At 43.6% G+C, this 137,357-nt stretch overlaps 5 protein-coding genes and 1 pseudogene across 24 annotated transcripts; 4 read left to right on the top strand and 2 right to left on the bottom strand.

The window, feature by feature from the left end:
• Window positions 1-4,326: 4,326 nt before the first annotated feature.
• On the bottom strand, window positions 4,327-13,506 carry LOC119521738 (exosome complex component RRP46-like). 2 transcript variants are annotated; one of them, XM_037820349.1, is made up of 6 exons: window positions 13,227-13,506; window positions 8,931-9,044; window positions 8,252-8,373; window positions 6,695-6,835; window positions 5,645-5,734; window positions 4,327-4,823 (listed from the first exon to the last, which is right to left on the bottom strand). In XM_037820349.1, the coding sequence occupies exons 1-6, from the start codon at window positions 13,372-13,374 to the stop codon at window positions 4,731-4,733; spliced, it is 708 nt and encodes a 235-aa protein (XP_037676277.1). In that variant the 5' UTR covers window positions 13,375-13,506; the 3' UTR covers window positions 4,327-4,730. The 2 variants fall into 2 exon arrangements, with proteins under 2 accessions (XP_037676277.1, XP_037676278.1); XM_037820350.1 differs by having other exon boundaries at window positions 8,273-8,373.
• Window positions 13,507-13,847: 341 nt separating this feature from the next.
• On the top strand, window positions 13,848-58,009 carry LOC119521042 (basic proline-rich protein-like). 19 transcript variants are annotated; one of them, XM_037819020.1, is made up of 31 exons: window positions 13,869-13,990; window positions 15,709-15,855; window positions 16,678-17,154; window positions 18,107-18,337; window positions 19,531-19,624; window positions 22,452-22,624; window positions 23,099-23,256; window positions 25,557-26,162; window positions 26,276-26,380; window positions 27,423-27,527; window positions 31,308-31,398; window positions 31,572-31,707; window positions 33,063-33,161; window positions 41,169-41,229; window positions 41,341-41,376; window positions 41,453-41,520; window positions 41,891-41,985; window positions 43,103-43,182; window positions 43,319-43,390; window positions 45,746-45,901; window positions 46,788-46,943; window positions 47,831-47,986; window positions 48,874-49,029; window positions 49,917-50,072; window positions 50,959-51,114; window positions 52,002-52,157; window positions 53,045-53,200; window positions 54,088-54,243; window positions 55,131-55,286; window positions 56,174-56,329; window positions 57,836-58,009. In XM_037819020.1, exons 8-31 carry the CDS (start codon window positions 25,962-25,964, stop codon window positions 57,869-57,871), a joined length of 2,901 nt encoding a protein of 966 aa, XP_037674948.1. In that variant the 5' UTR covers window positions 13,869-13,990; window positions 15,709-15,855; window positions 16,678-17,154; window positions 18,107-18,337; window positions 19,531-19,624; window positions 22,452-22,624; window positions 23,099-23,256; window positions 25,557-25,961; the 3' UTR covers window positions 57,872-58,009. The 19 variants fall into 19 exon arrangements, 18 of the variants coding, with proteins under 18 accessions (XP_037674952.1, XP_037674944.1, XP_037674945.1 ...); XM_037819016.1 differs by having other exon boundaries at window positions 13,861-13,990; window positions 15,714-15,855; window positions 23,099-26,162; XR_005214290.1 differs by having other exon boundaries at window positions 23,099-26,162; window positions 56,174-57,450.
• On the bottom strand, window positions 22,543-23,283 carry LOC119521044 (CDGSH iron-sulfur domain-containing protein 1-like). Its single transcript, XM_037819033.1, has one exon. It carries the CDS (start codon window positions 23,180-23,182, stop codon window positions 22,898-22,900), a length of 285 nt encoding a protein of 94 aa, XP_037674961.1. The 5' UTR covers window positions 23,183-23,283; the 3' UTR covers window positions 22,543-22,897.
• Window positions 58,010-66,574: 8,565 nt separating the features above from the next.
• LOC119521155 lies at window positions 66,575-81,117 on the top strand (annotated as a pseudogene).
• A 1,571-nt stretch (window positions 81,118-82,688) lies between these two features.
• On the top strand, window positions 82,689-103,572 carry LOC119521126 (zinc finger protein 233-like). The gene is given in 6 exon segments (XM_037819190.1): window positions 82,689-82,722; window positions 89,162-89,228; window positions 89,593-89,653; window positions 93,339-93,465; window positions 97,693-100,338; window positions 100,341-103,572. Coding segments are annotated over 5 exon segments (3,132 nt in total). The 5' UTR covers window positions 82,689-82,722; window positions 89,162-89,178; the 3' UTR covers window positions 100,589-103,572.
• A 9,715-nt stretch (window positions 103,573-113,287) lies between these two features.
• LOC119521127 (zinc finger protein 233-like) lies at window positions 113,288-136,074 on the top strand. Its single transcript, XM_037819191.1, is given in 6 exon segments — window positions 113,288-113,526; window positions 123,782-123,842; window positions 129,193-129,319; window positions 130,307-130,396; window positions 132,632-134,437; window positions 134,440-136,074. Coding segments are annotated over 5 exon segments (2,067 nt in total). The 5' UTR covers window positions 113,288-113,526; window positions 123,782-123,827; the 3' UTR covers window positions 134,469-136,074.
• Window positions 136,075-137,357: the final 1,283 nt, after the last annotated feature.

Here is a 137,357-nt window from a genome sequence, read left to right as displayed (position 1 = left end):
AGGTTGAGAGAGTCGTCCAAGGACCTAACACAACAGAGTAGAAACCAGCATAGTCCCTGCCCTTGTGGGATTTTTAGTCCTGGCAGGTTGGACAGATGTTCCCCCAGATAATCCTGTGCACAAAAGTAAAAAAAGTAAAATCGCAGCTTTGTCAGACACACAAAGCAGAGGTGTGTGGTGCCAGGATGGGGGGTGGGCATTTAATAGCGCGATTTTATCCAGTTGTGAAGTTTAGGGAAGATGGTACTAAATGAAATGGTCCTAAAGCTGAGACCTGAAGGCTGAGGAGGCGTTCCCAAAGTGAAGGTGAAGCACATCACTTCTCGTCTTTCAGGGATCTGCTCAAATGTCGCTGCCTCCCCAACCATCATAACCAAAGCAACACAGCCCCTCATTCCCTGACCCCTGTATTTTCCTACGAAACACTGATCACTACCTAGGATTATCTATGCATTTATTTCCTCATTTTGGGTCTCTCCTGCTTCCCTCCGCTGCTAGCATTTGGTGGCTCATCACCGTCTATAACAGGCACCCAAGTATTTGTGAAATGCATGCTTGCAAGTAGGAACAAATGAATGAACGGATAGATGGATGAAGGAATGGATGCAGGGGCTTCTAGGCCAGCACTGTCCAACAGAAATACAAAGTGAGCCCCATATATAATTTCAATTTCTAAAGTAGGCATATTTTTAAAAAGTAAATAGAAATAGATGAAATTAATTGTAATAATCTTAACTCAGTAGATCCAAAATATAATCATTTCAATGTGTTATCAGTATAAAAAAATTACAAATGATGTATCTTACACTTGTTTATTTTCTACTCAATCTTTGGAATCCGGTACTTATTTCACACTCATGGCACATGTCAGTTTGGGCCAGCTGCATTTTAGGTACACATACAGCACTGTCATCGCAGCAGAAAGTCCTGTGGGTGCTGCATTCTAGACACCCGCCCCCCCCCCAGGAGCAGCAGGGAGCTACGGAAGGGTTTAGAGCAAGGTGTGAGGGGTAAATGATATTTTCAGATTTGTCTTTTCATGAGATCACTCCAGTTGCCAAGACATGAGTGGTAGATGCAGGGCGTCCAGTGGGGAGGCTCCTGTGGGTGGCTGCGAGGGGGCAGATGAGCTGGTGTGTTGGTACAGACTAACAGAGGGTTAGGGTTTGGCTTTGGCCTCCGTCCCTAGGGTGTGGGGGGTGGGGGGCATGTGGTGGGGAGCACTAAGCCTCAGGAAAAGCAGCAGCCTCAAGTTTCCCCTGGCTGTCAGGATGGATCTTCAGACAGTGCAGGGAAGACAGAGTAAGGAACAGAATGAGATTTATAAGCCAATTGAAAAAATACCTGTGCATGTTCACAGTGACCTGGGGGTGTAGTGTGTGTGCGAAGTGGGTGGGGGTTTGGGTGCGGCGAGGTTGGGCATGACCTGATCATTGCTGAAGCTGGGTGAGGGGTACTTGGGGGCCTCTGTCCCGTTTGGTGGAGATTTAAAATTATCTGTAATAGAAAGTACTGAAAAATCTGTCCACAAAATAGTACACAGTTTGCAAGAAAGCATATAAAAAAATCTGCACGTGAGGCACATGGGTGGGGCAAGGGAAGGGAACTGGGTATAAAAGAGAAAAAGGCATTAAAAAGAAAAGGAGAGAGCCAGGAAGGGGGGTGGGGAGTACTGATGGAACAAAGGATCCCAATAACGAGACATTCAGGCATAAGACTAGGCTGCTTCATCTATAGCATTGTGGTTAAGAAACGGACTCGAATCCTGAATCTGCCACTCTGAGAGACCTGGCAAGCCACTTACCCTCTCTGTGCCTCATTTTCATCTGTGCAATGGGAATAATTCCTACCTTAGAGGATCCCTGTGGAGACCAAAGATATTAGAACAATGACATGTAGTAATGTATGCATGTAAATATGCAAACCTTTTAAATGAGTCATCCGGTATCCCCAGTTTCCTGTGCCTGGCTCATAGTAGGTATTCCATCTCCGTTTGTGGAATATTTGAATGAATGAATGAATGAATGGGTGGGTGGAGGGGGGGCCTGGGAGGGAAGGGGCTGAGGGGACTCCCGGGTCACCGCCGCCCACTGCCTCCGCAGACCAACAAGGCTTGGGCTCAGGGCGACGTCCAGGGGGCAGGGGCCGCCTCCCGCCGCGCCCTGCTGCTGGGGGTCCTGGCCGTGGGGCTGGGCGTGTGCACGTACGCAGCCGCCCTGGTGAGCCTGGCCGCCTTCCTCGCCTCCCGAGACCCGCCCTAGCGGCCCCCGCGGCGAACCCGGAGGCCGGCACCCAGCGCGTGCGTGGGCTGCGCGGAGAGACCGCGTGGATGGCGGCGGCCGCACAGGCGAGCACGGACGCCACCTCCCCTCCCTCCCCGGCCACCGCGTGAGATTAAACACCGGGCGCCCTTGCAGCCAAATCCGTGTCTGTCGTGTGTGGGGGGTGCGGGAAGGTGGGAGGGGCTGAGGGCGAATGAGATCAGCAAGGGATGGGCCGGGGCGACCCCTGGACCCCGGAACCAGGGACGCTGGGACCACAGGGGCCGAGGGCTTCCAAATTTCTGCATGGCTTCCTTCACAACCCGGGCAGGCCGGTGCCACCATAAGAGCGGAGAACCCGGCCTGAACAACTGGCCCATGGGACTGCCCTCTGAGCCTCCCTTTCCCCTCTGCAGAACGGGCCTCATTTTCTCCACTCCTGGGGACTGGGGTGAGGATTCAATGATGTCACGCCCAGGAGGGACTGGCTGCTTTTGAGCCTTTCCGTCGCAGGGGGCAGAAATTCAACTTGGGGGTCAAAAGGGAAGTGAGAAAATTGAGACAGAGCTGGCTTCTTGGTGCACTGTCCCCCATCTCTTGGTCCTTCTTGGTTCTGTCAGCTTCATTCCCTGCCAGACTCCCCCCTTGGTGGAGAAAAGGGACCCCGGCCGCTCTGGCAGCTCAAGTACCTTGCCTGATGTCATTGGTAACAGAATGAAGGGCAGTTTAGTTCTCTCACTCCATTTCATGCCATTCCAGTGGGTCTTGCTAGAAGGAAACACTGGACCCCACCTGGCCTTCTCCTGAGTGTCACATTGGGTCATCGTTTCAAGCTGATGATATTTACAAGTTTCGTTCTTGGTCAAGTAAATAATGTTCAGCCAGTGGGGTTCTCGCGGGAAGCATGCAGCTGAGTCCCCACGGATGTGTCATTCTCATCATAGATCACCCAAACGCTGGTGCCCAGATGCAGATTATGCCTTGCAGTTTGCTCAGGTGCTTGGTTCCTGCCCATAAAATTACCTGGGCTAGAGGGCAGTCATTTCCACACAGCCCCCTAGGGGGTGCTACCACCCCTGGTTGAGAACCAGAAGGGGCACTGCAGCCCAGCGGGTGCCAGTGTGGCCTGTCCCGGGTTTTGTGTGTTTGAGCAGCGAGGGCTTAGGGACAGGCCACCCCTGCTGACCAGGCAACTAAGTGGCTTCTGGGCGTGTTGTGAGCTGTAACAGCCTGTCTTACTGCGCCTGGGCTGCTGCAACAAACACCACCAGCTGGTGGGCTTCAACAACGGGAATGTATCAGTCCTGAGACCAAAACCAAGGCTTCCTCTGAGGCCGGTGATGTTCTGGTGCTGGCTTGGGCCAACCCGCAGCTCACTCTCCACCAGCTCGGCGGCTGCCTGCTCCTCGCTCCCACTGATGGTGCCCAGATCCCCCGGGCTTGCAAGGCCTGCGGTCACACCAGATCCAGGCCCAGCCTGCTTCAATCTGGCCTCACCCGAAGAGGAGCTTCAGAAGTTGTATTTACATTTGCTTCGGATTGTTTATTGTGCTGGTGTATTCATGCTTTGATGGTAACTTCTCGTTATGGAATTCATTTGCACTGAACACAAACTGTAAATAAAAAGAAATGGCCGAAACAACAAATCTTACAAAATACAAATGAACTCACATCCACAGGACTGGGAGTTAGGACTGAAACATGTCTTTGTGGGGTACACAACCCTACTTCCCTGGGTCCTTGGATTAAAGAGGTGCCCGGAGCCAGCTCCCTCCCTGACCCCATCTCCTCCCTCTCCTGCTCTCCTCTGCTCCAGCCACCTCGTCCTTCCTGGTGGTCCCTGGTGGTCCCTGACGTCCCTGGCCCTCTGGTCTTGAGACAGTTTTGGCCGCAGGTCTTTGCCCAGAAGCCCTCCCTCCCCGAGCCACGCGCTCATGCCCTTCTTGCTTCAGAGTGGCATTCAGCTTGTCCCCCTCCCCCCCCAAAAGCTTCCCTCTCCAATGCTTCCAATTTGTACCCCTAAACCTCCTCTTCCCTTTTGATTTTTTCATGGTATTTACAATCGTCTGATAAGCACCAATTTTATTTGTCTGTCTCCTCCAGGTTCCTTGAACACTGGATGTAGGATCCTAGTTCACTGCTGCTTCCCAAGCACCTAACAAGGCCTGCACGTAGGAGGTGCTCAACAGACATCTGTTGGAATGAATGCATATTGATTCAGTCATTCAATAGCTACGAGCTCTTATTAGTGGTATCCTTGGAGGGTGGGGATGTCTGTGCCCCCTGGGCCTGGGAGCAGCACGCCAGCTCTCTTGGCATGTCAGGGACTGAGGCTCTGTCCTCCTCCTGCAGCTTCAAGACCATACGCTCACACAGTGACACAGGGACAGAGGCCAGGCTGGGCCGCTGGTTTATTATTCACGGGAGGCAGCGGAGATGGCAGCAGGAGGGCACCGCACCCAGCTGGCCTCAGCTCTTGGAGTAGCGTCTCTGTACAGACTCCCGGTAGAAGCGGAAGACATGCTGGGAGGCAGCCTGGGCGGCCGCCAGGCACTGCTGGAGCTGGGAGGGGAGAGGCAGGTCAGCGCTGGGGGCCCAGCCTGGACCCACATGCAGCCCGGCTGACCTCAGAGGTTCCCTGACCCCATGTGATTCCACAGCCCCCAAACCTTCCACCTCCCTGTTCACCTCAGCAAGACCTGTGGGGCGGGTGGGGGGGTGGGGATTTCAAGTGTATTTCCTTCTTTAACCCTAAATAGCCCTCATGGGCTCTTAGAGGGGAAGAGAAGAAACGAGGTGGCGAGGACTATGGGAGTAAGACTCCAGGAAGCACAGGACTTTAGGCCAATGGAATTTGAGATGCTGAGGAGGAGACCCCAACCGCTTGGAGCCAGGGAACTTAGAGCTCACAGAATTTGAGGGATCCTGGGATGGTAGAGCCACGGGCCCTTTGAGCCCAAATAACCTCAAGAGCCCTGCTATCAGAGACCCGGACATGCGTTCCCTGATTTGTGGGATGTTCGCGTTGGAAATGTTCTTGGTGACCATTTGGCTCAACAGTTTCCAAACTCTCTTCCTTAGAGGGCCATAGTCCCAAGTGGCATGCCCCTCTGGGCTGGAAGCTGGGGTGACTTAGGTGCCCCTGTCTCCTGGTTTCACACTGAGCTGCTCCTCTTTTATCCTATCTCAAATTGGGCTGCACATTAAGATTTCATTTTTCACCAAGGTTTCTGTGGTTGCAGAGTTTGAGAACTCCCTCTTTTTACAGACAGGGATGGAAAGAAGGGCCTCTCCTTCAGCCTGTCTGAGTCTGGGGCAGAGTCGGGACGAGACCTCACGTCAGGTGCAGGCTCTGGCTCTCGCCCCCAGCCCCACGCTGGTACCTCGGCATCGGAGTAGAGCCCCTTTGTGGTCGCCATCAGCAGCTTCTGTTCCACGCTGTCGAGAGCGAAGGTCAGGACTGCCCGGGCCTCCTGGGGACGAGGCAGAGGGAGCAGGTGACCTGGCGCTGTCCCCTTAGACTACATCTCAGCCAGTCCCAGAGAGGGGACCCCAGATCCTCAGCCTCCAGAGCTCCCCTTTCCCACAGCAGGCGCTCAAGGATCAAGTGCTGTTGTCTGCACTCCGCCCCTTCGCTGCTTCCACGGTCAGCAGCTCTCCAGCTCTCCTTTGCAGAACTGCCTCCCAGGCCCCTTATCCAGCCACAGGGTTCTGATGGGGACTGACAATCGCAAGTGTTCCTGCCCCACAGAAGAGGCCTCGGCGCTGGTCACTCCCAGCCGCCTCCCCGCCCTGCTACATTCTGTCCTGCAGGGGCTGGAGGTCGGCAAACTGTATTTCCCAGATTCCCTTGCTCGTTAGGTTCTCCCTGGATTCTGCCGGGAGAGTGGAAGAAGGGAGGGAGAGAGAAGCACCCTGGTGCTCACTCTTGACTTCACCAGCCAGGGTGGAGACAGGGCATCCCCTGGGCATGGAGAGCTGCCCGTGATGTGTCTCCGACAGCACAGAGCAGAAACTGGCTCGCAGGTGTCAGCCTGAGGCTGCTAGAGGCTTCTGATCTCTGGGCATCACCCTTCTTCCTTTTTGCGCCCCTAGCCCCCCATGGTTGTATCCAGTACCCCGCATTAAATTCCCTCTGTCTGAAATGCCCCAAGTGGTTTCTGTTTTCCTGCCTGGGGATGTGGGCATCACAATACTGGGTCAATAACTCAGAATAATCAGATTCCCAGGAGAATGTGAACTCAAACCAATCAATTCCCTTTCTGCTTGAGCTAGCATGAGTTGGGTTTCTAGCACTTGCAGCTGAAAGGGCCCTGACGAAGTGGGCAGAGCTTGCCAGCTGGGACTGAGGTGGCACGAGCCAACCTCTAGAGAGGAGCGAGGCCTAGCCGAAGAACCTGCAGCCCTTCAGCCACCCGGACCTTGACGCCTACCTTTTCTTGCTTGGCTGTGGGGTCCAGCACGAGGCTCCCATCAGAGTCCAGGGCACAGGTGACCCCGCAGAAGAGGGCCCGCATGGGCACACCTGCGTCCACCAGCGCCATGCAGGCGGCGTTCAGGCAACAGGCCAGGAGCTGAGCACCACGGAGGACAGTTAAGAAGAGTTCCTACCAGCCAGCAGCACACACTCATGCCTCTTCCACCCTGCTGGTGCTGCTGGCAGACATCACCAACCGATCACAGAAAGGTGGCACCACAGAGTGGTTGAAAGGATGGGTTCTGGGGTCTAACGACTCTGGGTTCCACACCCAGCTCTGCCACCTCACAGCTGGGTAACCTTGGGCGAGTGACTTACCCTCCCCGAGCCTCAATTTCCTCCTCTGTTAAGTAGGGATCATCACGATATTCAAATAAATATGTACTCAAGCATGTGCCACCCATCTGCAGGGAAACTGAGACCAGAGAGGGGAAGAATCCTTCCAAGGTCACATGGGGAGGCACTAACAAAGCCAGGCCTAGGACTCGGGAATCTAGGAGGCAGCCAATGAGGTGCTCGCACAGGCAGGGGGTCGGGGGGAGGAGCCAGGGAACCCTGTCAAGGGTAGGGGTACGGCCGTGGCACAGTGGAAGGCCTGAAGCCACACAGCTGACCCTGCCTCAGTTTCCTAATGACTTTGCCCCCCCCCCCCCCGCCACGTCTTTCGAAGTAGATAAAGGCCCTGTTTCAGAACCAGTCAGTCCCAGCTCAGCCACTGACCCCTCCATCCCTTCCCAGGTTTCAGTTTCCACCTCTCTAAGGTGGGGTCACAGCAGCCCGACCCTCCCTCTCACCTGTTAAGTTCCTGCCCAGCATGGGGCCATGCAGCAAAGGAGCCCTCCAGAAACGCCCATCTCCTGTCCTTCTCTCAACCTCTTTCACCCAAATTGTAAAGATCTTTCAAATTCAAATTCCTGCCCCACCTGCTTTGCCTGCCCAGGCCTCCCAGTGCTCAGGGCCTCAAAACCAAGTTAAATGCAGGACAAAGGTCAATGTCACAGGCTCTGGACTCGGGCAGGCCGGGGCCTCAGTTCTGCCGGGGCTCCCTTCCAGCTCTGTGACCTTGGGTGAACGACTTCCCCTCCCTGGGCCTCAGTTTCCTCACCTGAAACACAGGCAACACAGGAACCCACATCTGCCAGGGCCTTGGGCTCCAGAATCAGAGACCTTAGGCTTGAATCTTGGCTCTGCCATTTACTAGCTTTGTGACCTTGGAGTGAGCCTGCCTTGCTGGGCCTCAGTTTCCTCATCTGGAAACCAGGGATAATCACAGCACCTGTTTCCCAGAGTTGCTGTGAGGATTAAATGGATTAATGTGTGTAGGGCACTTAGAACAGTGCCTGGCACATAGTAAGCACTCAATCTGTATTTTCTATTCTTCTTCAACAAACTGGTGTGTGCCAGGCGTTCGGAGGATCTCCTGGCTAGCAGAGGGTGTGTACATGCTCTTCAGCAAGGAAGACAATTGGCATGATCTGGAGGGCTTCTTGGAGGAGGCCTGGGGAAAGGATACGGAGCCGGCATTGCCGACGACCTGCAGGACCACGGTGATGGAGGTGCGGGGGTGCAGGGCTCCCAGCACCACAGCCTCGCACGTGTTCCGAATCAGCCGCTCCCGGCTCTTCTCTGCCACGCCTGGGGGAGGGCGAAGAGTGGGGGTGCCAGGGACTTCCCTTCCACCATACCCCCCAAACCCTCCGGAAAAGGTCTGCAGTCCCACCCTGGGAAGCTGCAGCCCCCTGCGTGGCTGATGGAGGATTCCCAGGGGGAAGGAGGCAGGGCCTGAAGCCAGCTGCCCACCGAGGGAGCTGCCCCGGGGAGGAAAACCCGGGAGCAAGTGTGCGTCCTCCTGCTGCCTGCTGCCATCCAGTGAGCCCAGCCCCTGGGAGTGAGGGCAACAGAGGCAGAGGGTAAAAGGGCAGGGAGAGGGAGGAAAAACAGGGCAATGGAAAGAAGGGGAGATGGAGTCAGGAAAGAGAGGACAGAGAAATTTGGAAGCAAAGACAAAAGTGACAGAAGCTGAGACATGGAGACAGTGTCTCGGAGGCAGATGGAGCAGAGAGGTGGGGAAAGAGACAGAAGTAGCTAGAGGGGGAAGAGAGGGAGCAGCAGGGGCTGGGGACAGCCATGAGGAAGGCTCTGGGCAAGAGGTCACGACAGACCAACGTTCAGAGACCCAGCCAGGCACTCACCAGGCAGCCCGATTTTTGGCCTCAGGACCACATCAAGTGTGGCCTTGTTGAAAATTTCTCTGCTGACCTTCACCTCAGCCGGCCCATAGACGCCTGCCAGGACGGAGGTGTCACCTGGGGAGACAGCAGGGGAGCCCTCACCCACACCTTCCCGGTTCCTGGCGCCCAAGGCACAGAGTTTTGGAAGTGTGGGCACTGAGCCCAGGGCCGAGCTTGCCGCGCCAGCCCCAAGCCCACCTGCCACTTGTTGGCAGTGATCCTCAGAGGGCTCCCTTCACTTCTCTGCCTCTGCTTCCTCATCTGGAAGATGGGGGACGATGACAGTCCCTCCCGCTTGGTGTTCTTGGGAATTAAATGAGATAAGCCATGAAACACACTTAGAAAGGTGCCTGATAGCTGGTGAGAGCACAACAGACTTTAGCTAATATTAACTTCACCAGGACGTTCTTCCTGAGAACTAACCCACCTCCCTCTTACTGCATGCAGCTAGTCTCAACTCCTTCCAAAGCACACCCCAGCCCAGCTCTCTTTCCTCAGGCTCTCATTCCCAGACTCTGCAGCAGTCGGGACACCTGAGCAACAGTTAAATATCTGGAGGGGACACAGGCTCCTGCTTAATTCCCCAGAGTGGGTATGAAGGGAAGAGAGGTGAGAGTTACTAAATGAAAAGGCTGTATCAGCCTGGCTGTGCAACCTCGGGTGAATATGGTTACCTCCCTAAGCCTCAGTTTTACCCATCTGCAAAATGGGAGGACTGGACTAGAAGCGAGGCTTCCAGACTCTCCTGAGCATAGCTCCCAGGATTAAATACATCTTACTGCATGATCCAAAACTCCCACACGAATACATGCGTGTGTAAATGCAACACAGGCCTCACAAAACAACACTTAGCATCACTTCTTGCGCTATACTCTGTCTACTATTATCTACTCTAATTCCATTACAAAAGAATGCTGGTTGAGGCCCACTAGGGCAGTGGTTCAACGCTGGCTGCACACTGCACTCACTGGGGAGTTTTAAAAAACCCTGATGCCCAGGTCCCAGTGATTCTAATTTGCAGACAGAGTTGTGAGCGGCAGCAGGGGAAGCTAGAGCCCCAGCACAGCTTCTTGGAGACAGGCCTGGGTTGTGAGACTCTGCATTTTTATCAAACTCACTAATGGTTCTGAGGCCAGAAATACTTGCAACACTTGGAACATGCTTTTTGCGGGTAGGGGTGGTGGTGGTGGGGGGTGGTATTTTTTTTTACTTTTAATTTTGAAGTCATTTCAAACCTACAAGACAGGTGCAAAAATAATACAAACCCCAGGCAGAGAACTCCAACATACCCCCACCTCCCCAGACACCCAGATCCACTAATTTTTAGCATTTTGCCACCTTTGTCATATAATTTTATCTATCATCAATCTATTTTCTGAAACTATGAGATCAGGTTGCATACATCATACTTCGTGAACACATAATGCCTCCTACAAACAGGATAGTCACTTAGGCATTCACCTTAAATGCAGATAACAAGTTGAAGACATTTAACCTTGATTGATATAAAGCTTACAGACTAATTCCAATTTTTTCTTAAGTCCCAATAATGTCCTTTTAAGCCTTTTCTCCTCCATTCTTAGATCCCATCCAGTATCATGTATTGCAGTTAACTGTCATCATCTCTTTAGTTTTTTCTTTTTTTTTTTAATTGTGGAAACACATGTACAATATAGATCTTCCCATCCCAACCCCTCCCAAGGGTACCATGCGGTGGGATGAATCACATTCACAGTGTGGCAGTGCCCTCACCACCATCCATCACCAGAATTTTCCCTCCATCCCAGACAGAAATCCTACTTTGCATTAACTGGAACATGCTTTTGAGGTCTGCAAGGGACTCCCCCTGCTCCAGGGTCCTGTGGCTTTGGGGTTTAGAAGGAGGGAAGGGCTGACTTCCTCCTTATTTCTTAAATTCTAAGGGACTTCCAGGCATCTGAACAGGACCTCAGGTTGGAGCCATTTTTCCCGGGGTTGGGGAGCTGGGGCTGCCACACAGCCCAGGGCTTCTCTTCCGGGGTAACCCAATTCGCCTTTCACAGGGAAGGTGTCACTGGATCCACGAGAACCTGCCCCGAAGGGAGCACGGAAGCAGGAAGTGACCCAAGGAGGGCTAGCTCCTCACCCAGTCCTGTCACTACGGATGAACTATCTGCAGCGCCTCTGCACACAGTCCCCTCCCCTCTCACCTTCACAGGGATTTCACTCCAGCAATTCTCTCCTCTCTCTCGACCACACATCCATCAATTAATGCCTCATTTACCTAACCCTGTTACAGCAAAATTCCTGACGAGTTGCCTTCACTCGCTGTCTTTTCTTCCTCTCCTCTTTGATTCCACCACTCCACTTTCACAGCTCCTGCCAGGGTAGACCCGTGACCTCCAAATGGTCTAGCCCTCGGGGGGACTCGAGCTTCACATGACCCGGCCTCTCAGTAGGACTGTCATGGTCGGTCAACCCTTGCTTCTCAAATGTGGTCTTCTCCAGACTCCAGGTCCCCGCCTTCTCCTGCTTTTCCTTGTATCTCACTGACCATTCCTCCTCTGTCCTTTTTGCTGGTTCATCATACCTCCATGAGCTCTCGAAGTTGGAAGATCCAGGGCTTAGTCCTGGGATCTCTTCTCTTTCTACACTCACTTCCTTGGTGATTTCATCCAACTGACAGATTTAAATAGCATCCGTAGAGAGAGGATTGCAAAATGTCTATGTCCAGCTTGGGTCTCTCCATGGAATTCCAAGCCCAGCCCAGGTCCCAGACTTGGATGTCCACAATTCCAGTTTGATGTCTAACAGTTACCGAAAACTTAATGTTCCAAACTGACCTCATCTTTCCCCACCACAGGTTATCCAGGCAAAAACCTTAGTCGTCCTTGCTTCTTTTTCTCATACTTCCAAACTAAAAGCATCTGCAAATATTGTCATTTCTATTTTCCAAATACATCCAGAATCTCACTACCTCCACTGCTTCAGCCCTGGTCTGAGCTACCCTCTCTGTGGTTCCCCCATGTTCCCTATGGTCAACATGGCAGTTGGAGCAATTCTTTTATAATGTATTCAGGTCATGTTAGTCCTCTACTCAAAACTTCCAGAGGCTCCCATCTCATGCACCAAGCCAGGCCAGGCAAGCTCGTGCCTCAGCACTTTTGTTCTTGTTGTCTCATTGTCCCCTGTACCCCCCCCACCTCCACCCCATGCATGGCAGCCTCTTTCTCCTGACATCTTTCTCTTCAGAGTTCGCTGCCTCCCCTCCTTCAGGTCTTTATTCTCAGTAAGGCCTTTCCTAACTATTCTATTTAAGAGTGCACCCCTTCTCCAGCATGTCCTAGTCCCCTTTTCTATTTTATTTTTCTCCAAGGCATTTTACTGCATAATTTTACTTATTCTTTTTTTTTTTTTTTAACTGTCTGTCTCCTCACCAGAATATAAACTCCATTAGGGCAGGGATTTTAATCTGTTTTGTTTGTTGATATATTCCCTGAGCCTCATGAATAAACGAAAAGACTGTTTTGTACCTGGGCAGAAGGTAATGCCCAACTGAGGGACTGAAGCATTTATGGGGGTGTTCCCCAGGCCTACCCCCAGAGAAATATTTACCTGGGTCAGAAAGTTAAGTCTAGTTTTGAGAGGCATTTGGCTCTGAAGGGGATATTTGCCCAAAAGATAAGACCTGCTCCAATCTTAGAGCTATGTATCATGGAGAGCTATACATCCCAGTGATAAAGGGACATTTATCTAAATGGTGGGGTGGGGCAGATCTTTCCCAATCCAGGGTGGGAACATCCCCCTGAATCTGAGGAGTGGTTTTTGAGTAAAAGACCTGACATGGTCTAAGGAGCAATTAAGCCAGTGGTGGCGATCTGGGATGTTTACGCAAATGTGAGAGTTGGTCTCAGCCTGGGATGTATGGATCCGGAGAATGTGTGTGGAAGGGGAATATTTACCCTAGGCAAGAGATTTTCCTCACTCCTTCTTATGGAGAAGTCTGCCTCTTACCCATTCTGAGGAGTACTTACGAGGCTGGAGATACTCTCCTCCTTCTAGTGAGGAGGGAGTGATGTAGCCCAGCCTGACTAGTATCCGTCCGGGTATTCTGTTCTGCCCAACTCCGGGTTGGGGAGGGATGCGTTTCCCAGCTAGTATCGCGGGGAGGGGAGGCACTCCGCTGCATGGCGCCTGGTACACTGAAGTCGCGCTCCAAACACACAGGACATGTCCGCAAGGGTGCACCAGCTGTATTGACCTGGGTGAAGGCCTTACCTTGCAGGAAAGAGGCAGAGCCATCCGGCCGGGACAGCAGGTTCTGTTCGCAGGCAAAGTGCCGGAGGCTGCAGCCGGGGCCCCGTAGGCCGCTCTCGGCCCCAGTCTCAGTGCGGATCTGGGCCTCGATCGGAACAGGCCCCTCCATCGCCCAGATTCCACGTGCAGCCAGGAGTGTAGCTTCCGCCCAGCAGCGCGCGCTTGCGTCCAGGCGACCTTTCCACCGCGCACGCCCAGATCCCAGGGCGCCTACTGCGGCGCCCGCACGTGGCTCCGCGTTTACCAACAATCTGGCCCCGCCCACCCCCGCCTCCCAACTCCGGGAAAGCCATTGGACGGTGGAGAATGGGGGCGGTGCTTGGCATGGGCTGGTCCTTCCCGAGGTCCCCGGGCCCTAAACACCAGACGCTTTGATCGGGTTGTCCCTTCTTTGCCTGTTATGGAAGCAAATATGACGAGGCGGTTGGAGACGTTCTGGGGAAGCCAAATTGTTTTCTGCACCTATTTTGCGTTCTAGCGATCACGGGACTGGAAGCGGGTAGTTTCTTGGCAGGGTGGGGCTGGCAGGTGAGTCAGGCTCTCGGAGGGGCAGCTTGCAGTCCCGCTGAAGAGCTGGGCGGATTGTCCCGCGACCATTGGCCAAGATGGCGGTGGCGGTGGCCGTGGTGGATGTTTGGGGGCTGAGCCGGGGGCTGGGCCGTGTCGGTCCCCTTGTCGGTCCCCTGCTGCTGCGGCGGCCTGGGACTCGGGAACTGGCCAGCTCTGTGAGTACCTAGGGTCCTGGGGAATTTTTCCCAGGGGTAATAGGGACGTAAACCTCTTCAGAGAAGGGGTCCTTGCAAGGAGTGAAGAAAGGGCAGGCGCAGAAAGGCAAGGGCTGGGAGAACCACTTGGAGAGGACACTCAAAGGAAGAACTCCTACTTGCTTAGGGAAGTTGACCCTGAGGGAGGGAAGTACCTCATTAGTTGCCCAGGTCCCCAGAGGAGGCCGCTTAGAGGGTGGGGGGAGTAAGGCGAGATCTTCCCCCTCAGAGGCTGGACAGTGAAACTGCTTTAGCAAGGAAGAGACTTTCTTCTGGCTAAAGAGCCCCCTTCAAAGAGGAGAAAGGAGAATAAAGGTTCCCCCGTCACTGATTTTTTTTTTTTTGTTTTTTTTTAGTGCTCTGTATTTCTTTGCTGCATTTGCTACCATTTTAACTTATAAGTGAATCGTGTAAGCAGGTCTTAATTCTTGTCTTCCCTAATCGAATGCCTGGATAGGGACCTGGTCTGGTCTGGTCACTGCACAGAGGAAATGCTCAGTAAACACTGGTTGAATTACTGAGGGGAGAAGAGGAGGAGAGGGTCCAGATAGGGCACTTAGTCCACATTTGTTAGAAACACTTGGCAAATGCTTAGTTTTTAATCAAAAGGGTTAAAAACCCTTTAGGTAGATGCTGTTGAGGGCAAGCTCAGGCTGCAGAAATCTCCTAGTTTAGAGGTGGAGAGGTGGTGGGCTGCAGAAGAGCTTTAAATCAAAATTCTGCAGATAAGAGAGTAGTGGTTAAGAGGGCAGGTTTTGGAGCCATACCATTTGACTTCCTGACTGCTCTGCCAATGTCCGGCTGCTGTTGGGTAAGGGACTCCACCTCTCTGGACCTCAGTTCCCCCATTTTGAGGATGCTAACAGTAGCTGATACCTCATAGGGTTGTTGTAAGGATTAAACATGTCAAGTGCTAAGAACTGGGCCTGGCCTATGAATGGGGCTAGGAATGTCTGCTGCTGTTGAAAGTGTTGGTCACTGGGCTTGGAGATGGGGAGAAGAAAGGACATGATCTTGAGAGGGACTGGATTGGATTTTCTCCCTGGGGAGAAATCTACCAAGATCTTATGGATTTGGTTCTGATCCCCTGAACCTCAGTCTATAAGGACGGGAAGAGAGAATCTGTAGGAAGAAGCTCTAGATAGGGGAAGAAAAGAAGGATGAAGAGGATGGGCCAGGGGTGAGTCGTGGGTACCTGGAGTCACCTGAGGCAGGTAAATGCAGAAGGGTTACAGAAGCAGGATAGGGTGGGGGCAGCCTCCTGCCTTTAGGCTGTTCCATTCTGCTTGTTTTCTGCATTCAGATCCTCCACCAGAGCTCATTGGCTGGACCATGGGAGCGGGAGGTGGACAGGACTGGGGCAAGAGTAGGGAAAGGTCATTTGTGGCTAATTCAGTGTTTCCCTCCAGGCTCCCTGCTATCTTTCTCTCTTGCCTCTCCTTCATTGGGTGGGGGGTGAGATGATGTCTTTCAGTGTTCCTGCTGTTTATTTATCTATTCCCTATTCAACCCTTGGCTTTCAGTTCTCTTAACTGTCTTTTCTAAGATTAAAAGAGACTTTTTTTTTATTTAAAGTTGGGGGCAGAGGTAGTAACATTTAGTTAAAGAGGATTTTAGACCAAGGCTGTTCAATAGAACTTTTTGTCTTAATGGAAACGTTCTGTGTCTGTTCTGTTCAGTACAGCAGCCACAGTTACTGAGCACTGGAAATGTGGCCCATGGGACCGAAGAACTGAAGTTTTCATCTTATTTTCTTAATGAGTTTAAATTTCAGTAGCCAAGAGTGGCTGATGGCTACGATATTGGACAGTGCGATTTTAGCCAAAGTAGGTGGAGTCTAAGGGAGTGTGCCTTGGGGGGCAGGTCTGGAGGTTGTGTTGGAAAGGACAGATTGGGTTATCAGGGCAGGTCTGGTTGGGAGGAGGGCTGGGAGTGCCTTACCTTGCTCTTACTTGCTTGCTCCACCTGTCCCCACCCTTCACTGAATACCTTTTGCCCTGGAGGTGTTTGCCTGATTTCCACCTCCCTTCCTCCCCTTCCGGTTGACCGCTGCTCTTTTAGTGCTCGGGGAGAAGTGGAGGGAGGAAACTGGATTGTCAAGGCAACCGGGTCAGTTTCTCAGCCACTACCCCAGACCCTGGCTCTGGCCCAGGACACAAGTACTCACTAGCTGTGGGGCCTCAGCCCAAACTCCTCACCTCTCTGAACCTGGCAAGTGGGGCGTGACTGGAGTCCCTTCCCTGTTGGAAGTCCGCGAGCACCTAGAGCTCGTTGTGTGCTAACTATCAGGCTATTTCTTTGACCCAGCAGTTCAGGGGCAGCCTGTCCTGGGGCTCCAGCACCCTGCACAGCATCTCCAGGTGGAGGTGCCCAATGTGTATTATGGGACGAATGAATCATTACTGAGCTTCTAATCGTGTAGGTCCATTTCCCTCTTGGGAGACCTCTCTTTTCACATCATAATTCACATCACAGAGCACTTTGTGACTTACAGTGCTAATTCCCACCCATCGTTGTCTTTAATACAACCACTCCGCAAGGTACCTACTGGTAGTGCCCTCCTCTTGCTGGTGAGGAACCTGAGGCTGAGGTGAGGCCTGAATTTGGAGCTCTGGACTCCAAAGCCCAACTTCTTTTCATGGTCTCAGGCTGTCGGCAGGGGAAGGAATAGAGCTGAGGTTCAATCCGGAAACATCCTGCTTATCCAGTCCCGGCATAGATCACCAGCGTCTGAGCCTCCATCTGAAAGCGAGGGTGCCGCCTCCGCTTTCGGAGCTGATGGTAGTGCCAGCCTCACCAGGATGCTGAATGGACGTGTGCCACATAGGCAGAGGGTGCTGTCTGTGGTGCCCAGGCACGTAGTTAGCCGTCGTTCATTCTCCAGCCACACTGCAGTTTCCCGGGTGCCCAGCTCTCTTCTCTTGCCTCGGACCCAGGACTGAAGCGCCCTTCCCCCGGGCCTTTGCGTGACTCACCCCAGCTTGTCCAGAGGCCTCGGGTTGACTCCCCTTCTCCAGGAAGCTTTCCCTGTTGCTCCTGCCAATGCCGCTAGTGACAGCCGCCCTGCTGCGCGGTTTCCCTGGAGCTTCCATTGTTGCTTTACTGCTTCCCCACAAGCCTGTGAGGTAGGTACTCTTATCTCCACGAGGGGTTGGGGTTTAGGGAGTCTGTTTTCCTGCCCAATGTCACAGCTCTGAGAGGGACGGAGCCAGGACTTGAGCGCAGGCAGTTCGGCTCTAGGGTCTGTCATCCTGCCCTACCAGGTGGTACTGAAGGGCCCCCCAGTGCCTTAGGGGCAGGCCAGACTGTCCCGAGGAGCCTCTCTACTTTCCTATGGTGGGGGAGAGGATGCGTGGCTCAGAGCTTTGTTTACAGCTGTGCAGCCTCTGCCATTGTAAGTCACTGGCCACAAGGGCCAGCCCCCTCCTCCGTAACAGAAGGATCAGTGGCTGGAGTCACATCCTTCCTCTGCAGGCATTTTGCCACCGAATGGAGTGTTTCCTCAGGACCCCTGAGCCCTTTACCTCTGCAGTATTCCACTGAATCAACTGAATCAACACAGTAACCCTGGGGGTTGGTATTATCACCCTGCAGGTCCAGGAAAGAATGGAGAGGAGGAGCCCCGGCCCAGCTCCAGTGGAGGGGTGGGCCAGGGTGCCCTGACCTTAGCTCTCTAGCGTCTGGAAGCAAATGGTCTCACCCTTCTGCCCCGGTTTGCTCTGAGCCCTCAGAGCCCATCCTCCTGACCTCTGCTCTCCTGGTCCTAGCATACCCTCTTCAGGGTTCCCTGCCTTCAGTCCTGCTCTGTCCGTTAAGCGTAGCACCCCTGTGCCTCAGTTTCTCTGGAGTGTGGCAGGGACCACAGTCTGGTGTGAAAATCCAGTTTCAGGAGCAGGCAGTTCTCCCCAACTCCTCTTTACCCCTGTCTTCTTCCTAAGTCACCAGTCCTTTCTCTTCCCCCATATCCTAACTTCTGAGGTTTTCTTTGTCTCCTTGCTACCAGTCTTGAGCACCTAAAACATTTCAGCCCTGGGCTAAGCCCTTTATGTATGTTATCTTAGTAACTTTTCACAACAGGTTTCTGCAGCCTTTTTCCAGATGAGGAAACTCAAAGAGATGAAGTGTTTTGCGGAGGGCCACCCAGTTACCTATCAGTTGGAACCCAGGGCAGTCTGACACAGAGCCAGTAAGCATAACCACTCATTCACCTGATTGTTCAGTAACTTCCTGTTGAGTGCCAGCTGTGTAAACCGACCTGGGCATGGTCCCAGCCTAACTGGAACTTGTGACCGTATGAGGGAGACAGAGGTAAGACAGAATCATCCTGTAGGTAGATGTGAAAGTCTAGCTCTGCAGAGTGCTTGGAAAGGGGAGACATGGTGCTGCAAGTGGTGGGCTGCTTCCTAGCAAAGTGGGGGGGTAGTGTTCTTTGGTGATGCTGTCGGGGCCCAATCTGCCCTGCCCTTGGGGTGTGAGATGCTTGATTTCCCAAAAACCGCAGACGCACACGCACACTGCCCACTGGAACCTTAGCTTGTTCACTGCAGTGAACATTTTTATTTGCCACAGGATATTTACTGATTTCTCTTGTAATTTCTTCCTTGACCTCACTAGTTGTTTAAGACTCTGTTGTATGTGGAATATGACTCCCGGGGAGGAATGTAGACCCAGCATCGTGGGATGGAGAACATCTTCTTGACCAAAAGGGGGAAATGAAAGGAAATGAAATAAGCTTCAGGGGCAGAGAGATTCCAAAGCAAGCCGAGAGGTCACTCTGGTGGGCACTCTTACGCACAATATAGACCACAGTTTTTAGGTTCTAATGAATTGGGGTAGCTGGTGGTAGATACCTGAAACTATCAAACTAAAACCCAGAATCCATGAATCTTGAAGACGATTGTATAAAAATGTAGCTTATGAGGGGTGACAATAGGATTGGGAAAGCCATAAGGACCACACTCCCCTTTGTCTAGTTTATGGATGGATGAGTAGAAAAATGGGGGAAGGAAACAAACAAACAGACAAAGGCACCCAGTGTTCTTTTTTACTTTAATTGCTCTTTTTCACTTTAATTAGTATTCTTTTATTTTTGTGTGTGTGGTAATGAAGGTGTCAGGGATTGATTTTGGTGATGAATGCACAACTATGTAATGATACTGTGAACAATCAAATGTATGATTTGTTTTGTGAAAAAAAAAAAAAGACTTTTTTGTATATCCTCTTTATATTTGTGAATTTCTCAGCCTTCTGCCTCTTATTGATTTCCAAGTTCACTCCATTATGATCCAAGAAAGTGTTTTGTATAATTTCAGTCTTTTTAAATTTATTGAGACTTGCTTTGTGAGCCAACATTTGGTCTGTCCTTGAGAATGATCCATGAGAATTTAAGAAAAATGTGTATCCTGCTGTTTTGGGGTGCATTGTTGGGTAAATGTCTATTATATCTAGTTCTTTTATCACACTATTCAAAATCTCTGTTTCTTTATTGATCCTCTGTCTAGATGTTCTATCTGTCGATGAGAGTGGTGTATGGAAGTTGCCAACTATTATTGTAGAGATGTCTCCTCCATTCGCTGTTGTCAGTGTTTGCCTCAGGTATTTATTTATTTATTTATTTACTTACTTACTTATTTATTTTTTAGGGCTGGCAACTTTTATTTTGGCAAGTAAGAATATTTAAAGCAACTAATATCTACTATCACCAGCTCACAATAAAAGAAAGGATACTTTAATACCACAAAAGTTGGAATACCCTTATAATAAAAATTAGAGTTGATAACTCATTAGCCTTCTTTTTCTTTGTGGACTGCTGGATATTTAGGCTGAGCCTAGAATTTTAGAACAATTGCCCAAAATGCCATTTAGCACAATCACTTCAATTTAAAAGGCTGAGAGGTGAATGGCTTTGCCTGAGGTCAGTTAGTGTTAGAATTGGGGAAAGAAAGCATAGGTTCTGAAACCTAGTACAGGAATACACCCCTAGAGACATCCAAGCACTGAACATATTGCTAATCAGGAATCTTAGTCAATGTTTTATCTTAAAACAAACACCTCTAAAACCTATATAAAACCAAATAATCCCCCCTACTCTGTAAGAGAAATATTTGGTATATATGACTGTAGTTGTTACAATATGTCAAGGAAATTAACCCCAAATAATAAATTAACTATAATTATATAACCTATACATTATATCATCTAAATTGTGGGTGTCTAATTCTCCAAAAGGTTGCATTCTCAATGGCCCATAGGAGATGATTAATAAATGTCTGTTGTGTGAACAAATGAGTGTCACTTTAATCAATGCAAAACAAGTTTCTTCACAACACTAATAACTTTGCAACCCAGCACAAAATCTTAAGAAATCACTGGGACACAGATGATAGAGAAAAAAGATGATGGCAGTGATGGGGGCAGTGGCAAGGTGAGGGGACCCACTTACCTGATAAGAATAACTGATTTGGCAAACTAGCTTGTCGATATCCCAAACAATACTTCAAATGATAAAAGCAATTAGAACCTTTAGGGTAATTACAACAGAAATCAGACGCAATGATTTTTGTGTGAAAAATTCACATTAACCTAATCACATTCACTTTACTTTTTAGGTTAACTAGGTAACATGAAAAGGTTTTAATATCCTGAAGGAATTCTAGATCAAAAGCCTATAATAGAGTTTTAACATGACCCTGAAAATACATATACCTAACTATTTGGGGCTATCAAATGCTAAAGTAGAACCCTATTATAAATGATGAACTATAGTTAATAGTTCAATTATAAAAATGTTCTTTCATGAATTATAACAAATGTTACACACTAATGAAAGATGTTAATAATACGTTGGTATATGGAAACTCTATTTTATACATGATTTTTCTGTAAACCTAAAACTTCTCTAATAAAAAATGTTAAAGTAGATCTGCATTTTACAGTAAGGTGATCATTTTTTTAATTTCACCATACACATACATATACACACAATACTTTATCTTTGAAAAATATGGTTTTGAGAATTGGTACTGGTTTTTACTTTGAGAAACTACAAAAATACATAACTAACAATATAATTTCAAATTCAAAATTAAGAATAGTTTAGTTTGTCAAGTTAAAGAATGTTCCTTTTCCAGAAACTTTGGAAAGCAGTTTATGGAAGTTTTCTTTTTAAAACTATCCTTAAAAGCATGATCCTCTTTTGTTGATCTATTCATACTTTAAAAAAAGGGTGGTGGTGGTGGGGGACATGGAGAAAATTCACCCTAAAAATATGATAGGAAGAATCAGGATTTTTAGAACTTCAGATGTGGAGCTGATGATGTGCCTTAAAATCTGTCCAAATAAAAGTCACAAAGGCTACTTGAAACCAGTGCACACAAATTTTGCTATCAATTTTATCTACACAAATACTGTAATACACAACTATGCATTTTAAAAATATCAGTGATTATATATAACACAGGAACATTAATATCTAGTTTCATGGATTTTTGAGTTCCACGGTAATTGGACTTTAGTAACAGGAAACTTGTCATTGACTACAACTGAGAACTCAATTATTTTAAAAGAAATAATGGGTATACATTTACCTGTTTGAGTACTTTTACCAACTTCAAATAATCTATTTTATTTAAATATATATCATGGATGAATTGTTATTTTTTTCTTCTAATGTATAAAACCCAAAACAATCTCTCTTTAGAAATATATTTAACTCCTGTCTTAATTCATTTATTATTCGAAATTGTTTTCATTTTGGTGTTTTCTGAACCAGCAACGAATGCAAGGTTTTTTTGAAGAATATTACGTAAACACTTATCTTCAAATTCTTGCATTTAAGAAAAAGATCATACAATTTAGAAGAGTTGTAATTCTTAATTTTCTCTTTAAAATAGTTTCACTAGTATTAGCCATGTGCTGGATTAGCCAAAATGAGGAGAAAAATCTCTGCACACCTGTGATCTAGACTTGTGACTACCATTTATGTTATGGATGTATGGCCTTTCAAGAGACTTGAGAGTTTGTCCTCCAATTTCTTCAGTTTCCCGAGTTCAAGTGCTTGCTGCTTCTTGGGCGACACTTCCAGAAGAACACTACATTATTAAGAGAGCCTTCACAATGACTTTAAATCTAATATCACTTTGATCTAAATTTACACTATTTGTTCCTTTAATGGATCAATTAAATATTCATGAAGATGAATACAAAGAAGTTACCACCTCTTCATTATTGACCTGGCTCACTCATAATTAAACAGAATGACATTCATAGTTTGTTTTGATTGAAAACTGTGAAAACAAAAGCCATATTTTCTCAGTGACGTTACCGTTGTCAAGAAGAAAATTAAGGTCGTAAGATTTTTCCTAGATTGTATTAAGAAATTAGTGTAGTTTAATCACAACTAATTTACTAATTTACTTTCCAGGTTAACGAAGAATATGAAGAGGTGATACTTTTTCTTTGAAACAATCTCTACATAACATGATTTTGAGAATAATTTCATATGTTATCTTCAACATTCAACTATATTCTAATGTCATCATTTTAAATTTAAAGAAATGGTTCCTTACAAGACCAAAATAACCCACAGGCCATGAGGTTGGTTTTTCCTTTTTCCTTTTTTTTTTTTTTTGTTTTTTCTTTGTTTAAACAAATGTGCACCATGATGTTTCAACAAGTAAGGCAAATGCCATGAATATGAAAGCTGCAGTTTGCAATATATCACATCTAGTATCTCGGGGATGTGAATCACACAGAAGTGCTATTCATTCTAATTAAACAATCAGGTAACATTATGACAATGTAGTTTGCAGCATCAAAATTGTCCATTTAAGTTTCTTTTTTCTTAATGATCAGAGGTCCCACGTTGTCTCAAGTTTCCTCATTGTGTTTTGTGTGAGACCCATCACAGAGTGGAAACTTTTTGGACCTCCAACAACGGCAGTACACAGCTTTATCTCCCAAATCCTCCATGTCAAAAGCATGCACTACCTTGGGGTTGTCTTTCTGGATGTGAAGGTTTACCATAGCTTTGTTGCGATGATCTTTAATATAAAATCTTTTGTATGCTAGATAACCAATTGCAGCTGTTCCAGCAGCAATGGTAACTGCTGCAATCCATTCAACTCGTATGCTGGAATTGGAAGTCAAACTCATGGCGTGGTTACTTGCAAGGCGTGTGCACAGGATACTGAGCACAAACGGGGCTCACGAGGACAACCGGAGTCAAGGTACGAGAGGCGTACTAAGGGCATGAACACCAGATTGCTCTGCCTCATGTATTTAGGAGCACTTCTGCTTGGTGTATAAATACTTATGATTGTTGTATCTTCTTGGTGAACTGTCCCTTTAATCATTTCTTAATTAGGAATGGATTTAGATCTTCCCTTCCAATTCTTATCTCTCCAGCTGCTTTCTCATGACTAGTTGTATTAATCATTACCTTCAGTAAAACGTTAAAGACTAGATATAATGAACTTCTCTGTCTCTTGCCTTATGTTTAGTGAGAAAACTTAGTATTTTCCCATTCCTACTTTGAATTAGATGCTGACTTACTCATTCAGCAAACCTTTTCTTAATTCCCACCATGCCTGGGTCCTGGGCATTGGCAGGTGCTTAAGTCAGGGATCTGCCCCCGAGGGACTCCCAGGCTGGAAGAGGCACACAGATAAGCAGAGGGCAGTCCAGTGCAGCAAGAGTGGTCAAAGCTCCTGCGGGAGAGACAGGCCTCCTAGAGGGGGCAACATCGGGGAAAGATGAGGGCATTCCTAGGAGGAGGTGAATGTGCTGGGAACAAGGAATGATGCTGGGTGACTGGCCTGGAGAGTCCATGAAGGGACACATTGAGAGAGGATACAGGAACAGGGGCAAGGGCTGGCTCCTGCGGGGCCTCTGAGCTCGCTAAAGCCTCAGAGCTTTCTCTGGAGGCCAAAGCGGGTCACAGAAGATTTTAGGGAGAGGTATAGGTAGCTTGGAGTGGCACGCCACTCTTACTGGGAGAGTGATGACTTATCAGACAGACAAGAAGTTAAAGCTTTGAACTCAAAAGGCATTTTTACATTTTCTCTGTTGGATCCATTTCTGCTCCAGCACACAAATATGCTATATTGTACTCTGAGGAAAGAATAAAACAAGGTTTCATTTGGTCCAGACACTCAAGGAAGTCTGTGTGATGAAAACCTGTCCTAGTCAAAAGAGACAAAAGAGACATGACGACCAGATGGAATGCATTAATCTTGATGGCACCTCAATTTTAAAAGAAAAGTGACTACAAAAACTGGGGAAATTTGAAAACAGACATTATAGAAAGTCATCTTATGGAATTATTGCTATTTTCATAGGTGTGATGATGATCTAGTGGAATGTAGGAAAAAGTCCTTTGGAAGAATAAGGCTGAGCTCTTTCGGGGTGATGGGGCATGAAGTCTGAATATTATTCACAAAGAGTTCAGCAAATAAAACGTATAGATAGACCATTAGAAAAAATAAAGGTGGCAAAATAATAAGGGGAGAATCCATTTGAAGGGCGATCATTGTTGTATTCTTTGAACTCTTCTGTAGTTTTGACATTTATCAAGATAAAAAAGTTGAGGGAGATCTTTTCTATTGGAAAGGTTACTTTATAAATACCAGGGATCATCTCCAGAATACAGCAAAGATGAAAGAAAGGGCTTCCCACACCACAGAATCCATCCAAAGTGTACAATCACTGGCTCTTGGTATAATCACAGTGTCCGTTCACTGCCACAGTCAATTTGAAAACATTATCATTGCTTTGAAAAAACGAACAACAACAAAAAACTCAAAAACACACAAAACTCCTTATGTTGAGAGAAAGTCAGAAGACATAAAGGACTATAAAGAATATGATTCCATTTATATGACGTTCCAGAACATGTACACATAATATTTGGTGATGGAATCTGCACACTGGTTGCCTCTGGAGAGGGGGTATTGACTAGAAAGGGGCATTAGGGAACTTTCTGGGGTGACAGGAATTCTTTATGTCTTGTTGGGTGATGGTAATATCAGTGTATACATATCTTAACACTCATCAAGCTACTGCTATAGATTCGGGTATTTCTGTTGGATAAATATTACACAATTAAACAAAATTCTCCTCCTTGTGTGGTTGGGTACACAGATACACAGAGTGTGCTCTTTACCCTTTACCCGTATGCTACATATGCCTTATTACATGTAGTAACAGTAAAAATTTCTTAAAGGAGTAAAAAAATGGGAACTTAAAAGCTTTTTGTCTGTCGCTAGTGAGATATTTCAGTATGGCATTCAATTTTTTAAATCTTGCAGTTAAAACTTCAACCGTTGAGCCTCATACACGCGCTTCCTGTTTTTCTTCGGTTCGGGAGAGGACGGGTCCTCGGGGTGGCGCGAGAGGGAGGGTCAGTGGGAGGGGGCGTTCTAGGTGTGGGGTCCCGCGCCGGGTCCCCTGTGACGCGCAAGGACGGAGGCAGGTGATTGGTCGAGGGGAGCTATAAAGCATCCAGGTTGCTATGTTAGCGACCACACAGGAGAAAGCAGGGAAGACGACGGACGCTCATCCTCCTCTTCCCGCTGCTCCTTCTCCCGCTGCTCCTGCGAGGCCACTTCCCCTGCGCCTGTGTCCTGGCATCGTGCTACCCGCTGACCCAGTGACCCCCTGACCTACTCGCCTGTCTCCGAATACTACTCCGCCCTCTCCAGTGTGGTCCGCCCCCCCCACTCCCTTGTCCCCCGTCCCCTCCCTTATCCCCCCCTCCCCCCACCCCTACCCCCTTCCTCCTCTTGGGAACCCCAGTGCTTCCATCCCTTTGGGTTCCTATAGGCCTATCCCCGCCCCTGGCCCCTCCTCCTCCCTCAAACCCAGGCCCAGGCCCCACCCCTTCCCCACTCGGTCTTGCTCCGCCTCCTCGCGGCGCCCCCCAGGGGCCCCGAACATGGAGGTGGCCTGGCTGCTGCTTCCGTTCCTCCTGCTGGGGTGTCCTGGTCACCCAACCACGAGTGTGGATTTGAGTCAGCTTCCGACGCGCCGTGCGCCCTTCGTTTCAATCGGACTGTTAGACACAGCTCCCGCGAGCAGTGTGAGATGCCTACCCCAGGTCTGTCTTGGAACCCTGGAATCCACTGGAGATTTTGAGGTGTGTGGATTCCTCTTGCAGGCTGGTTTAGGGTGTCTCTGGTGGATTCTTTGTAAATGCTATATTCCAAATTTCTTTAATGCTTCTCGTTATTTCCACTATGGTTATTCTAGCCGGCTGATCCTGGTGCTGATTTTTATGGCATTCTTAAGAGGCCTGCCGATATTGCTTCTTATCTGGGTTTATTTGCCATTTTCATCTGGAGCTCCGTCCTTGCAGTGAGTATATTAAAGTGCCTGATAGGTGTCCTTGGACTCAGAAATCAGCAGAAATTTGGTATCCTTGTGTTTCCTTTGAGATTACTGACATGACCACAGATAAAGGTTTGAAATGGAAGCTGAACTGTAAAATCATCTAATGTTTTAAAAAAGGACTCAGAGGAAAAGACAATTGTAAAGTCTTGATGAGAACACCTCAATTTATAAGTCCCTTCTTTCAGAAAGAAATACTAAGCTTTTTCAGAGTACTTCCTATAGTGTTAGTGGAATTGTGGGTTCCCCTGAAAAGCAGTTTAATAATGAGTCTGAAGCCTTTAAAATGTTCATATCCTTTATATTCATTACACACCCATGTATGGTAGTCTAGGCTAATGAAATACCTACACATGCGTTCGAAGACCTTGGAGGGGGATATTTGCTCAAATAGTATTTATTGCAGTGAAAATGTGGCAACAGTACAGGGAGAGTTAAATCATTGTACATCCTCAGAGTGCAACATTAGGCAGCTCCTGTAGTTCATGTGTTCCAAACGTGTTTCAGGTTCTGTCACTTCCTCAGTGGTCAAGTGGAGAAAAGCAGAAACCAGGAGTAGTTCTGTAGTTCAGTTAAAACAGTACATGCGTCTACACACACCCAGCTGTCGTTTCTGAAGTTGCTTGTGCACTTTCTCTGCTCCTCTCCCACTCCATTTCTCATTTGATGACCTCTGGTTTTTAGGGCTGTGGAATAATCAGAAAAAGATTTGTTAAAACTGTTTATCTATTCAGCCAGTAGCCGACTCAGAATATGTCTAAGATACTCTGGGATGAGTGAAACAGGCATGTTTGCTTTTTCTTTTGTTTTCTAAGACTTTTTAAACAATCCCCAAGTCTGAACTTTCATTATGGCTATTGTATTTGAGTCTTGCCTTAGCTTTGTTGAGGAACAAATATGTCATGTAATATGTCACGTCTTAGAAAATTGAAATTAGATGACGTCTAATTGGAATCGTGTAACTTTTTGTTCTTGGGAATTACTACTTTCATGGGAATATTTTGTTTAGGTCAGAAATGTCCTTGGTGGAGCCAGAATCCTTGAGGCGAAAGCTACAGCGGAGGAGGAAACAGTGCTGAGGGAAACTGCTCAACTAAACACCAAGGCGGAGCAGGTAAGGAAAAGTCTATGTAAGGAAATTCCATAAGTAGAGTTTTGACAACCCTGCCTCCTGGAGTGTCCTCTCTCAAATCTGTCTTTAAATCCAAGTGCTGTTCTCACTGGCAAAGGTTGAAATGTGTCCCCAGGACAGAGGGTGTGTGCACATTCCATGTCTGTTCTGCATTTTCTGTCTTTCGGCATAATTTTTCATGACAATCAGGAGCTTCGTGTTTGTCCTGGCACACACCATCCAGATTGTAACCTGAGTCGCCTCAAGGGTGATGACAGGCTGATTAGACCCAGCAGGTGTTTGGTGACCCTCCTGGGGCAGTTACTGCCCCCGAGACCAGGGTAGGTTCCGTCCGGTGGAGCTCCAGGCCTGGCACAGAGTCTTAGTGGGAGACACTGAGACAGGCCCCTGTGTCCGCACTGGAGTGAGAAATGAGAATTGCTACTTGTAAACTGTTTCATAGAGCATGACAGGGCTTTCTGAAGGAGGTTCTCAACTGTCACTGGATCAACTTCCTTGACAGCTGTTTCTGGGGCTCCACTCAATTCAGTCTCACTCCAGCAGTGATGTGGGGAGAAACTTCCCTGTTCCTCTTTCCAAGGCTGCGGCAAGCCTTAGAATGACCAGCCGAGGAGGGGATGGGGCATCCTCCCTCCCTCTTTCATTCCTATGGTCCCAAGAAATTAAAGGCCCTAGAAAAGAGCCCTCGGACATTCAGAAACAAATCAGAGCCTTTGAATATGCAGAAAAAGATTTGGACGGGGCTCTGTCTGAAGAAGATAATATTGCTACATGTTCATGGCATGCATAAAGTTGGAAACCCACTTAACAGAAATTGAGAGGCTTTTTCTGAGTCTTGTTCCTTTCCTTGCTTTGACTGATTGTGCTTCACAGTTGAATTGTGTGTCTGAAAACACATGGGAGGATGAACACAGAGGCACAAATAGAGAACTGGCAGGTAAGATGCACTTCAAGGAGGCCAGACAACTGTTTCTGTTAGTTAAGTTCTCAAATGCTCCTCTGAGCCAGCTGCATTTCCTCCCAAGTAGGGGCCCTGTGGGCTCCCAGCCCTGCATGGGTGTCTCCGACCGTGTGTGTCTTACCAGCCAGCTGCTGGGCCCATGTGTATTAGTTAGTGTTCTCTAGGGAAACAATCAATGAGATGTATGTATGAATACAAGATTTATAAAAGTGTCTCTTAGGTTCTAATGAATAGTAATAGCTAGCAGTAAATACCTGAAACTATCAAACTACAACCCAGAACCCATGAATCTTCAAGATGATTGTGTAACAATGTAGCTTATGAGGGGTGACAGTGTGATTGGGAAAGCCATGTGGGTCACACTCCCCTTTGTCCAGTGTGTGGATGGATGAGTAGAAAAACGGGGGCAACAACAACAAAAAAAAGCACCCAGTGATCTTTTTTATTTTAATTGTTCTTTTTAACTTTAATTTTTGTTCTTATTACTTTTGTGTGTGTGGTAATGAAAATGTTGAAAAATAAATTTCGGTGATGGACGCACAACTGTATGATGGTACTGTGAACAATTGATTTTACGTTTTGTATGACTTTATGGTATGTGAATATATCTCAATAAAATTGAATTATTAGAAAGAAACTATCCAATACTCCTATATCCATCCAGTTGACCTCCATCCATTCATCCAGCTTCCATCTATTCAAAGCCCACCCATCCGTCTAACATCTATTCTTCCATTTATCTACCTGGTATCTACCCAGAATCCTTCCATCCATGTCTTCAACATCCACCCAACATTCATTCATATATTCTATTTCCATCAAAACCCTCTCAATCTACTTTTCATATATTTTTTCATATACTTATCTAACATATACATGTACTTATACAAAACATAACATCTTTTCATATATTTAACATCTGTTTTTCTATCCACTCATCCATCATCTGCCCCTCTCTGTCGACCCAAAATTTATCCAGCCTTCTTTAATTCATTTACCCGACATCAATCCAACTTTCATCTTCATTTTTCTCCATTTATTTTTCTCCATTTCTCCACCTATGTATCCATCCATCACTATCCACCCAATATTCAGCTATCCAGCCAATATCCAATGTCTTATCTATTCACTCATATGTCCATCATATGAGTCCATTCACTCATCCAAACAAACACCATTTCTCCATCCATCTTCCATCTATCCTTCCAATTTTCAAAAAAAAAAAAAAGTGTCCCACACAACGCCGGGTGTGCATGAGTCCAAATTCCATAGGGCAGGCAGCAAACTGGCAACTCCAATGAAGATGTTCGATGAACTCCTCAGGAAACAAACTGACAACTTCAAAGAACTCCTTAGGAAATGCTTCACTGGTCAGCTGAAGAAGTAATGAAGGTCCTCTATGTGTCTTGTATAAAGTCTTCAACTGATTGATTGGATTAAATCCAGCTGACTGCATTCTTGCACTGTGGAAGACACGCCCTTCGTTGACGTCGTCAGTCACAGCTGCCGCCAATTGACTGATGATTTAATAAAGCAGCCTGTTGGTGTATTAACCAGCCACAAACATCCTCACAGCAACAGTTAGGCCAGTGATTGCTTGACCAGACAGCTGGGTACCATCACCTGGCCAAGTTGACACATGAACCTAACCATCACAGCATGTTAGAGCCTCCGGCACCCAGGGACCCATCACTTCTCATCTCCCCTGAATTGTACACAAAAGTAGGTGAACTGCTTAGCATGTGGATTTTTTCCTAATTCAAGTATTTTAAGGAAATTACTGAGATACCACATCCCATCCACTAGGATGCCTACAATTTAACAGACAGACCGTACCTAGTGCGGTCAGGATGTGGAAAATTCCAATCCTCCCACATTGTGGTTGGAAATGTAGCAACGGTGCAGACACTAGGAAAAAGTAGCATGGCAGTCACTCAGCAAGTGACACGGCATTACCATATGACCCAGCGTTGTCACTCCTAGCATGTATCCAAGAGATGTGAAAATATATGTCCACACCTACACTTGTCCTCAAATTTTCAAAGCAGCCAAAGAGTGGAAACACATTAAATGACCATGAACTCATGGACAGATAATAAAATTTGGTATATCTAAATGATGGAATATCATTTGGCAATAAAAAATGAAGTAGAGAAAGATGCTACAACATAGATAAACTTTGAAAACAATTTGTGTTAAGCTAAAGAAAACACACACAAAAGGTCACACATTGTACTATTCCGTTTATATGAAATGTCCAGTATAGGGAAATCATAGAGAAAGAAATTAGATGAATGGTTGCCATATCCTGGGGGGGAGGAGTTTGGGGTCAGTGGGGAGAGACTATTAACACATACAGAGTCTCCTTTAGTGGTGATTAAAAGGTCCTGGGATTGAATACTGGTAATTGTTGTACAAATTTTTTTCAATGAATATAATAGAAACCACTGAAATGCATAACTAAAAGAGTAAATTTCATGTCCAGTAATATCTAAATATAAAAAGTCAATTACTCTTAATCCTGCTGCCAGTTTGGTTGTCTTTGAGTGTTTAAACAATGTGAAGTCTTTACTACCTTGGAAACCTCTAGAATCAAGAAAATATAAAGTTTGCAAGCAAAGGAGTATAAAAATTTAATTCTTATGATTTTTATGGTGGCATGAACACAAACATGAAAGTTCAAGTGACAGTGATGAAGGATGTCTTCCAGGTATAAATCTTTTCATAGTTTCCTGTGTGCTGCCTGGGAGTTCTAATTAATCCATCACTTTTAACAGTATTTCCATGTTTGGAATTCCCAGGCAAAAATTGTCCCTTCAGCAGATGAGGATCTTCAAAAACAGTTCCAAGCGCAGCTGAGCTCCTCGGTGTCTGCTACACATAAGCTGCAAGGTATGATGCTTATTGGAAAGAAATCCCCATTTAGTAGAAATGATTTTGCCCTTCAAAGGCGTAGAGTGGCTTTCTGCTTTGGGGATATTCATCCCTCCCCTCTTCCTGCCGCAAGCAAGCTCCTAAAAGTCCCCATTCTTACACAGAGTGGACAGATGTGTTCTCCTTTACAGAACTTAAGAAACTGGAGGAGGATTGCTGTCTATTGAGGTCTGAGAATGCTGCAATAGAAGCACAATGCAAAGCCCTTGCCATGAGAGTTCAGGGTCTCGATGAGATCATTGAGCAGCAAAGGAAGGCCGCCGAAGAGTAAGATGTTCACGTGGTCATTGTTATAATACTACCATAGGAGTGACCTGTGGGCCAGCGCAGATCATTGTCATATTTGCCTGTAATTTACCTGGGAGGGGAAGGGTCCTGATACCATCGCTTACCACTGCTGAGCTGCTTCTGTCTTCCTTCACGATCCTTTTCCTTTCTGTTTTCCAGCACATCTTTCTACTTGCTTTCTACTTGACTGGTTTCAGATCTTCTCCTCATTTGTTGCATGAGCTCTTGCAAATCTTGGATGTTTTGTAGGACTTGTCTCTCAGTAGAATAAAATCTTTCAGGTACCGTTAGCTATTAAATGTGTCCCTTGTTTTGGACTTACAATAAGGAAATATTCCAAGCAAATGTTACAAGTTGTTGAGCAAGGAGTACACCCTTGGAGAAGGACACTTGGCTAACCCACTTCTCTTCATATATGAACCTCCCAAATATAGAGTTAGATTAGTTTTGGAATATATACGTTTATAGTGCTTTTCTTGAGTTCTTCCTTAGCAAAGACAGATTACTCTGAAAATGGGTTTTATGTGGCCATTGCTGTTTGTGTCTCCTCTATACTTTATTCTCTGGGGAATATGCTAGATTCAGAGAAGACCTGTCTTCCTGAGCAAATACAATTTATATCACTGTGAAGGCCACAACTCTCTCATGCCATTACACCCTGAAACCAGACCAATGACTTTTTCTCTCATTCTGTGCTCACTGAGCAGCCTCTGTTTGCTTTTATCATATATTGTTGCAGTTCACACTTAACCCTGATCTTTTTGAGAGAAACTTTTCCCCTTTCAGTTGCTGTTTAATGAAAGAATCTCCCCCTGCGTGGTCCTATAGTCACTTAAATGACTTTTTTTTCTTTCTGATATGGAGTCAGAACTCCGACATCCATTCAGTCCCCTGTTTGCGGCCCCACTCTCCCTCAAAGCCCATGTCCTCCCTCAGGCTCCATCTCCTCTCCTGTCCCAGTCTCCTAACTACTTTCCTTCTCTCAAAATTCCTAACCTTATGTGACCCTTCCAAGCTCTGACCCATTCCCTCTGTAGCTACTAGGGTGAACCTTCTAGAATATCATCCATATTGTTCTAGGCTCACAGTCCACAGAGAACACAGCACTCCCTGTAGGGTGGGTCCAGCCACCTCCACAGGGCACAGGCCCCCTCCCTTCCCCAGGTCCCTGGTGGCCTCTCCCAGCTCCTTCCTTGTAGTCCCCTCCCAGGCATCCCCCTGTAGCCGCGATCAGCTCCCTTAGGTCCCCTGACGCCTTCTTTCCTCTGTGTTTATCAACAACAAAGCTTTCATGTACATGACTGAGTATGGTGTATATTTCTTTCCCATGTTAGGGAGGACAGACTGAAAGTCAGTCAGCAACAACACCTGAGGATGCTCTCAGAGGCAGAGGAGCAAGCAAGAAGGGCTGAAGAAGATGCCAGAATCTGCAGGTGAGTTCTATTGAACACCATGACTCATGCACACCCTGTGGGAAGTATTTTGTTTTCAGCCTTTTCACCAAATGCACATTCTCTGTGGATTTAGCAGACCTTGTCCAGCTGGTGCATCACTGGAAGTGGTGTCCTGGGTCACTTTCTGATTTTTATCTAGTATTTTTCACAGAGGTGTTTTTTTGCCCTGTCTCACCTAGCCACCATCTTAGGTTCTCCTCTGTTTTCAGCCTTTTGTACATTGTTTGGAGAAAAGTAGCACAGAACTATAAATAAATGGTCAGAAGACAGAATTCACCCAAGAAAAAAGCCAAGCTCACAAATGAAGAAAAATATGAAATTATCAAAAATTTCCTAATCCTTAGTGTTTGCAACAATGTGTGGAAACTTGGTTCATGCAAATATTTCTGTTGCAAGAATGGGTGGGAACTTGGTCTGTGCATGTATTTCTGGGGTGGTGTAAATTGATGTAGCTCCTTAGGAAAGCAGTTTGGTGTTGGATTAATACAGGTTTTAAAATGTTTTGCACTGAAGATGGTGGGGAGCCCCAGGTCTCAGTCCTTCCACAAAAATAACTATTAAACATGTAGGAAGTGTCTGAAACAACTGTTGTGAGGCTCCGGAAGCCAGAAGAATGCTGTACAGCATCCAGGGAAGATTAGGAGGAAGAGGCTGATAAATTTATGTTAAAGAACTATACATTTCTTTCTTTGCACAGCAGCCCCTGGCACCATACCCCACTCTCTCTGCAGGCAACCATGGGTTCCAGTCCCTGGTTACCTGCCCGGGATAGCAAGGGGCATAAAACTCCTCTTCCGCAAGAACAGGGGTGTGCGCTGCCCATCGCTGATCTGGGCTTTTGGTAGCGAGTTTGGATCACTGGGTCCTGGCTCTGAGGTCAGCTATTGTTTCAACCTGCCCTGGACAAAAGTGGTGGCAGCCATTGTTATGACATTGCCCTGACAGGGGGGAAGTTGTGGAGATTTAAGGATGCTGTGCGTCCTCAGGCTGCAGGTGAAAGTTAGCTGAAGGGCTGCTTTTGCTGAACAGGTCAGGAAAACGCAGCTTTTGGGAGCCACTGGAGATGTCCTTTTGAACTTGAACCCTCCACAGGGCACACTGGAGCCGGTCTGCACCCCCTTCGTGGGTCCCTGGCCCTGTTTTAGCTGGGAAAGGCTGGATTGGGAAAGCCCCTCATGGTGATCCTTCACCTGGAATTTTCCCTCAGGCAAAAGCAGCATGAGACAAAGAGGGGAGTGTGTGAATTACAGAAGCAGACAGCTCCACTGACAATATTTTTACGAATTAAGCTATGATTTCTGTAAGAGTAATATAACCTACTTTTACTTATATAAAGTCTAAAAATTAGAAAAGAGATTAATATTACTTGTTTCTAACTTAATATAGTTTTCTCATTTTGTTCTCTGGTTAGTTTAGCCATGACATCCTATTGATAAGCATACATTTGATTAGGACTGTATTCAACCTTGTTACGTTATTTATGACTTATTTATGATTAAAGTAATAGCTGAAGCCCCAACCTATTTTTACAGAGGACCAGATGATGACATGTTATCTATATCTAAGAAGGTTGAGAAGGGCTTTTCCCTTTCTAAAAATATTCACAACTTTTTAAACTGTTTAGCTTCTCCTTCAGTATAATCTAATACAGGTCTTCAAGGGTATGAATCATCTGTTCCAGTTATTATAGTAAGGCCTTTCTACCTTTCATCGTTTGGAAATTGTACTTGAGTGTTTTTAGGTAAAAGCTCTGTTAAATATGCATTTATATCAGAAGGAACAACTGGTTTTTCACTGTTAGAACAGAAAGCATTAGGTGGTATTTGAGAGCAGTATAGACAGGAGTCAGCATCCTCATAATCAGATTCCTCAGTAGAGATACTATCCTCCGACAGCCCACTGTCACCACAGTAATTCAACATTGTACTGGACGTTCTTGCCAGAGCAATTAGGCAGGAAAAGACAGAAAAGGAACCCAAGATGGAAAGGAAGAAGGAAAACTTTCCCTATTTGCAGATGATAGGAAAATCCTGAAAAATGAATCCAGCAAAGGGATAGCGCACAAAATCAACACCTCCAAATCAATAATGTTTCTATACACAAGCAATCAATAACTCAAAGAAGAAATCAATTTAAAAATTCCATTCACAATAGCAACTAAAAGAATCAAATGCCTAGCATTAAATCTAACCAAGTATGCAAAGGACTTGAACAGAGAAAACTGTAAAACATTGCAGAAAGGAATTAAGGAAGACCTAAATATGGAAGGATATTCTATGTTCAAGGTTTGGAAGACTATCATTGATATGTCAATATTGGCCGGCGGGGCGCTGGTGCCATTCTGTGCGAGTCTCCGTGCTGCACAGACCTCTTGGTTGCCATCTAGTATAACAGAGAGAATCCCGAGGAACTCTACCACCATAGGCCAGCTTTTGGAGACAGAGACTTCTTTATTTTCCTTTGCAAACAAACATCCGAATGACACTTGCATACTGCCTGAATTTGCCATACAGGGTTTTCAAACAATGTGCATGTATTTCAGATGCTTTCAAATCTTTTTTTTTAATGTGTAAAAATATTTTAATAAGACAAAGCCATGAGGAATTTTTTTAGATGCCTTAACTGTGGCCCCCGACCGCCTTCCCATGTTATTTTTGCTTGTCTTTTTTTTTTTTCCACAGGCTTTTTTCAGTTTTTTTTTTGTCCATTTGACTCAGTCTGGTTTATTTTGTCAAGTTAACTTACTTGTGTGTATATTTTCCCCTAAAATGTTTTCTCATTCCACAGCATCAATATACTCAACATATCCTTCTGTTGCAAGAATTGGTTAAAATGATACTTCTTAGTATTGAAAAAATTATGCATCCATTCCAAAATTAGTTTCATAGGCTCATAATTTTAATTGATAAATTCCAGATTCCAGCTATTTCTGTGTTGTGCCATAACTATTTTGACAAAGGATTTAATTTGCTCTTTTCAGCAATCTGTCAACTGGTTTGTCTTAATTTTCATAACTGGTATTATGTCAATCGCTAGCTGATAGAACTATTTCCCCTATAACTCAACAGTAGTTTAACACAAAGTAGAACTGCAGAGTTGGTAATTTTCAGGGAAGTATTGTTAGCAAAATGCATGTAGTAAATACATCTTATGAAAACTATATTCATGGAATTTGATTTAGCATGCTCAGTGGCCAGCTCCCTTTACCCATCTTTCTACACAGAATCCCCTAGGAACCATATTTCTCAAGATAAATTGCTTTTAAAACACATTTTGTTTTTCATTGTAGCGACACTACTTCAGTTCAACTTCCCTGTTTGCTAATAGCCAGGGAATTGGAGTCTAACCTTAAACGCCCAGCAGCGATGTCTCTGTCTCAGTTGAGTGAAGTGGTTTTCTTGTTCAGGCTTACATTGTTAGGGCACCTCTGACGCCTCATCTTTTATAGATTGTCAATAGGTACTATTTATCATACAAGTAATTTTGGGGCACGAAAACATACCCTGACCTAAGAATTATTTTGTCTTTCACTTGCCTTTATACTCACTTAAAATCAAGAATCCCATCTAAAACCCATAGGTACCTTTTCTGAAACTCCTGCACTTCCCCCACAGGCTCAGGAATGAGAAGGGAGGAAATCCTTTAAGATGTAGGATGGGGGAAAGTGAAAGGTCATTCTATTTGTGGAGACTTTTAGGCCTTTTGTAAAAATTTTACTGCTGAGTATAAATCAGAGTAGAGCATTTTGTTCCACAGATTGTTAACCTATAAATATATAATTGGTGCTAAAAATAGAGTGCTGTCACACTTAAGGAAAGTTGGTGCCACATTTTGAAGATGAGAATTTATGCCTTAAATGAAGCTGAACTAAATATAAAGTTTAGTTCACAATTAATGCTGTCAAAGGAATGAGTAAAGTAGAAAATAACCAGTGACATAATTTCATTCTAAATTCTATAGTGTGATCAAATAGGATCATCTAGAATTTTATATTTTTCTTTGTACAGAGGCTATGTATTCTGGGTGTTTTTTACAAAGGAAACATTTAAAATTCTACAGTTGACACTTTCTATCAATCTTCAATGGGCTAGGATTTTTTTTTCAGTAATCTCTTAAATTATTTAAATTATATACGTAAAACAGCAGAGAAACTGGATTGTTTTTGTATATAAGACTGCTTCCACTTGAAATGCTGCCACAAGTATTTGGGGGGATTTCTCTTGTATATGATATTCTTAGAGGTAATAATGCATGATCTTATTTTATAAACTCTTGAACTATGTATTTGACATGTGAAATATGTACAGGATTGATATCAACCATCTCTTAGAAAGTTAGCCTATAAATATTGTTGTATAGTTTTCTTAAGTAAGAAATATTTGGACTAAGTAGTCCCACTTGGGTCAGGATTTTCTTCAGTGCCATTTAGCAAACAACCATCTTTAGTCTATCCAACTAACAATGTTCCGAGGTCTTCTATTTGTATAATACAACAGAATACTTTGCAGTTGTCACCCTTTAAATTCATGGGGATTCTTCTGGAACCCAGTATAGCAAAGTTAGAGGAAAGGCCCTAAGGAAATTTCTCTTAAGAGAAAAAGCCAACATTTTCAATCTCAACAGTTGAACCTACTAGAGCTAATACTGTCTACTATCTCAACCCTCCCAAGTTTGTCGTGTTGGGACCATCATTTGTGCTTTTTGTGTGGTAGTTGGGTAAAATTGGGTAGCTAAAATTTTCAGTTCAGTGCTTCCCAAATAAAAAACAGAAAAAGAGTCCTTATTTTAAATTAAGACCTGCAGACATGAGGTAGAAACTGTCCTGCATGTTTTGTAAACAGGTGACATTTTCCAACCAAGCACATGCCATTCAGTTTTCTGTTGACCTCACCATTGAAAAAAACAGCAACCCCGAAGGGTTGTACATTTTGAGTTATTTTGCATGGTCTCATTTGAGATAATTGGTGTTAGAATCTTGACTTTTTTTACATTTGGAAACATTGAACAAAAATGAAAAAAAAAAAGACGTCAGTACTACCTAAGGAAATTTATAGATTCAGTGCAATGCCAGTAAACCTTCCAACAACGTTCTTTGCAGAAAAGGAAAAACCAATCATCAGATTTCTATGGAACGCTAAGGGGCCCAGAATAGCTAAAGCCGTCTTGAAAAAGAAGAATGAAAATGGAGGACCCTCACTTCTCAATCTTAAAACTTAATACAAAGCCATATTATTCCAAACAGTATGGTACTGGCACAAGAACAGACATAGAGACCAGTGGAACAGAATTGAGGGCTCAGAAATCAACCCTCACATATATGGACAACTTATTTTGACACAGTGGGAAAGACAGCTCCATTGGGAAAGAATAGTCCCTTCAACAAATGGTGCTGGGAGAACTGGATCTCCGTTTACAAATTAATTAATTAATTAAAGGACCCCCTACTGCAGACTTCATTCAGAAATCAACTCTAAATTGGTCAAAAACCTAAATATAAGAGCTAGAGCTATCAAAGTCCTCAAAGAAATCACGGGGGGCTTCTTTGGGTCCTTGTGTTAGGCAGTGGATTCTTAGAACTTACACCAAGAGCCCAAGGAACAAAAGAAAAAATAGATAAATGGGACCTCATCAAAATTAAAATATTTTGTTCCTCAGAGGGCTTTATCCTGAAAGTGAAATGATAACCTATACAATGGGAGAAAATATTTGGAAACCACAATAAAGGATTAATACCCAGAACAAATAAACCCTTAAACTAAACAACAAAACAAGAAAACAACCCAATTAAAAAATGGTCAAAAGACATGAACAGATATCTCTCCAAAGAAGATAAATGTCCAGAAAGCATGTGAAAATGTCCTCCACCTCTTTAGCATCTGGGAAATGCAAATCAAAACCATAATGAGATACCATTTCACACCCAGTGGAATGGCTGCTCTAAAAAAATGGATGGTTGCAAGTTGGAGTGTATGCTGAGAAATAGAAACATTCATTCGTTGCTAGTGGTGATGTAAAATGGTGCAGCCGCTATGGAAGATGGTTTGGTGGTTCCTCAGTATAGAACTACAGTATTACCGGCAACCCTGCTACTACGTATATTCTCAAAATAATTCACCAACATTCACATCAGCATTATTCACAATTGCCAAAAGATGGAAGCAACCCGAGTGTCCATCAGTTGGTATAAACATATGATGGAATATTATTCATCTGTCAAAAGGGATGAAGCCCTGATACATTCCACAATGTGAATGAACCTTGAAGACATCATATTGAGTGAAATGAGCCAGACACAAAAGGACAAATATTATGATCTCACTGATTTGAAACAATTAGAATAAGCAAACTTACAGAGTCAGAATATAGGATATAGGTTACCAGGGATGTGGTGGATACAGGGAATGGAAAGCTAAGGCTTACAGGTACAGGGTTCCTATCTGGAATGACGCTATCTTTTGGTAATGCATGGGGGTGATATAAATATATATATATAGCTCCCACCAGCCCCTGCTTGCTCCCTCTCTGCCTGCCTCCTGACAAAGGGGTCTTCTACCCTCTGGAGCTAGGAGTGAGGTAGGTAGGTAGGTAGATAGATAGATAGATAGATGGATAGACAGATAGATATGGCAGAAATATATATCAGAATATGATAAAAAGGAGAAATGTTAAATTGTGTATATGGTGTGCTGGTTTGAAGGTATTATGTCCCCCAGGAAAAGCCATATTCTTTGATGCAATCTTGTGGGGCAGACATATTAGTGGGGATTAAGTTGGAACATTTGGATTAGGTTGTTTGCATGGAAATGCGCCCCACCCAACTGCGGGCGATGATTCTAATTGGATAATTTCCATGGAGGTTTACCCCACCCATTCAGAGTGGGCATAATTAAATCACTGGAGCCATATAAATGAGCTGACAAACAGAAGGAACTCAGTGCAGCTGAGAGTGACATTTTGAAGAGGAGCGACAGCCAAGAGGGACACTTTGAAGAAAGCACAGGAGCTGCAGATGAGACAGTTTGAAGATGGCCATTGAGAACAGACTCTTGCTCCAGAGAAGCTATGACAAGACAAATAACCCAAGTGCAACTAAGAGTGACATTTTTGAGGAGCTGCAGCCTAGAGAGGAACGTCCTGGGAGAAAGCCATTTTGAAAGCAGAACTTTGGAGCAGACACCAGCTGCGTGCCTTCCCAGCTAACAGAGGTTTTCCAGACACCACTGGCCATCCTCCAGCGAAGGTACCCGATTGTGATGCGTTATCTTGGACCCTTTATGGCCTTAAGACTATAACTGTGTAACCAAATAAACCCCCTTTATAAAAGCCAATCCATTTCTGGTGTTTTGCATTCCAGCAGCATTAGCAAACTAGGACATATATGGTAAAAGAATAAAAATTACCAAAAAAAATCCATGGAACTACACTACACAGTGAACCCTAAGTTAAACTGTGGACATTAATAGTACAATTATAAAATGTGTTAATCTAAACTTTAAGAAATGTTTCATACCAATGCAAGGGGTTGTCGTGGGGTGGTATATGGAAATCCTGTATTTTATGCATGATTGTTCTGGAAACCCACAACATCTCTAAAGCAGAAAAAGAAATTTAAAAGAGAAAATGATCATGCCCTTTGATGGACCCAGTTGTTGCAGCCCTGGGCATTGTGCTGAGGACAAAATTAAAGGATAATAAAGCTTTATGAGGAAAGATATTCTTAGAACAATAAATTAGGGAAATACTCAGAATGGGTAAGAGCACTATACCCTGTCACCTCAGAACCTTCCATACATGAAATAACAAATAGGAAATTATTGAGCAGTGCTTTTATCCTATTGTGCCCATAGCATCATGTGACGTGCACGCTCACATGTATGGGTAATGTCTCCAAGGGGCCAGTTGTTAGGGCGATGGGAAGAGAAGCAGAGCATTTATAAGCATCATCAATGTTGTGCATTTTCTGATGTAAGCCATTGTCACTCACAGACAAAGAATGGAAGAGTTGAATCAGGAACGGCAGGAAGCAGAGCGCTCGTTCAAACAACAGGTAACACTGATTCAGCCTGAGGCTTGCAGATTCTTCAGCACATCATGCAGAAGATTCTAATGGCCTTGAGGATCCCTAAACATGTTTGTTTAAATTTCTTGTTATTTTCAGATCATGCATCATGAGAAGAATGCTCATGACTCCTGGGTAAGATCTTTCTATCTTTCCTTCCTTCTGCACACAGTCGACTTCAATTGAAAGTGGATGTGTTTTTGTCCCATAGATTAGAATCCGAGTTCTAGAGAGAGCGTTGGCTGGGGAGACCAAGTTATCTGCTTTCTTGAAATATAGGTATGGGATTTTTTTTAAATAATTTCAATCATTTTTGAACAGTTGCAATAATAACAGAAAGCTCATTAATAGAACTCCAACGTAAGCCACCCTGAATGCTTAGATCTGCCACATGAACATTTTGCCACATTTTTCATGTAATTCTATCTATCCGTCTGTCTGTCTGTCCAGTCTGTCTATCTACTGTCTAAGCATTTGAGAGTAAGTTGTGTACATCATCCTTCTTGAACATCTCATACTTACAGGTATGAGTTTTTGACATCCATTTTTTTTCAGGGTGTTTTCAAGTTTTTAAGTCCAGTTTATTTGGTGTCTACTAAAGGACATGGTTTTCTAATTTTATTCAATTTCATTCTTTTTTATATTCAAGACTGAACATTATGCAAAGTAAGAAGCCCCAAGAACAAGGCGGCATTGAGACACCAGTGCCAGTGAGATCTGATGTGGACAACCTTCCACCTAGAGGTAGGGCGTCTCCTGTGAAGAGCTACAGATTCATTTCTGCTGCAAAATCCAGGCAGGCAATCCTTGTGCAGCCTGAAAACAATCCAATGCACTTACCCAAAGAGAGCAGGTGGCCTCTCGGAGACCCAGGGCTGCCTTTTCGGGTCCTGGGGACTCCACCGAACAGTGTAGCTGGGGTCATTCGGGAGCCAGCGAACACCCTCCACCCCGACGCAGGGTCACTCTCAACTGAAGAGATGTCACTAGGCAGGACTGGGGGCAGCACCCTCTCCCCTCCCTTGTAGTTAAATGCTTGAAGGGTTTGTTTTTCCTTCTCTGGAGAAAAATCACACAAAACCTTTTAGAGTGTGGCATCTGTGACCTGGCTAGGGAAGCAATTTTCTTGACACGTTTCAGCGGATACATAGTCTGCTCCATGATCTGTTTTAAGAAACAAGCATTTATTTACTATTCTTAGAGGTTCTTTTGTTATTTTTGTTTGTTTTAATTTTTTATTGTTAGAGTGCCCTATAAATTTCTTTGTAATATTACTTCTCCAACCTGATACTTGTCACTCTAAAACTTTTCACTAAAGCCCCATAGTTCTTTCTTTTCCTCATTACTATGACATAATATTAAGGCCATTTCTATTCAGAAATATTTATATAATCCTGGTTACATATGGAAATCAGGTTGTCTAAAGACAGAAGTATTTTTTACAACCCCTCCCCATGGCTTGAAGGGTAGCAGCTGGGCTCCCAGTGTGTAGGGTTAGCTGATATTCTTCCCATCCAAGGCTCTTTTCATCCTCTTATCTAATCTTGGCTTACATTTGTGACCTCCCCCTGTGTATTGGGAGACCCCTGGTTTCAGTGTTGATGTCCAGTGCTCCCTGTCCACAACTGCTTGATTCATGATGAAAACACCTGGACCTGCAGCCGGAGCTCTGTCGTGTCCCCCTCAAGGGTCGGGGTATGGCCCCTGTTCATCCGAAGCCTCTGGGAAACCCTGTGTCTCTGATGAGTGTCCTAAGTGGATTGAAGAGACTGAGATGGTGGAGGGAGGGGTGGGGGGTGTTATTCTTCCCCCACCTCAAACTAAAATCTGAGCGCACCTCAGCCAGTTCTCCTCCTTGTAGCCCAAGGACCTGGTGCACTCCCCAGGAGGAGCAGCAGCTCTGGGAGCTCATTCCCGGCCGATCAGACAGCGGAGGGCAAGGTAAATGGGCCCCATTTTCAATAGTGAGGAACCATTTCAGGAAATTGCATCATCACCCTTTGTCCCGACACCCTCTCCTGCCTCCCCTTTGCTGTGTTCATTGACACTTTTACTGTCTCCTTTCCTTTCCAAATAGCAAACTCCTCCCCAGAAGCCTGCGGGGCGGCTTCCATCCCAGCCGGTCACCTTTGGGGTGTCTCCAGAAGCGGTAAGTCCTGAGACACTGAGGCCTGAAGGGCTCAGGTGGTTGCATTTCTGGAAGGAACAGGAGGAGACAGACTCTTAAAAACTCCACAGTTTTCACATCGCATGGTGCATGTTTTAGTATTCTGGCTTTCAAAGCACATACCATGCAGTGGATTGGCTTAAACAATGGGAATTGATTGGCTCCTGGCTTTGAGGCCAGGAGAAGTGCAAATCGAGGCATCATCCAGGTGGGGCTTTTCCCAAAAGAATGGCTTCTGGGTCTGGCTGCCGGTGATCCTTGGCCTTGGCTTTCTTCTCACACCACAGCTCACACGGCTTCTCTCCTGGCCTTTCCTTTCTCTCCCAGGTTCCGCTGAATTTCGGCTTCTGGCTGCTCCATGTCTTTCTATCTCTTTGAATTTCATTCAGCTAATAAGAGACTTATAAGTGGAAGGAGGGCACAGAAGTAGGACGAAGACCCATCCTGATTGAGCTGGGCCACACCTTAACTGAAGTAACCTCATTAATAGGTCCTACTTACCATGGGTTCACCCCCACAGGCATAGATTAATCCTAAGAAACTGTTTCTCTGGGGTACATAGTTCCAAAACAGCCACAGTACAGTTGCTTCCTCAAGGATCTCCTTTACTTGCTGGAGTCCAAAGACAAATCTGAGTCGAATTTGCAGACTGGAGCACTTTCTTCAGGATACCAAAGTTTTCCGCACTAAAGGAAGCCAGATCACTTGCAAGAATGGAAGTGGCTTCTGGTTTCTAGAGTTGGCAAATGATTTTTAAAGACCTAAAAAGGAAGTGAGCTTGACAAGGGTTTGCCGTCTTACATGGTCTGGATTAGGACAGGTGGGCTTTATTTTGTATTGGGTCAAACATAATGACTTGGTGGCTTGATTGGCTCCCTAGGTCATCTGTTCTTGTTGGGGATTTCAAATTTCAAAAGATATCCAGGGGAAACCCAATAGAGGGTTCTAAGTGGAAGGAGGGCACAGGTTATTTGGCTCTGAGGGATCTCCAGGGCTTTCATCATATAATTTTGTCACTGGATTACTGACATGGTTTTTTTTTTGTCATTTTACATGTCTCCTGATTTTGGATTACCTGGTCGCCTCTTAAAAACATCTGCTATCATCCTCATTACTGAAAAATGTGAACAGTCACACTCCAGTTTTATATTGTGTGCTTCAAGCTATTTTGTGTGCACTTAGACAAAGTCAATTAATTTGAAATTCTGTAATTTATCAGTGCCCCATTTGTGCTTGGGCAGAATTTCTCCAGTTAAAATGGCCTGAATTATCAGACATTACATAATTTAGTCAGAATGTACAGTGAGTGAAATATTGAGTAGTGAGGTCGGTTATGACCCAGAGGTCCAATTTCCAGCATAGGCCTTAAATTAGACTCACGTCTGTGTATTCTTGAATGACCCGTGTGGCTGTTAGAGCTGGTAAGCCTTCTGAATACACCTCACAAGTTTGTCTACCTCAGGATGAAAGTACATTTTATTCTGTTATCGAGACTTCCCACCTCATTTCTCCTTTGTGTAAAATTAGTCTGCATCTCTTAATGTAATTACTGTACGGTATTAACTATGAATTTAGGTTAATATTGCAGTTGAGCTCCTCTAACTTCTGTAGGTGATGTGGTTTCTGTCTGAAAACACTTACCCCAATCCCCTGCAGGACTCCAGGCATATGATCTCCCCACAGATCTTTGTGTCCTGGGCAGGAGCTCCACGGGCAGGGAGGCAGGCAGAGAGGGCCAAGCAGGGGCTGCCGGGCAGCCCTGTTACAGAATCGACCTCTGCCTCTTCCACGCAGTGACCCTAGGCAAATGCACTCATTCCTCTCCTAGACTCTATCCTCTTGGCTTTAGAGCAGGATATTGAGATTTAACTCTCAGAGTTCTAGAATCAGAGGTGACACGTGAGAGGCTTGGGAAGGTCTCTGAAGAGGAGCTGCTTTGCATGTGTGGAGAGCAGACCTCCCATCCCCTCCATTCTCTCCAGTTTCTATCTGCAAAGACCAAGCTTCTTTGGCGTTGCTGAAGGGAGGCTGGAAATAGACCCTTTCTGTCTGGAATGTACGTTCTTTAGCAGTTCAGAAATCACCTCTTACAAGTCTCTCTACCTGCCCGTTGTCTTCCTACATTTGCAGGACAGGCTGTGTCCTATGTGGGGCAGCCCTGCTCTCCCGTGACATCCTTTGTCCCCAGCTGTCCACGGGGCTGAGGAGGACTGGACACTTGGGGGAGGACACGGTGCCAGGCAGTGACCCTGCCTCATTGGGGCTCAGTTTGTCTTGGTGTTGGTACTTTTATACGTCATATCAACATGTTTGAAAACCTTCAATTCTGCTCTGCAGGTTCCTGTGGCGGCAAGAGGGCCCCCTCCTTTCCCAAGAGTGCCTGGCATGCAGCACCCCATGAGGGGCCCTCCACCCCCCATGCTGAGATTCGGGCCTCCTGCTCCACCCTGCGGGCCTCTCAGACCTCCCGCTCCACGTCCATGTCCAGCATCGGTAAGATGATTTGGACAGTGTGAGTTGTTTGCACCAAAGGTCATAGACGCTACTTGAGGCTTTTCAATGCAAGGATCAACCTGGCACGGGCACTGTAACACTTTCAACGGTCTTAGATCACCCGATGGGCTGCATCATCCTCATACATTGAACTTCTGTAGGTGATGTGATTTCTGTCTGAAAACACTTACCCCAATCCCCTGCAGGACTCCAGGCATATGATCTCCCCACAGATCTTTGTGTTCTGGGCAGGAGCTCCACGGGCAGGGAGGCAGGCAGAGAGGGCCAAGCAGGGGCTGCCGGGCAGCCCTGTTACAGAATCGACCTCTGCCTCTTCCACGCAGTGACCCTAGGCAAATGCACTCATTCCTCTCCTAGACTCTATCCTCTTGGCTTTAGAGCAGGATATTGAGATTAAACTCTCAGAGTTCTAGAATCAGAGGTGACACGTGAGAGGCCTGGGAAGGTCTCTGAAGAGGAGCTGCTTTGCATGTGTGGAGAGCAGACCTCCCATCCCTCCATTCTCTCCAGTTTCTATCTGCAAAGACCAAGCTTCTTTGGCGTTGCTGAAGGGAGGCTGGAAATAGACCCTTTCTGTCTGGAATGTATGTTCTTTAGCAGTTCAGAAATCACCTCTTACAAGTCTCTCTACCTGCCCATTGTCTTCCTACATTTGCAGGACAGGCTGTGTCCTATGTGGGGCAGCCCTGCTCTCCCATGACATCCTTTGTCCCCAGCTGTCCACGGGGCTGAAGAGGACTGGACACTTGGGGGAGGACACGGTGCCAGGCAGTGACCCTGCCTCATTGGGGCTCAGTTTGTCTTGGTGTTGGTACTTTTATACGTCATATCAACATGTTTGAAAACCTTCAATTCTGCTCTGCAGGTTCCTGTGGCGGCAAGAGGGCCCCCTCCTTTCCCAAGAGTGCCTGGCATGCAGCACCCCATGAGGGGCCCTCCACCCCCCATGCTGAGATTCGGGCCTCCTGCTCCACCCTGCGGGCCTCTCAGACCTCCCGCTCCACGTCCATGTCCAGCATCGGTAAGATGATTTGGACAGTGTGAGTTGTTTGCACCAAAGGTCATAGACGCTACTTGAGGCTTTTCAATGCAAGGATCAACCTGGCACGGGCACTGTAACACTTTCAACGGTCTTAGATCACCCGATGGGCTGCATCATCCTCATACATTGAACTTCTGTAGGTGATGTGATTTCTGTCTGAAAACACTTACCCCAATCCCCTGCAGGACTCCAGGCATATGATCTCCCCACAGATCTTTGTGTTCTGGGCAGGAGCTCCACGGGCAGGGAGGCAGGCAGAGAGGGCCAAGCAGGGGCTGCCGGGCAGCCCTGTTACAGAATCGACCTCTGCCTCTTCCACGCAGTGACCCTAGGCAAATGCACTCATTCCTCTCCTAGACTCTATCCTCTTGGCTTTAGAGCAGGATATTGAGATTAAACTCTCAGAGTTCTAGAATCAGAGGTGACACGTGAGAGGCCTGGGAAGGTCTCTGAAGAGGAGCTGCTTTGCATGTGTGGAGAGCAGACCTCCCATCCCCTCCATTCTCTCCAGTTTCTATCTGCAAAGACCAAGCTTCTTTGGCGTTGCTGAAGGGAGGCTGGAAATAGACCCTTTCTGTCTGGAATGTACGTTCTTTAGCAGTTCAGAAATCACCTCTTACAAGTCTCTCTACCTGCCCGTTGTCTTCCTACATTTGCAGGACAGGCTGTGTCCTATGTGGGGCAGCCCTGCTCTCCCGTGACATCCTTTGTCCCCAGCTGTCCACGGGGCTGAGGAGGACTGGACACTTGGGGGAGGACACGGTGCCAGGCAGTGACCCTGCCTCATTGGGGCTCAGTTTGTCTTGGTGTTGGTACTTTTATACGTCATATCAACGTGTTTGAAAACCTTCAATTCTGCTCTGCAGGTTCCTGTGGCGGCAAGAGGGCCCCCTCCTTTCCCAAGAGTGCCTGGCATGCAGCACCCCATGAGGGGCCCTCCACCCCCCATGCTGAGATTCGGGCCTCCTGCTCCACCCTGCGGGCCTCTCAGACCTCCCGCTACACGTTCATGTCCAGCATTGGTAAGATGATTTGGACAGTGTGAGTTGTTTGCACCAAAGGTCATAGACGCTACTTGAGGCTTTTCAATGCAAGGATCAACCTGGCACGGGCACTGTAACACTTTCAACGGTCTTAGATCACCCGATGGGCTGCATCATCCTCATACATTGAACTTCTGTAGGTGATGTGATTTCTGTCTGAAAACACTTACCCCAATCCCCTGCAGGACTCCAGGCATATGATCTCCCCACAGATCTTTGTGTCCTGGGCAGGAGCTCCACGGGCAGGGAGGCAGGCAGAGAGGGCCAAGCAGGGGCTGCCGGGCAGCCCTGTTACAGAATCGACCTCTGCCTCTTCCACGCAGTGACCCTAGGCAAATGCACTCATTCCTCTCCTAGACTCTATCCTCTTGGCTTTAGAGCAGGATATTGAGATTTAACTCTCAGAGTTCTAGAATCAGAGGTGACACGTGAGAGGCTTGGGAAGGTCTCTGAAGAGGAGCTGCTTTGCATGTGTGGAGAGCAGACCTCCCATCCCCTCCATTCTCTCCAGTTTCTATCTGCAAAGACCAAGCTTCTTTGGCGTTGCTGAAGGGAGGCTGGAAATAGACCCTTTCTGTCTGGAATGTACGTTCTTTAGCAGTTCAGAAATCACCTCTTACAAGTCTCTCTACCTGCCCGTTGTCTTCCTACATTTGCAGGACAGGCTGTGTCCTATGTGGGGCAGCCCTGCTCTCCCGTGACATCCTTTGTCCCCAGCTGTCCACGGGGCTGAGGAGGACTGGACACTTGGGGGAGGACACGGTGCCAGGCAGTGACCCTGCCTCATTGGGGCTCAGTTTGTCTTGGTGTTGGTACTTTTATACGTCATATCAACGTGTTTGAAAACCTTCAATTCTGCTCTGCAGGTTCCTGTGGCGGCAAGAGGGCCCCCTCCTTTCCCAAGAGTGCCTGGCATGCAGCACCCCATGAGGGGCCCTCCACCCCCCATGCTGAGATTCGGGCCTCCTGCTCCACCCTGCGGGCCTCTCAGACCTCCCGCTACACGTTCATGTCCAGCATTGGTAAGATGATTTGGACAGTGTGAGTTGTTTGCACCAAAGGTCATAGACGCTACTTGAGGCTTTTCAATGCAAGGATCAACCTGGCACGGGCACTGTAACACTTTCAACGGTCTTAGATCACCCGATGGGCTGCATCATCCTCATACATTGAACTTCTGTAGGTGATGTGATTTCTGTCTGAAAACACTTACCCCAATCCCCTGCAGGACTCCAGGCATATGATCTCCCCACAGATCTTTGTGTCCTGGGCAGGAGCTCCACGGGCAGGGAGGCAGGCAGAGAGGGCCAAGCAGGGGCTGCCGGGCAGCCCTGTTACAGAATCGACCTCTGCCTCTTCCACGCAGTGACCCTAGGCAAATGCACTCATTCCTCTCCTAGACTCTATCCTCTTGGCTTTAGAGCAGGATATTGAGATTTAACTCTCAGAGTTCTAGAATCAGAGGTGACACGTGAGAGGCTTGGGAAGGTCTCTGAAGAGGAGCTGCTTTGCATGTGTGGAGAGCAGACCTCCCATCCCCTCCATTCTCTCCAGTTTCTATCTGCAAAGACCAAGCTTCTTTGGCGTTGCTGAAGGGAGGCTGGAAATAGACCCTTTCTGTCTGGAATGTACGTTCTTTAGCAGTTCAGAAATCACCTCTTACAAGTCTCTCTACCTGCCCGTTGTCTTCCTACATTTGCAGGACAGGCTGTGTCCTATGTGGGGCAGCCCTGCTCTCCCGTGACATCCTTTGTCCCCAGCTGTCCACGGGGCTGAGGAGGACTGGACACTTGGGGGAGGACACGGTGCCAGGCAGTGACCCTGCCTCATTGGGGCTCAGTTTGTCTTGGTGTTGGTACTTTTATACGTCATATCAACATGTTTGAAAACCTTCAATTCTGCTCTGCAGGTTCCTGTGGCGGCAAGAGGGCCCCCTCCTTTCCCAAGAGTGCCTGGCATGCAGCACCCCATGAGGGGCCCTCCACCCCCCATGCTGAGATTCGGGCCTCCTGCTCCACCCTGCGGGCCTCTCAGACCTCCCGCTCCACGTCCATGTCCAGCATCGGTAAGATGATTTGGACAGTGTGAGTTGTTTGCACCAAAGGTCATAGACGCTACTTGAGGCTTTTCAATGCAAGGATCAACCTGGCACGGGCACTGTAACACTTTCAACGGTCTTAGATCACCCGATGGGCTGCATCATCCTCATACATTGAACTTCTGTAGGTGATGTGATTTCTGTCTGAAAACACTTACCCCAATCCCCTGCAGGACTCCAGGCATATGATCTCCCCACAGATCTTTGTGTTCTGGGCAGGAGCTCCACGGGCAGGGAGGCAGGCAGAGAGGGCCAAGCATGGGCTGCCGGGCAGCCCTGTTACAGAATCGACCTCTGCCTCTTCCACGCAGTGACCCTAGGCAAATGCACTCATTCCTCTCCTAGACTCTATCCTCTTGGCTTTAGAGCAGGATATTGAGATTAAACTCTCAGAGTTCTAGAATCAGAGGTGACACGTGAGAGGCCTGGGAAGGTCTCTGAAGAGGAGCTGCTTTGCATGTGTGGAGAGCAGACCTCCCATCCCTCCATTCTCTCCAGTTTCTATCTGCAAAGACCAAGCTTCTTTGGCGTTGCTGAAGGGAGGCTGGAAATAGACCCTTTCTGTCTGGAATGTATGTTCTTTAGCAGTTCAGAAATCACCTCTTACAAGTCTCTCTACCTGCCCATTGTCTTCCTACATTTGCAGGACAGGCTGTGTCCTATGTGGGGCAGCCCTGCTCTCCCATGACATCCTTTGTCCCCAGCTGTCCACGGGGCTGAAGAGGACTGGACACTTGGGGGAGGACACGGTGCCAGGCAGTGACCCTGCCTCATTGGGGCTCAGTTTGTCTTGGTGTTGGTACTTTTATACGTCATATCAACATGTTTGAAAACCTTCAATTCTGCTCTGCAGGTTCCTGTGGCGGCAAGAGGGCCCCCTCCTTTCCCAAGAGTGCCTGGCATGCAGCACCCCATGAGGGGCCCTCCACCCCCCATGCTGAGATTCGGGCCTCCTGCTCCACCCTGCGGGCCTCTCAGACCTCCCGCTCCACGTCCATGTCCAGCATCGGTAAGATGATTTGGACAGTGTGAGTTGTTTGCACCAAAGGTCATAGACGCTACTTGAGGCTTTTCAATGCAAGGATCAACCTGGCACGGGCACTGTAACACTTTCAACGGTCTTAGATCACCCGATGGGCTGCATCATCCTCATACATTGAACTTCTGTAGGTGATGTGATTTCTGTCTGAAAACACTTACCCCAATCCCCTGCAGGACTCCAGGCATATGATCTCCCCACAGATCTTTGTGTCCTGGGCAGGAGCTCCACGGGCAGGGAGGCAGGCAGAGAGGGCCAAGCAGGGGCTGCCGGGCAGCCCTGTTACAGAATCGACCTCTGCCTCTTCCACGCAGTGACCCTAGGCAAATGCACTCATTCCTCTCCTAGACTCTATCCTCTTGGCTTTAGAGCAGGATATTGAGATTTAACTCTCAGAGTTCTAGAATCAGAGGTGACACGTGAGAGGCTTGGGAAGGTCTCTGAAGAGGAGCTGCTTTGCATGTGTGGAGAGCAGACCTCCCATCCCCTCCATTCTCTCCAGTTTCTATCTGCAAAGACCAAGCTTCTTTGGCGTTGCTGAAGGGAGGCTGGAAATAGACCCTTTCTGTCTGGAATGTACGTTCTTTAGCAGTTCAGAAATCACCTCTTACAAGTCTCTCTACCTGCCCGTTGTCTTCCTACATTTGCAGGACAGGCTGTGTCCTATGTGGGGCAGCCCTGCTCTCCCGTGACATCCTTTGTCCCCAGCTGTCCACGGGGCTGAGGAGGACTGGACACTTGGGGGAGGACACGGTGCCAGGCAGTGACCCTGCCTCATTGGGGCTCAGTTTGTCTTGGTGTTGGTACTTTTATACGTCATATCAACGTGTTTGAAAACCTTCAATTCTGCTCTGCAGGTTCCTGTGGCGGCAAGAGGGCCCCCTCCTTTCCCAAGAGTGCCTGGCATGCAGCACCCCATGAGGGGCCCTCCACCCCCCATGCTGAGATTCGGGCCTCCTGCTCCACCCTGCGGGCCTCTCAGACCTCCCGCTACACGTTCATGTCCAGCATTGGTAAGATGATTTGGACAGTGTGAGTTGTTTGCACCAAAGGTCATAGACGCTACTTGAGGCTTTTCAATGCAAGGATCAACCTGGCACGGGCACTGTAACACTTTCAACGGTCTTAGATCACCCGATGGGCTGCATCATCCTCATACATTGAACTTCTGTAGGTGATGTGATTTCTGTCTGAAAACACTTACCCCAATCCCCTGCAGGACTCCAGGCATATGATCTCCCCACAGATCTTTGTGTCCTGGGCAGGAGCTCCACGGGCAGGGAGGCAGGCAGAGAGGGCCAAGCAGGGGCTGCCGGGCAGCCCTGTTACAGAATCGACCTCTGCCTCTTCCACGCAGTGACCCTAGGCAAATGCACTCATTCCTCTCCTAGACTCTATCCTCTTGGCTTTAGAGCAGGATATTGAGATTTAACTCTCAGAGTTCTAGAATCAGAGGTGACACGTGAGAGGCTTGGGAAGGTCTCTGAAGAGGAGCTGCTTTGCATGTGTGGAGAGCAGACCTCCCATCCCCTCCATTCTCTCCAGTTTCTATCTGCAAAGACCAAGCTTCTTTGGCGTTGCTGAAGGGAGGCTGGAAATAGACCCTTTCTGTCTGGAATGTACGTTCTTTAGCAGTTCAGAAATCACCTCTTACAAGTCTCTCTACCTGCCCGTTGTCTTCCTACATTTGCAGGACAGGCTGTGTCCTATGTGGGGCAGCCCTGCTCTCCCGTGACATCCTTTGTCCCCAGCTGTCCACGGGGCTGAGGAGGACTGGACACTTGGGGGAGGACACGGTGCCAGGCAGTGACCCTGCCTCATTGGGGCTCAGTTTGTCTTGGTGTTGGTACTTTTATACGTCATATCAACATGTTTGAAAACCTTCAATTCTGCTCTGCAGGTTCCTGTGGCGGCAAGAGGGCCCCCTCCTTTCCCAAGAGTGCCTGGCATGCAGCACCCCATGAGGGGCCCTCCACCCCCCATGCTGAGATTCGGGCCTCCTGCTCCACCCTGCGGGCCTCTCAGACCTCCCGCTCCACGTCCATGTCCAGCATCGGTAAGATGATTTGGACAGTGTGAGTTGTTTGCACCAAAGGTCATAGACGCTACTTGAGGCTTTTCAATGCAAGGATCAACCTGGCACGGGCACTGTAACACTTTCAACGGTCTTAGATCACCCGATGGGCTGCATCATCCTCATACATTGAACTTCTGTAGGTGATGTGATTTCTGTCTGAAAACACTTACCCCAATCCCCTGCAGGACTCCAGGCATATGATCTCCCCACAGATCTTTGTGTTCTGGGCAGGAGCTCCACGGGCAGGGAGGCAGGCAGAGAGGGCCAAGCAGGGGCTGCCGGGCAGCCCTGTTACAGAATCGACCTCTGCCTCTTCCACGCAGTGACCCTAGGCAAATGCACTCATTCCTCTCCTAGACTCTATCCTCTTGGCTTTAGAGCAGGATATTGAGATTAAACTCTCAGAGTTCTAGAATCAGAGGTGACACGTGAGAGGCCTGGGAAGGTCTCTGAAGAGGAGCTGCTTTGCATGTGTGGAGAGCAGACCTCCCATCCCCTCCATTCTCTCCAGTTTCTATCTGCAAAGACCAAGCTTCTTTGGCGTTGCTGAAGGGAGGCTGGAAATAGACCCTTTCTGTCTGGAATGTACGTTCTTTAGCAGTTCAGAAATCACCTCTTACAAGTCTCTCTACCTGCCCATTGTCTTCCTACATTTGCAGGACAGGCTGTGTCCTATGTGGGGCAGCCCTGCTCTCCCGTGACATCCTTTGTCCCCAGCTGTCCACGGGGCTGAGGAGGACTGGACACTTGGGGGAGGACACGGTGCCAGGCAGTGACCCTGCCTCATTGGGGCTCAGTTTGTCTTGGTGTTGGTACTTTTATACGTCATATCAACGTGTTTGAAAACCTTCAATTCTGCTCTGCAGGTTCCTGTGGCGGCAAGAGGGCCCCCTCCTTTCCCAAGAGTGCCTGGCATGCAGCACCCCATGAGGGGCCCTCCACCCACCATGCTGAGATTCGCGCCTCCTGCTCCACCCTGCGGGCCTCTCAGACCTCCCGCTCCACGTCCATGTCCAGCATCGGTAAGATGATTTGGACAGTGTGAGTTGTTTGCACCAAAGGTCATAGACGCTACTTGAGGCTTTTCAATGCAAGGATCAACCTGGCACGGGCACTGTAACACTTTCAAGGGTCTTAGATCACCCGATGGGCTGCATCATCCTCATACATTGAACTTCTGTAGGTGATGTGGTTTCTGTCTGAAAACACTTACCCCAATCCCCTGCAGGACTCCAGGCATATGATCTCCCCACAGATCTTTGTGTTCTGGGCAGGAGCTCCACGGGCAGGGAGGCAGGCAGAGAGGGCCAAGCAGGGGCTGCCGGGCAGCCCTGTTACAGAATCGACCTCTGCCTCTTCCACGCAGTGACCCTAGGCAAATGCACTCATTCCTCTCCTAGACTCTATCCTCTTGGCTTTAGAGCAGGATATTGAGATTAAACTCTCAGAGTTCTAGAATCAGAGGTGACACGTGAGAGGCCTGGGAAGGTCTCTGAAGAGGAGCTGCTTTGCATGTGTGGAGAGCAGACCTCCCATCCCCTCCATTCTCTCCAGTTTCTATCTGCAAAGACCAAGCTTCTTTGGCGTTGCTGAAGGGAGGCTGGAAATAGACCCTTTCTGTCTGGAATGTACGTTCTTTAGCAGTTCAGAAATCACCTCTTACAAGTCTCTCTACCTGCCCATTGTCTTCCTACATTTGCAGGACAGGCTGTGTCCTATGTGGGGCAGCCCTGCTCTCCCGTGACATCCTTTGTCCCCAGCTGTCCACGGGGCTGAGGAGGACTGGACACTTGGGGGAGGACACGGTGCCAGGCAGTGACCCTGCCTCATTGGGGCTCAGTTTGTCTTGGTGTTGGTACTTTTATACGTCATATCAACGTGTTTGAAAACCTTCAATTCTGCTCTGCAGGTTCCTGTGGCGGCAAGAGGGCCCCCTCCTTTCCCAAGAGTGCCTGGCATGCAGCACCCCATGAGGGGCCCTCCACCCCCCATGCTGAGATTCGGGCCTCCTGCTCCACCCTGCGGGCCTCTCAGACCTCCCGCTCCACGTCCATGTCCAGCATCGGTAAGATGATTTGGACAGTGTGAGTTGTTTGCACCAAAGGTCATAGACGCTACTTGAGGCTTTTCAATGCAAGGATCAACCTGGCATGGGCACTGTAACACTTTCAACGGTCTTAGATCACCCGATGGGCTGCATCATCCTCATACATTGAACTTCTGTAGGTGATGTGATTTCTGTCTGAAAACACTTACCCCAATCCCCTGCAGGACTCCAGGCATATGATCTCCCCACAGATCTTTGTGTTCTGGGCAGGAGCTCCACGGGCAGGGAGGCAGGCAGAGAGGGCCAAGCAGGGGCTGCCGGGCAGCCCTGTTACAGAATCGACCTCTGCCTCTTCCACGCAGTGACCCTAGGCAAATGCACTCATTCCTCTCCTAGACTCTATCCTCTTGGCTTTAGAGCAGGATATTGAGATTAAACTCTCAGAGTTCTAGAATCAGAGGTGACACGTGAGAGGCCTGGGAAGGTCTCTGAAGAGGAGCTGCTTTGCATGTGTGGAGAGCAGACCTCCCATCCCCTCCATTCTCTCCAGTTTCTATCTGCAAAGACCAAGCTTCTTTGGCGTTGCTGAAGGGAGGCTGGAAATAGACCCTTTCTGTCTGGAATGTACGTTCTTTAGCAGTTCAGAAATCACCTCTTACAAGTCTCTCTACCTGCCCATTGTCTTCCTACATTTGCAGGACAGGCTGTGTCCTATGTGGGGCAGCCTTGCTCTCCCGTGACATCCTTTGTCCCCAGCTGTCCATGGGGCTGAGCAGGACTGGACACTTGGGGGAGGACACGGTGCCAGGCAGTGACCCTGCCTCATTGGGGCTCAGTTTGTCTTGGTGTTGGTACTTTTATACGTCATATCAACGTGTTTGAAAACCTTCAATTCTGCTCTGCAGGTTCCTGTGGCGGCAAGAGGGCCCCCTCCTTTCCCAAGACTGCCTGGCATGCAGCACCCCATGAGGGGCCCTCCACCCCCCATGCTGAGATTCGGGCCTCCTGCTCCACCCTGCGGGCCTCTCAGACCTCCCGCTCCACGTCCATGTCCAGCATCGGTAAGATGATTTGGACAGTGTGAGTTGTTTGCTCCGAAGGTCATAGATGCTACTTGAGGCTTTTCAATGCAAGGATCAACCTGGCACGGGCACTGTAACACTTTCAAGGGTCTTAGGTCACCCGATGGGCTGCATCATCCTCATACATTGAACAGGGCAGCAGGTGTCCCTGGGAGACAAGGGAGGAGATTGTTTGTAGAGACCCAGAAATGTCAGTTCTGCAGCTGTGGATGGAGCCTTGGCCTTGCGCTCAGCTCTGCAGGGGACACGACACATCTCAAACTCCAGTGGCTTCAGGTGCCGCATAGGAGAGAGTCGCCTCCATGACACAGGATGGAGACTGTGAGAACCTGTCACGGAAGCACCAGTGGAGGGCCCAGGAGTACAAAAGACGGAGATGGGAATCTCCTGGGATATTGTCCGGAGGGTTTTGAAGAGAAGGAAGAATTGAATTGGTGCCAGATGGATGTTTCTTGAATTTGGGTAGTTGGAGCTGGAAGGCCATCACTGTTGGGGCAGCCTCTTGAGCAAGGAGTTTGACAGCAAGCGTGAGTTCCAAGGCAAGCTGCCGCACTTACGTTCACACAGCACAGAGTTAACAGTGGAACGATCTTGGCCAAAATACCTTTTTTGCCATGAAGCCTTTACTTCACAGTTTGAAATGTAGATGATTTTTTTCCCTTGGAACTGTGAAGGTTCTGGGTCTTTGAGAAAGAATCCCATGTAGCTGTGGGAAATTTAACTTGGTTCTGACAGGACATTTGATCTGCCTGAGTTTATTACACCCTACAGACTACAAGTGGAGAAAGGGTTAGGGTTGCAGGAGCAACAACCTGGATTCCAGAATGAGTCATCCTCTCAGCGCGGAACTCAAAGCCTTCACGAGCTGTGCCAGCTGAACCCCGGTCACCACGTCCCCAGCATCCTCCAGTTTCCCATCCTTGGCTCTCGGCTTCACGACCACAAACATATGCAATAGCCCGATTCTTTGCCTGTGTTCCTGCTGTCTTGGCTCCAGATACCAGCCCATCCGTGGGGTCTACTCAGAGCCTCAGTTTTGTTCTGTCTGAGGCATGGTTGATACTGGTTTCCTAAAGTCATTCTGAGGAGAAAGAGAGAATGTACATAAAGAGAGCCTCTTGCAAAATATCTGGCACATGCACACTCACCTTCTCATAGTTTAAATGAAAATATTCACAAACAACATTCATTACATTACATTCTTTTAACAATGGCTGTATACAGTCTGGGCCCCGAGAATCACACTCCCCATTTCAAGAGATAAGGCAATTCGTCTCCCATCAGATTTTAAAAAAATATTGATAAGAATGTGCACACAATTCAATACAGAGATCTCTCTATAAGATGTGAAGTGAAATATGTTTTGTCACATATAGATGCAGAACACACAGATATTCATTGGGCCACAGCAATATTATACAGGACAAAATGAATATAGGAAAAATAAGATCAGATTGAAATAACCAGGGCCTTTTTGCCTTACAGGACAGTTACACTGAGATTGAAGAAGACCCTGTCTAGGAGTCAGCAGGCTGAGGCCATTACAAACTTAGAAAATGTGTAAGATCTGTTAGGATCTGAAGAATGTCCCTGTCCCATCCTGCTTCCCCACTTTCATCTTTCCCAGGTGTTTCCCTAATAAACCACGTGTTACCTTAACCCCGTCTAGTGAGTGCTTTTGGAGGGCCAACCCCACACCCAGGTGTGCACACGGCACTTCACCCTTATCCCGTGGGATCAAGGCCAACACCATGGTGATGAGGCAGCCACCAGGTCCCCACTGGGGTGATCCTACCTGGGATAGCTCCGAGGAGGCTTACTTGGGTGGAGGAAACTTCCTTTGTCTTGCCCTGGTAGGTGGTGGTGTGGATTCTTCCAGTAAATATTCACTGAACCTGGTGCCTACCAGTTACGTGTGTGCCAGGTAGTAACTGGACAGGTGGACGGGCACCTCACCCCATGCAGGGCCGATTTCTGAGGTGGGGGGTGCATGAAGGGTCAGGAATGGCCACAAGGGATCAGTGAGGAGATGCTGCCATGGTCCAGGACTTGGCCAGTGCCCTCCCCTCACTGTGCCACTGCCCCCCAATAGCCCCAGTCCAGAGGGCTCTGAGGGAGGCTGAGCTGGGAGCAGAATTTTCTTGTCATGTCCTTGAAGCTTCCACAATCTTCCTCCAATTTCCTTGTTGAGGATGGACAGAGCAGCAGTCATTGGCGGTGACCCCCTGCCATGGGGAATGAACTGGGTGGCACTCTTAACACACAATTTAGACAACCCTTTTTAGGTTCTAAAGAACTGGGGTAGCTGGTGGTGGATACCTGAAACTATCAAACTACAACCCAGAACCCATGAATCTTGAAGACAATTGTATAAAAATGTAGCTTATGAGGGGTGACAGTGGGATTGGGAAAGCCATAAGGACCACACTCCACTTTGTCTAGTTTATGGATGGATGAGTAGAAAAATAGGGGAAGGAAACAAACAGACAAAGGTACCCAGTGTTCTTTTTTACTTCAATTGCTCTTTTTCATTCTAATTATTATTATTGTTATTTTTGTGTGCGTGCTAAGGAAGGTGTCAGGGATTGATTTAGGTGATGAATGTACAACTATGTAATGGTACTGTGAGCAATCGAAAGTGCGATTTGTTTTGTATGACTGCGTGGTATGTGAATATATCTCAATAAAATGATTAAAAAAAAAAAAGACAGGCACAAAGTTGGAGTATATTTGCACCTCACAGCACAAGGGACTGATCTCTCAAATACACAAAGAGCTTGAAACTGAGAAGAAAAAGGCCAACAACCCATTAGGAAAATGGACAAAGTGTAAGAACAGTGTCACAGAAAAAGACACACCAGTGACTCTTAAATGGTTAATTTCACTCTCCAACTTGTCTAACTTATGGTGTTCATTTGTTTGGTCAAGCAAGCAGTGGTCTGATTGTTACTGTGAAAGTATTTATTTCAGCCATGGATCTGCATCTATAGTCAGTTGATTGCACATGTGGCTGATTGCATCTACAGTCAACAATGGAGATTGCCCTCAGCACTGAGGGGAGCCTCCTTATCCAATCACTTGGTGGGTTAAAGCCAGAACTGAGGTGACAGTGTGATTGTGAAAACCCTGTGGATCACACTCCCTTTATCCAGTGTATGGGTGGATGAGTAGAAAAATGGGGACAAAAACTAAATAAAAAACAAGGTGGGGGCAGGGATAATTTGGGTGTTCTTTTTTCCTTTATTTTTTATTCTTATTTTTACTTTTTTCTGGTACAAGGAAAGTGTTCAAAAAACAAATTGGGGAGATGAATGCACAACTATATAATGCTACCGTGAACAATTGATTGTATGCCACGAATGACTGTATGATATGAGAATATGTCTCATTAAAACTGAATTTTTAAAAAAAAAGATGCTGTCCTGTATGTTGAGTGAAATAAGCCAGAATTGAAAAGACAAACATTATAATGCCTCACTAATATGGACTAACTGTAATGTGGAAACTCTGAGAATTGAATCTGAGAGCATAGGTTACTAGGGGAAGGCTTATGGTAAAGGTTCCTAGATTGTCAGCAGTCACATCTATTCATGAGTTGTAATGTTTATCTCTAAGTTCTGAGATGCTGAGCTGTTTATGTATAAACTGGTCAGTCCCTGTAACTTCGGATATCTGGGTGACATCTGTGACTCAAAGCCAGAGTTCAGCAGCTATGAATGCCAGCATTACCCCATACAGCAAGTGTTTAAAAAGCTGAAAAAGAGACCAGACTTAATTAGAGATATGAACAAAATGGACTTGGTTAGGACTATGGTAAATCAGATTAAAAGGTAAAGGATGGTATTGACTGTGTTTTAAAACCTCAATTTCCGTGTGGGACCAAAGGAAGAGATGTTTCTTTAGTGCGAAATCTATGCTTTCTGTAGCATGCTATATAATTTAACTTGTGTGGTCAGTTTATTCAAACACCATAATTACATGGAACCTTGAATAGGAATGAGAGCTGGTTGGTTTGTACAGGTTAGCATGAAACCCCAATACATCCCAGAGTAATTTGGGCACACAGTAAGCAGTATTTGCAGGGCCCCCTTGAGGGCCTGGGGGAAAATGTGGAAGCATTAAACTTCCCCACCTGGGGAACTCCTGATATTCTCACAAGCATTGGGGACTACGTTGTAGGTCAAGTCCTCTATCTGGGGGCTTGCCCTTATGAAGCTTGTTACTGCAGAGGAGAGGCTAAGCCTCCTTATAGTTGTGCCTGAGAGTCACCCCCAGAGAACCTCTTTTGTTGCTCAGATGTGGCCCATCTCTCTGTAAGCCCACTCAGCAGGTAAACTCGCTCCCCTCCCCACTTCTCCGTGGGACCTGACTCCTAGGGGTGTAAATCTCCCTGGCAATGTGGGACATGACTTCTGGGGATGAGCCTGGACCTGGCATTGTGACATGGAGAAAGCTTTCCTGACAAAAGGGGGAAGAGAAATTAAACAAAATACAGTTTCAGTGACTGAGAGATCTGAAATGGTGTCGAGAGGTCATTCTGCAGGTTATTCTTAGGCATTATGTAGATAACCCATCTTAGTTTTTAGAGTACTAGAATAACTGGAATGAAATACCTGAAACTGTATCCTTGATTCTTGAAGACAATTGTGTAACTGTATAGCTTATAGGGTGTAATTGTGTGATTGTGAAAACCTGTGGCTCACACTCCCTTTATCCAGTGTATGGATAAATGAGTAGAAAAAGGGGGGACAAAAAGTAAATCAATAATTGGGGGGGGAGGGTATAAGATGTTTCGGGTGTTCTTTTTTACTTTTATTTATTTTTTTTTATCATCATTTTATTGAGATATATTCACATACCACGCAGTCATACAAAACAAATCGTACTTTCGATTGTTTACAGTACCATTACATAGTTGTACATTCATCACCTAAATCAATCCCTGACACCTTCATTAGCACACACACAAAAATAACAAGAATAATAATTAGAGTGAAAAAGAGCAATTGAAGTAAAAAAGAACACTGGGTACCTTTGTCTGTTTGTTTCCTTCCCCTACTTTTCTACACATCCATCCATAAACTAGACAAAGTGGAGTTTGGTCCTTATGGCTTTCCCAATCCCATTGTCACCCCTCATAAGCTACATTTTGATACAACTGTCTTCGAGATTCATGGGTTCTGGGTTGTAGTTTGATAGTTTCAGGTATCCCCCACCAGCTACCCCAATTCTTTAGAACCTAAAAAGGGTTGTCTAAAGTGTGCGTAAGAGTGCCCACCAGAGTGACCTCTTGGCTCATTTTGGAATCTCTCTGCCACTGAAGCTTATTTCATTTCCTTTCACATCCCCCTTTTGGTCAAGAAGATGTTCTCCGTCCCACGCTGCCGGGTCTACATTCCTCCCCGGGAGTCATATTCCACGTTGCCAGGGAGATTCACTCCCCTGGGTGTCTGATCCCAGGTAGGGGGGAGGGCAGTGATTTCACCTTTCAAGTTGGCTTAGCCAGAGAGAGAGGGCCACATCTGAGCAACAAAGAGGCATTCGGGAGGAGGCTCTTAGGCACAAATATAGGGAGGCCTAGCCTCTCCTTTGCAGCAACCGTCTTCCCAAGGGTAAAACTTATGGTAGAGGGCTCAACCCATCAAACCACCAGTCCCCTATGTCTGTGGTCATGTTAGCAACCATGGAGGTGGGGTAGGCGAATACCCCTGCATTCTCCACAGGCTCCTCAAGGGGGCACTACATCTTTTTTTTTTTTCCTTGTTTTTCTTTTTCTTTTTTTTTTTTTTTTTAACTTTCCCTTCTTTTTTAAATCAACTGTATGAAAAAAAAGTTAAAAAGAAAACAAACATACAATAAAAGAACATTTCAAAGAGACCATAACAAGGGGGTAAGAAAAAGACAACTAACCTAAGATAACTGCTTAACTTCCAACATGTTCCTACTTTACCCCAAGAAAGTTACATAATATAGCAACATTTCTGTGAACTTGTTCCTACTATATCCATCAGAAATTAACAGACCATAGTCATTTCTGGGCATCCCCAGAATGTTAAATAGCTTATCTGTTTTTCTTGGATTATTGTTCCCCCTTCCTTAATTGCTCTCTACTGCTAGTTCTCCTACATTCTACATTATAAACAATTTGTTTTACATTTTTCAAAGTTCACATTAGTGGTAGCATATAATATTTCTCTTTTTGTGCCTGGCTTATTTCGCTCAGCATTATGTCTTCAAGGTTCATCCATGTTGTCATATGTTTCACGATATCGTTCCTTCTTACTGCCGCGTAGTATTCCATCGTGTGTATATACCACATTTTATTTATCCACTCATCTGTTGAAGGACATTTGGGTTGTTTCCATCTTTTGGCAATTGTGAATAATGCTGCTATGAACATTGGCGTGTAGATATCTGTTCGTGTCACTGCTTTCCGATCTTCCGGGTGGCTCACACTCCCTTTATCCAGTGTATGGATAAATGAGTAGAAAAAGGGGGGACAAAAAGTAAATCAATATTGGGGGGGGAGGGTATAAGATGTTTCGGGTGTTCTTTTTTACTTTTACTTTTATTCTTATTTATTGGAGTAATGAAAATGTTAAAAAAAATTGATTGTGGTGATAAATGCACAACTACGTGACGAAACTGTGAAGAACTGATGTACACTTTGGCTGATTGTACGGTATGTGACTGTATCGCAATAAAATTGCATTTCTAAAAAAAGAGGCTGCCCTCCCAGGGATACTAAAGGGATTCCTGCAGGCTGAAGGAAAAGACAGGAGATAGAGGCTTGGAGGACAGAGTAGAAATGCAGAGTATCAGTAAAGGTAATGAAAAGGGCAAAAAGGAGAGACAAAAATAAGTTATGGGATTTAGAAAATCCAAAGGATAAAATGGTTGAAGTAAGTACTGCCTTTACAGTAATAACATGGAATGTTAATAGATTAAACTCCCCAATCAAAAGACATATACCGGCAGAATAAAAAAAATGTGAACTATCTATATTCTGTCTACAAGAAACTCACCTTAGACCCAAGTATACATTTGGGTTGAAAGTGAAAGACTGGAAAAAGATAGTCCACGCAAACAGTATGTGTTCCAGTTTCCTAATGCTGAATTTTACAAAACACCAGAAATGGATTGGCTTTTATAAAGGAGGTTTATTTAGTTATAAAGTTACAGTCTTAAGGCCATGAAGTGTCCAAGGTAAGGCATCAACAGTAGGATACCTTCACTGGAGGATGGCCATTGGCATCCGGAAAACCTGTTAGCTCCGAAGGCACGTGGCTGGTGTCCGCTTGCCCCCAGGTTGCGTTTCACAATGGCGCTCTCCAAAATGTTGCTGTTGGGGCGTTTTGTCCTCTCTTAGCTGCAGCTGCTCTTTAAAATGTCAGTCTCAGTTGCTCTGAGCTCCTTCTGTCTGTGAACTCCTTTATAGGACCCCAGTGATCCAGTTAACACCCACCCTGGATGGGCGGGGTAACACTTCCATAAAAATTATCCAATCAGACATTCCACTTACAGTTGATTGAGTCACATCTCCATGGAAACAATCAAAGGAGTACAATCTAATCAACATTGATACATCTGCCCCCACAAGACTGCATCAAAGAACATGGTGTTTTGGGGGACATAATACATCCAAACTGGCACAATATTCGAGAAAAAAAAGCTGCGATAGCTCTGTGAATACTGGGCAAAATGACTTTAAATAAAAAGTTGTTATATGAGTCAAAGAAAGACATTATATATTAATAAAAGAGACAATACACCAAGAAGAAATAACACTCATAAATATTTATGCCCAAAATACTTGGGCAAAAACTAGTAAGCCTGCTGTGCAGGTTTGTATATTATGTCCCCCAGAAAAAGCCATATTCTTTAATGCATTCTTGTAGGGGCAGACATATTAGTGTTGATTAAGTTGGTACCTTTTGGATTAGGTTGTGTCCATGGAGATGCGCCCACCCAACTGTAGGTGATAACTCTGACTGGATAATTTCCATGGAGCCATGGCCCCACCCATTCAGCATGGGCCTTGATTGGTTCACTGGAGCTCTATAAAAGCTCAGAGGAAGGAGCTCACAGCTAGCTGTAGCTGAAACAGACATTCTGAAGATGGCCATTGGAAGCTGATGCAGACATTCTGGAGAAAGCCATTTTGAAACACAATCTGGGAGCAAGCAGATGCCAGCCACATGCCTTCCCAGCTAACAGAGGTTTCCGGAGGCCACCGGCCATCCTCCAGTGAAGATACCCAATTGTTGATGCATTACCTAGGATACTTTATGGCCTTAAGAATGTAACTGTGTAACCAGATAAACCCCTTTAATAAAAGCCAATCCATTTCTGGTGTTTTGCATTCTGGCAGCATTAGCAAACTAGAACACCTGCCAAGGGAGAAATAGGCCTATCTACAATAATAGTGTCAGCATTCAATATACCACTCACATCGGTAGATAGAACAACTTGACAGAGGATCAAGAAAGCAACAGAGAACTTAAATCATTTGAGAAATAAACTAGATCCAACAGACATAGATAGAAGAATGTACCCCAAAACAGCAAGATAGACATTCTTCCCAAGTGCTCATCGATCCTTCTCCAGGATCTTCTCAAGTGCTCATCAATCATTCTCCAAGATAGACCACATACTGGGTCGCAAAAGAGGTCTTAGTAAGTTTTAAAAGATTTAAATTATACAAAACAGTTTCTCTAATCATAGTGGAATGAAGCTAGAAATCAACAACAGGCAGAAGACTGGAAAACGCACAAATTTATGGAGGTTGAACAACATGCTCATATAGTCAGTTGGGCAAAGAAGAAAGTGTCAAAGAAATGAGTAAATATCCTGAGTTGAATGAAAAAGAGAACACAACCAATCAAAACTTACGGGATGCAGTGGAGGCAGGGCTGAGAGGGAAATTTATAGCCCTAAGTGCCTACATTTAAAAGGAAGAAAGAGCTAAAATCAAACTACACACTGGAAGGAACTAGAAAAAGAACAGCAAATGATTCCAAAAGCAAACAGAAGGAAAGAAATAACAAAGATTAGAGCAGAAATAAACAAAATTGAGAACAAAAAACCTACAGCAGAAAGAATTAAAACCAAACGTTGGTTCTTTGAGAAGATCAATAAAATTGACAAGCCCTTAGCTAGACTGACAAAAAAAGAGAGAGGCAAATAAAATCAGAATTGAGAAGGGGGCATTACCACTGACTGCACAGAAATTTTAATAAGATCCTAAGAGGATACTATGACATCTGTTCACCAACAAACTAGACAAATTAGATGAAATGGACAATTTTCTAGAATCACACAAACAACTTACATTAACTCCAGAAGAAATAGAAGTCCTCAACAAATCAGTCAGAAGAGATTGAATCAGTCATTGAAACCCTCCCAACATAGAAAAGCCCATGAGAAGACAGATTCACAGGTGAATTCTACCAAGCATTCCAAGAAGAGTTAATAACAGTCCTGCTGAAACTCTTCCAAAAAATTGAAGTGGATGGAATGCTAACCAACCATGTTGGATTGAAGCTGTTATGTACCCAAAAAAAGACCATGTTTTCTAATCCATTCCTGTGGGTGCATACCTGTTAGGGGTGGCACCTTTTGGTTAGGTTCTTTTAATTGAGATGTGACCCACCCCTTTCAAGGTGGATCTCAATCCTCCTGTCGGAGCCATTTATTAGGGAATAAAACACATACAGAAGCTAAGAGATGAAATTAAAAGAAGCTCACACAGAGAAGCCCCAGAGAAGCTGAGAGACAAGGACACACCCACAAAAGCTAGAGAGGAAGCCACTGGAACCAGAAGCTGAAATCAATGAAACCCAGGAGCAAAGGACCAGCAGACACCAGCCATGTGCCTTCCCATGTGACAGAGGTGTCCCAGATGCCAGCAGCCTTTCTTCAGAGAGGACATCCTGTTGAGGCCTTAATTTGGACATTTTCATGGACTTAGACCTGTACATTTCTAAGCTAATAAATCCCCATTGTAAAAGCCAACCTGTTTCTGGTAGATTGCATTTTGTTAGCTTTAGGAAAGTGAAGCACTAACTCATTCTATGAAGCCAACATCACCCTAAGACCAAAGCCAGATAAAAATACTGCCAAAGGAAAATTACAGACCAATCCCTCTAATGAATATAGATGCATAAATCCTCCATAAAATACGTGCAAATTGAATCCAACAGCACATTAACAGAATTATTCACCATGAACAAGGAGAATTTATCACAGGTATTCAAGAGTGGTTCGACGCAAAAAAATCAATTAATGAAACATACCACCTTAACAAAAGGATGAAGAAGAAACATATGATCAAAATGGCATTTGACAAAATCCAGCATCCCTTCTTCATACAAACACTTCAAAAGATAGGTATATAAGGAAACTTTCTCAACATGATAAAGGGCCTCTATGAAAACCCACAGCTAACATCATACTCATTGGTGAAAGACTGAAAGCTTTCCTGCTGAAATGAGGAACAAGACGAGACCCACTGTCACCACTTGTTATTCCACACTGTGCTAGAAGTTCTAGCTAGAGCAGTTAGGCAAGAAGAAGAAATAAAGGGCACCCGAATCAGAAAGGAAGAAGTCACTGCTTGCAGATAACATGATCCTATATTTAGAAAATCCTCAAAGAACAACAAGAAAGCTACTTGAGCTAATAAATTCAGCAAAGTGGTAGGATACAAGATCAACACACAAAAATCGTGTTCCTATATACTGGAAATGAGCTATCCGAGGAGGTAATGAAGAAAAAAATTCCATTTACAATAGCAAGTAAAAGAATTAAATATCTAGGAATAAACTTAATCAAGGATGTAAAGGACCTGTAATCAGAAAACTACAAAACATTGCTAAAAGAAATCAAAGAAGACCTAAATAAACAGAAAGGCATCCTGTGTTCATGGATTCGAAGGCTAAATGTCATTAAGATGTCAGTTCTCACAAATTAATCTGCAGATTCAATGAAATATGAATCAAAATTCTAACAGCCTACTTTGCAGAAATGGAAAAGCTAATTATTAAATTTATTTGGAAAGGTAAGGGGCCTCCAATAGCCCAAAACATCTTGAAAAAGAAGAATGAAGTGGGAGGACTCATGCTTCCTGAATTTAAAGTGTATTATAAAGCCACAGTGGTCAAAACAGCATGGTACAGGCATAACAATAGACATATTGATCAATGGAATCGAATTCAGAGCTGAGAAATGACCCTCAGATCTATGGTCAAATGATTTTTCACAAGGCTCCCAAATCCATTCAACTGGGACAGAATAGTCTCTTCAGTAAAAGGAGTTGGGAGAACTGGATATCCATATCCAAAAGAATGAACGAGGACACCCGTCTCTCACTCTATACAAAAAATAATTCAAAATGGATCAAAGACCTAAATAGAAGAAACGGTACCATAAATTTCCGAGAAGAAAACATAGGGAAACAACTTTAAGATCCAGTGATAGGAGGTAGTCTCTTAGACCTTACACCCAAGGCACAAGCAATGAAGAAAAAGTAGATAAACGGGAGCTCCTCAAGATTGAACACTTCCGTGCTTCAAAGGACTTTGTCAAAAAGGTGAAGAGGCAGCCAACGCAATGGAAGAGAATGTTTGGAAACTATATATCTAATAATGTTTGATATCTAGTTTATATAAAGAAATCCTACAACTCAACAATAAAAAGACAAACAATCCAATTTAAAAATGGGCAAAAGACATGAATAGACATTTTTCCAAAGAGGAAAAACAGATTGCTAAAAAGCTCATGAAAAGATGCTCATCTTCACTAGCTATTAGGGAAATGTCAATCAAAACCACAGAGATATCATTTCACACATACAAGAAAGTCCTCTATTAAACAAACAGGAAACCACAGTGTTGAAGAGGATATGGAGAAATAGGAAGACTTATTCACTGCAGGTGGGAATGTAAAATGGTGCAGCCGCTGTGGGGGACGGTTTGGTGGTTCCTCAGAAAGCCAAGTATAGAGTTGCCTTAAGAGCCGGCAATCCCGCTACTTGATGTATACCTACAAGATCTGAAATAAGGGACACAAACAGACACTTTGAAACCAATGTTCATAGCAGCATTGTTCACAATTGCCAAAAGATAGAAACAACCCAAGTATCCATCAGCCGATGAATGGATAAACAAAATGTGGTATATACATAATGCTGGAATATTATTCAGTAATAAGAAGCATGTGACAACATGGATGAACTCTGAGGACATTATCTTCAATGAAATAAGTGAGACACAAAAGGACAAATATCGTATGACCTCACTAGTATGAACTCATTATATGTAAACTCAGACGTAAAATCTAGAATAAAGGTTACAAGGGGATAGAATGAGGCTAGAGAATGGGGAAAGTTTGCTTAATATGTGCAGAATGTTTAATTAGGTTGAACGTAAACGTTTGGAAATGGATAGAGGTAATGGGAACACGTATTGTGAGTATAATTCATAGTGCTGAATTGTGAGTGAATGTGATTGAAAGGGATAGTTTAGAGTCACCAGAAGTAAAGCTAGAGGGGAAAACATGGGAATGTATAATGCAGTGAATCTTGTGGTGGATGATGACTACGATTAACAGTATAAATACAGAAAAGATCTTTCATGAACTAGAACAAATGTTTGACACTGTTACTTGGAGTTAATAATAGAGGGGTACATGGGGAAAAGGTGCCTATTGCAAACTATGGACTATAATTAACAGTAATAATATTCTTTCATCAACAGTAACAAATGTACCACACTAATACTATGGGTCAGTACTGGGAGGGGTAGATAAGGGGTATGGGAGGATCTGGGTTTTCTTTTATATTTTTATTGTTTTTTTGTTTTGTTTTGTTTTGTTTGTTTTTGGAGTAATGAAAAAGCTCTAAAATGGATTGTGGTGATGATTGCACAACTATATGATGATACTGGGCATCATTGATTGTATTCTTTAGATGGATTATATGGTGTGTGAATATATCTCAATAAAATTGAATTTTTATAAAAAAGGTAGACAGTACTCTCTGTATGCAGAGTACATGTTGCAGAAGTTGAGGCACTGACCAGAGCTGCAAGTGGGGCTCTTGAGTAGTGTCAAAGAACCCTGCTGAGAAACCAAGACAAAGCACACTTGCAGGCTACTGTCGTAAAATACACAGAGCACCATCCGACATCTACCCTGAGTCACTGGGCAAATGCTTCTTTAACAGGTCATTTCCTGGTTAAATGCAATACCAAAAAAATGCAGTGCAAAGACTACTAAGTTATTTTCCTTCAAAGCAAAGTGAGTAAATAAAATCATGATGTTTTCGTACTGGCCCAATTAGTCCTCTAAATGGGGAACGAGTGAATTTTTAAAATGAAGCTTAACCTTTCTCCAGCCTTCCAAGTTTACGATAGGGGAAAATGGGGAGCAGTTTAGATGGCTGTATGTTGACTTAGCTATAAAATTCATATAAAGGAAAAAAAGAGTCACTGGCCTCTTTCACTTGTGGACTTCCTGGGCTGATAATGCACCCAATAGTGTGACTCTATTGATAAACCAAGTACTGGTTTTGTCACGTTCAGGGCGAAAAGAATATAAAACGGTAATAAGGAAGGGCCACGGTTTGCGATTTCATTGCTTACGCCACGAGGTAGACTTGAATCCGTGTACACTGGCAGCCCACAGAGAGGATGGGGACAAGAGAGCCTTGGGCCTGGCAGAGGGAACAAAAACCCAGTCAGAGCAGAAACAAAGTGGAAGAGGCCCTTCTTGGGGCAGCTGCGGGATGTGTTCTGCAACCTAGAGCTGGTTCAAATCACACAGAACTCACCTGTTGAACTCAGACGAAAGACTAAAGAGAGAAAATGCAAAGCTCATCACTGGTTTTCACTTTATCTACAGAAAGCCTAGATTCACATGTCTCACCATATTTCTGTTTTCTGAAGGGCACTGAAATCAGTTATCAGGGCCAAGCTTTAAAGGCTGGGGGATTAGCCCTGGAGATTTTAAAAAGGAGAAATAAGGGGAATTCTCACCAAAAGCTTGTCCTTCTTCATCACTCTCCTTTCCTTTCCAAATTCAGATTTATTGTGCTCCTATACTTAAGAGTTAAAATTTGTGCTGGGCTTGACTTTGGGAATCAACTATACATTTTAAATAAACAAACACTCAAGAGGGAAATTAAAAAGACCTATTCCAGGATCCCGTCACTTCTTTGGCCTCGGTGTTTCTTGATCATTCCTGTTTTGTCCGTGTGTCTTAGGCGACCCCCTGTGGAGGAAGGCTTTGGCTGGACCCTCCCACGAAGGATAAATGACACCTGGTCTTGCCCATGTTGCTTGGGTGGGGTTAGCGGCCTCGCCAGGACCCTCTGTGGCTGCACACCTGACTTCTGTCGCATTCGTGCTGCCCAGACCCCAGGGTGTCATGGCTTACACCCGCGGAGGACGGTGACCCACCATTTACTAGAAACGGGATAAGGAAATAAACACCACATCCCTGCACTGCCCCCAAAACACCAGCTGAAGTGACCCAATTACTCAATGATGCAGAACCCCCAGCCAATGCATACGGGCCCTGTTCAGCCTTGCTGCCTGTAAACGTGCTAAGGTTCTTCCAGCAACGCTGGCCCTAGAAGAGTGAACCTGATCCCTGGGTGTGCACTGGGGAAGCCTTGGAAAGGCTGCTCTATCCCTGACACTGTTGATGAACACTGAGTGAACCTCCCAGCAGCCACAACATCTCTTAGTACTTTTGGGGTTCTGGAAATAGCACGTTCCTCACTTACAAATTTTACTTAATCTCACTGATGCTGTTATTTGCAAATGGTCCCAACTTGAATGGGGTCCACTCTGACAAAAGGCTCTCCAATCGGTCCAAATTGCAATGTAACGGGCATTCCCACTAGTGCCCTCAGAGACTCCTTCATTTTAGCAACCTCCTTCCATGCCTCCTGGAATCAAGGAACCACCCGTGGTGGCCTGGAATTGCCCATGAGCTTCTGATGCAAGAAACTGCCCTCCTTGGCCCCACTCCATACAATGTTAGAGCAGAAACTGCCGGCCTCTGTTTTGGTTTGCTAAAGCTACCAGAATGCAATATACCAGAAATGGGTTGGCTTTTACAATGGGGATTTATTAGTTTACAAATTTACATTTCTAAAGCTGTGAAAATGACCAAATTAAGGTATCAGCAGGACGATATCTTCTTTGAAGAAAGGCTGCTGGGATCTGGGACCCTTCTGGCACATGGGCAGGCACATGGCTGCCTTCTGCGGGTCCTTCACTCCCCGGTTTCAGTGCTTTCAGCTTCTGGTGCCAGGGGCCTCCTCTCTGAGTCTTTGTGGGTCCTCTCTTAGCTTCTCCGGGCTTTTTTCTATGAGCACCTCTTAGTTTCATCTCTTAGCTACTTTGCACTCTCTGGGCTCTTTCTGTGTGTCCTTTATCCTCTTATAAAGGACCCCAATAAGGGGATTAAGACCCACCTTGGGACAACTCCTCAATTGAAATAACCTAATCAAAAGTCCCACCTACAATAGGTCTGCACCACAGGAATGGAGTAAAAGAACATGGCCTTTTCTGGGGTACGTAACAGTTGCAAATCACCACAGCCACACACCGGCCTCTCCTGCAAATGGAGGTTCTCACAGACCCTGAGCCCATTATCCGCTGTACTCTGATGCTCATTAGGCCTCGGTCATGAAAGCAGCACCCCACAAGCTCTGCGTGACTTGAAGCATCCTTAATTCAGGATGGAGTCAAACCCAGGTGCCCTGGCCTCTTCCACTTGCAGAAGGGGGTGGTCTGCCCTGTCCCCAGTGCCTTGCCAGACGCCATGGTTCTGGAAAAGGATTCCCCTACCTGGGGGACCCCTTGGACAACTGAGGGAACAGCAGTTGGAGTTCACACATTGCACAGGCACCGTCACCACCAGCACTGCTGCTGCTTTCCACCCCTCAACCACGATGTCCCTCATAACAGATGGAACCCAAGACTTGGACAATTGGCCAAACTTCAGGCAGTCGTCTCTGCACTGGAGGAACTGGCCAACAATTGGCCTCTCCTGCACATTTTTACGAACTCTTAAGCCATTGCCTAAAGCTGCTCAGCTTTGGGTAAAGAACTCTGGGAATCTCTTGCCTTACAGACACTCAAAATAAAATTGAAAATAACAGATGTCTCTATATATACTAAGGCCAAAATACAAGTCCTCACGAGGGTATCTTTATCCCCTTCGGAGTTCCAGACATTACTGATAGTGATCAAGGTACATCTTTTACTTCTCAAGCTACACAATGCTAAGATCTTGGGAAAAGCATTAAAAAAAAAACAACCTTTCATCTCCATTACAGGTCCCAAGCCGAGTGTCCAGTCTGTGTCACCCACTGTGCTTGGCTCCACCAATTAAACATTTTGCCACATTGGCCATATTATTCTATTTCTCATCTACCTAGCAATCAAATCATCTATCTATTTATCTATCAGTGCATTTTGTGAAATCTTGAGTGTGAGTTGTATATATCATGTTCCTTGAACACTTAAAGCTTCCACGTACCTTTCCCAAGAACAGGGACGTTCACTTACGTAATCGTGTTAAGGAAGATGCATCACCTTTACTGGTAAAATAGACTAGTTCTTTGTCCTTAAAAGGACATTTGAGTGCATTTTGTTCATTTTTTGAAGATGAAAGGGAATGCCCGTCTATCCATAGGCTACCCACAGTTTTCATGAGGTGGTACAAATGATTCTAATTTTTTCCGTTAAATCTTAAGAACAAAACTAAAGGCAGCTCATGGGCCCCTCTCCCCGGAAGCAAACTCCAGCGACCAGAAGCGCGAGGAGCAGAGGCTGTTCATAGATGGATCCTCCAGAGTCCTAGAAGGAGAAAGGCACAATGGCTATGCAGTTGTAGATGAAATAACTTGTGAAGTAAAAGAAGCTAGCCGATTGCCCAATAAGTGGTCAGCTCAAACTTGTGAATTGTATGCACTAAATCAAGCCCTCAAATTATTAGAAGGAAAGGATGGTACAATATACACTGACTCTAAGTATGCCTTTGGGGTAGTCCACACCTTTGGAAAGATCTGGGAAGAAAGGGGATTAATCAATAGCAAAGAAAAAAAAAAAAAACTGGTTCATGGGGAATTGGTGAAACAAGTATTAACCAATCTACTCTTACCTAGAGAAATATCAGTGGTGCATATAAATGGACACCAGAAGGGACCTACTTTTGAGGCAAAAGGCAATAGGTTGGCTGATGAAAAGGCTAAGGAAGCCTCTCTCTACCCCCCTTTAAAAATAATGGTCCTAATACCCTCTATCCCTAAGGAATTTAGGGTCCCTACATTCTCTGCCAAAGAAGTAAAAGAGTTGAAACAGTTAGGAGCAACCTTAAATGATCAGGGAAAATGGTTTCTCCCAGATGGCAGACAAATGTTAAATAAACAAATAATGAGGAAGATATTAGCAGTCCTACACCAGGGGAGTCATTGGGGGGTACAAGCCATGTGTGATGTAGTACTTAAACAATTTAAATGTGTAGGCCTTTATACAGTTGCTAAACAAATCTGTGAGCGGTGCATAATTTGTCAAAAAAATTAATAAAAAGGTTTTAAGAAAACAGGTACAAGGGGGAAGAGAGCCGGGCCTGAGACCATTCCAGAGCATTCAAGTTGATTATACTGAAATGCCACCAATTGGTCGTTTAAAATATATTTTGGTAATTGTCAACCACCTCACTGGATGGGTGGAAGCCTACCCTCTATCCTCAGCTACAGCATTGGGAACTTCTAAAGTTATCCTTGAACAAATCATTCCCTGTTATGGGTTAGTGGAAAATATAGACTCTGATAATGGCAGTCACTTTACCTCCTGTGTATTGCAAAATGTCATGAGAAGCCTGGGTGTCACTTGGGACTTCCACACTCCCTGGCATCCACCATCCTCTGGGAGAGTGGAAAGAATGAATCAAACCATAAAGAAACATCTTTCTAAATTAGTTTTGGAAACAAAGTTACCTTGAATCAAGTGCTTACCTATAGCTCTACTAAGAATCAAGACTGCCCCTAGAAAAGAACTGGGAATTTCCCCTTATAAAATGCTTGTTGGTTTGCCTTTCCCCGGGAGGACTGGAGAGCTCCCCTCCCTAAACACAAAGGATCTTTTTCTTAAGAATTATATACTGGCCTTGTCTTCTACTTTATCATCTCTCAGGCACCGTGGACTGCTGGCTCAGACCCCGCCTCTTGAATTTGCTGCCCATCGACATCAGCCTGGCAGCTGGGTTCTGATCCAGTTGTAAAAAAAATCCAAACTTCAACCGATCTGGGAAGGACCCTATCAAGTCTTGCTGACAACTGAGACGGCAGTCCGAACGGCAGAAAGAGGCTGGACTCATTACACACGAGTGAAGGGACCGGTGCCTGAACCAGACGATAAGTATCCAGCAACTCAACCTGAATCCTGGAAAGTGACTCCTACCTCAGATCCCCGAAGGATCACTTTAAATAGGCAACAGTTGAAAGAACATACTAGGAGGGAGGAAGGGCTGGATTAAACCCTATGTTTGCATTGTGCTCTGTGTATAGCTTAATGATGAAATTGCTTATACTGATCATAATGTTCTATATTCAAGAAGTAACAGGTTCTACTAAGCTGGTTATAAGTGTAGTCAAAGGCTTAAAGTCTCAAACTGTACAATTTGATGTTTGTCAAGTAATGAGCTGTAAAAATCTAAAACATCAGCAACAACTAAGGGAGGAATATAAGCATTTATGTAAGCAGACTGTTCAAATAGAAAGCAAGATTGTTGGGGGGCGAACATTTAAGAGTATAACTTATGAGACACCTAACCCCTGTTATTCTTGGAACACTGCTTGGTGGACCACACAGTATGAGGGATGTGTCTTACCCAGGTTAAAGGAAAAACCATTAAAGGAAACTTGGCTAGAATTTAACTCTCCAGTTCAAACTGACCCCAAGGTCATTAGAATACTTAAGGCCAAAGACTTAAAGCAAACCACAGAAATAGAGACAGGTTATGGAAATACAAATGCCTGGGTAGAATGAGGCAAACATACCATCCAGAGTCTAAACAGAAGTGACTGTTATGCTTGTACAACCAAACAACCCACTGTTCAGATTATGCCCTTCCCCTTGGGGATGAAAAAGCATGAAAGGGAGTTTAAATGTATAACACTCCTCTTTCAAAATGCTACTCCTGGTGAAAGTTGTAGTACATTGTCCTCCCTTTTCCCTCCAGTCCAGAAGGGAAGTGTCAAAGCCATACCAGCGTCTCACCTTGGTCCCGGAAACCACTCTGCCTGTCTCTCCAGATGGGAAGAAGGGCTCCAGGATCTTGGTACCATGGCTCTGTGTACACAGGTGTGGAATGTGAGCAAGGATAGTACTGGCAACTTCTCCAGCCTAACTATACCCCGAGCAGACCTCTGGTGGTACTGTGGGAAGGGCATCCTCTGGCCAACACTACCTGAAAGGTGGGGAGGAACCTGTGCTCTGGTTCAATTGGCTATCTCATTCACCCTGGCATTTGAAAGTAATAAAAAGGTACCAACCCAAGGCAAAGGAGGAAAAAAAAAAAAATGTACAAAGTGTACCTAGTTCCTTCAATAAAAAAAAATGTTTGTAGATAGTATAGGGGTTCCCCAGAAAGTTCCTAATGAGTTTAAAGCTAAAAATCAATTAGCTGCAGAATTTAAATCGTCCTTATTCTGGTGAATCACCATCAATAAAAATGTCAATCATCAGGTAAAATTTATCAACTATACCAGGAATATGCCACTAGCCGAATGGCATGGGAAAACAGAATGGCCCTAGACATGATGCTAGCTGAAAAAGGAGGCGTCTGTGCTATAGTTGGGGGAAATTGTCGCACATTCATCCCCAATAATACCGCACCTAATGAAACTATCACCAAAGCCCTACAAGGCTTAACAGCCTTATTTCAGAAACTAAAAAAGAATTCTAGCATTAACAACCCACTCATAGAATGGTTGAAAAATTGGTTCGAGAAATGAAAAGAAATTGCAACATCTATTTTAATTTTCCTTATCATTCCAGCCAAAATGTTTATAACAGCTGGGTGCTACATAATCCCGTGTGCTCAAAGGCTAGTTCAAAAAACCATCAAAACCACTAGAATCAAAAATAAGAAAGATCCCTATGATGAGAAATGTAAAAAAGCTCTTAGCAAATTTGAGAATCTAAAATGTGAAAACTAAAAGTGTTTAAAAAGAAAGAGGAGGGAATCTGTAAGAAAGGAATAAGTTTCGTTTTCACATAGAGACAGCATGGAATAAGGGAAATGGAGGCAAAACCAGTTTAAACAAGCCCCAGACAAAGAGAAGAGAGAATCTGCCTGATGTAAAGAGACATGAGGTAGTATCAGAGGCGGGAACTCACAGCAAAAAAATAAATAAATAAAAATTTGGGCGGGGATTGGCTAATCAGTTCAGAATCTCAATAATGAGCTAGTTGGCTCTCTGGGATTGGCTGTACAAATTAAAATCTCAAAAGATGAATTAGTTAGTGTTCTCGGATAGGCTGTAACCTCTGTAGTACCCAGTCAATGGGGAAACAGGGGAGGGACTTGCGAATTAGGAGTAGGAGATTTAAAGATCGCCATTGTCTTCCTCTGGGGCGCCAGCCTTCTGCGTGTTTGGCTGGACGCCCCATCTTGCAAGATCGTAAATAAATTCTTTTCTCCTCCAGAACCAAGAGAGCGTTTATTCCCTTACAGGTACCGCTTTATTTCCGACATGTTTGCCTTAAACAGTAAATTATCTTTTAGAGCAATTAAAAATTAAGAAAAACCTAAATGTGTAGTTACTTTCTGAAATCTTCATTTCTTAGTCTGTGGATCCAAAATTTCTGTTTGGTATCATATGCCTGCTGCCTAAATAACTTTCTTTAATATTTCTTGCACTGCAAGTCTGCTGGTAGTGAATTCTCTCAGCTTTTTGTTTTTGTTTTTATTCTTAAGAATTATTTATTCCTCTTTTTTTTCTTTAAAAATTTAGAAAAGAGACACCATTTATCTATCACAAGGAGACAATTTGCATATCAGGGAATGCTAAATGCCATGATAAAAGTTCACTCTTTCTGCTGAGAAAGAGGTAACATATATAGTAAATAGAATGAGGTTACATCAGAAAATACATGATCAGTTAAGCAAAAACAGAAAAGAAGAGAGAAAAGGAAACTTACAAGGGGGTGGAGTGGATGGAATGGTAACAGGCTATTTATGAAACTTATTTGCCCCAATCCCAACCCCACCACCTACACCCAGCCTCAGTTCCTAACAAAGCCCTGGTTTCCGTGAAATCAAAGATGAGGTATAAAGAGCTGGAATGTCCTAGCAGTTGTTCAAGGTCATAGAGTCCCAGATAACTTGTCTCATAGTGATTTCAACATGTACAGAGAAGTTAGATTTTACTTTCATCATCTAGGTTGAGGTGGCCTTTGCTTTAGACTGAGCAGACAAGTTGCCTCCAGGCACATGTCCATTTGTTTAACAATTCTCCCTTTTTGATCATTCTCTCTTCCAGAGAGTATGATCATCATACATGTCAGTCTTCAGATCCTCTTATTCTCTCAGAGAGTCTTAGTGTTTGTGCTCTTCCTTTTCAGAGGATTCCATCAGGAGTGCTGAGGATTTCACATTCCTCTGTCGTTGGAGCACCACTCTTCTGTCTGCATGTGAATGAGGTTAGGTAACTAGGCAAGAAAAGGCATGAGACAATTCCATCCAGGTAATCAAAAGTGTACTTATTAATCTTGAAGAATCAACAGTAATGGGGCTCAGTCTTATGCAGCTCTCAACTGTTTGAATGTGATTGAGAATCATTGTTTGTTGCACAGTGGCCTGTCTTGAGGGTGTCAGAGCAGTTGAACACATCTGGCACAACCCTTTCCATGGGTCTCTGAGACAGTCCTTTTTGTTGAAGATAAAACATTCTGGCCTATAGCTGATTGCCAGAGTTTTTAGGGAAGCAAAGAATGAAAATGATCATTTAACAACGAGAGCCAGAGGATTGAATAGCAAGCATAAAGGGCTCTTATGGGTACCTTCCCCTAGTTGAGTTGCCCTTATGTAGTTCAACAGCAACAATCTTTGGATCCCATCAGGGGCCACACTCCCTCCAAAGGCTCTGGGGGAGAATCATTCTTGCCTCTTCCAGCTTTTGATGGCTCCAGGTGATCCCTGGCTTATGGCAGCATCACTGCAGTGTCTGTCTGTCTTCTCATGGCCTTCTCCCTGTGTCTATGTCTTCTTTCATTTTTGAATGGCATTTTTGCAGGGTATAAAATTCCAAGTCGACAATTTTCTTTCTACACTCCATTTTATTCTGGTTTGCATACTTTCTGATGAGGGGTGTCTTATAATTCTCATCTTTGTTCCTATGTCCTGTGTCTTTTCTTCAGGCAGCCTCCAAAACTTTCTCTTTGTCTTGGATTTTTTTTTTCTGTTTAAATATGTATCTAGGTTTGTTAACGTTTTTGAATTTTGAAGAATTCAAATATAAAGATGTAAAATGCACAGAAAAATACTCACTTATAAAGAAAGTCTTTTGTTCCTTAAGAGTTAGACTCCTCAGACAGCAATATGATGAAGTAAGCAGCTCCAGAGTCCCATCTCTCCACAGAAATACTGAGAAAACCACCAAAAATTATTAGAATGACTGTCAGAACTCTAGAACACATTTAAAGATCTATAGAGACCAAATGAAAACTGAATAAAAGAAAAGGCAATGAAGCAAAATAGAATAGGGCATCAAGGCTGTGATCCCTGGTCTTCTGTTCAGCTTCGAAAGAGTTAATACAGAGCTGTGAACTTCAGCTGCAAAAATATCCCCTAAAGCTCTGAAGCTTCCCCAGACCATAAAAGCTTGTAAAATCATGGGCCCAAAGCAAACTCTTAGTTAATGACACAAAGCTTGGGGCTATAAATATTGTTAAACAGGTGCGGAAAGACAAAGTTGGGATATGTGATGGCATGCCACAAGTCCTGAAAGCTATCTCCTTCTAGAACAAAGAAGACTCCTAGTTAATACAAACCACGTAAACATTTGGTTAACACAAACCTTCTAAGCACCTATTGTTCAAAGGTTACTATGGAAACCTGCCACCAACAAAACCTTCCTATGAAAAGCTATCCCATTTCCAGCCAATGCATGGTTCTTCTTTGAACACATCCACATTATCCCTTTAACATGTATTCTTTCTCTCTTTCTTTAATAAACTTTAGTACATATTCCTACCGGCCCCTCCATCTCTGAATTCTGTCCACAGTGAGAGCCTCCAGCCAGGAACGAAAACTAGGCTGGCACTGTTGTCAGCAGGGCACTGGTTATAGTGACATAAAATGGGATGAAAGCTTGGTGGAATTTTTACTTGCCCTTGCCCCACTCCCTACCCAGCCATAGCTTTGAAGAGGGTAGCACACATTCTCAGTGTAGGACCCTGTCTCTGGTCCACGAGGGAGCAGAGCAAGTCTTATTCACAAATTACTGTGTTTGTTCTAAACTGTCTGGGAGCCATCTGAAGGACTGACATGAGTCACTCGTCTCTGTTTTGCCTAACTCAGAATACATTTATGGTGGAAAAGTGGCAACCATCATTCCAAAACATTGGATGCTGATTAAACAACATGTAGTGATCTGGGACAAAAGATTTGGGGCCAAGACATGCACTGCTTAAAGCCCAGGTGGAAAAGCAAAGGAAAGAGTTTATATGGAGAATTAGGACATTCCAAAGCACTTGAATATATACTGGGGAATTTAGAAAATCAGGTGCATGCCCAAGAAAAGAGGCATGCTCAGAATGCCTGAGAAAACCCATGGCTTTCCCCACTGGCTGAGCTATAGGCTCAGTGCAAGCAGTAAATTAGAGTTGAGGCAGAATTGTAAACTGTGTTAATGCCCCAGCACAGAGCCAATCAGCAAAGCCTAGGATAGATATTTTTTGTTTGTTTTCTTCTTTAAACTCCTGGCAGTCAATGAAATCTCATTCAAAACATTAACTGAAGGTCATGGCCCAAGGGTACCAGTTCTGTTAATCCTAAATTACACCTGAGCAGCCTCACGGTTGCCTGGTGACCACTCACCAAAAATGGAAATCCCACCAATCCACTTCCAAGTCCCCAAAAGCCTCTCCCCATCCCCAAGGTGTTTCTGGTATAGATGGGGTGTTTCTGGTGCAAACAAGCCACCATGAGGATATTCTAGGAAAATGACATAATTCTTGCCTTAAGTTTTCTGTGGATTGAATTATCCAAAACAGAATTACAGTGAACTGCACAGCTGAAGGACTTTACCCTCCAGTGGAACAACATACTGTTCTGGAAGTCAACTTCACATTTGAAGGAGAATTTCAGGAAAAACTCAGATGAAGAAGGCAACACATTTTATCAAAATCTCAAGTACATAAAGAAACTACTGGAAGAACAAAATATTCCAGGCAATTTGGAAATGTATCTGCAGAAATTAAGCAAGTTCAACATTCATCCTGGGTTGCCTGTGGTTAGGTAGTATGGCAGAATTCAACTGAAAGTATATGGTGTAAAACGGTGAAAATTCAAACTGTCAAGCAAGTGCAAAGATGATGACTTTATTGAATTAGATTATACCATTCTACTTCATGACATTGCATCTCAGGAGATGATTCCTTGGCAAATGCAGTTTGCTGGCATCACAACATGGTACTAAAGTAAAACATTACAGTTGCCTGCCAAAGGAAGTACAACTGGAATAAACCAAGACCCTAATTCTAGGATGAAGTGTAATATGCTTATTAAAGAGTGTACGGCACTCTTCATAGGTATCTAGGTTAAGGGGTGTGCTGGTTTGGAGCTGTTATGTAGCCCAGAAAGGCCAAGTTCTTTTAATCCTTGCCTGTAGGGTCAGAGCTATTGTGGGTAGGAACTTTGGTTAGATAGTTTCAGTTGAAATGTGACCCAGGTCATTCAAGGTGGATCTTAATCCCTCTCCCAGGGTCCTTTATGAGAGGATAAAAGTGAGATTTAGAGAGAACTCAGAGAGAAATGCCCCAGGAGATGCTAAGAAAGGACCCACAGACGTTCAGATAGAAAGCCACTGGAATCATAAGCTAAGAGAGAACAGAGGCCGGGAGAGAAGGATCAACAGTTGCTGGCCATGTGCCTTCCCATGCGCAGAGGAACACCAGATGTCATCAGCCTTTATTCAGAGAAGGTATCAGCCTGTTGATTCCTTAACTGGAATGTTTTCTTGGACTTAGAACTGTAAATCTTGAACCTTGAAGATATCCTGTTGAGTGAAATACGCCAGACACAAAAGGACAAATATTGTGTAATTCTACTTATCTGACATAACTATGCCTATATGTGAATTCATTGAGCCAGAAATTATTGCAGGTTTCTAAGGGTTGGGAATCTACATACAGAGATACAGAGTTTCTGTTCGGGGTGATGAAAAATTTTTTGATAACCAATGATGTTGATACTAACACAACATTGTAAATGTAATCAATACCACTAAGCCAAACACTTGAAAGTGGTTGCAAAGGGGAAATTTTTAGTTGCATATCTGTTACCACAATAGCATGCTTAAACAAAAGGATTGTTGAGGGGCCTGCGTATTTGACATACACAGTAGGAAAGTTCAGAATGCAATGCCAATGTCAGATCACCTATCCCAACAATCGTAAAAGTTAAATGACACCACAAGAAAGCAGTTATGCAAATCTAGAATGTGGGTCATCTTACAGGACAACTGAACTATATTATTTAATAAGTCAAGCTTAAAAGTTAGAGGGGAGATTGTTTTACACTGAAGGAGACTCAACAGATATATGATGAATGAGCTTTTAAAGTATAGATTTAACATTGAGGGTATAAAAAGCATTTTTGAGGAAAATCTTAAGAAATTTGTATGGGACGGGGTATTACCTAATATTAAAATTATTTTTAATTTTGTTTGGTGTAATTTAGTATTTGTGGTTATGCAATCCGTGTCTTTATTTTATAGAGAAAAAAAGAAAAAAGGAAGGAAAGACAGGAGGGAGTGAGGGGAGGAAGGAGAAACACAGAGAAAAGAAAAAGAAAAGCAGAAAAAAGAGAAGAAAGGCAAGGCGCCAACAGCATCTGTGAACATATTACAAAAAACGGCTGCAATCCACTGTGTTACGTCGACGAGGATTCTGGGAATTTAGCCCCGGAGCTGCGTCTGTTGCGAGACACTTCCGCTGCAGGAAGGCGGGACTGACCATCCTTCTTATAGATTATTCTGGGAATTGTAGTCCCGGAGCTGCACTTCCGGAACCCAGGCACTTCCGCTGCTGTGGGAGCGCGAGGCAGCTGCTGGAAAACCGCGCTGGGAGGTGAGTCCGCGATGCCCGCTTTCCTTGGCCGGTACGTGGGGTCCCAGGTGTCGACTCTCTGCCCTCGGGGAAGAGAAACGGCGGCTAGCAGTGGAGGGCGCAGCCTGGTGAGCGGGACAGCAGTTCGCACCCCTTGGTGTTTGGGGCGGTTGGCGCCTCCCCTGGCTGGGGGCGGGTCCGGGTCGTGCATGGCGGGGTCTCTGGGAGACCGCAGCGCCGTCGCACCTCTCCGCACCTTCCTCGCGCTCTGCCGCTTTAGGCGACATTATCTTTGAAGAGTTAATTTCTCCCGCTTTCCTCTATAAGATGGGGAAAATATAGTAGCCTCCCTAGCAGGGGTGTTCAGAGAATTACCTGAATAGACGGGAAAATACTTAGAAGCGACCCTGGCGCACACTATGAAGCTGTCGGTTGTTACCATTCTTACTTCCTCACCGCGGAGCCCTCCGTCCCTGAAAGCTTTTGTGAACCCGCGGTGGGGTCGGAGCGCAGCTCTAGCGTCACTGGCCTTTCTCTGATTCCTGCAGCACGTGGGGCTGCTCCGGGATTCTTGATGATCCCCCCCCCGCCCCTTTCTAAAAGCAAGCGGTGGGTCTCATCCAGTGCGCCTCTCCTGGGCCGGAGACACAGTCGTGATATTTCCAGCCTCCCATGCGCCCTGGGCCCTGACTTCTGAAAGAGGATTGCAGAGGAGGGAGTGACCCCTTGGGTCTGGAAATGTTGCCGGATTTGGGTTCCTAAATTCTCGTCCATACCCGGAGAAAGAATTCAAGGGCAGAACACGGAATGAGTAAGCAGGTAGAAAGTTTATTAAGAACGCATGTATAACAGTGTAGATTACAAGGGTTGACAGTGTGATTGTGAAAGCCTGTGGATCACACTCCCTTTATCCAGTGTATGGATGGATGAGTAGAAAAATGGGGACAAAAACTAAATGAAAAATAGAGTGGGATGGGGGGATGATTTGGGTGTTTTTTTTTTTTTTACTTCTGTTTTTTATTCTTTTTCTGATGTAAGGAAAATATTCAGAAATAGATTGTGGCGATGAATGCATAACTATATGATCATACTGTGAACAGCTGATAGTACACCATGGATGATTGTATGGTATGTGACTATATTTCAATAAAACCGAAAACGCATGTGAGAGGACATGAGGGCACTCAGGCTAGAAAAGGGGTGAAAGGTGAGAGGACTGGCCCTGTGGGTCAATCTGCTTTCATAAATTTTTGTTCCTTTTGTAATTTTCACTATTTTACTAATCCTTTTTCCTCCTTCGTTGATGCTTGAGTGTAGATGACTCACTCAGGTGGGGGTGGTTGGCCACCGGGTGCTGTTTATTGCTGTTCTTCTCAGAGATATCCTTCTTTCTGGCCTGACTGCTGCTTGAAATTCGCCCTTTGCTCTACAGCCAGCCACCGCCCTAATTGTAACCCTGCCTCGGTAACATTGTCTCACCTTGAGAAGTCTTAATATGCTGAGTATCGTTTCTTAGTAGGACAAATTTCTTTCATGCGTTAGCAAATTCTTCTCCTGGAAAATGTTTAAATATTTGTAAAATAAACTGGAGATTTGATGGGACATATGTTGATGAATGAGTAATAATAATTGGCTAGCATGTTGAGTTCCAGGTATTCTAAGGGCTTTGTATGCATCGATTAGCTTAATCCTCATAACAGACTCTTGACTTATTATGAATATTATCCCTATTTTACAGATGATATAGAAGGACCAGAAATTATTTGCTCAATATCAAACATCAGGGAAGAGGTCATACTAGGATTTGAACTTGGGCAGCCTGCATTTAAGCCACATTTAGCCCTAGGAAATGGGAATCCCTGTGGGAGAGAGGGAATGTTATTTGGTAATGAATTAGGAAGGCAGTTTGGGACTTTAAGTAGAGGACCTGAAGGGTGGGCTCATTTAATTAATTTATTTTACATCACATTATAGTGTCTATTCTGATTATAGAAGTAATGCATGCTCGTATTGAGAAATACTGGAGGAAGACAGCTAAAAATTATCTAAATCCCAGTATGTATAGATAGTTGTAAACATGTTAATGTTTTCCTCTTTAGTTGTTTCCATGTATATATATTTTTCTGTTTTTAAAAATTTGTGTCATACTTACAGTACTTTTATATTTGCTAAATTATAATTATGAAAATTCCCCAACCTATACAAATGTGGAGAGAATGATTTAATGAGTTCTCATGTAGTCATCAACCCTTGTCCACCTTCAACCATCGTCAACATTTTGCAAATTTTATCATCTCTATCACCTGCCTCAGTCTTTGAGTCAAGAGGACTTAAAATTGATTCTCTTAAATACATCAAAGGCAAGGGGGAAGGGACATTAACACTCCAGGGTGGTAATTACCCTAGAAAGATAGGGGACTCAGAAGAGTTGCAGTTAAATAATTGAAGGTGATAATTTTGTTTGCTTATTTGGAATTTAACTTGTTTTTGGTTTCTGATCAGCCTTTCCTTCTGGACTGAGGATTCCTCTGTTGTGGAGACTGTCATTTTCTTTCCAGTCTCCCAGCACTTACGACAGGGTTTGGCAGAGGGGTATTATTCAGTTAAGTGTTTTGTGGTGCACTTGTTCAATTGGAAGCAGGAGTACAGGCGACCTGCAGCTCTGAGAGAGTGATTCCTGGATTCATGAAAATATGTTTTAGGTGACAACATAAAATAAAATGATCCATATAATGTGTTATATTTCACAATAAAAAATGTTTAAAAATTTTCATAACAAAAGAAAAAAATGATCCATACAGCTATTTCTTGCCCTTTATCTCACTTTTTGGCTGCATACAGAAGCCACAGCTTTTACAGAGTATTCAAAACTTGATAAACTCTTGTTGATTATTCTCAATGTCTAAAAGCAAGTTTAATTGAGAACAAACCAGGACTAATACATAATTTCTGGACTTATCTCCCGATCATAATAGCAAGGGTGATAATAGCAATAGTTAACAATTATTGGGCGCTTCTGTGAGTCAGGCAGTTTCCAATGCTTTTTATGTATTTATTAATTATTCCTAAAAGTAGCCTTATTATTATCTTCTTGTTGCAGATGAAGCACAAGAAGATAACTGATTTATTAAAAGTCACTCAGGTAGGAACTGACAGTGCCAGAATTGAAACCCTGGCAGCCTGATTCCGGAACAGTCTTGTTGGCCAAAAGTGTCGAAGTCATTAAAACCAAGGAAATGCTGAGAAACTTAGGGACTGGAGGAAGACTAAGGAGAAATAGCTAAATGCATTCTGGGATCTTAGGAGGAACCCTGGTGGAGAAAAAAGCTATTAGTAGAAAAACTGGCAAAATTGAAGTAAGGTCTTAAATTTAGTTAATAATATTGTACCAATGTTAATATCCAAGTATTGATCACTGTCCTATAGTTATATGAGATGTTAACATTAGGTGAATCTGTTTTATTTTTGTAGCTTTCCTACTAGCTTCAAATTAGTTAAAAATAAAAGTTTTTAAAAAGAAAAGATTCTGGGACTAGATCTGGACTGCCCAGGTTTGAAACTTAGCTCTGGCACTTACTGGTTGGGTAACTTGGGCAGGTCACCTAACCACGATGTCCTCAATTCCCTAACTGGTAAAGTAGGGATCATATTAGTATCCACCTTATATGGTTGTTGTAAGGACTAGAAAAGAGAATATTTTTTAAATGTGTGGAATAAAGGCTAGCACACACGGTGCTCCATCAGTATTAGTTCTGTGTAATGGAACACAGTATGTTCAGTACGAGAAAAAGGAAACCAGGGATTTTAGGGGATACACAGTTGTTCTCCCCACCCCTAACTTCTCTTTGAAGTTGAGTTCTAACCTACATCTAAACAAATATGATCATTATTTAATTTTACTTTGCTCATCTTTGAATTCACAAAGACTCTGGGATAATTAGAATGACTCCTATTTCTTGGGCAATGTTAAGTTTTAAAAATTCCCCAGTAATATTCATCTGACTGATGGTTGAGAGCCAGTTAAGAGCACGGGTTCCCAGCTAAAATCCCATCACTTCCATGGTTAAATGTGTAATCATGAATGAGGGGCTTCACATTTCCTTGGCTCCTCAGCTGTAAAATGGGCATAAAAAGTGTCTCTATCTGAGGCTGATGTAGAGTTTCAATGAGTCATTTGTGGTAAAGCACTTCTAAGGGTTACCTGTTCTTAATTATTTTTATTATATTAAGGCCTGGGCTTCCTTCTAAGTAGAACAGGTTGGTTGCATTGATCTTTGCATTTCTTCTAGCTGTTACACGCCTTGCTTCTGATCCCATTTTTGAGGACTGGAGAGCAAGAGACTTTGCCCTCTTGCGTCTTTTTCTTTTCCCTTAGACCTACACTTTGACGAAGAAAAGGAGCTGCTGCCTGACAGTCTGACAAACATCCCTTTGGGCCTTGTCTCCATTATTAGAGTCAGTCCAGGACCATGTATTGCATTTAATAGCCATGTCTTTTTAGTGGCTCTTTTTGTAAATTGTGGAACATATACGACAAAAATCCCTTGCCTTGTATCTATCACCAACTGACACATTGAATACTTACCCATTGGTTTGTTTATTACCTGCCTCCCTTACTATAATATCAACTTCACAAGAGTAGGGACTTTGTTTTATTCACTCATCTATCTTTAATATATAGAATTGTGGCTGGCACTTGGTAGGTGTTGAATAAATATTTGTTGAATGAATGAATGAATGAGTGAGTCATCCTGGTGATCAATAATGAGGCTCTGATCTAATGGAATATACGATGTATTTCTATCGACTATTCATTCAGCCATTAGTTTTAAAGAATTTTTTTATGGTGGTAGCAAATACAATGTAACATTTCCCATTTTAACGACTTTCAGATTCAGCCATTCATTTTTTTCAACAAATCTGTATGGAGTGCCTGCTGTAACCCATGAAATCTTCTAGACACTGGAGGAAGAGCAGTGAACAAAACATTGTAGCCTATATTTTAAAAAGGTTGATAAATATAAGCAAGCAAGATAAATAAATGAAACATGTGAGTGAGTGATGAGTGCTAAACATAAAAAGAGGGTGAATGGGAGAAGGGAAGTGATGGGGTGGGGGACTTAAATTACATAAAGGATGTCCGGGGAAAAACTTTTGGAGGAGATGACATTTGAGGAAGGACTCATGGTTATTAATAAAGAAATGAATAAATACACAAATAAAAGGATTTGCCTTATCCAGAGTCCATGACTGACACTTTTATGAATTCTTTCCCTTAAGGATGACCTTGATGTTGCTCAAGCAAGGTGAGTAAGAATCCAAGGGAAGAAATTGAAAGATAAAATTTTTGCTTTCCTCCTTCCAGTTCAGAGCAGCCTCAGAATTTTACAGCTCAGAGGAAGATAATTAATCCATATCTTGCCTGATTGAAGATATCTTCAGTCATTCTTTGATTCCATGTATTGAGTACTCCCTATATTCTTGGTGCGAGAGATAAAAAGACTAAGCGTTAATCATGTCACAGACAAAGCGGTGATTAAATCTCTAATTCCCCTCGCTCCCGTGGTGATGGAAGACTTCCAGCGGAGGGACTTGGAGGATGAGTGACCATTCTCCAGGCAAAGAAAGGGGAAGGCCGTCTTCCATAGAGGCAGTGTGATGGGGAAGGGCGCGAGAGGACTTGACAACCCAGGAAGGAGCAAGTCTGAAAACTCAGCCCTAGAAGAGTGGCCGTGCTGCAGGCAGTGAGCAGAACTGAGCCAGGCACCCAGACCCCACTTGCTTTTTCCTGGGAAATACTGTGAAATGCTAGGTCTTCTTGCAAAACCCTGTTACTGAGCATAGCTGGAGGGTGCAGACCTACAGAGCCAGAACAAAGGGAATTGGAAATTATAAACTGATCCCTCCCCGAAGCTTTGAGAAGGAGATGCATTGCTCTCTTCTATTCCCTTCTAGAGAACCTCTGCTTGGAGTAGGAGGACCCACAACCGAGCATAGCTGTCTTTATTGAATGCTGACTTGTATTTATTCACTGATACCTCTTAACAGTTGATTGTGCATCATGGATGGTTATATGGGATGTAAATATACCTCAGTGAAACTGAATTTTTAAAAAAAGCCAGGCACAAAAGATCACAGTGTGTGTGATTCCATTTATATGAATATACAGAATAGGTAAATCCATAGGGACAGCCTACAGATTGGTGGCTCACAGGGATGGAGAGAGTAAGGAATGGGGGTGCAACTGCTTAATGGATGCAGGATTTTCTTTGAGGATAATGAGAGTGTTTGTGGCCTGTATAGCGTGGGTGGTTGCTCGATGTGACTACTAAATGCCACTAAATCATTCACTTTAAAATGGTTAAGTTAATGTTATATGTATTTTACCTCAATTTTTAAAAATGATGACAAAAGACATCAAGGACAATATTATGATTCCCAACAATCTGCTTTTCTGCAGGTACAGGGAAGTCAGTTATGAGTTTTGCCCCTACTCTCAAATTTGACCCTCACAACAACGCTATGAGGTAAATACTACTATTCTGACTTTGCAGGTGACAGACTTGAAGCACAGAGAGGTTAACTAATTTAACCAGGGTCAGTTATTAGCGGTGCCAGGGTTTGACTCTAGACCTTCTGGCCCCAGAGTCCACTCTTGTAGCCAGTACATTCCATCAGCTCCCATTTCCATGATGCCCAGGATGACAACAATAGCCCTGGGGGCTGCAAGGGGCTCTTGTGTAGGCTTGTTTTTACTGTTTGGCAGGTTGTCCACCGCTCAGGGGTCCCAGGCTGAGTGGTCAGTTATATGTGCTGAAGGAGGGGTCCCTTTTTTAAAAAAATTCATCTGGACTAGGGCCTGTGTCTCAGGGTTCCTTTCTCCATTCGCAGCTCTGCCTGCCCAGGCCTCTTACCTCCTCCAGAGGAGCAAAAGAAAATGACCAAGTTTCAGGTGAGTTGATTTTCAAATTTTATCTCTTTAAATGACATCTCTTTTCTCAAGGATTAGATACACTTTTTTTCTCTTATTTATGAAGGATTAAGGAGGACAGCAGGTGTTTGTTATATGCCAGTTACTTTTTTATTCATTCTGTTCTTTGTTTTTCCATGTATCTTTTGTTTTCAGTATTCTTTTGTTTTAGTTATCTTCTTTCCACACATAATAGTGCAAAAGTTCATACATATCAAAACATGAAACTAAAATAAAACCACAGTATGACACTGCCTGCCAGAAAGCTATTTTCTGGAAAGGAAAGAACAGAAGGAGGCTTGGGATTTCACAAAGGAATGAAGAACAATGGAAAGGGTAAATATACCCTTCTCTTGAGTTTTCTATTACATTTGATGGTTGAAGCAAAAATGATAACATTTGATGTGGTTCTAAATGTATGTAGAAGAAATATTTAAGAAAATTTTAAGTGGAGTAGGGTAAAGGAACTTAAGGAGAAGTAAGGTTCCTATACTTCCGTCGAACTGGTAAAATGGTGATTCCAGTAGACTGTGATATGTGTGTATCATGTAATACCTACAGCAACTACTAATAAAGCTACAAAAGAGATGAAAGAGAAGGTGCAAAGATGGTAGAGAGAGGGCCTATATACCCTCCACCCTGTGTCCCCCAATGATGGCACCTTAAGCTCTTATAGTACAATATCAAAACCAGAAAATTGACCTTGGTATAATGTATGTGTATAGTTCTGTGTCATTTTAGCCCGTTTGTAGCCACCATTTGCAATCAAGATACAGAACTATTCCATCACCACAACAGTCTCCTCCTTCAACCCCATTATAGACACGTCCACACTCCCCTTCCACCTTCCCTAACCCCTGGCAACCACAGTCTGTTGTCCATCTCTAAAATTTGCTCATTTTGAAAGAATTATATAAATGGAATTATGCAGTTTGTAACCTTGTTTTCACTCAGCGTCATGTCCGTAAGGTCCATCGAAATTGTGTGTGTATCAGTAATTCATTCCTTTTTATTGCTGGATAGTATTCCTTACTTTGGTAATCCACAGTCTGTTTAACCATTCACCCATTGAAGGATGTGGGGAAGTTCCAGTTTTTGGCCATTTAGAATAAAGCGGCTGTTCCGGTTTGCTAATGCTGCCAGAGTGCAAAACACCAGAAATGGATTGGCTTTTATAAAGGGGGTTTATTTGGTTACACAGTTACAGACTTAAGGCCATAAAGTGTTCAAGGTAAGGCATCAATAGTAGGGTACCTTCACTGGAGAAAGGCCATTGGCATCTGGAAAACCTCTGTTAGCTGGGAAGGCATGTGGCTGGTGTCCACTTGCTCCCAGGTGGCGTTTCAAGATGGCATTCTCCAAAATGTTGCTCTTGGGGTGGTTTGTCCTCTCTTAGCTGCAGCTCCTCTTCAAAATGTCACTCACAGCTGCTCCAGCATCAGGGCTGTGTGGCTCTTTTTAAAGTACTCCAGTGATCCAATTAACACCCACCCTGAATGGGTGGGGCAATACCTCCATGGAAATTATCCAGTGAGAGGTTTCACCCACAGTTGACTGAGTCACATCTCCATAGAAACATTCAAAGAATTCCAATCTAATCAACACTGATACATCTGCCTCCACAAGATTACATCAAAGATAATGATGCTTTGGGGGCCGTAACACATCCAAACCAGCATAGCGGCTGTGGACAGTCATAAACAGGTTTTTGTGTATGTGTTTTATTTCTCTGGGATAAATGCCCAGGAGTGTGGTTGCTGGCTGGTATGGTAAGTGTATGATTACATTTTTATATTGATTTAGCCATTCCTGCTTTTGTTTGATGAATGTGGCTAGTGCAAACAAGAAACTGAGGTTTAAATTTTATTTAATTTTTAATTGATTTAAACGTACAAAGCTGCATGTAGTGCGTAGCTACCAAATTTGACAGTGGAATTCTAAGAACCTTATGTGTATTTATTCAGTGTGTAGAAGGATCTTCTGAGGTGGGTACCATTATGAAGATGAAGAAATTGAGCATTTAAGGAATGTGTCTGTGTTAGGTCACACAGTTAGTAAGAGGCAGAGCTTTGCATCATAAACAGAGGTGATGTACTTTGAAAAACTGATCTTAACACTGAATGCTCTCATAGATGGTTGTCACAGGTAGGTGGCATGTGCCTTCCGAACACAGAGGACGATTTGTATAACTCCCCAGGAAGGATGACAGAAGGCATTTTGGTTAAAAGGTAATTAAGGGACAGTACCCAGTTTTTTGTGTAATGTTATACTGTGTTGGGGCTTGTCATACTGTGACAATTTGCAATATCTGGCAGAAGCTTGCATAAGAGTAACGTCCAGAATGACCTATTCACTCTTTTTTAAATCTCTTAGACACTAAAATTTTATTTTGTTTCATTTCTCTTCCCCCTTTTGGTCAGGAAGGCACTCTCAATCCCATGATGCCGGGTCCATGCTCATCCCTGGGAGTCATGTCCCACATAGGAGGGACGGCAGTGAGTTTGTTTGCAGAGTTTGGATTAGAGAGAGGCCACATCTGAGCAAGAAAAGAGGTTCTCTGGGGGTGACTCAGGCATAATTACATAAGTAGTAGCGCTTCGCCAGTACAACAAGTTGCATAAGGACAAGATCAAGGGCTTGTCTGATTAAATTTGGAGTCCCTAATGCTTGTGAGAGTATCAGGAATTTCCCAAGTGGAGAAGTTTATTAGTTCTACATAAATTTCTCCAGTCCCTCAAAGGGACTTTGCAGATACTTTATTTTATTTTATTTTTTTTGCCAAAATCACTCTGGAATGTATCAGGGTATTAAAATAACCATACAGAATAACAAGATCGCATTTCCTATTCTAGGTTCCATGTAATTAGGTTGTTTAAATGAATGATCAGACAGGTAAAATTAGGGTGTTACAGAAAATTTTAGTTTTGGGTAAATTAAATAAACATCTCTTACTTTGGTCTCACACAGAAGTTGAAGTTTTAAAACGCAGGCAATATCATCCTTTACCCTGTATTCTGATTTTCCTTACTCCTAACCAGTTTAGCTTCACTCATATTTCCAATTGAAATCTGATCTCTTTTTGAGCTTCTTTAACAACTGCTTGATGGAGTAATGCTGATTTTCAGAACTGCCAAACTATAATTCTGTGTATCAGGTGTCACACAGATATCCAAAGTTCCAGGGAATTAGCAGGTTATACAAAAAGTGTATAGCATCTCAGAATTTAGAGATAACAGTTAAAACTCAGGAATAGATGTGACTGCTGTAAGAGCTTACAATCTAGAAAACTTTAGGAGTCTTACTGAACATTCTGTACTCTTCAATCATCAGTTGACAGCCTCTGCCCAGTTGTATCCCCTGATATCCTATGCTCTCAAATTGAATAATCAGTGTTCTTCATTATAGGTTATATTAGTAAGAATCATACAATACTCATTGGTAGCATCAAATTAAATATACAGGGATTATTTTTTAATTGTAGAAACTTGATGTGATTGTGGAAAGGTCATGTGTGCAATAGGGAACAAGTGTAAATTACTTACAGTTGACTTAGTTTTCCCGGAAGCCAGAACAGCTTCCCACAAATCTTCCATCTTCTCGGTGCTGGCATATGTCCAGTGGAGGACGGTGGATGTAAGATTGATGTGTGGTGTGTTTGACATTGTAGGAAGCAGTGACATTCAAGGATGTAGCCGTGGTCTTCACCAAGGAAGAACTGGGAATGCTGGACACCACCCAGAGGAAATTGTACCAAGATGTGATGCTGGAGACCTTCAGGAACCTGCTCTCTGTGGGTGAGGAGAGGAGCCCTCTGATGCTACCTGTCAGCCCCCTGGAGTGTCTTTCTGTGCTCATATGTTTAAGGCTCTGGGACTCTTGACATGCTGCCCTGAAGTTAGGGATCTGAGTTTCCTAATTCCTGTGGGACAATTTGCCTATCCCTTATCTATTTTTTTCAAATTATAGTTTTGACATATTGTTGGGTAATGAAATGAATTAGTGAGTTGCATCATTATCGCGTTTGATGAAATAGGATAGAAATATCATAGCTCCTTCTCAGGAGCTACACGTCATGCAGCAAAAATTGTGAGTTAAAATAGGGAAGGAGACGTGATAAAAATAGATAATGGTTGGAATCAAATCAGTTGATCACTCGATGCAGTGATTTACATTATTGATTTGTATACTGGATCAAACATAAAAGAAATTTATTATGATAGATCCCTATCAAAATTTTGAAAAATAATGTTTAGAGCTTTTATTAGTTTCCTAGGTCTACTCTAACAAATGACCACAAACTAAATGGAGTAAAAAAACACCCTCCAGGGCTCTAGAGAAGAACCCTCCTGGCCTCTCCCAGCCTCCGAGGCTCCTGGCCTTCCTGGGCTTGTGGCAGCCTCACTGCAGCCTCTGCCTCCGTCTTCACATGGCCTTTCCCCCCATGCCTGTTTTTTCCTCCCTCTGCCTCTATGTCTCTTCTAAGGTCGGTGGGCACTGGTCTTAGGACCCTCCCCCATCCAGGGTAATCTCCTTTCAAGATCTTAAGTACATCTTTTAAAGACTGTTTTTCTAAATAAAGTCACACTTGCAGGTTACAAGTATAAACTCTCTCTGACGGACCACCATTCAACCCACTACAGAGCACCTAAAAATTATGGGATTGGAATTAAAATTTAAATAATGTTTGCCTTTGATGTATTCATCTTATACTAAAGCCATTTCCATTTCAAAGGATATGAACCCTTCCAGCCAGATATAATATTACATTTGGGAAGAGAAGAGAAACTTGATGATGGAGTTTGAAATTGAAGATGAGCATTGAAGTGAGAACCATGCAGCCAAATTGTTGTAATTAACAGCCCCAAGGACTCTGCTTCTCACCACCTCTTTGGCCACCACCTGGCCTAAGTCCCATCTTTCATTACTCTGCTTTGATTAGACCAGCTTTCTCACTGCCTTCCTGCTTCTACTTTTACCTTCTATAGTTCATTCTCTGCATCTTAGCCAGAGGAATCTTTTAAAATGTAAGTCAGGTGATGTCATTCCTTTGCTCAGAACTGTCCCATAGCTTCCCATTTCACTCAGCAAAATCCAGAATCCTTAATAGTGGCCTCCAAGGGCCCTACATGACCTGGCCACCCATTAGCTCTCTGAATTCATTTCCTATGCTTTGGTTCTTGCTCAGCATCTTCCAGCCAGAAGGGACTGCTTTCTGCTGAGAAGTCTGAGGGTAATGCCTGTTAGCTTCTCTATTTGATCCAAATGATGTCTGAGGCAAACACTTAAACTCTTTAGAGGGCCTTATATCTGACTGAACATTACTCTGAGGCACCACCTTTGATCCTTCTGAAGTCTTAACAAAATATTTTACTGTCACACCTTTAACTTTATCTTTAGACCATGTTTTCTTGAGAATGCCCTGGATTCAATCTTTTCTCAGAAGCTATTTCTTAATTATGACATCATTCACCACCAATATATCAGGCTCAGGATATTAAAAACCAACAATTATTGAGTCTTCTTTGTTTGAACAGTCCTTCTTTCAGGGATTTTTCTCCTCTCATATTTTATTATAAGTGAGAAGAAGAAACTAGGCAGCACTTTCAACACTGCCTGGCTAGAGCACCTTGTTTATAAGAACATTTCTTACTTTTGACATAAATATAGGCAACAATGTCACTAAATTTTCTGCCACTACATAACTGTGACCTCCACCTTGTTCCAGTTTCCAGTATCATGTCCTCACTTCCCTTTCAACCCCCCATGTCCTCCTCAAAGTCTAGACTTTCACAAAAAGTCTTAAGGCACTTCACTAATATTCTCCTAAAAGGCTTTCCAGCTTCCACTGGCTGCCTGCTTCCAAAGCTGCTCCCACACTTTTAGGCTTCTTTTATGAAGCTCCCTGTTCTAGTTTGCTAATGCTGCCAGAATGCAAAACACCAGAGATGGATTGGCTTTTATAAAGGGGGTTTATTTGGTTACACAGTTATAGTCTTAAGGCCATAGAGTGTCAAAGGTAACACATCAGCAGTAGGGTACCTTCACCAGAGGATGGCCAATGGTGTCCGGAAAACCTCTGTTAGCTGAGAAGGCATGTGGCTGGCGTCAGCTCCAAAGTTCTGGGTTCAAAATGACTTTCTCCCAGGACATTCCTCTCTAGGTTGCAGTTCCTCAAAAATGTCACTCTCAGTTGCTCTTGGGGCATTTGTCCTCTCTTAGCGTCTTTGGAGTAAAAGTCTGCTTTCAATGGCCATCTTCAAACTGTCTCTTATCTGCAGCTACTCTCTCAGCTTCTGTGCCTTCTTCAAAGTGTCCGTGTTGGCTGTAGCAAGCTTGCTTCTGTCTGAGCTTATATAGTGCTCCAGCAAACTCATCAAGGCCCATGCTGAATGGGTGGGGCCACGCCTCCATGGAAATTATCCAGTCAGAGTTATCACCCACAGTTGGACGGGGTGCATCTCCATGGAAACACTCAAAGAATTGCAATCTAATCAACACTGATAGGTCTGCCCACACAAGATTACATCAAAGATATTGGCATTTTGGGGGATAATATATTCAAACCGACACACTCCCCAAGTCCAAATTCTGTATTAGTTACCTATTGCTGTATAACAAGTCCTCCCCCCACACACAAACTTAACTTATAACAACAAATACTTATTATCTTACATATTTTCTGAAGGTCAAATTCAGGAGGACTTTAGTCTGGCTCAGCATCTCATGAGATTGCAGCCAAGATGTCAACTTTGGCTGCAGTCATTTGAAGACATGACTGGGACTCAAGGATGTGCTGCAAAGATGGGCTTCTTTAAATGACTCATGGTCAGTGGCCTCATTTCCTCTGGCTTTTGGGAGTAGGCCTATCCTTGCTAAGTGGGCCTCTCCCTAGAGCTGCCTGAGTCTCCTCAAGATATGGCAGCTGGTTTCCCCCAGAGCAACTGAACCAAAAGAGCAGAAGACAAAAGCCACATGTCTTTAATGACCTAGCCTTGGAAGTGATATACCATCATTTCTGCCATAGTCTATTTCACAGACAAATTCCAATACAGTATTGGAGGGGAATTTAAAAGGGTATGAATACCCAGAGGAGTCATTGAGAGCCATCTTACATGATGGCTGCTATAACATCTTATGGTATTTACAGTTAACATATCTATGAAATCTTGAAGATAATAATAGCCGTTCAGTTTTATCCAAACTTCAAAAAAATAAAGTAGCAAAAATTATGAAAGCTTCATTCCCTATAGCAAGTATCAGCTATGGGAATGAATTTCCTAATTTTTTCAGCTTATAATGTTCTCCAGTTCAATATTGTATACTAGAAATTCATTTAAATCAATGGGAAATTCTCTCAAGTATAGCTCATTTGACATGTTGGTTTAATGACTAAATTAAGGAAATAAAAGCACCATCTCTGAGTTCATTATGGGATAGGAGAGATTTTCCTTTGCAAATATATTCTCACTTTTTCTGAGGACATCCCCTCCTCTTCTCCTTGGCAGTTCTTGGCATCCTATGATAATCCTTGTGGATACACTAAAAGATCAATTCAGGCTCTTCTAGACATTTTCCACTTGCTTGCCACATTCCAATGTGCAGGTTGTACTAAGCAGCCCTACTTTTCAGGCTTATGAATAGCCAAGATTATGTAGATCCCATAAACCTGCTGCAAAAAAGAGGAAGGGATTTTAAAGTGATTATTCTTGTGGTCAAGGAGGCGTAGTTTCTCCTCTGTTAATCTTTATGGACATCTTTTTTGTTGCCATGCAGTCTCCTTATTTCTACCTTTGACCAAGTACATAAGACTTGGTACACTTCTAAATGAGTCCCGTTAAACACTTAGTGGATAGGAGCCAAGAGAGTACTTCTTTCTTTCCATAGTCCTGGAAAACCAATGATAAGTCAAGGTAGATTTTCCAGTGGTTGAATATGGTCTCCCAATGTGGTCTACATGTGAAATCTCTTTCTCTGAGCAGTCACTTGTCCTCATTATCATCTCTGAATTCTTATCTTTCCAGGACATGGGAATCAAAATAAGATAGAGACTCTTGAAGAAGTTGTATTAAGATACCTTTTACATGAAGATCTTACATCTTGGCCCATGTGGGAACAATTTACAAGTAAATTTACCAGAAATCAAGATGTGATAATAAATCCTCAAGGCATCGTGTCTGATTTGCTGAAACACAGTGATTCCCTCTTTCCAATATGGGCAGGAGAATCCGTTCAGGTTTCTGAAGATGAGAGCCATGTAATGAAACTTCAAGGGGAAAGTTCCAGAAGGAATAGATGCAAAGATTTTCCAAATAGGACCACCTGGGATTTGGGGAGGAAAATATATCTGAGAGAGTCACAGAACTACCAAATGGACTTAATACATAAAGTTTGTAAATGTGATCAGAGTGTTATGAGAAATGACTGTCATCACCATGATCATGGAGCACACATTAGAGAGAAAGTATTTAGCCATAATAATTGTGGAAAAGATTTGAAATCATCCCAGCATAGTGTAATCCACTCAGGAGAGCAAATGTCTGATGAGAATGGAAAAGGTGTCAGCATTGGCTTTAAGCAATTGCACTTACGAGAGAAGCCTCAGATATTTATTGAGTGTGAAAAGGGCAACAGTTATAGCTCAGTGCTTCCTGTTCATCAAAGTATTCATACAGGAGAGAAATACTCATGTGATGAGGGCTTTGGTCAGAGTTCACATGTGCAAACTAATCAGAAAGTCAAGACAACAGAGAAATCCTATAAATGTCAGTTGTGTGCTAAGAGCTTCAATCAGAACTCTTCTTTTCCAGTGTATGAAATTATTCACACAGGAGAGAAGCCATATAAGTTTGACAAGTGTGTGAAGGAATTTAGTCATAGCTTGGATCTTAACATTCACTGTGTAGACAAAACTGGAGAGAGATCCTATAAATGTGGTATGTATCATAAAGGTGTCAGTCAGATATCACAACTTTATGCCCATCAGGGAGCCCACAGTGGAGACAAAACATACAAATGGAAAGCATGTGATAGCATATTTAATCAGAATTCTGGTCTTCATCAGAGTGTCCACAATGGAGGGAAACCATATGAATGTGAGCTGTGTGGTAAGGTCTTCAGGAAGGCCTTACATCTTCAAGCCCATCAGAGAATACACAATGGAGAGAAACCATACAAATGTGATGTGTGTGATAAGAACTTCAGCCGTAATTCCTATCTTCAAATCCATCAGAGAATACACACTGGAGAGAAACCGTGCAAATGTGATGTGTGTGATAAGAGCTTCAGATGTAATTCTCTCCTTCATGCCCATCAGAGAGTCCACACAGGAGAGAAACCATACAAATGTGAGACATGTGGTAAAGACTTCAGCTGGAGTTCAGATCTTCAAGACCATCAGAGAGTCCATACAGGAGAGAAACCCTACAAATGTCCTGCATGTGGTAAGGGTTTCACCAGGAGTTCACGTCTTCAAGCTCATCAGGTTGTCCATACAGGAGAGAAACCCTACAAATGTATAGTATGTGGGAAAGGCTTCATTTTGAAGTCTTCCCTTCGTGTTCATCAGAGGATCCACAAGGGAGAGAGACCCTATAAATGTGACATATGTAGTAAGAGCTTCCTTCATGCCTCACGTCTTCAGGCCCATCAGAGTGTCCACACAGGAGAGAAACCTTTCAAATGTGTGACATGTGGTAAAGTCTTCAGTCACATTTCAAGACTTCGGTGTCATCAGAGAGTTCACACAGGAGAGAAACCATACAACTGTGCAACATGTGGTAAGGACTTCAGCTGGAGGTCACATCTTCAAGACCATCAGAGAGTCCACACAGGAGAAAAACCATATAAATGTGAGACATGTGGTAAGGACTTCAATCAGATTTCAAATCTTCATGTTCATCAGAGAGTTCACACAGGCGAGAAGCCATACAAATGTGAGACATGTGGTAAAAACTTCAGCTGTAGTTCACGTGTTCAGTCCCACCAGAGAGTCCACACAGGAGAGAAACCATACAAATGTGAGACATGTGGTAAGGACTTTAGCTGGAGTTCAGGTCTTCAGTACCATCAGAAAGTCCATACAGGAGAGAAACCGTACAAATGTCCTGTATGTGGTAAGGGCTTCTTAAGGAGTTCACGTCTTCTAGCCCATCAGATTGTCCATACAGGAGAGAAACCCTATAAATGTAAACTATGTGGGAAAGGCTTCATTTTGAAGTCCTCCCTTCATGTTCATCAGGGGATCCACACGGGAGAGAAACCGTATAAATGTGACATATGTAGTAAGCGCTTCATTCATGCCTCACGTCTTCAGGCCCATCAGAGTGTCCACACAGGAGAGAAACCATACAGATGTGTGACATGTGGTAAAGTCTTCGGTCTCATTTCAAGACTTCGGTCTCATCAGAGAGTTCACACAGGAGAGAAGCCATACAACTGTGCAACATGTGGTAAGGACTTCAGCTGGAGTTCACATCTTAAAGACCATCAGAGAATCCACACAGGAGAAAAACCATATAAATGTGAGATGTGTGGTAAGGACTTCAATCAGATTTCAACTCTTCATGTTCATCGGAGAATTCACTCAGGAGAGAAACCCTACAAATGTCATGCATGTGGTAAAGGCTTCACCAGGAGTTCACGTCTTCAAGCCCATCAGAGAGTCCATAAGAAGAGAAACCCTACAAATGTGAGGAGTGTGGGAAAGACTTCAGTTTGAAGTCTTATCATCATATTCATCAGAGGATCCACATGGGAGAGGAACCCTTTAAATGTGTTATATGTGGTAAGAGCTTCATTCATGCCTCTAATCTTCAAGCCCGTAAGAGTGTCCACACAGAAGAGAAACCATACAAATGTGAGACATGCGGTAAGGACTTCAGACGTAGTCTTCAGGCTCAACAGAGAGTTCATACGTGAGCGAAGCCATGCAAATGTGAGACATGTGGTTGTGCTTTAGTCAGAGTTCATGTGTTCAAGTTCTTCAGAGAGTCCATAAAGGTAATAAAACCAGTACACATGATGTATGTGGTAAAGGTGCTCTTCAGAGCTTAGACTTCTCATTTTCATCAGAATACCTACACAGCAGAGAATATTTTTGTTATGTAGTGTTTTAAGAATTCAAAAGCTGAGTTGTTTAGTCATGAGTTTTAACATTTGGTTTTATAATTTGGGCTAAGTGAGGAACAGAGGTCTCCAATGCCCCCAACAACCCTAAGAAAGCCATCAGTTGCATTGGCATTTGCAGTCTGGGGAAACATTGCACCTTGAAGAGAGTTACTGGTTAGTGAAATACAGTTACACTTGGGACTTTTCCATCTAGCCAAGTCCTTTGCCACGAGACCGTGACAGATGGTTGGGCTATGTACAGAGCCTTGGGGAAGCGCAGTTCAAGTCCATCGTGGGCCTCCCTAGGAGAAGGTGAATGCAGGCTGGCTTGATTTTCCCAGGGAGATACTAAAGAGAGCATGAGCAAGATTGAATACAAAATGATATTGACACAATTGGGTACTAATTTCTTATAATAAAACAGCGATGTCTGGGACTGCAACATACAATGGTGGTGTTACCTTGTTTACTGCCTGATCATCTGTCACTCGCTGTGTTTTTGGCCATACAGGACTATTGAAGGGCCATGGGTAGCTATTATTATCCCCACCTGCTCCATCTCTTTGATGGTGGCTGAGATTTCTTGGTGCCCTCCTGGAAGTTTATATTGTCTTATAGCCATGACCCTCCAGGGCGAGGGTTCTTTTACAGGGGGCCATTTTGCCTGTCCCTTTAAGGCTGCTTTAATCACTCTACACTGGAGGCAGAATTCCTCTATAGTAGTCTGCAATGTGGTATTCTGTAGATTAATTCTTAAAATGTATTCTGGTATAGGGGAAATATATACCAAATAAAATTATTATAATTTTAATAAACAATCTATTTGCAGCATTTTTTCATTGCCTACCATTTTTAATTTCCAGACCTGGTTAAAAAAAGTTTTTGTTTTAAAATACACCACCCCGTTTTTCTGCACCCAGCCCTTCCCTCATTGCTGCCTTAGGTGCTTAGGCCTTGGGGGCAGGGATAGGAAAGAAAGAGGCTTATCTTCTTCAAGCTGGATTTAAAAGTTTTAAATCAGCGTCATGGGATTTGTGAGATTTTATGCCCTACTTTTAATTATTTCCAATTGTTAGATCTATTTCACTTACAGCTGTGATCCAGACAATTGGGAAAGGTCTTTGCCTTTTCTGGAGGCAGCCCTTTAGCAGCTTTCTGCTGCTCTAGGGAAATTCCGGGATGGTTTCCTTTTAACGTCCAGGTTTGTTGGCAGTAATTACAGAACTAAGGCTTTAAACCCCCTGCAAAGATGGTTTTTTGTTTTGTTTGTTTTCCTTTTTGGAATCCAGGAGTAAAATAAATATATGCACTTATTTTTATGTAATTCAAATAGTGCTCTTTAAGAAATTTTGTTAATTTGTTATTACCATCCAGAGGTATAAGAATATACATTGAACAGGCAGACGAGACAGAAACAGAAAGTTAGTCACAAGAAACAGAAACACAAATCTTTTGAAAGGGACAAATACAGGATTGAATATACATCATTCTTCCCACTTCTACCCTTTTTCAGAACAATTGTAGTTGTAAAACAGAGTTCTTTCCATAGAGCCATTTCTCTCCTGATTTTAAGTCATATTAAGGCCAGATTGTGTTACAGAAATAAACTTTTTTCTCATAGGCTCATAACTAAACTCTTTCCAGTATTTTTTAATACAGCCAAAAAGTTCCCATTCTTTCCCCCCTTCCTCCTCCTCTGAGGAGTCTATGGGGTCCCACGCTTTAGGGTCCTATACAAGAAAGATGGAAATTAGTACTCTGAAAAAGCAGAGCGTGGCGCTATAAGGGTTAGGACAAGGAGGGTGTGAGGACAGAGTTTGGGCAGGGCCTTGTGACACAGGAGGTGGAGATTTGTTAGCAGCAGATACCAGGGAAGGGGAGTTTCAGTGCTTTGTTTATAATACATTTTTTCCTCCTCTGAGGAGATCTGATGACTTTTAATGTTTGTCCAGGTCAAGCAGGGGGCTGTGTGAAATCACTATGGAGGGGAGGGTACCCAGGCCCGGGGTCCCCATGTTAAATTATTTTACTACCTCACTTTTACAGGATGAAAGAATACTTATCCTTTATAACAATTTGCCTTTAAGAGTGAGAATTGTTTTCTGAAAGAAGGTCAGAATAATATTAACAAGGATATTCTGATACAAAATCTTTGTCATTTAGACAGTACTCAGATGGTTAAGATAAACTTCTTATAACCTTGCATTAAGCGCAGACTAACAATCTACCTTATGTTAATAGAGAAAAAAAACCCAGTTTTATATAAATAAGGGGTTTTACACAAAATCTCTTATTTTTAAAAAAGAATATTATAAACAATCTTATCAAATTTTGGTCAGCATTGACTGTGACAGTTCATTTTCATAAACCTACAAATTCCATATCCATTCAGGGCTTGTACTCAACAATGACTACAGACAAAATTCACTTTCATCCTGGGAATACATAAGTTCACAAAATAACATGGGGGGACTTTGCTGTGAGGCACTTGGTGGCCAGTGAGATCTGCTAAGGTATTCTTAAAGATACAGAGATTATCTTGAAAGCCTTAGAGCAGCACTGTCTTAAGTGAACAGGGTGGGAATCTTATCCTTAAGTCCCTGCAATTCAAAAGCAAATAGGTATTCTGGATTGTAGCTGATGTTCTCACAAACATTGAAGACTCATGGCTTGATATGCCAAGAACTCTATCATAGGGTTTGCCCTTATGAGGCTCATTACTGCAAAGGAGAGGCTAAACCTGCTTAAAATTGTGCCTAAAAGTCTCCCACTGAGTATCTCTTTTTTGCTCAGAAGTGGCCCTTGGCAGGTGAACTCATTGCCCTCCCCACTACATGGGATCTGACTCCCAGGGGTATAAATCTCCCTGGCAATGTGGAATATGATTCCCGGGGATGAATCTTGACCTGACACCATGGGATTAAGAACATCTTGACCAAAAGGGGGATGCGAAATGAAAGTTTCAGTGGCTGAGAGATTCCAAATGGAGTCAAGAGATCACTTAGGTGGGCACTCATATGCACTGTATAGATAACCCGTTTTAGATTTTAGTTCAGTGAAATAGCTAGAAATAAATAACTGAAACTACCAAACCCAACCTGGTAGCCATGGCTGTTGAAGATGATTGTATAGCAATGCAGCTTACAAGGGGTGACTGTGATTGTGAAAGCCTTGTGGATTGCAGTCCTTCCAGTGTATAGATAGATGAGTAGAAAAATAGCGACAAAAAACTAAATGAAAAATAGGGTGGGGGGAATGATTTGGGTGTTCTTTTTTACTTTTTTATTTTTTGGTACAAGGAAAATGCTCAAAAATAGATTGGGGTGATGAATACACAACTATATGATGGTACTGTGAAGAATTGTACACTTTGGATGATTGTGTGGTATGTGAATATATCTCAATAAAAATGAATTTCTAAAAAGCAAATAGGTATTGAGAGGGTGAAGAAGGATTTAAAAAAAAAAAGTGTTTCTAAGATCTAGGACTGAGAACCTGAATGTAGACTGGGGCTACGTGGGGCTCTCCCCAGCATGCCTTCATCCAATGTGGTTGGGTTTATTTGCTTAAGGATCTCCTTTGGGATGCTAGGAGGTCTCTATCTAGTAAGGCATCAGGGTAAACACTAGCTGGGTCTACTAGTCTTAGGGAGGCCCCCAGGGAGTGAAGACTATCACTTCCTAGAAGTGGGGTGGGCATTCAGGGAAAATGAGAAACTGATAGTGTAATTGGCACCCTGCTCTCAACCCCATTCCAGGTTTGGGACTTTTGCCATGGAAACAATTCAGAGATGAGAGGGGCCAGTAAAGTAGTAAAGTTTCTTAAAGAGAGAAAGAATACACATTAGAGATAATGTGGACATGTTCAAGAGAGAAGCACATGCTGAGTAGCAGTGTGTTAGTTTGTTATATGGGAGAGTTTTACAGTGATTTTCTTATCTTGACCTTTGAACACCAAGTGTCTTCTTTGTTCTAGGAGGAGATAGTTGCTTGATGTCATTATCTAAAATTTGTCTTTGAGCAGATGTTTAACAACTTTTATTGCCCCATGCTTTTTGTCACTCACTACGAATTTGCTTTGGATCCATGATTTTACAAGCTTTTATGGTTTGGGGAGGTTTTTGGAGCTTCAGGGGAAATTTTTGCTCCATGAGGTTTATAGCTAAAGCTCTGCATGAACTGTTTTGAAGCTGAATAGAAGAACAGAGATCATAGCCTTGATGCCCTATTCTATCCTGCCTCAATGGGACACCTGAATGTCCTCAAGCCTACAAAAGAGAGGGGTAGTGAAGGTTCTAGTTTTGACTTTACCTTAATGTATAATTAACTGGCTTGGTGGTACATTTTCTCCTACCTTCTAGCAAACAGGTGACCATATTCCATGTTCCTGAGGACAGCCTGCCTTCTCTGCTTTAAAGGAGATCATATATGGATATAACACAAGTGAAAACAACTTCTCAGGTCCTTGTCTTAATATGGACTTATAAACATCCTGGCACAGGGAATCCCTGAGACTTTCCCTGTCTTTTACAGACTGCAGGATGATGTAATTGAGAGTCTCATTGGAGGGCTATGCTTCCCCATCTTTTAGCTTATATTATCTGTTGGCATTTCCCATTTTCTCTGTAAAAGGACATAGCAGGGCCTCAGTAGTGCCAGTGTGACTGCTTGGCATCCCAACACACATCAGAGCTGGGATTTTCCCTCTCCGCTGGCCAGATCTCTTGGGACTTGGGAATTAAGGTTGCTGAGCATCCCTGGGACACCTTTCCAGAGAGATGTCTGGAAATATGTTTCTGGAGGTTTCCTGGGCCTTGGCTGGAAGAATTCTCTGAAGGAGTCCTTCCTCTCTGCCAGCCCAGTATCTTAGGAACATGGGGAGTAAAATTGCTGGGTGTCCCTGGGACACTCCTCCCTGGGAGATATCTAGACTCACCCTACCTGAGAGAAGTCTGGGACAGTGCTCCCGGGAATACCTTTTTCCTTTAGTTTCCTGTTTCTTGAGGGCCAAATTCAAGCAAGCTTAGAAGAAGGGAAGCTTCTTGGCCACAGTGGGTCTCAATAGAGACTAAGCAATCAAGGCCTGGAGGGGAGACACTCCCTTTGGAAAATACTCAGTTCTTTTGAGCACAGACCAGAGGTGACTCCCTATAATGTTAAAGACAACACCTTGTTTGGTACAAGAATCCTTATCCCAGAATCCTGTGTTAGAAATGATGGAATGTCTCAGAAGGCATCGTCAGCCAGAGGAGAAGGAGAGTTTAATGGAGCCAGGGAAGAAGATCTGTGTTGAAGACGTGAAAAGAACATATTCAGCAGGAGGAAGTGTCTGGGTCATTAGAGGGGAGGAAAGGAGAGTGTGGGGAAGTCTTGGAGAGCTGTGCAGAATGAGAGAAAGAAATGGGGGACTTGATTTGGATTCCATTGGACTCCTGCATGACATGGGGAAAAGTCCCCAGTCAGATCTGAAGAGCAGCATCACTGGCCACTCTGAATCTCCTTGGATCTGCACGGTGTGGAGATGGGCTTTTGCTACCTCTGAGGAGGGAGCCAGAGTGGACTGAGATTATGACCTGGGGGAGCTGGATCAGAGTCCTCAGATTCCTAGAAACACAGAGCTGCATGAGAACGTAGAGGATAACAATGAATAAAAGTGAGAAGGAAAATCGAAAGCACGTGACCAAGCTTCCCAATCAACAGCCATGACTTACCAGTCCAGATGATCGATGAGAAGTGTCTCTTGACTGGCTCACAAAAATATGTTGCCAGATTCAAGGTTCTAGGTTCTTGGCCATGCCATGAGAAACAATTCAAGGGCACAGCACAGAGTAAACAGAAAATTTATGAAGTACACATGCAAAGAAGGAACTTGTGGGCACTCTTGCAAAGAAAGAGGTGAGGGACGAGAGGCTGGAACTCATATATTTTGTTCATTAGACATGCATGTGGAAGAGAAAACCATATACATGTGAAGAGTTTATTGTTTTCAATAGTAGATCTTCTCATTCATCAAAGCTTGCACGAGAGAAATACTGCAAGTATGGTCAATGACCTGTCAGAGTTCAACTGTAAAACAGATGCCACTCTATATATTCCAAGCAAGAAACTTTTTCATATATTCAGAAAGAGGCATACAAAATTGTTGGAAGGGCTAGGGGAATAATGATGAGGGAAGCTAACACCAGCCTACAGCACCAAAGTGGGTTATCGAGATCTTTATGAGAAGCTGCTGGGAAACTGAAGAATCTTCTTCAGCAAAGTGGATTATACTAAAGCCTTTCTTCAAAGCTTCTGCAGATCTCAAGTTTGTAGGAAAGTCCCTTCAAACTCAGTCTACAGCACAACTGTGAGTGATTTTCAAGAAGCTCACTTGGAAATGGCTTAAAAATTCACGCCTGCTCATGTTTTCTGCAACTGCCTTCAGAGAATAATGCCCTATCCTCTTCTGGCTTTTAAATTTCATATGAATGCTTTCTCAATGACCAGCTGTAACCCAGAGCCATATGGGGAGGAAGATTCTGAGAAATATTGTTCCTGGCTTCTCTTCTGGTTCAGGAGACCTTCTAAGATCCTATTATTGTAAATAAATAAGTGGTGCTACCAAATCAACCACAGGCAACAACATGGCATAGTGCTCTGAAGGTTTCATTTGCACCTTGTCTCAGTAAACATCAGAATCCACAGTTATTTGTGTCCAATCTAAACTGTGATGCTGTGTGAAAAACTAAATTTAGCATTCACCTCTTACCTACAGAATTGATAGATCCTATCCATATCATGTTGGCAGGACTTACAACAATAGAGCTGGTCTTCCAAATCATTGAAAGTCTACACATGATGTGCCAGTTTGAATGTATTATGTTCCCCAAAATGCCATTATCTTTGATGTAATCTTGTGTGGGCTGATGTATTAGTGTTGATTAGATTGTAATTCATTGAGTATTTCCATGGAGATGTGACCCACCCAACTGTGGATGATAACTCTGATTGGATGATTTCCATGGAGATGTGGCCCCACCCATTCAGCATGGGCCTTGATTAGTTTACTAGAGCACTATATAAGCTCAGGCAGAAGGAGCGAGATTGCTACAGCCAAGAGGGACACTTTGAAGAATGCCCAGAAGCTGAGAGAGGAGCTGCAGATGAGAGACATTTTGAAGATGGCTGTTGAAAGCAGACTCTTGCTCCAGAGAAGCTAAGAGAGGACAGATACCCCAAGAGCAACTGTGAGTGACATTTTGAGGAGGAGCTGTGGCCTAGAGAGGAACATCCTGGGAGAAAGCCATTTTGAAACCAGAACTTGGAGCAGATGCCAGCCACGTGCCTTCCCAGCTAACAGAGGTTTTCCGTATGCCATTGGCCATCCTCCAGTGAAGGTACATGATTGTTGATGCATTACCTTGGATGCTTTATGGCCTTAAGACTGTAACTGTGTAACCAAATAAACTGCCTTTTATAAAAGCCAATGCATTTCTGGTATTTTGTGAAAAGGCAGCATTAGCAAACTGGAACACATGATAAAAAAAATATGTACATAAATGTGTTGGCTGTAGCAATGGCTATAGCCAGAATTCAAATTACTATCATACTATCATTCCTTCCTTCCATACAGGAAGGAAATTATCATTGGGGTGAGAGTGGTAAGGGCTACAATCACAGCCAAAGTCTTCAGATTTATTAAAGATAGATAACCTCTAAATGTAGTCAGGTCATAAAAGTTATCAGAGACTGTATTCAGGGTGTAAATATGATTATGGTTAAACTTTAATCATCTCTGAGGGCTTTAAATTCATTAGTCTCTGTTTCAGTTTGTTAAAGCTGCCGAAATGCAATATACCAGCAATGGGTTGGCTTTTACAATGGGGATTTATTAGTTCACAAATTTACAATTTTAAGGCCATAAAAATGTCCAAATTAAGGCATCCAAGGGAAGATGCCTTCTCTGAAGAAAGGCTGCTGGTATCTGGGTTCCTCAGTCACATGGGAAGGTATATGGCTGGCGTCTGCTAGCTGTTTTTCTCTTTGAGCTTTCTCCAAATATTTCTGGGTGTTTCTTTCTCTTATACCCACAAAAGACCCTAGTAAAGGGATTAAGGCCCACCTTGAATGGCTTAGATCACATCTCAATTAAACCAAAAGGTCCCACCAAATTAGGTTTGCATCCCCAGAGATGGATAAAAGAACATGACCTTTTCTGGGGTACATAACTGCTTCAAACCAGCACAGTCTCCATACATGACAGAAAGTATTGAAGTGATATTTTAAGAGTGTGACAAAAACATGGCTATATAGTCATCAGTCTATTTCCTCTTTCTAGGCATTCAGAAGACTACATTCCTGGCCTCCTGTGCAGCTGGGCTGGATCCATGTGACTGAGATCTGACAGTGGAATAAGGACAGAAGTTATGTGTACCACTTTCTGGCCTTGCCTTTAAAAATACACCCTGTGATTCTCCACCCTCTCTAGCTCTTCCACACTGACCTCTAACAAGGTGTATTAGTCAAGGTTCTCCCTAGAAAAGGAACTAACAGGGTTTATGTATGTATGTATGAATGTGTGAATGTATATATGTGTATGATTTGTTATAAAGATCTGGCTCATGAGACTATGGCAGCCAGCAAATCTGAACTTCATAGGGCAAGGCACATGCTGGAAGCTCTGGTAAAGGCAGTGTTGAAGTCCGTAGTCAGAATTCTCCAGAGGAAGCTGGCTAACTGGAAATTCCAGCAAGAGCCAGTGTTGAAGTTGAGACAGAAATCCTTCTTTTGACCTCTGAAACACTCAGTTCTCACATTTAATCCCTCCAGCTGATTGGGTGAGAGATTACCCATATTGCTGAGAGTAATCTCTTTTGATGATGGTAGATGAATCAACTGCTTGTAGACGCAAATTCCATTCATGAAATAACTTCATGATAACAAGTAGGCCAGTGTTTGACTAAACAACTAGACACCATAACCTAGGCAAATTTAGACATGAAGTTAATCATCACAATAGGATCATGGATGCCACTTGTTCCATATTATGTAGCTACAATATGAAGGAATGTCTAACCATTTCTGGAATTCACTTGTGCAAGAAATAAATTTTATTGCATTAAGCCACTGAAATTTCAGAGTTTGTGGTATATTTCTATCCTGATCAATACAAAGGGTTCTGGTAGCAGCTAGTTTTATAATTACCTAAGAAGGTAATTCCTGTAGCTAGCTAGTATACTCCCTCTCATTTTGCAACAATTATTGTCAAACTTACATCAAAGTTATGAGTACATTTACACATAACTGTCTTTTCCAGAACTATTTGAGAAGAAGATGCCATGATGCCCCAACAACCCTGGATCCTTTGTATGTATAACTACAAATACGGACATTCTTCTACAAAACTATAACAACAATCAAAATCAGGATGGCATATTACTACTATCTAATGCCCAGATTATGTTCATTTCACAAATAATCTCAATAATGTCCTTTGTAGTCAAATGATCCAATCCAGGATCCCATAATGTATTTCTCATGTCTCATAAGTTTTTTTCAGTCTGAAATGGTTCCTCAGACTTTCATGACCTGTTACATTTGAGATTTATGCACTAGTTATTTTGTTATTGTGTGGAGAAATCTCAATTTGGGCTTGTCCTGTGTTTCCTCACAATTAAATTCAGGTTATGCATCTTTGGCTGGAATATTGCATAAGTGATGATGTGGTCTTCTGGCACACATTTGGATTTATCCTATTCGTGGTGATGTTAATGTTGATTACTGGACCAATGTGATGTTTGTCAGATATTCTCAATGTAATGTTACTCTTTCCCCTTTTATAATTAAGAAGTTTGTTGATATCATGTAAATATCTGTTCTTCATTAAAGCTTCATTTGATTTATCTGTTAATATCACAATAGACTTCTGGATTTCTATTCTATTCAATGTGTTATGACCACTTACTATCATTACATATTTGTAGCCTCTTCAAGCTGGATTCTTATCCAATGACATGTTCTCATCATTCTTTAAGCATTTCCTTACCTTCTGGAACAATAGGATGAGTCTGGCTCACCTTATACTTGCCTTGTCCCAGCCCTAGAATCAGTCATTTTTATAAGAAGTCCTTCCATTTCATGGAGAACGGTAATTAGAAGCCAAGATCTGGGCAATAGGTGTGCTCACTACTTCAGAGAATCATTGGTCCCAGGTCTTCTCTGGACATTCCAGGGGTGTGTGAGCAGGTCTTCCATGATAATATTCCAGTGTCTCTAAGCCTTTGAATCCCCTCTACTACATTATACCAGGGCAGTTCTGGCATTTCAACCTCAGGTAATGTTGGCCACTTCTGATCTATGTTTCAGCCAGCCACCCAAACTGTTAATGACCTTACTAACATCTTGAGCTAAAACACTGAATGCAGAATCTCTGCTTAGTGGTCCCATATCAATAAATTCAGCCTGATCCAACTTTATATTCTTTCCACCATTATCTCACACCCTTAATAACCATTCCCACACATATTCCTCTGATTTCTGTCTATATAAATTGGAAAACTCATGCAGTTCTTTTGGAATATAGCCTACTTCCTCATGGTTACACTTTCTACCTCACCCTTTGGGGCCTGTTAAGACTTTAGTCTAGTTATAGGTCTTTGAGAAAAGAGTGGTGGTAGGGGTGTCATGAAAAGAATTAGAAGTATCCCTCAAGCCAATTACCTCAAGACATTCCGTTGCAGTATCATCTCATGAGACAGGATTAATCTCGCCAGAGGAGTGAGAGCTTCTTCCTCAGGGGAGGAGATTATAGGATTAGTAGGCACTGAAAAGTTAATCTCTTTAGGTGGAGGTTGGATGGCAGGCTCCTCAGGGCAGACTGGAGGTCAGGAAGCTGTTTCCTGAAAGCAGGCTGGAGGTTGAGTAGCTGTCTCTTCAGGGCAGACTGGTGGTAGGGTGAGCTGTTTCCTCAGGGTAGGCCACTACAGGTGTATCTAGCAAAGACTCAGCAGAATTCAGGGTTCCAATGTTCTCAATCCATATGTCCCCATCCCAAGTTTCAGGATCCTATCCTCTTCCAATCAATGCCTTTACTTTAACAGCAGACACCCTGTGAAGTTGTGATTTTAGTTTATGTTGTAAATCTGCTACTTGCACAATGAGACTCTGGTTCTGGTTTTCAGAAATCTCAAGTCTGTGGCCACAGGAAATAAGACTCTCTTTCAGGGCACATATAGAAACCCTTACATCTGCCATATGGCATTTAAGTTTCAAATGTGAAGACTTTAGCTCATCCCTTTCTCTTACAACTTTATCCAGCATATCTAAGAGCATCCAGCCAACATCATTATACCTCTTACCTCCACAAAACTGTTAAAGTGTCAAAAACACTGTCACTCAGAGCCTTGCTTCATACAAGAGTATGAATAGGAGAATCAAATGGTGATATTTTGCATATCCATTGCCAACTCATGTCATGGACTGTCAGTGCCAACTTGATTACTGGAAGTGGAGTCATTAGTGCCTCTGAATCTTATCAGAGTAGAAAACCAACATAAAAGCCCATTTTAAGATTCTGTTTCTCAAGAATACCAAGCTGTATTAGTTTTCTCTAGGGAAACAGAACCAATAGGAGATATCTGTAAATATAAGAATTTATAAAAGTGTCTCATGCAACGGTGGAGATGCACAAGTCCAAATTCTACAGGGCAGGATGCATGAGTCCAAATTTCATAGGGCAGGCAGCAAACTGGCAACTCCCCAGGAGATCCTGGCTAACTGAAGAAGACAAGTGAAGGTTCTCTTTCTTCTCCCTGAAAAGTCTTCAACTGATTGGATTAAATCTAGTTGATTGAATTACACCCCTTGGTAGATGTAATCAGTCATAGATGCAGTCAATTCTGGTTTATTAACCAGCCACAAATGTCCTTGCAGTAATGGTTAGGCCAGTGCTTGCTTCACTAGACACCTGTGCACCATCACCTGACCAGGTGATGAACCTAACCATCACAGCAAACATAGCAAGAATGTTAATAAACGAAAGGTCAATGTCAGATTGCCTTTCCCAACAATCCTAAAAGTTAAATGACACCACAGGAAGAAATTAGACAAATCTAGAATGCAGGTCATCTTACATGACAACTGACCTAGATAATTCAAAAAGTCAAGCACACGCTTTAAAATTAGAGGGAAGAATGTTCTAGACTAAAAGAGAGTCAACAGACAATAGAATAAATCAATAAATCTTAAATATTGATTTGAACATTTAATGCCATAGAACGCATTTCTGAGAAAAATAATCGGAAATTTGAACAGAAGCTGGATATTATGTAATATTAAAATCATTTTTCATTTCGTTAGGTGTAATATAGTATTTGTGATACGCAATACATGTCTTTATTTTATAGAGAAAGAAGAAACGAAGAAAGGAAAGAAGGGAGCGAGGGGAGGAAAGAGAAACACGGAAAGAGCAAAGAAAAAGAAAACCAAAAAAGAAAAGGAAGGCAAGATGCCAACAGCATCTGTGAACTGTGAACTAAACCTGTTTATATCACAAAATACAGCGGCAAGCCACGGTAACAGCTACGTTGCCGAGGATTCTGGGAATCGCAGTCCTGAAGCTGCCCCAGGTCGGAAGCACTTCCGCCGCAGGGGGCGGGGCCGTCGCCGTAGTTCTCGCGGGGATTCCGGGAATTGTAGTCCGGGAGCTGCGTCCTGACCCAGGCGCTTCAGCTGCAGGATCCCGAGGCCGCTGCTATCGGTCCCCTCTCGGAGGTGAGTCATCGCCGACCTCCGCGTTCTCTCCGAGCTTTCCTGACCCGAACGTGGGGTCCCAGGAGTCGGTCCTCGCCCATGGTGAAGAGAAAGCGCGGCCAGCGGTGGAGGGCCCGGCCTGGTGACGGGGGCAGCAGTTTGCTCCCCTTGGGGTTTGGGGCGGTTCGCGCGTCCCCTCTTTGGGGACGGGTCCGGGTCGTGCATCGCGGGGCTCTAAGGTCTTCCTGGCGCTCTGCAACCCCATCCCACCTCCCTGCACCTTCCTCACGCTCTGCCTCCTTCGGCGATATTATTTTGGAAGAGTTAATTTCTCCCCTTTTCCTCTGTAAAATGGGGTAAATGGCAGTAGCCTACCTAGTAGGGGTGTTGTGAGAATTACCTGAATAGACGGGAAAATGCTTAGAACCGACCCAGGCGCACACTATGAAGTGATCGGTCGTTACCTTTTTTATTTCTTCCCGGAGAACCGCTCCGTCTCTGAAAGCTTTTGTGAACCTGGGATGGGGTCGGAGCTCGGCTGTAGCGTCACTGGCCTTTCTCTGATTCCTGCAGCGCGTGGGGCTGCTCCGGGATTCCTAATGATTTTCCTCTCCCCGTCTTTTTAAAAGTAAGGAGTGGATCTCACCCAGTGTGATTTTCCTGGGCCAGAGACACAATCGTGATATCTCCAGCCTCCCTTGCGCCATGGGCCCTGACTTTTTAAAGAGGATTGCAGAGAGAAGGGAGTGACCCCTTGGGTCCCGGTAATGTTGCGGGATTTGGGTTCCTCGGTTCTTGTCCATGCCCCGAGAAAGAATTCAAGGGCACAGCACGGATGAAGCAGGTAAGAAGTTTATTAAGAAGGCACGTGAGAGGTCATGAGGGCACTCACGCTAGAACAGGGGTGAAAGGTGAGAGGCCCCGGCCCTGTGGGTCAATCTGCTTTTATAGATTTTTGTTCCTTTTGTAATTTTTATTAACTATTTTACTAACCTCCCCTTTCCCTCCTTGAGGCTTGAGTAGATGACTCAGGTGGGGTTGGTTGACCACCAGGTGCTGTTTATTGCTGTTCTTCTCAGAGCTATCTTTCTCCTTGGGGTCTGATGGCTTCTTAGAATTTGCCCTTTTCTCATCAGCCACCCACTGCCCTAATTCTAACCCTACCTCAGTAACATGGTCCTACCCTGAGAAATCTTAACATTCCATGTGTCATTTCTGCTATCAGTAGAACAGATTTCTTTCAGCTGTTAGCAAATTCTTTCTTCTGGGAGAATGTTTAAATTTTTGTAAAATAAACAAGAGATTGGATGGGATGTGTGTTGATGAATAATAATCGACTAACATGTTGAGTTCCAGGTATTCTAAGGGCTTTATATGCATCGATTAGCTTAATCCATGTAAGAGACCCTTGACATATTATAGTTATCGTCCCTATTTTACAGATGATTTGGAAAGATCTTAATCATTTGCCCAAAATCAAACAGCAGGGAAGACGTGGAACTAGGATTTGAACTTGGGCTGCCCGTGTTTATGCCTTTATGCCAGATTCTTCTTCAACCCTAAGAAATGGGATGGGGAGACTGTTATCTGGTAATAAATTAGAAAGGTAATTTGGGACACTAAGTAGAGGACCTGAAGGGTGTGCTCATTTAAGTAACTTCTTATTTTACATGATATTACAGTGTGTATTCTGATTATAGATGTAAAGCATGCTCATATATAGAATTTGAGAAATATTTCAAGAAAGCTAAAATTTATCTATTATCCCAGTATGTAGAGATAATTATAAACAAGTTAATAATGTTTTCCTCTTTAGTTGGTTCCATATATATATATATCTTTTTCTATGTTTTTAAGAATTTGCATCATATTTATGGTACTTTTATATTGTTAAATTACCTCTGGCACCTACTTGTTGGGTAATCTGGGGTAGGTTACTTAACCTCTCTGTGCCCAGATTCCTAATTGATAATGTAGGGATCATGTTGGTATCCACCTCATATGGTTGTTGTAAGGACTAGAAAAGGGAATATATATAAAATGTGTGCGATAATGGCTAGCACACCCTGAGTGCTCAATCAGTATTAGTTCTGAATAATTGAACACAGTTTATTCCAGCACAAGAAAAAGGAAACCAGGGATTTTAGGGGGTACACAGATGTTCTTCTCTCCATTCCAACTCTTCTTTGAAATTTAGCTCTAACATACATCTGAACAAATATGAATATTCAGTATTATGATCATTATTTACTTTGCTTTGATTGTCTTTTTTTTTAAATTTTTATTTTGAAATAATTTCAAACATATAGGACAGTTGCAAATACAATACAAACCCCATACAGAGAACTCCAATACCCCTCCACCCCCAGATATCCATATCTACCAATTTTACATTTTGCTACCTTCCTTCCTTCCTTCCTTCCTTCCTCTCTCCCTCCCTCCCTCTCTCCCTTCCTTCCTTCCTTCCTTCCTTCCTTCCTTCCTTCCTTTCCTTCCTTCCTTCCTTCCTTCCTTTATCCCTCCCTCCCCCCCTCTTTCTTTCAACTATATCATCTTTCTATCAATTATCTATGCTTTGATTGTCTTTTGACCTCATGAAGACTGGGATAATCAGAATGGCTCTTATTGCTTGGGCAATATTAATTTTTAAGGCTCCCCAGTAATATTCATCTGCTTGATGGTTGAGAGCCACTTAGCAATTAAAAGCATGGGTTCCTGGCTAAAATCCCATCTCTTCTTCCAGTTAAATGAATAATCCTAAACAAGTGGCTTAACATGTCCATGGCTCCTCAACTGTAAAATGGGCATAAAAAGTGTCTCTACCTTTAGAGTTGATATGGAGTTTAAATGAGTTATCCATGGTGTAAACCACTTCCAACAGTTACCTGCTCTTATTATTTTTTTTATTTTAAGGACTTGGTGTTCTTTTAAGTAAAAGAGGTTGGTTAGATTGATCTTTGCCTTATTCTGATCCCATTTATGACTATTGGGAAGCAAGAAACTCTTCCTTCTCATGTCTCCTTTCTTTTCTTTTCCCTTAGCCCCACGCTTTGTCGAGGAAAAAGAGCTGAAGCCTGGCACCTGAGGGGCTTATTAGAAAGAGGTGGTGAGGACCTTAAGTCCTCTTGATAGCTGAATAGATAGAATATACTCAATATAATCCTTTGGCTAAAAAAATACTTAGTATGGTCTTCAGTAGCCAGAAAAATGTTTATTGCACCCATTTCACTCACGCAGCCGTGGGTTGTTTGTAGCCTAAAAGCGCTTGCTGTTAATTTAATTTCAAAAATTTACTTTGTGCTCCTTTTTTGTTACAGTAATGAAATCCTCCCTTGCTCTGCTTGCAGAAATGCAACATCATATGAACTAGTATCAGCACCTTCCTCCCTTTTGAAGGGCGAGATCAAAAGCCCAAACAGTCACCCACAAGAAGGGCCTGCAAGATAATAGGATGTGCTGACCAAACAGCTTTTCCTCTTCTATATTTTCCCCTTCTGCTTTCTTCTGGATCCTGGCCATTTCTTTGTCTGTCTGGGGTTATAGAAGCCCAAACCACTCTTCTCACTTCGAACTGGTCTTGGAGAGCTTTTTCTTTCCTCCAGTTCATTGTTAATGCATCTTCGGTAAACTCACCTTCTCACCAAAGCAGAGAGACTTGTTTCTCTGTTTGATGTAGGATCAGGCGGGCCTGACTATTTAGGACTGTGTTTTCTGACAGTAACACTCAGTCTGGCTGACTCTGCAGGGTTGTTTGGGTAGAGAATAGCCTCAAGGTTTTGTACTGTTTATTCCCTCTTTCTAGAATCTAGACTCTCTAGATCATGCTTCCTCCAGCAGCTGCATGGCTCACTCCCACAATCTTCTCAAATTTCTGATCAAATTTACCATCCTTTCCAAAATAGCACATGCCAGTGCACTCCCTCCCTTTTCCCCTGCCTTTAATATTTAAATAATTTCAGACTTACAGGACAGTTGCAAAAATAATACAAAATCCAGACAGAGAACTCCAGCACATCCCTACTCTCAGATACCCAGATCCATTGATGTTAACATTTTACCACATTTGCTGTATCACTCTTTTTATTTATATACACATCCATCTATTGATCTGTTTTCTAAACATTTGAAAGTAGATTGCATACACCATGCTCCTTAAGTGCATAGTACTTCCATGTACATTTCCTAAGAAGAATAATAATCACTTATTAACCACTTCAAGTACAGTTATCAAGTTGAAGAACTTTAATGTTGATAAAAAGTTTACAGTCTTTTTTCCAATTTTTCATATGTCCTACTAATGTCCCTTTGGGCCTTTCCTCCTCCATTATTAGATTCAGTCCAGGTCCATGTATTGATTTCATTTAATTGTCTTTTTAGTTGTTCTTTTGTTTGTTTGTTTGTTTGTTTTAATTAAGATTTATTCACACACCATTCAATTGTCCAAAATATACTATCAATTGATCACATTACCATCATGTAGTTCTTCATTGATTATGCTGATCTATTTTTTTAACATTTTCTTTGTACCAGAAAAAATGATAACATGAATAGAAAAATAACAGTGAATAAAGAACACACACATTGTCCCCCCTCCTGCCCTATTTTTCCTTTAGTTTTTTTGCCCCCATTTTTCTACTCATGCATCCATACACTGGATAAAGGGAGTGCCATCCACAAGGTTTTCAGAATCACATTGTCACCCCTTGTAAGCTACATTGTCATACAGTCGTCCTCAAGTATCAAGGCCACTGGGTTGGGGATTGATAGTTTCAGGTATTTACTTCTAGCTATTACAACACACCAAAACCCAAAAAGTGTTATTTATATATTGCATAAGAATGTCCACCAGAGTGACCTCTCGACTCCATTTGAAATCTCTCAGCCACCGAAGCTTTATTTCATTTCATTTTGCATCCCCCTTTTGGTCAAGAAGATATTCTCAATGCCACAATATCAGGTCCAGACTCATCCCCGGAGTCATATGCGGCGTTGCCAGGGAGATTTACAACCCTGGGGGTTAGGTCCCACGAACAGGGGAGGGCAGTGAGATTACTTGTTGAGATGGCTCAGTTAGAGAGAGAGGGCCACATCTAAGCAAGAAAAAGGGATTCAGGGGGAGACTCTTAGACACAATTGTAAGTAGGCCTAGCCTCTCCTTTGCAGTTACAGGCTTCCTAAAGGAGTTGTTCTTTTTGAAAATTGTGGACACATACAGCAAAAATCCCCTGCCTTGTATCTATCACCATCTGACACATTGTATACTTATTAGTTGGTTTGTTTAATACCTGCCTCCCCTAGAATAATATCAACTTCATGAGAGCAGGGAGTTTGTTTTATTCTTTGATCTATCTTTAGTTTATAGACTTGTACCTGGCACTTGGTAGGTGTTCAATAAATATTTGTTGAATGAATGAATAAATGAGTCATCTTGGTGATCATAATGAGGCTCTGATCTAATATAACATAGGATGTATTTCTATCAACTATTCATTCAGCCATTAATTTTTATCATGGTAGTATATAAAACCTAACGTTTCCCATTTTACCCACTTTCAGGTTCAGCCATTCATATTTTTCAACAGAGCTATTTGGAATGCCTGCTGCATTCCATGAAATTTTCTAAACAGTGGAGGAAGAGCAGTGAACAAAACAATGTAGCTTATATTCTAAAAAAGGAAAATAAATATAAGCAAGCCAGATAAATAAATATGAAACTTGCTATTGAGTGATGAGTGCTAAATATAAAAAGGGGTGAATGGGAGAAAGGAAGTGATGGGGTGGGGCACTTAAGTTATATAAAGGATGTCTGGGGAGAAACTCTTGGAGGAGATGACTTTTGAGGAAGGACTGATGGTTATTATTAAATAAATGAGTAAATACACAAATAAAAGGATTTGCCTTATCCAGAGACCGTGATTGACCCTTTTATGAATCCTTCCCCTACTAAGGATGGCCTTGATGTTGCTCAAGCAAGGCGAGTTAAGAGACCCAAGGGAGGAAATTGAACGACAAAATTTATGCTCTCCTCCTTCCAGTTAGGAGCAGCCTCAGAATTTTGCAGCTCAAGGGAAGATGGTCCATTTCATGCCCGACTGAGGGTATCTTCAGTTGTTCTTTGATTTCATGTGTTTTGAGCGCTTCCTATATTGTAGGTGCCGGAAATAAAAAGACAAATACGGGTTAATCATCTCACAGGCAAAGCAGGTGTTTAAATCTCTAATTGCCTCTCTCTTGTGGTGATGGAAGATTTTCAGAGGAGGGATTTGGAGGATGAGAGAAAATTCTCCAGGAGAAGAAAGGGGAAACCAGTCCTCCACGGAGGCGGAGTGACAGCGGAAGGGCATTGGAGGACTTGACAACCCAGGAAGGAGCAAGTCTGAAAACTCAGCCCTAGAAGAGTGGCCGTGCTGCAGGCAGTGAGCAGAACTGAGCCAGGCACCCAGACCCCACTTGCTTTTTCCTAGTAAATACTGTGAAATGTCAGATCTCCTTGCAAAACCCAGTTACTGAGCAGAGCAGGAGGGTGCAGACCTACAGAGCCAGACCAAAGGGAACTGGAAGTTAGAACTGATCTCCCCCGAGCTTTAAGAAGGGGATGCATTGCTCCCATCTCTTCCCTTCTAGAGAACCTCTGCTTGGAGTAGGAGGACCCACGACCGTGCATAGCTGTCTTTATTGAATGCTGACTGGTATTTATTCACCAATACCTCTTTACAACCCGGTAAGGTAGATTATGTTATTATTCTCATTTCATAGATGAGGAAACAGGCCCCCAAAACTAGTAAATTAGAAGAGTCAGTATTTGAATACTGATGAGCTGGCTCTACTCTCTCAGCAGATCACTTTCAGCAGAGTCTATATAGTCTCCCACCCCCCTTTCTCCTATCCATAAGGATGTCCCTCCCATCCCTTGGGATATGTGATTAGAAACAGCATGGAGACAATTGAGGATCTCAGGCTCTGGAGCCAGAGCTGGATCCCAGTGCAGTCTTGCCTCTCGCCAGCCCTGCGACCTCAGATAACTTATTCTCCAAAATGTCACTGTCAGTTGCTCTCCAAAATGTCATTCTTAGATGCTCTCCATAATGTCCCTCTTAGCTGCTCTGAGGTTAACTTAATCCTCAGCTTCCATGTCTGTTAGATGAGAACAAAATCATTGTATCATCACTTACTGAGAGCTCATAAAATGTGCCAGGTGATGAGCCAGGTATTTTTTTTTTCCCTGTTCATTTAATTGAGACGTAATTCACATATTATAGAATTCACCTTTTTGGAGTGTGCTATTCAGGGCTTTTTAGTATATCCACTGGATTTTGCAACTGTCACCACTATCTAATTCCAGAACATTTTCATCAGCGCAAAAAGAAACTTTACTCTCTGTTCCGGTTTGCTAATGCTGCGTTTTTGCTAAATACCAGAATGGATAGACTTTTATAAAGGGGGTTTATTTGGTTACAAAGTTACAGTCTTAAGGCCTTAAAGTGTCCAAAGTAAGGCATCAACGATAGGGTACCTTCACTGGAGAAAGGCCATTGTCGTCGGGAAAACCTCTGTTATCTGGGAAGGCGCGTGGCTGGCATCTGCTTGCTCCCAGGTTGCGTTTCAAAACGGCGTTCTCCAAAGTGTCGGCTTTCAATGGCTGTCTTCAAAATGTGTGTCTCAGCAGCAGCTCCTCCAAAATGTCACTGTCAGTTGCTCTCCAAAATGTCATTCTTAGCTGCTCTCCATAATGTCCCTCTTAGCTGCTCTGAGGTTCTTCTCTCTGTGAATTCCTTTATACGACTCCAGTGATCCAAACGTTTCACTCACAGTTGATTAAGTCACATCTCCATGGAAACAATCAAAGAATTCCAATCTAATCAGCACTAATACATCTGCCCCCTCAAGACTGCATCAAAGAACATGGTGTTGTGAGGGACATAATACATCCAAACTGGCACACTCTCCTTAGTTGTCACCTCCCCACCCCCCTTTTCCCTCCTTCCCCAGCCCTAGGCAACCACTGATTTCCCTGCTGTCTCTCTAGATTTACCTAGCCAGGGCTTGACTGGAGTCACTCACTGATCCCCAAAGAGACCCAGGACTTCGGTGCTATAGTTACAGTGAGACAAAAATCTTCCAGCTTTTGTTTAAAATGAAAAAAAACCCAGCACAGTCATATTAAATTAGTTTTTTCCATGATGTGCCTGGGTGGGGAGAGACACCAGATGCTGATGTCAATTAAATAGCATTCCAGGATGACAGATTTTTGAGTAAAAGAGCCAATCAGAATCAGTCACTTTTTGGAGGGAAAGGTGGATTTCTCAAGACAAAGCATGGGACAGTCTCTAAAATGTGGATGTCATGAAAGACTCCTTTATATAAAAAACGACAAAAGCATATTTCCCAAAGAATTGAAAGCTGGTACTGCAACATATGTGTGTACATGAGTGTTTATAACAGCACGTTCACAGAAGTCAAAAACTGAAATGGCATCAGTGGGTGACTGGACAAAGAAGTTGTGGTCTAACCGTACAGTGGAATGTTCTTCAGCCTTAAAAAGGACTGAAGTGCTGACAGAGGCTACACCTTGAATGAACTTTGAAAACAGGATTGCTAAATGAAAGAAGCATGCACAAAAGATCACAGGGTGTGTGATTCCATTTATATGAATATCCAGAATAGGTAAATCCACAGGGACAGCCTGCAGACTGGAGGCTGCCAGGGGTTGCAGGTATGGTGGTGCACTGCTTAATGGGTGCAGGTTTTCTTTTGGGTTAATAAGCGTGGTTGGGGGCTGGGTAGAGCAGGTGGTTGCACAACATTGTAAATGTACTAAATGCCACCAAATCATCCACTTTAAAATGGTTAATTTTATGTTATGTGTATTTTACCTTCATTTTGAAAAATGATGACCAAAGACCTCATCAAGGACAGTTTGGGTTCATGACAGTCTGCTTTTCTGCAGGAGCAGGAAATCAGTTATAGGTTTTGCACCTACTCACACATTTGACCCTCACAACAACCCTGTGAGGGAAACACTATTCTTCTTATTTTGCAGGTAACACACTTGAGGCCCAGGGAGGTTAATAGTAGAGTACCAGTATGTCTTTTTTTTTTACATTATTTATCATGAAATATAACATATATACAGAAAAGTGATAACTTTCAAAGTACAATTTAACAAGTATTTATAGAGCAATTTTCAGAGAATATTATGGGTTAAAATTCCAAAATTTCAGTTATTTCCTTATTGTGAAATATAATGTTTATACAGAAAGGTGATAACTTGCAAAGTACGATAAAGCAAGTAGCTACAGAGTAAATTTCAAAGAATGTAATGGGTTATAGTTCCACCATTCCAGTTATTTCCTTCTAGCTATTCTAACACCCTGGAAACTTAAAAAATATGTATATATTCAGTGTTCATAATCCATTGTTAAATCCTATCTTGTCTTTTGCTACCCCTCCCTTTCCTTTGATCTCGTCTTCAGGGGAGAAGGATTAATGAAAGGGGTAGTTGCTTCCTTATTAAAATTGGCCAGGGAATTTGCTGTGAAATAATTAGAGAAAAGGCAGAGAAATGCCCCGGACAGCGGTTCTGGGGGAGCGGCCAGAGTAGGACCTTTACAATATATAGTGAGGGCTTGGATGAAAAAGCTGAGCAATCACATCTGAGAGGACGGGGTGAGTTTATTCATCTGGGACCGCTGGGGCTGGCTGCTGCACGCCGGCTGCTGAGCGGGGAAGGGAGGAGCTCTCCACTCCTGCACACCCATCTCAGCAAGTAGCCGGGGAGATAATCATTCTCAGCTCTGAGGGGGTGCTGGGAGCTCCCAAGAGAAAACAGCAGACATATGTTGAGCACACGCAGGAAACCGGGTGCATTTACTATTCCTCCATGGAAGCCCACGTTGTGCATGGTGAGAGGCGGGGATAAACCAGGGTGCCACACGGAAGCATGAGGACCCCCCCCCGCCCCCAGTCTCTCGGGCTGGCATCCCCAGTGCACATGGAATACCAGGGATTGACTCCAGAACTTCTGGTCCCAGAGTCCTACTTATGTAGCCAGTACATTCCACCAGCTCTCACTTCCCACTGCCCAGGAGATAACGATAGCCCTGGGGGCTGCAAGGGGCCCTTGTGTTAGGCTTGTGCTTAGAGTTGGGCAGGTTGTTCACTGCTCAAGGGCTCCTGGCCCAGTGGTCAGTTATATGTGCTGAAGGAGGGGTCCCTTTTTAAAAAAAACTCACCTGGACTAGGGCCTGTGTCTTATGGCTCCTTTCTCCATTCCCAGCTCTGCCTGCCCAGGCCTCTTACCTCCTCCAGAGGAGCAAAAGGAAATGACCAGGTTTCAGGTGAGTTGATTTTCAAATTTTATCTCTTTTCTCAAAGATTAGACACATTTTTTTCCCCTCTTATTTGTGAAAGATAAAAGAGGACAGCAGATATTGGTTATATGCTAGTTACTTGCTTTTTTATTCATGCTATTTTTTGTTTTTGCATGTAGTTTTTGTTTTGTTTTTAGTATTGGTTTGTTTTATCATGTTCTGTTCACATGCAGTAGTGCAAAAATTCATAGATATCAACAAATGAAATTCAAATAAAACCACAGTTTTACCATGCCTGCCAGTCAGCTATTTTCCCTCCTCTGTTCTCTAAACAGAAAGGACAGAGAACAGAAGGAGGCTTGGGGCTTCAGGATGGAAGGGAGAACAATGGAATGGGTAAAAACAGACGTAAATATAATAGACTGTCTGCCTCTTGAGTTTTCTGTTATGTTTCATGGTTGAAACAAAAATGATAACATTGTCTGATGTGGTTCTAAATGTATATAGAGGAAATATGTAAGAAAATTAAGAGTGGAGGAGGGTAAAGGAACTTAAATAGAAGTGAAGTTCCTATAACACCCTCAAACTGGTAAAATGTTGACACCAGTAGACTGTGATATGTGTATATCATGTAATACCAAGAGCAACTACCAATAAAGTTACAAAAGAGATTCCAGAGAAGGTGCAAGGACAGTAGAGAGAAGGCCCATGTACCCCCCACCCTGCGTCCCCCATGGTTACACCTTAAGCTCTTATAGTACAGTATCCAAACCAGACAATTCACGTTGGTATAAAGCGTGTGTACAGTTCTCTTACAATCAGGATACAGAACTATTCCATCACCACAAATATCTCCTGCAACCCCATTAAAGACACATCCAAACTCCCCTCTTTCACCACCCCTCAGCCCCTGACAACCACCAATTCATTGTCCATCTCTAAAATTTTGTCATTTTGAAAGTGTTATATAAATGGAATGATGCAGCACATAACCTTTTGAGATTGGCTGTTTTCACTCGGCATCATGTCCTTAAGGGCCATCCTAACTGTGCATGTATCAGTAATTCACACCTTCTTATTGTTTAGTGGTGTCTTTACCCTGCTATACCGTGGTGTGTTTAACCATTCACCCTTTGAAGGACATGGGGAAGTTCCAGTTTCTGGTGATCAAGTTAAAGTGGCTATGACAGTCATGTACAGGTTTTTGTGTGGACATGATGTTATTTCTCTGGGACAGATGCCCAGGAATGTGGTTGCTGGCTGGTATGGTAAGTGTATGGTTACATTTTTATGTTAATTTAGCCGTTTCTGCCTTCTTTTTTTATGCAATTTTATTGATATATTCACATACCATACAGTCATCCATAGTGTATAATCAGTTGTTCACAGTATCATCACATCATTGTGCATTCATCACCACAATCAATTTTTTGAACATTTTCATTCCTCCAAAGAATAAAAATAAAAATAAAAGTAAAAAAAACACCCAAAATTTCTCATACTCCTTTTTTCCCTTATTCATTTACTTTTTGTCCCCCTTTTTTCTACTGGATAAAGGGAGTATGAGCCACAGGTTTTCACGATCACACAGTCACACTGTATAAGCTATATAGTTATACGATCATCTTCAAGAATCAAGGATACTGGATTGTAGTTCGACAGTTTCAAGTATTTCCTTCTAGCTATTCTAGTACACTAAAAACCAATAAGGGATATCTATATAATGCATAAGAATAACCTCCAGAATTACCTCTTGACTACATTTGAGATCTCTCAGCCACTGAAATTTTATTTTAATTTCTCTTCCCCTTTTTTTGGTCAGGAAGTCATGTCCCACGTTGCCAGGGAGATTTACACTCCTGGGACTCCATCCCATATAGTGAGGAGGGCAGTGTGTTTACCTGCTGAGTGGGCTTGGAGAGAGATGCCACATCTGAACAACAAAGGAAGTTCTCTGGGGGTGACTCTTAGGCACCATTGTAAGTAGGCGTAGCCTCTCCTTTGCAGTAAAAAGCTTCATAAGGGCAAGCCCCAAGATCGAGGGCTTGGCCTCCTAAGCTGGTAGTCCCTGATGCTTGCAAGAATATCAGGAATTCCCCACGTGGGGAAGTTTAAGTTTCAGCATTTTTCCCCAGGCCCTCAAGGGGGCTTTGCAAATACTTTTTATTCTCTTCCCAGATTACTCTGGGATGTATCAGGGTTTCACGCTAAACCTGTACAAACCAACCAGATCTCACCCCCTATTCAAGGTCCCATGTAATTATGGTGTTTGAATAAACTGACCATACAAGTTAAATTATGTAGCATGCTACAGAAAGTATATATTTTACACCAAATAAACATCTCTTCATTTGTTCTCACACAGAAGTTGAGGTTTTAAAGCACAGTCAATATCATCCTTTCCCCTTTAGTCTGGTTTACCTTAGTTATAATCAAGTCCATTTTGTTCATGTCTCTAATTGAAGTCTGATCTCTTTTTCAGCTTATTTTAACATTTGCCGTGTGGGATAATGCTGACATTCATAGCTGCCGAACTCTGACTCTGAGTCACACAGATACCCAAAGGACACTTTTGCTAGATATAGAATTCTTGATTTGCAGTTTTTCTATTTCAGTATCTTAAATATATCATACCACTGCCTTCTCACCTCCCATGGATTCTTCTGAGAAATCCACACATAGTCTTATCGAGCTATCTTTGTATGTGATGGATTGCTTTTCTCTTGCTGGTTTTAGAATTCTCTTTTTCTTTGACATTTGATAATCTGTTTATTCACTGCATTGGAGTCAGTCTACTTGGATCTATTCTGTTTGGGGTATGTTGCATTTCTTGGATCTGTAATTTTATGTTTTTCATAAGAGATGGGAAGTATTCAGTGATTATTTCCTACATTATTCTTTCTTCCCCTTTCCCCTTCTCTTTTCCTTCTGGGACACCCATGACACGTATATTCGTGCACTTCAGGTTGTTATTCAATTCCCTGAGAACCTGCTCATATTTTTCCCTTCCTTTCCCTATCTGTTCTTTTGTGTGTAGGATTTCAGATGTCCTGTCATCTAGTTCCTGAATCTTTTCTTCTGCCTCTTCAAATCTGCACTTGTATGTGTCCATTGTGTTTTTCACCTCTTCTATTGTGCCTTTCATTCCCATAAGTTCTGCCGATTGTTTTTTCCAAACTTGCGAGTTCTTCCTTATGTTTGCCCAGTGTCTTCATGTCCTTCATCTCTTTTGCCGTATCTTTCCTCAGCTCATTGATTTGATATTTGAATTGATTTAGGAGATTTGTTTAATAATTAATTGTTTCTATTCCTGTATCTCAGTTGAAGTGTAAGTCTGTTCCTTTGACTGGGCCATATCTTCATTTTTCCTAGCGTGATTTGTAATTTTTTGTTGTCTAGCCATCTGGTTTTCTTGATTGTCCCAATCAGATTTTCCCAGACCAGAGAGGCCCAGGTCTCAGGAGGAGGCTGTATTCAGTATCGGGTTTTCCTGAAGATGAGACCCAGGATATTTTCAGGCTTTCCTGTGAGGCCTCTAGACTCTGTGGTTTTCCTATCCTGCCCAGCAGGTGGCACATGTCAGCCCACAGCTCCCCACTGGCATAAAGAGGGGCAGTGTATTTAATTCTTGGTGGACCCTGGCCTGGGATTGAGGGTGTCAGAAGCCAAGCTTGGGCTGTTTCTTTTTTTTTCCCCCAGGCTCTGGGGTCTGAGTTCTGTGAGGAGGGCCACCACTTGTGCTGGCTCCTCCCCCACTTTTCTTAGGGAAGATAAGCCTTTTAGGGAATTGTCTCTTACACTTGAGTTTTTCCTTTGACTCTCTGACTATCTTAACTCCCTCCTTGCCTGGGTCAGTGCTGACAACTGAAAATGCCTGAGGCTTTCTCTAACGAGCTACTTTGAATGAGGGGAAAGAAAGAAGTCCCTTTTTCAGAGCCAGTCCCCAGCCTTCCAAATCACCAGGCAAGAACTGGAGTTGGTACCCAGTTCTGTATACCCCTTTTCTTGGGACACAGCCCTTTTCCAGTATTCTGAGCTCAGTGGACTCCAAAAAACTCTGTTTTTTTTTTTATGTATTTTTTTTTTCCATCAGCCTTGGCTCCTCTTTGCCAGGATAAACCTCCATGTTCCTTTCCTGCTTGCTCTGGGTTTATCTGTGCGTGAGGCATGTATTCAGTAGTCCAAATTTGTTAATTAAAACCACAGTTGTATCTTGGTTGAGCTACATTCCCTTGCTTCCGGCAGGGACTGCTTCTTTTTCCCACCATGAAGTTTTGCAACTCAGCCTGCTGTGCTGGTGAGTAGGAGACCTAGCTCCGCAGTTTGGAGAACTTTACTTACAGTTCTTACGCTGCTATCTCAGCTGTTCTACCCATTTCTGACTGGTGTACGATGGTGTCTGGTCTTGGATGTCCCCCCTTCAGTTGTTCAAGACTTTTCTAGTTGTTCCTGGCTATTTACTAGTTGCTCTAGGGAACTAACTAAATTCCACCCCTCCCTATGCCGCCGTCTTGCCCCCGATCTCTTGCTTTCTTTTGATTAATGTGGCTAGTGCAACCGAGAAACTGAGTTTTAAATTTTAATTTTTAATTGATTTAAATGTCCATAGGTGCATGTGGCTAGTGGCTACCAAATTGGATTGCACAGTTGCAATAACCTTATGTGTATTCATTCATTTAATCTGTAGAAGGATCTTCTGAGGGGGGTACCATTATGAAAACAAAGAAATTGAGAGTTTAAGGAATGTCTCTCCCTAAGGCCACCAAGTTACTAAGAGGTGGAGCTTTGGAACTTAAACAGAGGTGATGTGGTTTGAAAATGTGATCTGAAGTTCAACCCACTGAATGCTTTCATAGATGGCTGTCTTAGATAGGTGACATGTGCCTTGAGAACACAGAGGACAATTTGTATAATTCCCCACGAAGGGTGACTAGAAGGCCTTTCGGTTTCTCAGAGGGTAATAAAGTGGCATTACCTGGGCTTAGTGAATGTATGAGTGAGAAAGGAAAGATGGAAATTATGAGACTCTGTTGGACCTAAATTGACCCAACATCTCTGTGGACAATTTGGTATTACTGATCACACTGTGAAATGCATGTAGTCCCGTTATTTAGGAGTCACAGTTCTAGGGAACTTACTGTAAGAATACTCATCTGTGGCTCCAAATTAAATATACAGGGATTTTTTTTTAATTGCACAAACTTTTACTGTGATGTCGAAAAGTTGTGTGGAATAGGGAGAGGAGGAAATTACTTATAGTTGACTCAGGTTGTCCAGAATCCAGAACAATTTCCCATGTATCTTCCATCATCTCACTGCTGGCCTTTCTCCAGTGGACAGTGGATGTAAGATTGATGTGTTGTGTTTGGCGTTGTAGGAGGAAGTGACATTCAAGGATGTAGCTGTGGTCTTCACCAGTGAAGAACTGGGGCTGCTGGATGCTGCCCAGAGGAAATTGTACCAAGATGTGATGGTGGAGAATTTAAGGAACCTGCTCTGCGTGGGTGAGGAGAGGAGCCTTCTGACGCTGCATGTCAGCCCCCTGGGGTGTTTTTGTGTCCTCAGATGTTTAAGACTCTGGGACTCTTGACATGCTTCCTTGAACTTGGGGATCTGAGTTTCCTAATTCCTCTGGGACAATTTGTCTATCCCTTATCTATTTTTTTGAAATAGCAGTTGTGACCTATTGTTGGCTTATGAAATCAATTAGTGAGTTGCATCATTATCACGTTTGATGAAATAGAATAGAGTAGAAATATCATAGCTCCTTCTCAGGAGCTACACATAGTAGAGCAATAATTGTGAGTAAAGCAGGGAAGGAGACATGTTAAAAATAGATAATGGTAAGGATCAGATCATTTGATGACTTGATGCAATGATTTACATTTATGGATTTGTGTACTGGATCACAACATAAAAGGTATTTACTGTAATAGATCCCAATCAATATTTTGAAAAATACGTCTTAGAGCTTATATTAGGTTCTTAGTGTTGCCCTAACAAATGACTCAAACTAAGTGGAGTAAAACAACAGAAATTTTTTCTTTCATGGTTATTGAGGCCAGATGTCCACTACTAAGGTGTCAGCAGGGCCTCACTCCCTCCAGGGCTGTAGAGAAGAACCCTCCTGGCCTCTCCCAGCCTCCAGAGGCTCCTGGCCTTCCTGGGCTCCTGGCAGCATCACTCCAGCCTCTGCCTCCGTCTTCACATGGCCTTTCCCCCTGTGCCTCTGTCTCTTCTAAGGTCACTGGTCATTGGATTTAGGGCCCTCCCTCATCCAGTATGATCTCCTTTCAAGATCTTAATTACATCTGTAAAGACCCTTTTTCTAAATAAAATCACACTTGTGGGTTGCAGGTAAAAACTCCCTTTTGGGACCATCATTCAACCCCCTACAGAGCACATGAAAATTATGGGATTGGAATTAAAATTTAAATACTTTTTTTGCCTTTGATGTATTCACCTTATACATATGCCATTTCCTTTCACAGGATATCAGCCCTTCCGACCAGACATATTACATTTTGGGAGAGAAGAGAAACTTTTGATGTTGGAGTCAGAAATTCAAGATGAGCATTCAGGTGAGAACCGTGCAGCAAAATCTTTGCAGTTAACATCCCCAGGGACTCTGCTTCTCATCACCTAATTGACCACCATCAAGCCCAAGTCCCCATCATTCATTACCCTGCTTTGATTAGACCAGCTTTCTCACTGCCTCTCTGTTTCCACTTTTACCATTCTCTACGTAGTAGCCAGAGGAATCCTTTAAAACGTAACTGAGTTGATGTCATTCCTTTGCTCAAAACTGTCCCATGGCTTCCCATTTCACTCGGCAAAATCCAAAATCATGACAGTGGCCTCCAAGAGCCCTACGTGACCCGGTAACCCACTAAGTCTCTGAATTCATTTCCTGTGCTTTGCTCCTCTCTCAGTCCCTTGCAGCTGATCGGAAGGCTTTCTGCTGAGAAGACTGAGGGCTAATGCCTCTTAGCTTCCCTATTTGATTGAAAGGCTTTGTGAGGCACACACTAAAACTCTTTAGAGGGCCTTACATCTGACTGAACTGTACTCTGAGGCACTACCTTTGATCTTTCTGAAGTCTTAACAAACAATTTTACAGTCATAACTTTAACTTTATCTTTAGTCCATGTTTTCCTAAGAATGCCTTGGATTTAATCGTTACTCAGAAGCTATTTCTTAATTTTGATATTATTCACCATCAGTATATCAGGCTCAGGATATTTAAAACTGACAATTATTGAGTACCCTTCTTTCAACAGTCCTTCCTTTAGCTGATATTTCTCTTTTCACATTTATTCTAAGCAGGAAGAAGAAACTAGGCAGCACCTTCAGCCCTGGCTAGCTAGAGCACCTAGTTTATTTAGTAAATTTTTACTTTCCACATAGTGGCGGGTAACAGTGTTGCTAAATTTTCTGCCACTACATAAGAAGTACCCCGTTCTTCCAGTTTCTAATAACATTTGCTAACTTCCCTTTAGCTTCTACACAGTCTCCTCAGAGTCCAGATTTCTATGAACAGTCTTAAGGCACCTCAGTAAAAGGCTTTTCAACTTCTACCTGCTGCCTGGTTCCAGTGCTGCTGCCCAAATTTTAGGCTTTTGTTATGAAGGCACCCCAAGTCCAAAATCTGTGTTAGTTACCCATTGCTATGTAACAAATTATCCCACAACTTAGCTGTTTACAACAACAAATGTTTATTATCTTACACGTTTTCTGAGGGTCAGAAATTCAGGAGCACTTTGGTCTGGTTCAGCATTTCATGAGTTTGCAGCCAAGGTGTCAACTTGGGCTGCAGTCATTTGAAGGCATGACTGGGGCTCAAGGATGTGCTGCAGAGATGGGTTTGTTCACATTGTTCGTGGCCAGAGGTCTCATTTCCTCACTGGCTCTTGGCAGCAGGCCTGTCCTTGCTAAGTGGGCCCCTCACTAAGAGCTGCCTGAGTCTCCTGAATGCATGGGACCTGGTTTCCCCCAGAGCAAGTGAACCATAAGAGCAGAAGACAGAAGCCACGTCTTTAATGATGTAGCCTTGGGCATGACATATCATCATGTATTGCATAGTTCGTTGATTCCACAGACCAATTCAGATAAAACTGGGAGGGGAATTTAAATGTGTATGAATACCCAGAGTCAGGAGTCATTAGAAGCCATCTTACATGCTGGCTACCATAGCATCTTATGGTATATAAAGTTACATATCTATGAAATCTAGGATATGATATTAGCCATTCACATTAATCTAAAAATTCAGAAAAATTAAGTAGTAAAGATTATCTTTGCTTTCTTCCCATTGTAAGTATCAGCTATAGGAATGAATTTCTTAATTTTTTTCAGGTTATAATGTTTACCAGTTGAATATTGCATACTAGGAATTCATTGAAATCAATGGGAAATTCTCTCAAATATAGCTCATTTGACATGTTCATTTAATGACTAAATTAAGGAAATAAAGGCACTATCTTCTGGGTTTATTATTGGAATACAGGAGATATTTTCCTTTCCGGATATATTCTCACTTTTTCTGAGGACATTGCAATGCAGCTCCTTATTTCTAACTTGACCATGTGCATATGATTTGGTGTAGTTCTAAATGAGTCCCATTAAGCACTTAGTGGATAGGAGCCTAGTGACTACTTCTTTGTTTTCATTGGCGTGGAAAACCAACGATTAAGTCAAGCTGGACTTCCCAGTGATTACATTATGGTCCCCCAATGTGGTCTCCACGTGAAATCTTTTTTTTATCTGAGCAAAAACTTGTCCTCATTATCATCTCTGAATTCTCTTTATCCTTCTAGAACACAGGAATCAAAATGAGATAGAGACTCTTCAAGAAGTAGCATTACAATACCTTTTACATGAAGATCTTACATGCTGGCAGATGTGGGAACAATTTACAAGTAAAGAAACCAGAAATCAAGATGTGCTAATAAATCCTCAAGGCAAGAGGTCTGAGTTGTTAGAACAAGATGATTCCTCATGTCAGATGTGGGCAGGGGAATCTATTCAGGTTTCTGAAGATGAGAACTATGTAATGAAGATTCAAGGGGAGATTTCTAGTAGGAATCAAAATAAAGAGCTTCCAAATGGGATTACCTGGAAGTTTTGGAGAGAAATGTATCTGAGAGAGTCCCAGAATTATCAAATGGATGTAGGAAATAAAGTGAGTAAATGTGATCAGTGTGTAATGACAGCGGTCTCTCATCACCATTATGGTCATGGAGTACACACAAGAGAGAAAGCATTTAGCAGTAATAATTGTGGAAAAGACTTGAAATCATCCCAGCATAGTGTAATCCACTCAGGAGAGCAAACCTCTGATAAGAATGGAAAAGGGGTCAGCATTGGCTCTAGTCTTGAACTTCATCAGCAATTGCACTTAAGGGAGAAGCATCATCTATATATCAAGTGTGAAGAGGTCATCAGTTATAGCTCATTGCTTCCCATTCATCAGAGTGTTCATATAGGAGAGAAATACTATAGGAGTGATGGGGGTGGTGAGGGCTTTGGTCAGAGTTCACATCTGCAAACTTATCAGAAAGTCAGCACAGGAGAGAAACCCTACAAACGTCAGGTATGTGCTAAGAGCTTCAGTCAGAACTCTTCTTACCCCACGTATGAACTTATTCACACGGGAGAGAAGCCATATAAGTGTGACAGGTGTGAGAATGGCTTCAGTCATAGCTTAGATCTTAACCTTCACTGTGTGGACAACACTGGAGAGAGATCCTATATATGTGATGTGTATAATAAAGGTTTCAGTCAGATATCACAACTTCAGGCCCTTCCGGGAGCCCACAATGGAGACAAAACATATAAATGGGAAGAATGTGATAGGGTATTTAATCAGAATTATGGTCTTCTTCAGAGAGTCCACACTGGAGAGAAATCATATCAATGTGAGTTGTGTGGCAGGGGCTTCAGTAAGACCTCAAATCTTCAAGCCCATCAGAGAACACACACTGGAGAGAAACCATATAAATGTAATGTGTGTCATAAGAACTTCAGCCGTAATTCCTATCTTCAAATCCATCAGAGAATACACACTGGAGAGAAACCTTACAAATGTGAGGTGTGTGATAAGAACTTCAGATGTAATTCTCAACTTCAAGTCCATCAGAGAATCCATCCAGGAGTGAAACCATACAAATGTGACACCTGTGGTAAGGACTTCAGTCAGATTTCACATCTTCAGGGTCATCAGAGAGTTCACACAGGAGAAAAGCCATACAAATGTGAGACATGTGGTAAGGCCTTCAGCTGGAGTTCACATTTTCAAGCCCATCAGAGGGTCCATACTGGAGAGAAACCCTACAAATGTGATGCATGTGGTAAGGGTTTCAACTGGAGCTCACATCTTCACGCCCATCAGAGGCTCCATACCGGAGAGGAACTCTACAAATGTGAAGAGTGTGGGAAAGTGTTCATTTGGTACTCTTGTCTTCATGTTCATCAGAGGATACACACTGGAGAGAAACCTTATAAATGTGGCATATGTGGTAAGAGCTTCATTCGGGCCTCACATCTTCAAGCCCATCAGAGAGTCCATACTGGAGAGAAACCATACAAATGTTTTGAGTGTGGCAAGGGCTATAGTCGGAGTTCATGTCTTCAGGCTCATCAGAGAATCCATAAATGTGATAAATCCGGTACAGGTGATGAATGTGGTAAACATGTTCTTCAGAACTTAGACTTCTCATTTTCTTGAGAAAATCCACACAGCAGAAAATGTTTTTGAAATGCGTTTTAAGATTCAAGAATGAGCTGAGTTTTTCAGTCATGAGTTCTGTTGAAAAAACCTGTTGTATGACTATGGCCAGTATTTCAGACAGAGCTCCAACTGTCACAGTTATCAAGAGAACACACAGCACAGAAACCCAATACTAAGGGGTTCACCTTCAACAGAGTCTACATAGGAGAGACACCTTAAAAACGATGAGTAAGGTCAAGCCTTAAGCAAAGTATAATGATGGACCTGACAGAATTCATGTGCACTAGAGTGTAAGCTCAATGAGATCAGGAACTGTTTACTGCTCTATCACCATGACCTCAAACCAGTGCCTGAAAAATAGTAGGTGCATTTTTATGATTGCTGCTTTAAAATCCTCGTCAGATTATCCTAACATCTGAGTCTCTTGGCATGGCATCTGTTGACTGTTTTCTCATTCAACTTGTTATTCTGATTTGGTATGATGAATGAGTTTTTATTGTATCCTGGACATTTTGGATCTTCTGTTAGAGTTTGGGTCCCATTCAGTCCTCTTTTTTGGCAGGCAGTCACATGGTTTGTGCATAACATGCAGGTCCAGGTGGGGGTTCAGCTCCCACCTGGGCCCCACTGATACTGGGAGAGGGAAGGAGCCGAGTTCCATGCCCTTGCTGCTGGGTGGGAGTGGCAGGTCATTTCCTGCTGGGCTCTGCTGACACTAGGGAAGGTGAGGGCTAGGGGTTGTGGCCGAGGCTGACTGGCGCCCCCTTGTTGCTGCTGAGCAGGAGTGTAAGATCACATCCCCCTAGTGGAGGCTATATTGGGGTGCTGACTAGGTCCTCTTCGTTCTGCCTCATTACTGCAGTGGAGGAGTGGGGCCTGAATGGGTGGAAATTCAGATCTCCACTCCCTTGCCGACAGCATCCCTGTGATAGAAGAGCCAGCTCACGTTGCCTCCTTGCCAGTTGATGGGAGTGGAGGTTCAGCACCCTGTTTGGAATCACTGCACCTAAGAGAAAGGGGGGACTAGAGGACCAACTTGTACCATTTTGTTGCTGCCAGGGTGGGGTGGAGATTGTGCTCTCCACTGGACGCTTCTGACACCACAGCGGGTGCGGAGAGGCAGTTTTCCCATTGGTGTTTGGCTAGAGTAGGGTTGGAGTTACCAGTAAAAGTTTTCTGTTCTCTTAGGCCCCTCTTTTCCCACTTTTTTTTTTTTTGCCAGAAGGAGCAGGAGGGTTTTTTTTCTTTCTTTCTTTATCTGTTGGTTTCCAGTTGCAGTCTTCTCTTGCATCTCACCTGGGATATTTGTGAGGCAACATCACTGCCATGCCATTCCTCAGGTCCCATTTCCCTAGCCAGTCTGCCTTTCCATCCTTTAGAGTCTGCTTACATTTATTTGTTGAATTATCCCCAGGGTTTTATAGTTGTCAAGGGGAGGGATGGGCTACTCCATGTTAGCTGGGCCAGTTTACATATTTAAATCAGGATCCAAACAAGGTCTCCACGTGATAATTAAAAGTAATAATTGTGTGTCTGTGTGTATTATCTTTTTGCATCAAGATTATATATGAATAGACTTCCAGAGAAAACTTATCTTCATTACCTCTACATTTCTTTTTCTTAAAATGCCTTAACAGAGGATTTACTTGCTCTCTTGGCTGAATTCTTTTTCCCCTTATAGCAGATGGGACTAAAAATCAATTTATGCAATCTTTAAGAAAAGAGGCTTGAATTATCACTTATATTAGAAGCTATCCTACTGGCAAATTTGAAAACAAAGGACCAAAGAATAAACTGATTCATTGTGAATTTCAAGAAGATAGTTCCCGATATTTAGAAAAAGATGTTTCTCCACCATGAATGGGCAGTAGGGTCTCTTCAGATTTTTGAAAGTGACACGTGTAGTAAATATGTCCAAAATACAATAAATTGAAGTCGTTCCAGCTTGGAGTGTCTAGATGGAGTTCCCTATGCCAAAATCTTGGAGAGAAGCCTGTATCATGATTAAGACCCAGAATTTTCAGGAAGATGTAAATGAACCCATGTAGAAAAGTAACTATATGGATGTGGTTGGTATGATACGAGTTTCAATTAGACTTCACATGATTTTGATGGTTCTCAAAAAAACAGAGGAGAGATATCTTATAGATGGAATGACTCAGAACAATTTTGTGAAATCAACATGCAGACAACATATAGTCCATGCAGGGCTAAACCCTATAAATGTAATGACTTGTGGGATTAGTTTCAGTAATGATTCCTATCCCCATATTCAATTAAGTATTCTCAGTAGAGAAAGATTTTAGATATGTGACTAGTGTGGAAAAGACTCCAGACAGTCTTTCACGGAGGGCCACAAACTGAGTTTGTATTTTTCCAAACATCAGTTTATTCCCTCAAGAAGCTCACCTGGAAATGGCTTCAGACTTCACACCAGCTCATTTGTCTGCCTGCAACTGCCTTCCAAAAATGCCCTCTTTTCTGGCTTTTAATTTCATATGAATGCCTTCTCAGTGACCAACTGTAGGCCAGTGCCCTAGGGCAGTTGTGTCTGAGATAACACTGTTCCCAGCTTCTCTTGGGTTCAGGAGACCTTAGAAAATCCAATCATTTTAAATATATAAGTGATACCAAATCAGTATAGCACAGTGTTCTAAAAGTTTCACTTGCACCTCGTCTCGGTAAACATGAGACCACTTGTGTCCAATCCATCTATGTGAGGCTGCAGGAAGGAGTGAGTTAGTACTCACCTCTTTGAAGGCGTAGATTTGCCTACTGAGTTGATAGATCCTATCAGTATCATGTATGGCAAG

Source organism: Choloepus didactylus, chromosome 27 (assembly GCF_015220235.1).
Source record: "Choloepus didactylus isolate mChoDid1 chromosome 27, mChoDid1.pri, whole genome shotgun sequence".
In the NCBI taxonomy this organism is placed as follows: Eukaryota; Metazoa; Chordata; class Mammalia; order Pilosa; family Megalonychidae; genus Choloepus; species Choloepus didactylus.
The sequence above is the reverse complement of the archived record's forward strand: the minus strand, read 5'-3'. Positions and strand labels throughout refer to the sequence as shown.

What these genes read in the sequence shown, in the direction of transcription:
- LOC119521738 (XM_037820349.1), bottom strand. Translation starts at nt 13,374, where the DNA reads ATGGAGGGGCCTGTTCCGATCGAGGCCCAGATCCGCACTGAGACTGGG. An exon ending in TCGTCGGCAATGCCGGCTCC is followed by an intron (nt 6,836 to 8,251) that starts GTATCCTTTCCC and finishes CGTGGTGCTCAG; the next exon opens with CTCCTGGCCTGTTGCCTGAA. An exon ending in GGCTCTACTCCGATGCCGAG is followed by an intron (nt 4,824 to 5,644) that starts GTACCAGCGTGG and finishes CTCCCCTCCCAG; the next exon opens with CTCCAGCAGTGCCTGGCGGC.
- LOC119521044 (XM_037819033.1), bottom strand. Translation starts at nt 23,182, where the DNA reads ATGAGTTTGACTTCCAATTCCAGCATACGAGTTGAATGGATTGCAGCA.
- LOC119521042 (XM_037819024.1), top strand. Translation starts at nt 25,962, where the DNA reads ATGGAGGTGGCCTGGCTGCTGCTTCCGTTCCTCCTGCTGGGGTGTCCT. An exon ending in TTGGGGTGTCTCCAGAAGCG is followed by an intron (nt 43,391 to 45,745) that starts GTAAGTCCTGAG and finishes TCTGCTCTGCAG; the next exon opens with GTTCCTGTGGCGGCAAGAGG. An exon ending in CACGTCCATGTCCAGCATCG is followed by an intron (nt 50,073 to 50,958) that starts GTAAGATGATTT and finishes TCTGCTCTGCAG; the next exon opens with GTTCCTGTGGCGGCAAGAGG.